The following is a 144,179-nucleotide window of genomic DNA, read 5'->3' as shown; positions in this document are numbered from 1 at the left end:
GTGTTGTCAAAGGATACCTTCAAACACCCAATCCCCTGGGTGCATTAAAGTGTTTGTTTAGGTCTTTAAATTGCCACAAAATGCTTATGGCAAGGCACTAGTTATGGAAAATCAAACTGAGATGCATCCATTGATTGGAAAGGAAAATAAGAATCATGGGAAGAAAGGTTTCAAACTTTAAAAAAATCAACTTATGTAAATTTATCAAGAAGATATCTGCTCCGTAAAGAGAAGTGTGTCTCTCATTCTCTTGTTTTTGGCATAGAGAGTGTCAGCTCTTATCTTCTCATTACATTTTCCCCCACTACACACCAGTGTATATAATTTGTCTCTGCATGGCTACTTTTAAAAATGTAAAATTCCTTAGAAAATCAAAGGTAAACTCAGAAAAATATATAAGACCCCTGAGACAGTGAGCGTTTGGAGGAGGTTGTGACAACCTACTGAACTGACTATTGCAAGTTTGGAAGGAGGGTTTCTGTGGCTGTTGAGACCCCAAATGATGCTCTTCACAGACTTCCTGTATCCAGCTAGTGGCACCGCAGGGCTACAGCAAAGCAGGCTCCAACTCTCAGAGACAGTCTCAATCCCCCCCTTTCCTTACGCCCCTAACTGTTGTCTGCCACCAGATCCAACCTGCTCTTCCCTGGAAATCATCTCCATCCTGGTCATCACTTGCTGCCTTCCGTCTTGCCCATCCCAGGCCGTCCTCAGTGAAGGCCTGGAAATCTGCAACAGCCTTTGATCTCTTTTACCTGCTTCCCTTCATCCTCAATCTTTCTTAAAGTTTAGTTGTTCAAATCCCTGTCATGCAGTGATGGACGAAGGCCAAAACAGTACAGGCAGAGTTTCCCAGTTCCTCATCGTTTCCCATGGACTCCAGCCTCGGGTGAAGGCGGTGCCTGCAGCTGCCTTCTGTTGTCTCCCAGGCCTGAGCTCCCCATCTCCTATGAGCATCACTTCCGAAGGGAACACAGACAACAAGCAATGGCTTGTGGGCAGAGTTGAGCCTAGATCAGGGGTGGGCAAACTTTTTGACTCGAGGGCCACAATGGGTTCTTAAACTGGACCGGAGGGCCGGAACAAAAGCATGAATGGAGTGTTTGTGTGAACTAATAGAAATTCAAAGTAAACATCATTACATAAAAGGGTACGATCTTTTTTTCCAATAGTTTTATTCATTTCAAACGGGCCGGATCCGGCCCGCGGGCCGTAGTTTGCCCACGGCTGGTCTAGATTCATACGTAGGAAAGAAACATTCCTTCAAAGCAAAGAGTCCGAGGAGCCTCAGCTCTGCTTACCATGCAGGCACACTTCTTACTAAGGTCATGGAGAACAGCCTCACTCCTTCAAGCTAACACTTCTCCATCATCCACATGCAGATCAGAGCGTGGGTTTCAGATTTCCCTGCAGGTGGTAGATTTCCTGGAAGACTGTATGTACAAGTCTACTTCTCACAGGAGAGGAAAAGGAAAAACCCAGACCGGGCCAGCTTTCAAGTGAGGAATTCAAGCTTATTGTTTCTATCAAGGTTTCAAAGGTCTGAGGACCAAGTTTCATACAAGAATGAAGCTTAAGCCCGGCCAGTGTGGCTCAGTTGTTGAGTGTCAACCCATGAACCAGAGGTCACGGTTTGATTCCTGGTCAGAGCACATACCGGGTTGTGGGCTTGATCCCCAGTAAGGGTCGTGCAGGAGGCATCCTATCTATGATTCTCTTTCATCATTGATGTTTCTATCTCTTCCTTTCCCTTCCCCTTAGAAATCAATAAAACATATTTTCAAAACAAAACAAAAAAGAGACTGAAGCTTAAAAAAAAAACATTTCTTGTTTCCTCTATCTTCAGACCACTTGAAAAGGCAAAGTAAATTTTTTATTAAAAGAATTAGATTGTTTAGAAGATAACTGGTGAATTATCCTTTTTCAGTTTGTGTGTGTGTGCATGCTTATTTGTTTGTTGTTGTTAATCCTTACCGGAGGATAGTTTTCCATTGATTTTTAGGGAGAGTGGAAGACAGAGGGAAAGACAGAGAGAACGATCTATGTGAGAGAAACACATCGATTAGTTGCCTCCTGCATACACCCCGACCTGAGCCCGGGCTGGGGAAGAGCCTGCAACTAAGGTACGTGCCCTTGACCGGAATCAAACCTGGGACACTTTGGTCTGTAGGCCGATGCTTTATCCACTGAGCCAACCGGTTAGGGCTTATCCTAATGTGAGATTATTAAACCATGCTGGGCTTGGAGAAAATTTTGGGGCCTTCATATAAAATTTGTAAAGAAGCCCTCCTCATTCACTTACCTCTAAACAAGCACTTTCCACTTTATAATCTGGGGTCTTTGTCCTCTTCTGAAAAAGCATCGAACTAGACTGGAGCTCACTTCCCAGTTTTTCCACTTAGTCACTAACTAGTCTTTGTCATCCGTAGCCAATGTATGCGTTCCTGTGTCACATAGAAGAAGTTGAAATATAAGATTCCCTGGGGCTCTCTTTTATTTTCACAGGCCTGTGGCTTTGTTGGAGCTACTAGTGTTCTAGTGGTCATTGGGGAGCTCTCTGACCAGGCAAAGAAGCACATCTCCAGAAGGTTCTTACATGAACCAGCTCCGATGGCACCAAGTTGGGCTAGCAAAATTTTCACCCTCTGATTTTAGTTTTCGCGAGGGATTTGAAGGAAAATCGTATTTTCTCCCCCAATGAGAGAAGAAAGATTTTGTTCGCTGGTTCATCATCAATCCTAACATGTTCTATATACATGCCCCTAGGAAGCTCACATTTTCACTCCTTGCCAATGCTGGCTGGGCTCCTGGCTCAGGCTGGGGAACAGAGGAAGAATTACGAGTTTGGTTGAGCACACTGGCATGCGTGAGGCTGAAGCAGCTCCGTGTATCGGTAACATGTCATGACAGCCTCCCATCTGTTCTCTGGAACTCTTCATCTGAGCCTTCATCAGGCTGGAAATCTGGAAGGAGATGAATGCAAGGAGGCTGTTCAAAAGCCACACATGAGCTCAGAGAGGGATCCAGTGTGGGCTGGCTGGCAGTGAGGAAGCCGGCCAACTGCAGGGCTCAGGGAAGTGGGGCAGGGGTCTGCGAGGTCCAAAGGAAGATCAGGAATGGGACATGCACTTTCCAGCCCCATGTTCTGTGCTTTAGAATAGGATATTGAGCATTCCTTGCAACCAAATGTCAGCCCAGAAAGGAGTGACCATTCCCCACACCCCTTTACCATGGTGACCTCAGGTTTTCCTAATGTCCATTGCAGCACAAAACTGGAACTGTACGTCTGATAAATGTGTAGAATGTGTAACATTCCTGCTGATGCCCCTGCCTCTCCTCTTGGGGAAAGATGACATGGGCGCTGGGAAAAGGAGGAGGGTCTAAGAAAGCCTAGCACTCCCCACCCCCAAGCTGGTGAAAATAAAAATGAAACAGAGGAAGGTCTGCGTCTCTTTCCTGGGTACAGAGCTAGAGCCCTCTGCGTCCCCAGGAGTCGTGGAGAAACACTGCCAGGGACAGCAAGCAAACGGAATACAATCTGCCCATTGCATTCTGAGCACTGGCTCTGCTGTGAGCAGCTCCCCGGCCAGCCTCTCTTGCCATGTGATCTGGGAACCAGTGTTTGCCTCGGGCGATGGATTAAGCAGCAAGAAAGCTTATGAGCTCCCCAATTTCCCCCTAGTGAAGTCCCCTCAGGGGACAGGAGGAGGACATGTTCATGGATTTGATACATGCTCTTGGGAATCTGAGATCACAGGCTTCAAGGAAAAGGGGCGTGTGAGCAGGAGGTGAAGGAATTTGTTGAGGCTGAAATATGACCTGTGAAAAGCTAAGGGGAGAGCAGGGTGTGGGGCTCAGGTCTGGCTGAGGAATGCGTCCTGGTTTCATACTTTTCGCCCTCTGATTAACTGGGTAAATTCGCAAGCCTCCTTTGCTGTTCTCTGCGCCCCATGAAGTTTTTCCAGCCAGCCCTCTCTGCCTCCTTTCCCCACATGTAGGCCACTGGGACAGACCTCTGAAATATGAGGCAGATTAAGAATGTTTACCCAACACTTGAAGTGATTGTTCAACATCCCGCCGAGGGAGTCTCAATAGAAATACAAATTTTGAAAGCGGTCACACTTCATTCATTCATTCATTTATATAATATTTTGGAACACATCCTAGACACCAGGCGATGTACTAGGCCTGAGGATAGAAGAGTAAAGAGCTCATGCTTTGCAGTTGGAGAGGAAGAATATATGCATGAGGCCATTAGAGAACAAATTAAGTCAGCTTTTAGCAAGAAGGGACGCTGAGGCTTCCTAGTTTGGGGCTTGACCTAGTCAGAAAGGGCCTGTGGAGGGGAGTCTCAGGCGAGCCATGCAAGGCACTGAGGCCTCCAATGCGGCAGAGGGAGAAGGTGTCCTAGAAAATTGGCAGAACTAAGCCTTTGCTTCGTCTCAGACCCAATCCCTACCCTGCCTCCTCACCCTCTCAGAATGAACAGGAAGTGGTGCCACCCAAGACACCTGGAAGCCACAAGCTCTTACCTTCCACAAACACAGGCCTGGAACCCACAGACAATGCAGCCCCAAAAGACCTGGTCAGCGTGGTCCCCGGTAGCAGTGCGGACAGAATCGGCAAGCTTATTAGAAACAGAACTTCAGGTCGCACTCCGATGTACTGAATCAGGATCTGCTTAAAGAAGAGCCAGGAGCCCTTGCCAGTTTGGCTCAGTGGATAGAGTGTCTGCCTGAGGACCCAAAGGTCCCAGGTTCAATTCTGGTCAAGGGCATGTACCTCAGTTGCAGGCTCGGGCCCTAGTCAGGGCTCGTGCAGGAAGCAACCAATCAATGTGTTTCTCTCACATCGATATTTCTCTGTGTCTTTCCCTCTCTCTTACACTCTCTCTAAAAATCAATGGCAAAAAAATATCCTCAGGTAAGGATAAAAAAAAAAAGAGCCAGGAGATTTGCATGCGTATTCAAGTTGGAGCACAGGCAGACCCCCGGATTCCTCCTCCAGGCTCCAGGCCTGTCTTCCCCTCTGCCCTCCCAGCCTGATGGAGAGAGAAGTCCTGAACCGTGAGACTTCACGGCTCTCACTGGTACTCAGGAAATCTCAGCGCCTCACAGTCCTGGTCCTGCTTCCCCCTGCTGGTTCCACTGCCCCTTCTCTCCCATTCTCACTGGCTTGGGAAGTGGGGTTCCGCTCTGGAAGCGGTGACTTCCGGGGCTGCTAACCTCCTCCTCCAGGATCAGCCTCCCATCACGCAACCAGCTTCCAGATCCAGGGCTGTGGGAGAGGATGGGCTGTGAGGAAGGAACCCAGCCTCACGGAGGGGAATTCGCCCTGGGCTTGAAGTGAAAGGACCTGCTTTCAAATCCATGACTTCACTGCTGTGTGGCCTTAGACAAGTCATCATTTGAGTGCAGTTTTCCTCATTGTAAAAAATATACCTGTGCTAATACGTGAATGATACAAGCTCACGTGGTTAGAAGCATTAGCTGCAAAGCCAGGGCCTAGAATAAAGTGACATTGGGCAAAGTTACTTAACCTCCCTGCACTGGAGTTTCTTTATCTGTAAAATGGAAATTATAGTAGTAATACTTCAAGCATTGCAAGGGGATTGAATTAATATTTGAAGAGTATTCAGAATAGTTTCCGGAATACTGCAATTGCTACATAAGCACTTGCTAAATATATAAAGCAGCTAGCAGAGTGACTACTGTAAAGCAAGTGCTCCATAAATGTGTGTTGTTTTTGAATTTGAAAGTCAATAAGATAAAAAGAGAGAGAGAGAGAGAGAGAGAGAGAGAGAATATGCATGAGCTCTAGTGAAGAGAGACACCCCCCCCACACACTTCTACCTAGCTGGCTCATATACCTGTAGCCCCTCAAATGGAGTAGGGATGGGCAGCAAGATAGAAAGGGGACTGGAGAGGTGGGGCAGAGCATGACAAGATAGGCAGGCATGCCTGCCCTTTAGTCCCTGTCAATCATTCCCCAAGTGGATGTCAATCACTCCCCAAGTTGATGATGTGTGAGAGCCCAGACAGCGCCAATCTGTGCTGGATCTTAATGCGCCAGCCCCTGGGGAGCTGGGCTCTCATCCTGTCAGAGTCGCACTTCCCCAGCCCCGTGGAGTCAGGAGCAGCTGCACCATAATTGCCTTGCCTACTGGGGGTGGGGAGGTGAGTCTTTCCGGGCCCTCGGCCTCTCCTGCCTCCACTTTGGAAAGATCAGTGCACAGGTTGGCTGCATCCTAAGGTCTCCACCCATAGCACTGAGCCCCCAACTGTGTTCAGCTGGGGACCCTGAGAAAGAGTGGAGAGTATGCCAGTGGAAGAGATGTTTTTATCATTATGAGCCTGGGGTCCAGCCTTAAAAAGGTCTCCCTCACTCCCCCAACCCATCCTGCCACTCCTGCTAGACCAGTGGTTCTCAACCTGTGGGTTGTGACCCCTTTGGCGGTCGAACGACCCTTTCACAGGGGTCGCCTAAGACCACCCTGCATATCAGATATTTACATTACAATTCATAATAGTAGCAACATTACAGTTATGAAGTAGCAATGAAAATAATTTTATGGTTGGGGGTCACAACATGAACTGTATTTAAAGGGCCAGAAGGTTGAGAACCACTATGCTAGACACATCTGTCAACAGTTGCTTCACGGTGTGGCTCCCTTGGTTAAGACTATTCTGCAGCCTCGTGGTTCCTATTGGTCAGGCGGAAGGCACTCTACCTGCCTCACAGTCCTTGGAGGCACAGAGCATCCAGCTTCCTCTGTAGGAAGACCTTGTAGACCCATCTCGCTTTCTGCTCCGTCTCCAGAACAAGAAGCCGTCTAGCTCCATGGCTTAAGTGACTGGACCATTGTCAGCAGCTAGCAAGTGCCAAGTTGGGAACACAGTTGATCTGATCTCAAAGCCCAAGACGCTGGTTTCTGTGCTGTGGCTCCCAGTGTGGGTCCTAATTCCCAACTTTGGTAACAGATATTTAAAAAATCTGCATGATATATATTTAACAATTCTAGAATAAATTAAGCGAAAAGGTTTTCTTCTTGCAGGACTTTTCAGAGCCCTGAAAATGCCGGTATGAATTGTGAATCTCAGAAAGAAGGGTGGAGCTTATTAAAATGTGGAATGCCTTTCCTCTCTCACAGTGCAATGTGCCAGCCTGGGGTCTCAGGGAACAGTTAGGAAACACTCCTTTAGGCCATACTACCTCTCAACAATGCTTTTCCCACAATGAGTAATTCCCTCCCCCCGTCTCAGGAATTCACCCGGTCATTCCTGCCTGGATGTCTTCGCACATGCTGTTTCTTTCCTTGGAGTGTTTTCATGCCTTTCTAGGTTCTGTCCACCCTCCACAGCCCAAACCCAGCCCCACTCCCTCTGTGAAGCCTTTTGCACACACTGCAGCCTTCCCTCCTGGCCGCCCAGCTCAAGTTCTACTGCATCCGTAAGCTTATTTGGAGACTGATAATACTACTCATCAGAAAATTCCCTTAAGATCAGAAGTATTCCTTGGCCTTCCCTGTGGCTCACAGAGTAACACATCAGGGGAAATACTTCACCAGGACCTGCGGACGGAATACGGAACGTTTAAAGCAGTCATTGGGGTCTGCCTCCTGTGTGCCTACCAGCTCTAAGAACACGAGCTGGGTGCAGCATCCTCACCTGGCTCCCACCTGGCGCCCCTGCGGCGCTCCTCCTGGGGGAGTGCTTCCAGTGCATTGCCCTCAGGGGCACCGCCCTCAGGACCCTTTCCCAGGGCTCCGGTGGTTTTACTTGTTAGGAGAGAAGATGAGCCATGCCAGGGGACCCCCTGGTCCAGCTACATTCCCATCCAGTGAGGGGTGGAGAGGTAGCCGACTGCTAGATTGCAAACTCCCTAGAATAAGTTAAAAAAAAAAAAATCGGCAGCCTCTGGGACCATTGCCCATGCGGAATCCTTTTTCTCTTTTTGAACTCCAAGTCTCTTTCTGTGTCTCACGGTGTCTTCTTTGCGTGTCTGTCAACTTCAAAAACCCTTTTCAAAAACCCTCCATAACACACAGCGGTGTTTCCCTTTCCCACCGGAGAGCAGAGAAGAAAGCAGTGGCACATCAGGGGCACATTTAGGGTTTCATTTCCATCAGCAATCTTCTCTCCCCCTACCCCCCGCCCCCCGTAATTGCTGTGGAAGCACCAAATCTCTCTCCATCCTTCTGTGCGCGCTGACAGACTTCACTCTGACATCCCTCAGGCGGTCCTCACCCAGGCTCCACGTCGGTGCCCAAGTCGGTTGGAGACCCCTGTCCAGTTAACACTGGGTGTGCTCTCCCTGCCCCAGATCCGCCTCTTTCTCACCTAACTTAAGATGCAGCACAGCGCATCAGAGCCAGACACGCCGCCGCCTGTGTGGACATGTCCACCAGAGGCGGATGGGCCCCATGTCTGTGAGCCTGGGGTTGGCCTTGCAGAAAGGTCAGAGTGACGCAGAGATCCCTGAGCTCTCCACAGGCTGCAGGAGAGAGGAAAGCGCTACCCTAGAGGCTGGGACCATGTCCTCATGTGCTTGCCCACCTGGCTGCATGGATGCTGTTTGCAGCAGAATGCAACCGGAACTGGTCCCTGCAGGCCCAGCGTCTCCAATTCAGCACAGATGCCTCAGCTCCTAGAAGCCAGCAGAGTCTAAGGAGGCTGCTCGTGTCTCGTATGATCAAGGGCTTGCTGTGACTCCGGCAGGGGCTTTGGTACCCAGGAACATGCTTTGGGAGAATGGGGGGCCTGGGACAGGTTGCTTATTCCGAGTGAGAGAACACGGAGGTTCACAATGCAAAGGGCCAAAGATTTCCCTAACTGCCTTTGCAGAGGGGTTTGATGAAACAGAGACTGGATGGGCATGTGGTAACGCTGACCCAGGACACCCCTGAAGGATTGCGTTTCAGCCAATCTAGGTTGTGCAGATCCACAGAGAATGTGTGAAGCACTCTACACTATAAATCCTGAAATGGGTTTTAAAAAAAAGAAAACAAAGCAAATCAAGATGAATAAATATTAATGAATCGCCTCCTCTCTGCGGCGAGAGGAACGCGCGGCAGAGCTAATGACTCTGTCAGCAGATAACATCGACCCTGAATATTTCATGGAGCAGAGGAGGGGGACCTCCGAGACGGGGTCACTCACCCACATGTCCGGCGGCAGCACTCGGAGACCTCCCCAAGCTGCAGGGCAGGGCCACGTTGAGCAGAAGGCCGGATTTCCTAGCCAACTCTCAGGGGTGAGTTGGCACTGGCATGTGGTCTACACAACAACCGCACCCCATGTGCTGAGCAACGACTCTGTGCAGATGCCGCATATATATTATCTCTACCAAGTAGCTATTACAATGTCCATTCCTCGCTGAGGAGACTGAGGCTTGGAGAAAGCCATGTGCCCACGTGTCATGTCTGGTGAATAGCAAAATGGGATTCAGACTCAGGACTCCCTTGATTCTAAAGTCCAACACGCCCCTGTGCTCCTGTTCACCACATTTCTCCCTTTTGCTTCCTTCCTACACGTTTTCTAGGTTTGGGGCCACATCTCCATGGCTTGGACAGAGCCCTCCCATTGTCTTAGCTTGGGGGACAGCCTCTCACATAGTAGGTGCTCAATAAATCAATAAATGTTTGTTCAATTGGATTGAATTTCCTACCAGGGAAAGAAAATGACTTTGCCCTCTTCTCATAGATAGATGGAAATTCACAAAATAACCCTTTCCCCAGAGGGGGACAACCCGAGCAGCCTGATAACCTCGGAGGCAGACACAGGATATCACTCTCCCCATCATTATAGTTATTATTATACGGCTGCCGAGGCCTTGAACAGGTGATGCAGAAATGAAAGACCTGGCAGACAATAAGTGGTTCTTAAGAGACAGCCCCCACGTCAGCATCATCTCTTTCAAAGGGGGAACCCCCACGGGATGCCAATCACACCCCTTCCCCCAAACACCAAATTCACTTAAAACATTTTTTTTTAAATTAACAAATGGAAGAACAGGAGCAGACTTCCTCCAGCCTCTGCCACACCCCTGCCCCGTGACAGCTAAAACGCTTCGCTTGTCAGTCAGCAGTAAATACCAGGTCTAAGCTTTGTACAGCATCCCCAGAATAGATGTTGCTAATGGCCTTGATGACAGTCCCTGATTTCCGAAGCATATGTGAGAAAGCCAGAGAAGGGGAGGCTAGTGGGAGAGGAGAAGGCAGGCAGGGGGAGGCTGCAAGCAGCGGTGGCTGGTGTTGCGTATCTTTCTTTTTTGGGAGCCTCATTTTCCATCTAATTTTGTTTCCACTTTTTGCTATTTTCCCCTGAAAGCTTTTTGAAGTGTCTACAACACTCTGAGTGCCGAGCAGTTCCAGCCGGGAGGGCCCAGAGGAAAAAAGCAGAGAAAAATAGTCTTCTTTCTCTTTGACCTCAGTGGGAGAGGGCTCTTCAGCCCTCCTCCCGGACCGCCAGCGTGGCCATGCACTCTGGGACATCCTCACTCTCCCCCGTGATGCCAGCAGGTACCACCCAGTTGAAGCAGGAACCTTTTTCCCTGAGGCTGGGTTCTTCACATTCACCCTTTTGGGTGCAGGGAGCGACCAGGCCTGCAGATCACAGACCTCGCGAGCCACACGCGGTTCTTTGGCCCCTTGAGTGTGGCTCTTCCACAAAATACCATGTGCGGGCGTGCACGTACAGTGCGATTGAAACTTTGTGGCTCATGCGCAGAAGTCGGTTTTCGGCCTGGGCGAGTCTATTTTGAAGAAGTGGCCTTAGAAGAAGTGGGGGGTGTCGGTCAGTTGGGCGATGGGAGACGCAGCATAGGGGAGGCCCGCGCTATTCATGCATGAGTTGAGTGAGCCAGTCAGTCAGCAGTCTCGTTGTGCAGTGGTTAGTGCTAGTCACGTCCGAAAATCGTGCGCGGGTGACAAAAGTACCTTCTCAAGCATAAAATTACCTGTATTTTTCCAACCAGCTGCAAATCCTACAGGTATTTTTGTCATCAACTTAAGAATTGTAATTCTTTTGTGTTGGTGGCTTTATTATTATAAAATGAAACATTTTTTTAGGTGCCCTATTTGAGATGGCTACAAAGAAGAAGCAAAGAAAAACAGAAGACGAAAACCGTGAATTCAAAGTTGAATTTAGAGTTGAATGTACCTACCTGTATAGTTTAAGTTTAAAAAATTTGGCTCTCAAAAGAAATTTCAATCGTTGTACTGTTGATATTTGGCTCTGTTGACTAATGAGTTTACCGACCACTGGTCTGAACAAATGATGATCATTCATTAGGCAATGGCTGGCTGGGGCTGGCTCCTCTGTCCAATGAAAAGAAAAGGGGAATAAAGTCAGTGAGTCTCATTCATCCAACCAAAGTCATTGACATAATGCTGTGTCCCAGTCACTGGTTAGATGAATACAATCCATTCTATCTTCAAGGAGTCCACACCGCCCTCCTTGCCCTAGTGAGATCCACTGACCGGAAATGTCAATGAACAGATGCTCCAACTTAAGTTGGAGGGAGTTGAGTGTTAATTACATAACTGTGAACAATGGCAAATAGGCAAGTCTCTCAGTTTCTCTGAAATAAATCCAAGCTTATACATATATACCATCTTATTCTATCTCCCCCAAAAAACACATCACTCCCACCTTTCCTTAGCCCATAAATCAAAATAGTCCATAGCTCTCCTGGATTGCGTCTCTTTAAACTACTTAACATTTATTAAGGAGTTTTATGTACCACTTGCTGCTCTAAGCATTTTATGGGCCTGATCTAGGACATAGGTACTGCAAATATCCCATTTTATAGATGAGAAGACTGAGGCTCATCATTCTTAAATAACTTATTCCTACAGATCATGAACGCTGGCCATCTTCCTGCAGAATCCACTTGCTTGCTTTACTGTCTCACTGAACCTGCCTTGGTTCTGGTTCCAAACCCTCTCAGGGAAAAACTTTTTCTCTGTTTTTTCCACAAGGGAAAATAACACCAGCGTCCTGACTCCTGTGTGCTACAAATCACAGACCGCAGATTGTTAAGTGTGGAGACACTTAGCTTTCTCCTTCCCGTTCTCGTAGACACCTGCAACTGGACTGTGTCTGGGACACTCGGCCTGAAAGGAAAGACCGCAAGGCTCAGGGGGAAATTGGTGCATTCCATGTTCTATGCACTTGTTGATTCATTTGTATGACTTTTCTTGACCTCTGTTGTAAGAATAGTACTAGCAACTTCAAACACCGTAGGGAGGGATGACAGGTTTCCCAGTGGTCTTGCAACTCGTGGAACAGTGTTTCTGCAAACAACTTGACATTGCACAGGCAGCCGACTCACGAAGGGTTTATTTTTCAGGGTAATGATGAAATTGCTGTTTCCAGGGCCTTCATCACTAACCCTGATTTGACTTTAGAGTCTCAGGAAGCCTGTACCTCCACATTCTCTCCAGAACATCAACTTTCATTTAAAGGCCCGTCAAAGATCTTTGAAGGCCTAAGTCTTTCCCTTCCAGCTGGTCAGAGATATTGGCATATTAATCTATTTAGTAATTATGCGAACAAGCTCTGACCATGTGTTATTGAAAATTAAACTATCAAAATGTGTCCAATCAAATCGCTCAATTCCTCAATCCCATGGTGTCATTAGATTCGGCACCAAGATTAATGATGAAGCCATGGGCCAGGTTCGCCAGATGTTGTGCTGACTCTAGTCAAGGTGCATCTGTTCCTCCAGCTACCATTGCTGCAGACTCAGCCGTGGATTCCACAGTCACTGGTCTGGTTCAGGGTTACGTTAGCCTGCACATGCCTGGTATTGACTTAGTCACTGCTCTTACGTCTCCGGCTCCTTGCACCTGCGGCCAAGGCCACTGTCAACAAATGATACACCCCGAGGGAGACACAAGGAAGTGAGAACTGCCAGACAGCTTTAAGATACGGGAGGGAAACTGCTGTTTTGAGGGGAATTAAAATTGCAGGAACCGGGAGGCCACAGAAGTGGGTTCTAGGGAAGAATCTCTGATCGTTCTCCTCCTCATGGCACAATTTCCTGGTTAACTGCTTTCCCTCCTGGCTAGGCAGTGTCACCCAGCTGGAGTGCCCAGGGTAGAAAGAGCAGAACCTCAGAGTCACACGTAATTAGGCCTCATATTCATCCTGGCTCCCTGCCACTCACTGGATGTATGACCAAAGGCAAATCAGCGTTACCATCTCTGAGCTTTCAGTTGTAAAATAAGATGGTAAAAATACCTCCCTTGCAGGGTCATTAGAATTGTGAAAGAGTATATAAAAGCTCTGGGCATTTTGTGTAGTGATAAGCACTGAGGTCCTTGAGTCAGACCATCCAGAGCTCAGTGTGTGTGTGTGTGTGTGTGTGTGTGTGTGTAATTTATCAGAGGGGAAGGGAGAGGGAGAAAGAGATAGAAACATCAATGATGAGAGGGAATCACTGATTGGCTGCCTCCTGCATGCCCCCCACTGGGGATCGAGCCCGCAACCTGGGCATGTGCCTTGACCAGGAATCGAACCCTGACCTACTGGTTCCTAGGTCGATGCTCAACCCCTGAGCCACGCCAGCTGGGCCGGAGCTCAGTTCTTGCTCAACACTCTATCAATTACTGGGTGGATGGCTTTAAACAAGTAACCTAACCTTTCCAAGCCTTGCTTTCCTCATCTATAAAATCTCATAGGTAGGATTAAATTACATAATTTATGTAAATGCTAGGAAGAGTGCCTGGAAAATAACAAACATTAAATAAATATCCAGGAATATTACTATTGTCATTATCATGAAATATGTGGTAGGCATGCAGAAAATATTGGTTTTCTTTTCAACTCTCATCTTTCCTTGCCCCACTTCTATCTTTTTTCTATCCCTCAGAGTTGAAGGAGTCTTAAGAGTTATATAATCCAATCCCTTATGCCATACAGACATCCATTTCTATTATAATAGAACAATATTTTATAATTATAAACCCAACTGCTTAATTAAGAGGCTAGATCCTGTTCTATGGATTATGTTTTGTGTGACTGAATATGTTAGGATGTAAGTACGGGAAGGTGAAATGACAGATTTTTCAGTATAGTAAAGAAAAATATAGGTCACACAATGGTGAGGTCAAGAGGAATGAGGTGAAGAACAGAGAGAGGCTCAAAGGAGAATGGAGAAGGAAAGACAGTAATAGAACAAAGTCCTATAAAATGACCCTCTTCCCAATAACCACTTACTATATTAGTGAAGTTCTAATAAAAGTTTGATGTGAGTTGATTTCTTAAGGAAACCAGTAATTTATTTCTGTTGGTATGATAAAGAGGAGAAATTAGGTTTGTGGATCAAGTAGTCAAAAGTATGGATGGCCAAAACCGGTTTGGCTCAGTGGATAGAGCGTTGGCCTGCGGACTGAAAGGTCCCAGGTTCGATTCCGGTCAAGGGCATGTACCTGGGTTGCGGGCACATCCCCAGTGGGAGATGTGCAGGAGGCAGCTGATCGATGTTTCTCTCTCATCGATGTTTCTAGCTCTCTATCTCTCTCCCTTCCTCTCTGTAAAGAATCAATAAAATATATTTTAAAAAAAAAAAGTATGGATGACCAAAAAGTGTAACCTCCAATGCATTATTCAAGATATTCCAATTCTATATAAGATGCAGAAAGTAACAAGAAAATGTTGCTATCACGCTAACAATAAGAACAAGCTGGATAACCTACACAATCTTAATTATTTTTAAGTCAAAGCCAAAGATGCCCACACACAAATGAATGAACTAAAATTTTGAAAATCTCATAATCCTCCTAGGACAGAATAGACTAGTGATGCTTTTCATTATACTAGTAAAAGGGTAGTATGCTAATTAGACCGGACGTATTCCAGATGACTGTCCGGAAGTCCTTCCTGACAAAGCCGGGCCCTGGTGCCTGCAGCTGTGGCCAGCCCAGGAGAAGCCGCCTGTGTACCAGCGAGGAAGCCGCTCCGCCCACCAGCCTCGGCCATGGACCTGTTTGGGGACCTGCCGGAGCCCAAGTGCTCGCTGAGGTAAGTGAGGGGCCGCCCTGCCAGCGAGGAGAAGGGGGCAGGCGGAGGGGCTGCTGGAGGCTGGCGGCCTCAGGAGACTGAGATGGTCGGCGGGAGGAGAGGGCCGGCCAGCGCTCTTGCCTCCAGCCCGCTCCAGCGTGCGCACTGCCTCCCAGGGCCCCAGAGCTGAGCGCTCGGCCAAGTTCGCTGCCTGGGAAGAAAGGGCTGTGCTCCAGGTGCGGCAGGGCAGCGCCGGCCCGCGGCTTCTGTGTGTGGCCCCCACGTGCTGGCGGCTCAGCTGGGGCCTGGCGCGGAGTCCCTCCGCCTTGGCACGGGGTGCAGTTCCAGGGCCTCTCCCGCAGCCCTCCCGCCTGGGTCTGAATGGCTTTTCCCTGGAGTAACGTTTTTTCCGCGCGTGCGTGTACAAGTTCAGGGTTTTGTTTTGCTTCGTTTTTACCCCAGAGATTGAAGGAATCGCCAGCGTTGTCTTTCGTGTTTTAAGGAATCGCCAGCGTTGTCTTTCGTGTTTTGGAATCATCCTCTGTGCGTCTCTGACTTTTTGGTTGATAGTAGCTTCCCGGGTCGGGTCTCGTCTCAGGAAGTCTCCCTCTCCCCAGAGTCAGGAGCACCAGGCCAGGCCCGCCCATCGGCCAGGCCCTGACTGCAGGGATGAGTGCCTGCAGGCTGGGGTTTGATCCCTGCATTAGCCGCCGGAGACCAGTGCCTTTGTTATTGCTGTGTGTCTGGGTTTTAATTGGACAAATGCCCCATGGTCCCGGGCGCCAGCTTAGCAAAATCTTTCAGGAGGAGAATTCTGTCTGGGTTTTCCTAAAATCACTCAGCCCTTACTCACCCCTCTGTAAAGGCACAGAACAAGTGAGGCCCCTTAAATAAAAATCAGAGGTCTCCAGCAATGGTGGGCCTCTCTCATCACAGTCATTGGGACTGATTGGCATTTGAGTGTTTATCTAGGCACCATGACAGAGAAACACAAGCTCAAGACATGATCTCTGCCCTTAAATAGTTCACAATCTTATTAGAGCGAGTGGATGATATAAGCGCAGTAATGACATCAGAATGTAAGGCAACAATACAGAGAGGAACAGAGGCAATTGCTGGGGTGATTTCCCAACAATTAGTACAAAGACTATGTGCTATGAATTAAACTAAAAAAAAAAAATATGTGTGGAAGTAGCTGCTTCATGAGTATGGCATCCCTTCCTATTTTATTTTATTTTATTTTATTTTATTTTTTATTTTTTTTATTTTATTTTATTTTATTTTATTTTATTATTTTATTTTATTTTATTTTATTATTTTATTTTATTTTATTTTATTTTTTTATTTTATTTTATTTTATTTTATTATTTTATTTTATTTTATTATTTTATTTTATTTTATTTTATTTTATTTTATTTATTTTATTTTATTTTATTTTATTTTATTTTATTTATTTTATTTTATTTTATTTTATTTTATTTTATTTTATTTTATTTTATTTTTCATCCCTTCCTATTTTAAAGGAAGCTGAGTTCCATGTGAACTGTGTACTATGCTATGATATTTGAGGCACAGAACACGGGAGGCCCTAAGTGTACTATGCTTTGATATTTGAGACATTCTTTATTGTTCAGTGTGATTTATTTCTGTACGCCTCAGTTTTGTAATAGTTAAATTACTAGAATAATACATCTTGCTATAAAATATTACTAGAAGATCAAATGATCAGGTGACATTTATTGCTATTTTCTATAAATGAACACCATCTCTGGTATGCTCAAGTGATAAGTATTATAGAAATATTCAGATAGGGAGACCTACAGGCTTGATTACTGTGAGGATTACTATCACAACCCAAATTTATTGCTTAAAAAAAAAAAAAAGCAGGGAGCCAACTAGAAACTGAACAAAATATAAGCCCTTGAAGGGCAAATGTAAATTGCATAAGCTTCGCTATTACAAGAGCAACAAGAAAGAATTCAGAGGCAAGAATGAGAAGCAGATTGCATCCACTCTAAGTTGCTGCTAAAGAAAAAGAATGGTATACTATGAAAATACTTAGTACAGATTGTAAAGAGATTTGTTCAAAGAGGATTTCCTACAGTAGGTGGTATTTCAGTTAATTTTTTTAAATGTGAAGAGGTTAGCTAGATAAGAAAAAGGTGTAGGGGTCCTAGATTGGAGAGGGTGCAAGCCAGGCTGAGCCCCCCGCCCCCCCCACACACACCCCCTGCATGAATTTTGTGCACCGGGCCTCTATTCCTATATAATAAAGAGCTAATATGCTAATTAGACCGAACAGCAGAACAACCATCTGGACAGCCTTCCAGATGACCTTCCGGACGAAGCTGGGGCTGCAAGGGCCGAGGCAACCAAGGCTGCGAGGGCCGAGCCCCTTGCATGAATTTCGTGCATTGGGCCTCTAGTTATAGAATAGTGGGGAAAGGCGGAAACCACCACAGACCCATGTAAGAATAAAATAGCTGAAATGTTAATGAATTTGTAAGGGTCAAAGTCAGATAAGCAATGATGGTTGAGAGTCTGTAGGATCCCAAGAAATAAAAGTCTCATCCCACTGAGTAACTCCTTTCCATTGTCTTTTGTTAGGGTTCATGCAGAATATCAGGAATAATGGGGGGAAGGGTGGGAAAGTTTTCTTATAAAGCAGTCATAAAATCTGCTGAAACCTAAGAACAGGAGAATTGAGACAAACCCTCCAGGAATATCAGACCTGAAGCCATGCTAAAGGGAAAGTTCTAATCCTGGCCGCAAATAATTTGAAACTGTGACAAAGTGTATGTAATGAGAGCAACAACCAAACCCTGACTCAGCTCAGCTACAAGCTGGATTTACTCATCGCCACAAACCAGCAGCCTGACAGAAAAAGATGTCCTATTACTGACGTAAAAATTATTTACTTCAACTTCTACCATATTTTTATCCACAACATTTGACATTCAACCAAAAACCATAAGACAAAATGTCAAGGTTGTAAAAGACAAAGAAAGATTTAGGAACTTTCCCAGATTGGAGGAGGCTAGGAGACATGGCAACTAAATGGACTGTGGTCTTGGATCCTGGAACAGAAAAACGATATTAGTAGAAAAACTAGGGAAACCTGAGTGAAAACTATAGTTTGATGAATATCATGACATCATTGTTACTTTCTTAGTTTTGATCATTGTGCTGCATGGTTACTGAAGATGTTAACATTAGGGAAATCTGAGTGGAGGGTATACTGAGGCTCTCTATACTACCATTGTAACTCTCTGTACGTTTGAAATTATTTCAAAATTTAAAATATAACATTATAAGCTGCACAGAAAGCAAGAGGATATAATCTAATATGAAGAGAGTAAAGAGTTGATGAGAGCTTTTAGGAACTACTCTATCAGCAGTTTTAAAATACAAATGGGGTCAATGTATTATAAGACACAAATTGTGCAAAAACATGAAACAAAAGAATTGGCAGGATTAGATAGAAATAGACGAGCTCACAATCATTAAAAACTTTAACATTTTCTCAGTAATGAACTGAACAACTAACCAAAATAATCAGTGCAGAATTATATATCCAGCAAAAACATCTTTTAAAAATGAATGCAAAATAGACTTTTTAAGGCAAACAAAAACAGAGAAAATGCCTTGAGAGCAGAACTGCCCTACAAGAAATTTAAAATAAATTCTTCCACAGAAGGATCATGATATCAAATGGAAATTTTGAATCTGCACAAATAAATGAAGATTTTTAGAAATGGTAAAAATAAAAGTAAAGATGAACGGCTGTATTACAGTTATTTAATCACTTTAAAAGAAAATTGATAGTGTGAAGCAAAAAATAGTGTCTTTTCATTGGTTATAACATATATAGAAGCAAACTATGAAAACAATAGGACAAAGGATTGGAGAGAGAAAAAGACTATTGAAAAGATATTAATTATATGTGAAGTGTTACAATATTATTTTAAGAAAGACTGTGAGAAGCTAAAGATACATTATAAATCCTTAAGCAACCACTAAATTTAAACACACACACACACACACACACACACACACACACACACAAATAACTAAAAAGCCAATAATGGAAATAAAATGAAATTATAATAATTACTCAATTCAAAATTAGAAAAATAGAGGGGGTAGGAAGTAACAACAGAAACAAATAGAAAACAATTAGCAAGACTAAAACCTCCACAGAAAGACAGAAATTGTCCAATTGGATAAAAGGTAGAGATCTAAACATATGCTACTTACAAGAAACCCACATCAAATATACAGACATAGATGTGTGACAAGTGAGAGGAGCCTGGCCTGTGTTGCTCAGTTGGTTGTGCATCATCCGGAGCCCTAGGAGGTCGCTGCTTAGATTCTGGGTCAGGGCACATGCCCGAGTTGTGGGCTCGATCCCCAGCAGGGGGCGCACAGGAGGCAGCCGATGGATGTTTCTCATCATTGATGTTTCTACTCTCTTCCTCTCCTTTTCTCTCTCTGAAATCAATAAAAAAACGTATTTTTAAAAAGTAAAAGCATGGTAACAGATATACAGTGAAATCACTAATCAAAGGGAAGTTGAGGCAGGTTTTTAAAAAATATATATTTTATTGATTTCAGAGAGGAAAGGAGAGAGAGAGAAACATCAATGATGAGAGAGATCGAGCTGCAAGCAGGGCACATGCCTTGAGTGGGAATCAAACTGTGACCTCCTGGTTCATAGGTCGATGCTCAGCCACTGAACCACCCTGGCTGGGATGAAGCAGAGTTCTTGACATAGCTGAGTACTCAGTAAATGTTCGCTGCTCTTCGTAGCCATTATAACAGGATTTGCAGCTCTCAGGTAACTGGGAAGGAAGATAGCTCACAGTTGGTATGAAGCAAGAAGGAAAGCCCAACTCTTGGCCTGTCAGAGGCGCCCATGAACTTGAGAATTGGTACCATTTGCTGGCAATCCCCTGCAACACCATGCAACTCCTCCTCTCTTGCCTTGCCTCTTAGACAGCAGTAACATGTCTTTTCTGATGCTTAACAAAGCATTCAAGTGTAGCTTGCTCACGTCCTCCCATCTACACTTATCTATATTGGTTTTGGTTGTTGTCACAGTTGGAATTCTCAAGGATCAAAGAGAGATTTGGAAAAGTCAAAGGAACGTGAAGCCAGACTATGTTCAAATCCAGTTATACATTATTGAACTGTGTGATTGTGAGCAAACCGCTTAATTTCTTCCTCATTTCCTCCTCTGTAAAATGGGTTAATGAGACCTTTATTTCACACAAAGTTGTTGAGAGGATTGAATGAGCTAATTTATGGAAAGTACATAGTATAATATCTGACATAGGGTATGCTCAGTATGAGCTCTGTGCTCCAATTAACTATGAGATATGAGGATATTATAAGCATCTCAAGGAGCATGGTGGAAACCCAGTCTGTCCCTGGGGGTGGAGGGGTGCTCTATGGACCTCTTTTCACAGTGGGAAGCAATGTGGCCTGGATGGCTCATGTAACCAAATGGGCAAGACCGATTCCCCATCCCAGGGAGCTTCCATCTTTGCCCTGTGTGCTTCAAATCCTCAGCCTGATAAATCAGCAGTAGTTCATGAAGGGGTTAGAAACAGCAGGGACCACCGTGGTTCCACAGAGGTGAGAAAGTCAGTAGCAAACTTCTGCAGGTCTTTAAGAGACTAGGTAGAGTTGGCCTTGAGAGAAAATCCAAGTGAAACTTGCAAATAAAAAGTGAAATATACAAGCCCATATTTTAAAAACCTTTGTTCATTTGTTCATGCTTTCACTTACTTGTCCAACTATCCTATCCATATATTTTTAAAAAACCAACAACAACACAAAAACATTTGTCAAGATTTAACTAAGTGCCAGGTATTAAAACACAAAATCAATGAAACTGACACTCCTTTCTATTTCCTGGTAATAAGATATTTTTTAAGGCAGCATGTGAATGAAAAGCTCCTTACACATGGTCAACCAAGTTCCTGGAAGCCTTGGTCGGGACTGGAGCCAAGGCCCAGGTTAAACCCCTGCCTTCAGAAGGTCGAACACAGCGGAGGAACGAATTAGTCTTGGAAATATGTTCAGTAGGTGATCTGCTTGACTCATTATGGGAACTACCTGGTTCATTAGCCAATATACCTGGTTCAGTGGATAATAACTCAAGTTAAACATGGGAAGCATTATTTCTTCAAAGAAGTGGACCCCTGTCCATCCCCACATGCGCCCCCCACAGCAGTGGGAGATGTAATCGCTCAGAGCAGCTTTGTTTACTTCCATGTTCCTCTTTTCTCCCCGTCATGCCTGTGAGCGTGTCCTGAGGGACCACACGCAGGTGTGTGATGCGTGCTGTGCTGACACAGGCAGAAATCTGGATTTGGCTATTTCAGTACATCACTGTCATCCAGCGTGGCTCTGAATTCTGTCAAAAATAAAAAAAGGCCTTGATTTGCTATGCAGTCAGAATGGGGCTGTTTTTAGCCTGCTGAGGTTCACAGCTATGAAATCTTTGTTTGCGAATCAGCCCTCTTTTCAACAATGTTGGGTGCGCAGACCAAAATAGCAATTCTACAGTACTTTGCACCTCAGTCTCCTCCTGCTCCATGGGCGGGGGGTGGGGGAGGGAATGGGATCTGGGGGAGGAACAGTTGTTCCCTTGCTGCTACTCTTGTTACAACCAGGGACAAGTGATCCCTGGAGTCATCCAAGCACGGGTTCATCAATGCACTGAACTTTGCATGGCTTTGCAAGGGAGAGGGAGAACTAGAAGTATCAGAATCCCCTGGCGGGCTTGTTAAAACAGGGCTTTCTGGGTCAAATGGTGCCCTGATAACTGTTCAACTACCCTTTGGAAGAAAAGACGTGATTCGCGTTTGCCAATTTCTAGGGTGTAAATGCTACTAAAATAGTCCCTTTCAAGCTACCATGACATTGAAAAGAGAGGCCCAATCTGCTCTCAAGCTTGTAGCAGCCAGCCCCAGCACCACTGTCTGTAAGTTGGCAGGTCTAGGCTGGGGCCTGAGAATGTGCACTTCCAACAAGTTCCTGGCAGTGCCGATGCTGCTAGTGCAGGATTCCTAGGTACCACAAATCATGGGAATTTCCTCTGGCATGAAAGGCATTGCCACCCTCCATACCTCCCTTTGGGACCTCTACTTCCTTTTCCCCGTATATCCTGAAGGTCATTGAAAAAAACTCTTAGCCATGAGCACATGGCTCTGGGCTATAGTCTTTGGGAAAGTGAAATATAGCATTTTTCAAAAAGGAAGCCACATATGCTACTGTCTTTTGTTTGTCCATCTCCTTTTGCTTAGACTGTAAAAAACTAGATCTTATTCATCCTTCTGTTCCTCACCTAGCACGGTGCCAGCAAAAATCCACTGAACTGAAATGAGCATGGTTTACTGGCCTGCAACCATGAAATACAGATCCCCCGGTTTCTATCACTCATTCTACTTTTCAACTAACCACCTACCCATCTATTTATTAGCTCATTTATTTACGCAATGGGGTATTCCAATCCCTACTATGTGCTGGTCTCTGGATACTGGGGATATAATATCTGGGTATACTATCCAGACCCATACAGCTTATAATATAGCAGGGAGGACTAATAATAAATGCCAATTAGATTTGCAATGAGTTCTTCAAATAAAAAGCCCAAGATGCTGTGTGGGCATCTAATAAGGTAAGGGGGTAATAAGGGACTCTCTGAAGCAGGAAGGTTACATTGAGACCTAGAGGGTGGGTAAGAGCTTCCCAGTGAGAGGAGGTAGGGGTGGCAGGTGTGAGGCAGGGAAGACGTCTTCTCGGGAAGCAGCAGCAGGAGATGGGAAGTATGGCACAAGGTGAGGCTAGAGAGCGGGTGGGTTCTGGACTTGACCCTAAGAGCAGGGGGATCCATGGAAGGACCATAAGCAGAGGAGTGGCCTGAGGAAATTTGCCTTTGGGAGTGGTGCACCCACACATTGGGTGCTGCTTCTGAGTCACAGGCACAGACATATACCCTGTTATGCAAGGCTGTGGCTGAGCTTGTCCTTTTCTCTTTGTGTCAGCCATACTATTGGGTGTGGGTGTTATTCTCTGTCTTACCCCAATCATCCAACACAATTATAACCCATTCAAGGTCAAGGATACTGTCTTCACACCTTCTGTTGTTCATGGTGCCTGTGTGGTGCTGGGTCCCTCCTGGGTCACTGGTCAACAGTCATGAAGTACTGACAAAGCACTTGACTTAATGAAAAGAGACCGGGATTTCAGACCACAGCTGCCACTTACCAGCTGTGAGACCTGCCACTTACCAGCTGTGAGACCTCGGAGGTAAGGCGCACAACCTTTCTGAGCTTCTACTTTCCAGTATATAAAAAAGGAAAACCATATGCATTTTATAAAGTTTTCATGAAAAGATTGAATAGAATATCATAGGCAAAAGTTCTAGAATGCCGTGCCCATGTGAGAAGGCATAGTTAATGATGCATGGAGTGGGTAGGGGTAATGGGCCCAGTCTTCACCCAACACAGTCTCCCACTTACCCTTCTGTTCAGAATTACCCAACCACCAGGCTGTCGTTTTAGATTTAACAGTTTGCAGGCTGCTGGGGTGATCTGAAAGGGTCAGGAGACCACCATTCCTTGCATGTAACCCTTACAATTTAAATTTGGCTGTCTCTGATCTCCAAGGTGCCCTCTTACCATCATCTTCTCTCATGTGTACATGCCACTTCATGGTCTCTGGACTGGGAGGAGGGTACTGTGGCTGAGGGAAGTATCGTTCAAACTGAAGTTCATGGACCATTCACATCAAAACTACCCAGGCACTTATTAAAGGACTAGTGTCCCAGTGCAGATTCATGCACAATGAAAGGAAATTAATTAGAAGAAATATTTTAATATCACTATTCACGTCTTGCTAATGAAAAGAAAATAGGATTCTACTGAGTCTCCTATCCTCCTACTTCAGGACTTTTGTGAGGATCAAATGAGATGAGGCACGGGAAAATGCTTAACAAACATTTGGTTAAACTGTAAAATGTTTGCACCTGGCTATAAAGCAAGTCAGGTTCCTGGGCTGAAGAAACTCCAAGGAGGCTAGTTGCTAGGGAGAGGAAGCCGGGTGTTGCTATGTCACCTCATTACCTGGTGCCCACAATGACCGTTTCCGGGCTGAGCTGGGCTGTGGGCCACATTTTGTGCCATGGGGTCTTGGCAGCATTGACTGCCATTTGGTAGGGTTTCGCTCTGGGGTGCGGGGTGTTGGTTTGTCAGTGCCAGGTCCATGGTGCCAATTATTTTTAAGAGGCCAGTGCGCGTCATAGCAGCTCCTGTGTTGAGCATCTGTCCCCTGGTGGTCAGTGTGCATCATAGCTACCGGTCAGATGGATGGACACTTAGCCTTTTATATATATAGATGTGCGGTGTTTAGAACAGTTCTTGGAACCTAGAAAGCACTTGATAAATGGTTCCATTTATTATGTCACTCACCCAGGCCTCTCAGCAGCCCTGTGGGTGGGCAGATGAGAGGAAAAGCAACGTGAGTTAGCAGAGGTCACACAGCTAATTAACAGCCCAGCAGGACTAACACTCTGATACCTACCTCCTAATCCAGCACTATTCCCACCACCCCAGGCTGCCTCCTTTAAGCACTGAACTTCCCTAAGTGCTCTTTTCCATGCACCCGTCTCTAGATGGCTGGGGAGAGCGCTCATAGCTCCCTCTCATTAGTCATTTATCTGGATGTTGCTTTGTATCTTGCAACAGTTAACCAGCCCGAGCTCAGTGGACCTCCAGAATGCCTTCAGATGTTGAGTTTGCATTGTCTGAAAGGTGGTCCGTCTTATAACATGTAGGTAAATCGCAGAGCCTCCACACCTGAACTGGACCACCCGTCCCAGGGTTTGGAATGCTTTACCTTGCTCGTCACGCACCCGCTCACCTCCCCTTCCTCACTTGTGTTCAGGGAGGCACTGATGATGCTGATACTGGCTTAATGCGAAGCTCGCAGGAATACAAAGCCCAAACCACTCCCCTCCCAGGTCCCAGCCCTGCCTCTCTGAGACTGGGGGAGATTTAATTTAGATAGAGATGATTTCTGGCAATACGGATGTTCCAAACCACCCTGGAGGAACAAGCAAGGCAAGAGGCCCTCGGAGCCAGACGCTGGAACACAGCCCTGTAGTCTCCACAGGCCAGGTTCCTGCCGCCGCCGTGCCTTCCTCTATCTCTTGTGAAGAATTAAGGAGTGTCTCCGTTAAGACACCCTGGAAGCTCCCTTAAGCTATGCTTTGTCCACTGCCCACCCACCCAAACGGTGGAGGGGAGGGAGGAGGTGGTTTTCATGGGTCAACGTACCTCTTGTTGTTGAGTCAGCTGCTTGATCCCTTAGGGATTATACCGCTCCACCACTGCCCCCTTCATACACATCTGCTCTTCCCTACTCCTTCCCCCTGCAATCCAGACACAAGAAAAATAGGATTGCACAAGTCCTCTCAAGGTCTCAGGTTGCCTCCTTGTGAAGTGAAGGTGCTAACCTGGATGGGTTTATGTTTTTAATGTTTTTATTGATTTCAGAGAGAGGAAGGGAGAGGGAGAGAAAAACATCAATGATGAGAGAATCATTCATCGGCTGCTTCCTGCATGCCCCCTACTGGGGACTGAGCTTGCAACCTGGGCATGTGCCCTGACCAGGGATCGAACCGCGATCTCCTGATTCATGGGTCGATGCTCAACCAACTGAGCCACATCAGCCAGCACTAACCTGGATGGTATTAAAGATCTCATCCATCTCCAGCAGGTATGGTTCTCTAGCTTACTCATCCTTAGTGGTTCCCAGGCATTGGGCCAGGTACAGCTCTCAGCCATGATGGTCTGAAGCACCTATAGGATACTTCAGAGCAGAGGTTCTTAAGCTTTTGCCATTCGTGATACCCTTAAGTGTTTTCACAGTAACCATAGCCAAAAGAAATACCTACCAAATCAATTTAATAAGTACTTGGTTATTAAATACAACCTAAAGGAACTGTACAGGTTGGAACTTTATTGCAAGTCATCAGTTTGCAGTGTCTGATACATGCTGAGAATCACCTCATCTGCCTAGAAATCTAAACAGATCTGTGGCACCCCTGTGAGTTCACTGCAGCACCTCAGAGCACCTTGGCACGGAGTTTTGGAATTGGGGTCCGGTAGTCTTATTTCCTTAACATATATCTGAACGTCCTGTTCCCCATAGCCTCCAAGAGAACCTCAGTGGGCAGTCATTGTCTCACTGGCCACCCTGATCTCTCAAAAGGCTGAGAGCAGCCAGCCACTTGGGTCTTAAGAAAAGTTTCTTGGGGAAGTCTGGTTTGAAAACTAGAAGAACTTACTACATCTTCTTTCATTACCCAGGCCCAGAAGCATCAAACCAGAAGATAGCTTGTACTTTGGCAATTTAGACAGATTGTGTTTTCTAAATGTGTATGTGGGTAGGTTAAATCCTAAACATGCATAGAACAGGGAAAGGAAAGGAAAGGGAAGGGGAGGGGAGGGGAGGGGAGGGGAGGGGAGGGGAGGGGAGGGGAGGGGAGGGGAGGGGAGGGGAGGGGAGGGGAGGGGAGGGGAGGGGAGGGAAAAGGAATCTGTGCTGTAAGTTACTCAGGTCAGCTGCGTACATGATCTGAATTACCTGGATAACGGTGCAACCTTACATTTCATGCAGGGGAATAGACACAGGCAAGACAGAATTAGGCATTAAAAATATTTGAAATGGCTACTGACCCTAGCCACATGCCAGGTACTGGGTAAGATTTTTATACTCAGAAAGTCTCCCCCCACCACAGCTCTAGAATGTCCATACTTTGTATCCCTGTCCAGCAGTGAGGAGACCAGGGCTCAGAGCAGTTACCCAGCGTGGGAGCAATGAAGTCAGGACTGGAACTCATCTCTTTCTGACTGCAGAGACCCAACTTTTAGCGACTTTGCTGCCTTTTTGAAACTGCGCTTTTCCCTCCCAAGGATGACAAATGACCTACCAGGCAGGAACATCCAGGAATTTTACCTTAGAGTGCCTTAGCACACCGATGATCCTCGGGCCATGTTACTGTAGACCTGAGCCCACTTTCTCCTCTAGCTCCAAAACAAATGTTTTTCATTTACCACCCAGGGTTATCCCTTTGTTTTCTCTGAGCCTGCACCCTTTCCAGCAGCTGCAAAGATGTTTTCCTGTCTGTTCAGCTCACCCATCAGCAACACTGAGAATTATCTCCTCTCTTAGTCCCCTTTTCACACAGTAACTGGGAAGGAAAAACTACCAAGTGTCCTTTAAGTAGAAAAGGCAAAAGCTATAAAGGAAAAAAAAATGGAATTTGCCTAGCATAGAAGCTGGATCACTTAGAGGTTATTGCTTTAAGTTATAGGGGCTCTATTAGGCCAGGCCCGTGGACATCTATTTCTTCCTTGTGCCAGTGCAGGTCCTAGAAACCCCAGTTTCTCCTATAAAGCAACTGTCAGGGAGGCTGTAGCTCTCCCCTCCATGACCGGCCATTAATTCAGGGAGTGAAGCACTTGTGCCTTGAATCAGCTTGGCTTCTTTCTGCGTTTTCTCTGAAATTCCCTTCATTGACAACCTAAATGAATTAAGGCTTTGGGGGTGAAACACAAGGAAATCCTGGTGAGAAAAGAAGCCTGCCATACATGTGGGATACTGCTCAGCTGCCAACCAGATTAGCTCCAAATCTAACCTGCGATGATGTCTCATTCTGCTTGGAACACTGCTTGGTTCCATGCTGCTGACTCTCCCCCCCTCCTCCTCCTCCTCTCCCTCCTTCTTTCCCTTCTCTCTCTTTTTCTTCTCCTACTGCGGTGAAATTAACCTTTTGTCTACTGTTTTATAATGACTAGAGGCCCAGTGCACAGATTCGTGCACCGGTGGGGTCCCTCAGCCTGGCCTGTACCCTCTCGCAATCTGGGACACCTCAGGGGATGTCAGAGAGCCAGTTTCAGCCTGATCCCCGCAGACCAGGCTGAGGGACCCCACCAATGCATGAATCCGTGCACCGGGCCTCTAGTATGCATATAAGATCTTTGGTTAAATCTCTTCCTGCCCTCCCCCCTCCTCCCTTCTCTCAGAGATCATCAGTCTGTTCCATGTTTCTATGCCTGTGGTTTCTGCTCCTGCATTGATTGTCTGCCCCCTGGTGGTCAGTGTGTGTCCTAGATACCAGCCGGTCAGCTGGTCAGCTGGTCGCTTAGGCTTTTATATCTATAGATAGCTGTGTAACCACCACCATAATCAAGATAATGAACATTTTCATAAGAACAAAAATTTCCCCATGCCCCTTTGTAGTCAACGCCTCACCCCCCAGGCCCACCAACCACTGGTCTGTTCTCTGCCCTCTAGGTTTGCCTTTCCCAGAATGGCAAATAATTAGAATTACACCACATGTAGCTTGTCAATCTTGACTCCTTCCTCTTAGCATGATGCACTTGAGATTCATCCATGTTGTTGCATCAGTAGTTTGTTCCTTTTTGTACTGAATTGTAGTCTAGTGCATGCATGTATCCTAGTTTATGTACCAGTTAAAAGGTGTTTGACTCCTTTCAAGATTGAGGAAATTAAGAATAAAGCTGCTATAAATGTTCACACACAAGTTTTTGTGTTAACTGAAGTTTCGATGTTTCTTAGGTAAGTGCTTAAGGGTGGGCTTGCCGGATCCTATGTTTACTTCCATAAGAACTTGTGAGATTGTGTATCAGTTTGCATCCCCACTAGTGATGTATGTGGGTTCCAGGGGATCTGCATCCTCTCTAGCATCTGGAATGGTCAGTTCTCCCCCCAGTTTAGATTTCAATTATTTTATAGTTGTGTGTTATTCAGCTGTGGTTGAAATTTTATTTTCCCTGATAACTAATGATGTGACACATCTTGTCTGCTTATTTGCCATCTGCATAGCTTGTTGGTAAAGTTTTAAAATGTTTTACCCATTATTTATTGGGTAGTTTGCTTTCTTATTATTGAGTTGGAAAGATTTTATATATTCTTGGATTCAAAAACCTTCATGTTTTGCAAATATTTTTTCCTATCCTGTGGATTATGTTTTCATTCTTTTAACAGTATCTCATGAAGAACAGAAGCTTTCAATTTTTATAAGGTCTCCGATTTACCAATGTTTTCTTTCATAGATCATGTTTTTAAAAAATTATTATTTTTTAATTGATTTCAGAGAGGATGGGAGAGAGATAGAAACATTCAATGATGAGAATCATTGATTGGCTGTCTCCTGTATGCCCCCTACTGGGGGGATCGAGCCTGCCACCTGGGCATGTTCCCTTGGCTGGAATTGAACCTGGGACGCTCTATCCACTGAGCCAAACCAGCTAGAGCTTTTTAAATTATTGATTTGAGAGAGAGTGAGGAAAGAGAGAGAGAAACATCGATGTGAGAGATAAACATTGATAGGTTGCCTCCTCACATGCTCCAACCTGGGATCGAACCTGCAACCTGGGTATGTGCTCTGATTGGGAATCGAGCCCACCACCCCTTGGTGTACAGGATGATGCTCCAATTTACTGAGCCGCACCAGCCAGGGCCATAGATCATGCTTTCGATGCCATCTCTAACAAATTTTTGTTTAATCCAAGGTCACAAAGATTTTCTCCTGTGTTTCCTCTATCTAAGTCTGTAGTTCGTTTTGAGTTTCATGCTTGTGCTTTAATTGGTCTCTTAAAGATTGAGATGCCAGGGCAGAAAGAGCGATTTGACTTGACCCCTGTAAGGTGTTAGTCTTTTATCACAGCCAGCTCATCACAGCAGAGGAAGCCACTATCAGGATGTAGTGGCTAAACCGTCGCCCTGACATCAGCTGCCTTGAGTTTGAATCAGATTTCTATATTCCAACTTGTAACACAAGGGTGATTACTTCTGCTTTCTGATCCTCAATTAAATGAGTTATTAATCAGCAATGCAAAGATTAGCACCAGGGCTATTGCATTTTTTCTGAGTGGGGAAGACAAGAACTCGTAGCTGGGGAGTTCTAAATAGTCCAGCAAAGGTGGCCAAGAGTGGTTTAAATACTGGAAAAAACAAGGTAATAAAATCAAGACACTTGTATCCCCAATACTGCCTGTAGCTGACTTTCCCCTGGGCTCTCACTGCTCTCCCTAGAAATGAGCAAATCTGGATAAATGTCTGTCTTATGTTTTTCTTCTTGCCCCTCGGATACACACTCCCTTAGATGTGCCTTTGCTTTATCTGGTTTCCGCCTGCCCAGCTTCTCGATCTCTCCACCTGTTTTCAAGGAGGGCCTATCAGCTTTTGGCTGAATACTTTCATCCAACAGAGATACTTGCATCAAATCCAGAAAGAGACTTACAAAGTAGATAGGATCACAAATGTTTATCTTGCATGCCCCCAGCCTCCAGGCAGGCCTATCCTGAAATCTTTTGGGAAACAGACATCCAACTATTCCAAGAGGCAATGTGACACGGTGTGTGGGGGTGGGAGCACCTGGGCTTTGGACTTGGGCTTGGGTTCAAGTCATAATTCTGGCTTTTATTGTACTACCCTGGGCAAGCCGCTTAACTGTTTAGCCTCTGTCTCCCAATCTCGAAGTGAAGAATATTAAAATCTTTACTTGGTTTTTTGAGACTTAAGTGATATAACGACTGTATGTGAAGTATCTGGTACATTGTGGCAACTTTCCTGATTACGATGACGAAGTTTGCTCAGATCTTCCTCAACAACTGTTTCCAGGATACACAGCCCTCACTCAGAGGAACCTCTTTATTTCTAATCAAAAGTCCCCCTGCTGCTAGCCCAACTAATTTCGGATGATCACATCCAGTCAATGGCCCTCAGATGATCAGATAGGAGTTGAGAACATCCTAATGGCTTTTGAATGCTTTGAAAAGTAAATGTGTATGTGCAGTGCAATCCACTTGGGAAGAACTTATAGCAGATCAATTACTGCAGATGCCCTACACAGCTTCAACTGATTGCCATGTGTGATTTGAAGTTCTGATTAATAGAGGCTTTGTTTAAAAAGGAAAGCATTTCTAGAAAAGAAAAGAAAATATCACTGTCTATTCTTGCCAATATCCTGAATTGTTAAGACTGAAAAATGATCTCCACTAGCAACTCCATGCATCTAGCTACCTGCTACCTCCAGAGCATGTGTCTACGTGGGTGAATGCATCTCCTATTTGCTGGGATGCGTGGAGAGAATGAGCTGGGATCATCTCATTTCCGCATACATTTTTCCCAGGATGCCTAGGCTGAAAGTGCCACTTTGTATTCCTGGGTGAGGGTTCTCTCCTGCATCTTAATCCTGTGCTGCCCCAGAGACTCACCACAGCTCTTTGGGGCTTAGCTTCGAATACCCTTGACTTCAAGGTTACAAACATCAATCCTTCCACAATGCTTTAACCTTCATTTATGGGGAGCACTTGTGTGCATATCTAACCCTTGCGTGCACATGAGTATTCATTTGCCTGGAAGTCTTAAAGCTGCCAACGTAAAACTGGGTTAGCATTCTTCAGACCAGACTCTGACCTCAAATATTAGTCATGGCAGGGTAGCCGAGGGGAGACCTGTCCATGGTAGCGGGAAGGCAAATGCTCACTCTGAAGCACCGCAAGACAAACTAATTGAAATCAAACCCCCATTCAAAAGCATTTCACTCACCAGCGGGCTGCTCCTTTTTCTCAGGTATACATCTTGTTTTCCATTAGACAGAAGCAGTGATCTGATCAACTTTTCGATTGAACAAGAGACAAAACAAGACATGGCCAATTCGCATCATGTTTCTCAAATGGTTTTTGATAGAAATTTACTCTGAATTCCATTCTTTATTCAATATTATCTCAAAGATGCACTTCCTGTCTCTCTCTTCTTCACCTTTACCTCTCTTTCCCTGCCAACATTTCTCCCCCCAGAACACATTCTTACATGTTGGAGAGTTATTTAAAGACTAGAGGCCTGGTGCACGATCAAGGCTGGAGAGGGACACCGGAGGTTGGCCAGCCGGGAAGGGCTCCAGGGCATGTCCGACCCATCTAACTTAGTCCCCGATTGGCCAGAACCCAGCAGCAAGCTAACCTACCGGTCAGAGCATCTGCCTCCTGGTGGTCAGTGCACATCATAGAGACTGGTCGACAGATCGACTGCCCCCTGGTGGTCAGTGCATGTCATAGTGAGCGGTTGAACGGCCTTAGCATATCATTAGCATATTACCCTTTGATAGTCCCTGGCCAGAGGTCTCAGAGAAGTCTCTCTGGAGTGCTCCTCTCCAGCAGGGCATGCCACGTATATACCCTGAACCAAGCCAGCATCAGCCAGCCCCTGGCTTGGGATCAGCAGTCACAGTGGAGTCATTCTGCCCAGGGGGCCTTTGCCAGAACAGCTCCCCATCTCCTTGATGACCTGGTCCTTGTCTATGCATGAAGCCCCTTCATTATGTCCAGTCCTGTGCTAGGTACTTTCATTTGTGACAGTGCCTTTGATCTCAGTCGGTCCTTACAACCATCATGTGACTTAGATAGGATGGCCATCCTATTCAGCCATAAAGATGACCCAGCTAGGAAGAATCAGAGTCAGAATTTGAATCCAGGTCTTTGACTCCAACGTTTACCATTTTTTGCTCTGCATCTTACTGCCTTTAAATTACCATTCAATTTTCTTCCAGGAAAGTAGGGCTTATACGCAGGATCATGTTCTCTTCATGGGGGAAAGAGAGAGCCTTAAAGGGCAATTGGTGCAAAATCTTAAATTATCAAATAAAAGAACGGAGGCCCAGAGGGCCTATGTGACTCACCTGGGGTCACACGGCTAGTGTGTGGGCAGAGCTGGGACCTGGGTGGGTGTCTTGCTGATTCTAATTATTGCACCAATTGCTTGCACACACTGGAAACCCTGCCCGGTCAAAAAGATAAAGAGACTAAGATTCAAAGTCAAAGGAATAAAGTCAAACCCATGCTACCCTGGAGGCAGTTGCTACTTCAGTACAGATACCAAGATGGCCAAGTCCTATAACATCTTGTCCCACTAATATGGCCTCTCCCCCACTTCTTAAACTCTTTATGATTTCTCTGGCCTCTTTACTGCCTAATTTGAGATTCTTCATGAAGAATATGGAGAAGACAAAACAACAAAGTATCCTCCACTGCCATGCAGAATACAAACAACTCTGAGCATTTCTTTAGGTTTTCTTAGATTTCTGTTAAATATGCCTCTTGCATTTTGTAGAAGAGTTTTTCTCATTTAGACTGGAATAACCTGGTTTAGTTGTTTGTCTCAAAACGATACTGGGGTAACCTCAGAACACTGCATTCAGGCTCTGCCCATGTCTGCTGTTATTTAAGGAGAAGAAGGAGAGAAAGTAGGAGTGAACTGTATTGAAGTGAACTGCATTTTCATCTATCAACTATATATTACTTTTTTTTGAGGACAAACTCCCTATTAATGTAATGAATTACAGGTCAGTAAATGAGATCATATTTAGGTTTGGAACTTACTCCTTGGTGTCCCCATAACCATCCTCCAAGGGTACCAACACATCAGAAGACCTAAAAGAAAAAGAAGCATTTGTTGGAATTAAACCAAGTTTTCTTTCTGAAGAAATATCTCCAGGAAGGAGAAGGAACAGCAGTGGGTGTTGGCCTAGTCCCCAGACCTACCTCTATACAATTCTCAGCTTGCTTTGTAAGGAAATGAACCAAATCTGTACCACAAATATATTAAATTACATTGGCAAGGATGTTGTAATTTCCTGTTCTAACCCTTGACCTACTAGTAGGCCGGCCTCTATCCCAGTTAAGCCATTAGATATCTCCAGTTAGTGCAGCAAGTGTTTATTTATTTATACAACAAATGTCAAGCACTATTCTGTTAGGTGGTGGGGATATAACAGTAAACAAAATTGACCAAAAATCCCTGCCCGCTTTGCTGGATAAATAAGGTGATAAAAATAGCAGCTCAGGTGATGACAACGAGATGAAAATGGAGAAGGAACATCTACAACGTAATCAATAGAGGAGAAAGCTATCCCCCAGCCCCTGGGCCCTGCCCAATTTCTGTCTGTTTTGCCCCTTCACTTCTTCTCCAAAATGCTGTTGGCCTTGGCCCGCTGTAACTCAGCTCAGACATCTGCATCCCTAAGGGGACTTCACTGAACTCAGCTGTGTCCTCATTCTTGGGAGCAGGTGTCCAGCTGCTACTAGTTTGCTTCCTTCTCCCTGCTGTCCATTTCCTTGCTCTCCTTCCAATATCTCCCACTGTGCTCTGACCCTTTTGCTCCCCTCCATGGCCCTACATGTCTTCTATTTCGTGCCCAAGCCTAGCCCTTGAATCTGGTGGTCCCCAAACTCCCCAGGAAAGGGATCCCTTTAGTCTGTTTTTTTCCACACCCCTGCAGTAGAATTCAAACAGAAGTCGGTGACTGGTGCTCACACAAAGCCTCCTCTGGCATCTGTCTCTAGTATCTAAATAGAAAGGATTATTTTCAAATGTCTTAAAGCAAAGAAATAGCTATTTCCTATGCCTACACATACTGGTAGTGCTTTTATTAAGTCCTCATCTGAAAAACATGCTCTGGCTTGGACATAGCCTCCACAGTGCTTTGTTGTGCCACAAATTGAAATTTATTCACAAAGCAATACTCCCACGGAGATGGGCCTGCCTTGTTTTTTTCAGCCATATGCCTACTGTGTTTTGAGTTTCTTTAAGTCATCTCCCTCAACAATATCTTGCTGCAGCCAGGGTACTAGGGTTAATTATACCTTCCTACATTTAAAAAAAACAAATGCCTTTCTTAATCTACTTAAAATATATGTTCTTTAGAATCAGAATGCTGGCCTCCCCCACCTAACTAAACGCCTAAGGAGCTTTTTAGATGCACTAATTACTTTACAGCTATCGCTGCCAGAGCAGCCTCATTCATTCTCTCATCAGAGCCATGTGCTCGCTGACACCACAGCCCAATGGCCAGCTATGCCTTTCCCTTTTGGCTATGAAACTACCCTTCTTGCAGAGACAAGCCATCAGCCTAACTCCTGGTATCCATAGACATTCAAGTCATTAACTTTGGATCATTGCCAATAAATTAGCAACATCCACCCTGCTTTCCAGGCGAGAAAACCTATCCCGTGGCAATTACTGTTGAAATTTAATGATACATGATGTAAGCTTAGACTTGGCACGTTCTTCATTTTTGTTTTTTAATAAACATTGTATTTTACATGAAAGTAAAATTGGAAAAGTCTAGGTGATTCTGTTGGTCCTGAATACACATGAATTCAGCTACCCACCTTCATTCCAAGAGTAAGTTTATAATGGCCTGAATGTTTGCACTGGCTTCTGCACAAACCATATTTCCAACCCCTGTGGCACTACATATTTTCATATTGAAACAGTATATTTGAAATAAACAGGGCTAGCACAGTGACAGACACAGCAAAGAGAAAGAATTTGACTTATTTCAGTTTTGTTATTCAGTGTGACCAGAGTATTTATTTGTGCTTACTATTTAAAACAATGAAACAGTGTAAACTATGAGGTCTAATATTTTTACTTGGTAAGTGCAAATTTTAATTCATACATGGGATGACTTACTGAATTTGAATTCTATCTTAACATTAAAATTTATTGATTTAATTGTTAACTGTTTGAAAACTAAAATGTAGATTAAGAAAAATAAGCTTTATTAAAATTACCTATGCCAGGCTGGCATGGTTTAGTTGGTTGAGCATTGTCCCATGAACCAAGAGGTCACTGGTTGAATCCTAGGTTAGGGCACATGCTGGGGTTGCAGGCTCAATCCCCAGTAGGGGGCATTCAGGAGGCAGCCAATCATTGTTTCTCTCTCATCGATGTTTCTACCACTCTCTTCCTCTCCCTTCCTCTCTTTCTGAATAAAAATAAAGAAAAACTTAAAAAAAAATGAAAATTAAATTAATGCCATTATGTACATTAAATATTATTATATAAAACTGCTATCAAAGTTCAAGATATCATATAGATATAAAAGTATAGAATGAATAGTAGTGCTTTTATTTCTGGCAGGAACATGAAAGAACTAGAAACAATGAGAGTACTATTTATTCATAATTATTCTGAATTTTGTAAAGAAATTTGAAGTGGGGAACTAACATAAAATGGAATTGAATTTTTGAAGTTCAACAAATAATAACAAATCAACCAAAGAAGGGACAGTAAATCAATATCTATACCTAATTTGAAATATATAGGGCCTTCAACATCACATATAACTTTATTTCATGATTGTCACTGAAAATAAGTATTTTGTATAGAACAGGCTGTTAAAAAATTATATATTTCACATGTCAGATTTGCTAGATACACCATAGAATCCCTGTTGTTGTAATTTACATTTCCTTACTTAATGTGAAACTGAGCATATCTTCACATTTATTGGTCATTTAGGTTTCTGCTTTTATGAATGTCTGCTAAGTCCTGTACCTATTTATCTATATGGTTTTAATACCAATTTACACAAATTCTTTGTATATCCTTAATACTAATCTTTTGATCCTCACACATCTCTCTCTATCCTCAAATTCCCAGATTACATACCAATATTTTGGGTGATTCTGTGAGGTTATTTTTGTCAACAATTTTTAAAATTCTTTGTTTTGTGGAACTTATACTCTATGGCAGCAATTCCTTGATATTTTGAATTTTGCATTTCTTGGTATATTGCTTCTTTAATTTTTATGTAATGACCTTACTTATTCTAAATAATACTTATTTTTCTTATACTATATTTTTGTTATTTATTTTTAATTTTTTTTTGAAAAGTCTGGTGACAGAATGGTTATTGCACTCCTTAAAAACAAACAACAAACACCACACACCTCATTTTCCAAACAACCTCCTATATGCTTTCCTTAAACACGGTCTTATAGTTTATTTTAAATGTTATTAATATTATTATACCAGAAATTCTTGCACTACATATGAAGTAGTATAATATTATTTGAAGGTAGACAGTGCTAAATTAAAAATCATTTTGTAAACACTATAGTAGCAAAGCAGTTTTAGTTAAGAAACCAACAAAAATGATAAAATATAATAAAAATCTATATTCTCATGAACGTAAAAAGAGAAAATAAAAAATAAAGAAATAATGCAACAAATTTTAAGATTAATACAATAATAAATTCAGCTCTAAATATATTAATATTTACACAAAATGTAAATAGTATAAAAAACGGCAATTTAAAGGCAGATTGTCAGGATTATAAAAAGCAAGAGTCTGAGCTATATAGTGATACCTTTTGTGATGCAAATTTCTGTCTACAATAACTGCTTTGTAAATGTGCATTTCCCCTTTGAGTTTTCTTAAAGGGTTTTTTACAAAAGAAAAGTTTATATAAATTAGAATCTATTGTCTATTTATTTCCCTATTCAATAAATGTAGTAACTTGGAAAGTTAAAAAAAAAAAAAAACAAGAACAATTCTAAGTTGCCTATAAAAATGCACTTTTTAAATTTTTTTTCTTTTTATTGTTGACATTATAGCAGATGTCTCCATTCCCCTTTCTTCCCCTTCCACCGAATAGAAATGTACTCTTAAAGTGACAGTATCTTATGTACAGAGTAGAAGGATGGAAAAAGATGCACCATGCTAACACTACTCAAAAGAAGGCTGGAATAGCTCTATTGATACAAAACAAAGTAGATTTCAGAGACAAAAATATTAAGGTTTATTTCATAATGATTCGCAGAATAAAGAGGTTTATTTCATAATGGTTCACAATTTATTAAGACAACATAACAATACTCTTAACAGAGCTTCAAATTATATGAAGCAGAAAATCAGTAGAATTACAAAGAAATATACAAATTCACAAACATAGTAGGAGATGTCAATAACTTTCTTAAGGTAATTGTTAGGAAAAGTCAATAAAAAATAAGAAAGGAGCCTAGCCAGCATGGCTCAGTAGTTGATCATTGATCCATAAACCAAGAGGTCACTGGTTCAGTTCCTGGTCAGGGCACATGCCTGGGTTGCAGGCTTGATCCCAAGTAGGGGGCATGCAGGAGGCAGCCTATTGATGTTTGTCTCTCATCAATGTTTCTATCTCTCTATCCCTCTCCCTTCCCCTCTCTCTCAAATCAATAAAGAGTTATTTTAAAAAATAAGAAAGGATATAGGAGATTTGAATAGCATTATCAACCAACATGACCCACAAGAGAAAAATAAATATTTTCTTCAGATGTACCAGAACATTTGCCAAGATAAATAATGTTGTGGGCCACATAACATGTCACAATAAAATTAAAAGGGATTCAAGTCATACAAAGTATGTCCCCTAACTCAAATAAAATTAAGTTAGAAATCATCAACAAAAAGCTTTTTGGATAATTCTAAAATATTTGGAATTTAAATCACATCGAGTTACCCATGGGTCAAGAGGAAATTGAGAAGGAGAATATATTTTGAACTAAATGAAATAAAAACACAAAACATCAACATTTATGGCATGCCAATAAAAACATACTTAGGGAAAAATTGTAACACTAAAAACATATATTAAAAAACAAGGAACGTCTTAAATAATTGGCTTCAGCTTCCAACTTAAAAAGTAGAGAAGAAGAGCATATTAAATCCAAAGTAATCTGAAGGAAGAAAATAATAAAGATCAAAGCAGAAATAGATAAAATAAAATTAGAAAAACAATAAAAAAGTCAATGATGCCAAAGGCTGGTTCTTTGGGATCAATAAAAAAATGATAAAATTCTATTCAGACTTATAAAAATAAGAAATAAATTACAGAGCTGACATCACTACAGATTCTACAGATATTAAAAGGATTATCAGGCAATATTATGAACACCTCAATGCCAATGAATTCAACAACATAGATGAAATGTAAAATTTCCTTGAAAGGTACTAATTACTGAAGCTCTGCAAGAAGAAATAGATATTCTGATAATCCTGTCATGAAGGAAATTAAATTTGCTATTAAACTTTCCTATTGGTAAGAAGGCAGAAAGGAAGAAAGAAAAGAGAGGAAGAGAGGAAGGAAATGAAGAAAGAAAGAGAGGAAGGGAGGAAGAGATGAATTAAATATAACACCAAAAGCATCGTATACAAAAGAAAGTTGATAAATTGGTCTTCATTAAATGTTTCAAAATGTATTTTAAAAAAGATACTTAAGAGAATGAAAAAACAAGCCACAGACTGGGAGAAAATATTTACAAAACATGAAGGATTTATATCCAAATATATACAAACCCTCAAAACTCAGTAATAATAAGAAAACAACTCAATTTTTAAAATACAGCAAAAGATTTGAAGAGACACTTGACCGAAGAAAATATGTAGATAGCAGATAAGCACATGAAAAAGTGCTGAACATAATTAGTTCTTAGGAAAATGAAAATTAAAACCACAATAGGTAGGATATCACGACCTACTTATTAGAATTACTAAAATAACTAAATACGGAGAAACTGTAACTTTCATACACTGCTGCTGGGAATGTAAGTTGTGCAAGCATTTTATAAAATAGTGTTTCAGGTTCATAAACTCTTAAATATTCACCTACCAAAATTCCAGCCATCCCACTCCTAGACATTTACCCAAAGTATATATGGAAGTATATATTCATACAAAATGTTGTATATAAATATTCTTAGTAATTTTATATGTAATAGCCAAAACTGGAAACACCCAAATATCTAGTCACAGGTAAATGACTAGACAAATTGTACTCTAAATCATACTGGAATAATATTTAGTAATAAATTAATTCCAACAATAATAGATGAATATTGACAATAACTGCCAAGTGGAAGAAGCCACACAAAAAAGGACACATAATATATACTTACATTGTATAGAAAATTCTAGAAAAATACAGGTTAATCTATAGCAACAACAAGTCAATCAATGGTTGCCTGGAGATGGAAGGGCTAGAACAGTGATGGCAAACCTTTTGAGCTCGGCGTGTCAGCATTTTGAAAAACCCTAACTTAACTCTGGTGCCGTGTCACATATAGAAATTTTTTGATATTTGCAACCATAGTAAAACAAAGACTTTTATTTTTGATATTTATTTTATATATTTAAATGCCATTTAACAAAGAAAATCAACCAAAAAAATGAGTTTGCGTGTCACCTCTGACACGCGTGTCACCTCTGACACACGTGTCACCTCTGACACACGTGACACGCGTGTCATATAGGTTCGCCATCACTGGGCTAGAAGAAGACATTAAAACGGGGCATAAGGAAACTTTGCAGGTTCACTATCTTGATTATGGTGATTGTTTAATGGGCATATACATATGCCAAAATTTATAAAATTGCACACTTTAAATATGTGCAGTTTATTGTATGTCAGTTAATCTTAATAAAGCTGTTTAAGAAACTATTTACACCAACTTTTATTTGGTTGGGATTTTGCCTAATATTTTTCTTTTTTCCCCCCTTTACTTTCAATTTTATATCTCACAAGTCTTAGGTATGTCTCTTGTAAGCAGCATATGCTTTGATTTGTTTTCATTTCTGAAAATCTGTCTTTATCAGGAGCGTTTAGTCCATGTATGTGAGTTATTCTTACTGATTTGATATATTTCTACTATTTTATTTTGGACTTTCAAATTACCAGGCTTTTTAATTTGTTCTTTCACATTCCTTTTCTGCCTTTTATAAAGTATTCTTTAGTTCCCTTTTTATTCTAGCCCTTTTTTTAAAGTGGTTATGAATTTCACTGTTTCTTTTCAAATGGTTGTTACCCCATTAGAAGAAAGGGAGAAAAAGGCCAGTGTGTTATTAGTACATCTTATTTTATGTAAAAGTATCAACATTAGCCTATACAAGGCTCTATATTCTTTTACACATATATGTATGATGCATATATGTAGGTATTTATTATACCCATTTCTAATTCTCATTCCTTACTCCCACAGTAATTTCTTAGATGTATATTGTTTTAATGTGTTTTTATGAAAGATGAATAATTCTTGTACATGTATTTTTAACTTACATAAACGATGTGCTAGACTTTATTCTGTTTTCTACATTTTTTCCCAGGACTATGTTTTTAAGCTCTATTCATGTGGCTATGTGTGCCTATTTCTTCTCACATCCTGGCTAACACTCAGGATTATCCACCTTTTTAATATTTGCCTTTCTGATATGTGTTAAAGTGATATATAATTACATTAATTCTATATCTGATTGGTAATGATGGTGTCTTCTGAAAATTATCTGTTCACATATTTTATATCATTTCCCTTGAGTTTCAGTAGTTTTCTAGTAGATTTATAGGCATTTTTTATATGTTTTAGACATTTAATCCCTTGACTTTTTTTTCATAATCATCTATTAACTTCACCCATGGCATAGATACCTTAAATAGAATTTCTTAAAATCTGTGTAATCAAAACTGTCAATTTTGGCTTCATAAGTTTTACCTTTACATTTTTAATAGTTTTTAGTAACTCTGAGGTCACGAAGATAATTGTGATAAACCTTTCCCTTGTAAATGTTTTAATTGATCTGGAAGTCCTCATTACACACATCTTTAGGTACGGATTGGTTTTCTCTTTCTTCATATTTGCACCAGGTTTGCCAACAACTTTACCCTCACAGCCCCCACCATTGTCTGCCAAGTTCCCATGTGTACTTGGGTCTATGAGGCTCTGTGTTCTTCCATGCCACTTGGGTTTCTGTCAGTCCCGTTATACTTGGTTGATGTGGTTTTGGAGGGTGTTTACAAGATTGCTTGAAAGGAACATCTCGTCTCCTTGCTGTTTTTCAAAGATTCCTTAGCTCTTTGTAGATTTCCAAATAAATGTATCTAATTCTTTAAACTATGCAGTTGGAATTTTTATTGGCATTGAATTAAATGTGTAAATGAAGTTAGAGTCGGTATGTTAACAGTATTTTCATCTCATTCATTCAAGAGTATGAAAGACTTCTGCATTTTTTCAGAACTTCCTTTATGTTTTTAAATATAAGTTCCATTTTATCCATCAATATCATGTGTATGTATTGTTAATTTCTTCATATTTCATTGTGAATGGTATTTTATTTTAATATTTCCTAGGCATCCTATGATGAGCTGATCTTTATCCAGTGATCTTGCTTTATATTCACCTTAATTACAAAATTGTGTCTGTTACTTTCATGCGTTTTTCTATATAAGCAATCATCTTTTCTTGTCTGTAAAAAGTTTAGCCCTTCTTTTCTAATTTTTTTTTAAGTTCTATGTATTGTCTTTCCATATAGCATCAGCCAGGGCCATTAGTAACAGCAGTGATCTATGAATCCTAGATCTCAAAGGAAATGTGGTGTCTAAAAATTCTCCATTTAATATAATGTTTGCTTGTTACACTTTGTCAAGTTAGAAAGTTTCCTTTTATTCTCAGTTTGCTAGAGTTTTTATTGTACATGTGGGTGATTTTCTGTCTCTGATAAGATAATCAGCCTTTAGAAGACACTATTTCATTGTCTTCAGGCATCTTTTGTTATTGATAGGATGTTCCTATCAATATCATTATCATTTCTCTGTAGGCAATCTAATATTCTTTCTACTTATTTTAAGAGGTTTTTTTTTTTCCTTTATGTTCTGAAATCCTCTAACAATGGACCTGGATATGTGATGTTTAATTTATTCACTTTGGTTTCTGAATTCTCCTCCGATCTGCAAACTCTCAGATTTATACAGCCTGGAAATTTCTCCCAGATTATTTCATCTCCACCATTCTTTTTGTCTGGAATTTCTTGATACACAGATTTTATACTAACTCAGTGATTCCTCCTTCTACCTCTCATTCATATTTTTCGTCTCTTTATTTCTCCATGAATCACTGTGCCAATTTCTTTAGCTGTATCTTCAAGCTTACTAATTCAACCTTGTTCTAATGGAAGGAGATTAATTTCTACAACCAACTTACATACTCACCATGGAAAGTTCGTTGTGAGTCCCCTGTACACAGTTCTTTGTGAGTCTCCTGGTAACACAGGAGACTGTGGAAAGGTCACTTATCTGTGCACAACTGAGGGGGAAGCTGGTGCTAAATCTGGAAACTGCTTTAAGGGAAATTGAGAACCATTTGAAGGAGCAACACAATGAAAGAGAGCTTTAAGTAAAGCAAATGTCAAGCTTCCTCTGATTTGTGTCAAGTGACACAAACGACTCCATTAAAACGTACTTGGATGACAATTTAGCCCTGAGAATTTGTACACCTGCTTTAAAAATCCATCTGAAAATATTCCTCTTAAAAATACTTTTTTTTCTTTTGTATTCCAACTCAGATTCGATAAGACTCATGGCTTCGCAAAGCCCTACATGACTTACACATTTAGTCCAGGTCCATCTGATCAGAATCCACCAATGGGCCAGCTCACATGAACTGCAATCTCTTTCTCTTTGTTAAGTCACTTCAGATCCCCATATAACATGTGGTAAAGTGGACACCTGGTAACATAAACTGGGTTGAGAATAAGTTCCTGCAGAAAATTATACATCGCCTCCCCCGCCACCACCACTGCCCCTCTCAATGATTGCAAGATGGAGAGGTTCTTTACCAGGTGCTTATCAATCACAAAAAGTGAAGTAAAATCAATTTTGTGAAGATTTAGTATATATTTATTGGAGGAGAGGGGCACTTTGAAAACTAAGGTATTTAGGAAATCTGGTTAAAAGCTCTCTGATATATATAAAAATGAAATCCTTATAAAATTCTACTCAAGGATTCAAAATAAATTTCACCATTCAAAAATTATGTAATACTTTTAACAATGAAGTTTAAAATCTGATTGTGAAAACAATTATATAACTACAATGCATACTTACAAAAATATTAAATTAAATTAGAAACACCTTTTTGGAAAACTGGTTTAAATTACTCCAAATACTACTACCTGTAGCAAAAGTATTGTTATAAAATGAGATCTTTAAGGGGATAGAAAGAGGCTTTTTAAAAGAGTTAAATTTTAGGCAAACTAGATACATTGGTTATCAAGAGAACTGGTTTCAGCCAAATTGCTTTTAAGCAAACTGCTCATCATCTTATTTCTACAAGGAAAAGGTAATGCATTTTTAAACTACAAATATTGAGCTTTAATTTTTTAATGTATAATGGAGGTTAATATGTGATGTATATGAGTTGTATGTAGAGAGGTAGGGTGTGAAACCAGTAGACCAGGGAGAAAAGGGGTCCTTCAACTGAGCTAGATAAGGGCAGAATTGAGAAGACTTTTTTTTTTTAATTAAACAAAGTGAAGATATGAAAGTAAAAAGTAAAGTTCAGGACAAAGTAGCAAAAATGTCAGGATGAATGTATAATAGGATAACAGGAGACCTAAAAGGAGCCTTAGATAGGAAACCACAAATGTAGAGGCAGAGCCCATCAGGATATCCTGGATCGGAGACAGGAGACAGGGTAGGAAAGGAAGCATCACTGATATGAGATGCAAGGAACAGAGACCAGGGCAGGTGAGGAGCTAAAACCCACTGCCTGTAGCTATTTGGTGGGAAATGTGTGTGCAGATTTGGAATGAGGTTGACCCGAAGTGGTCCCTAACCCGAACAGAAAGGGTTCTCTCTCCCTCAAGACCAGACCAGGTATGTTAAGTGGTCATCACCATCCCATGATGATGATGTGAAATGGTCTGGCTCAGAGTGGGTGGATCAGATGCCCCAAATGTCGGAGTCTTAAAAAAAAGACCTTCGATTAAATACAACTCGGCCATTAAAAAGCAGGGAAGCTTACCTTTTGTGACAGCATGAATGGACCCGGAAGAGCATTATGCTGAGGGAAATAAGCCAGTCAGAAAAAAGACAAGTACCATATGATTTCACTGACACGTGCAATCTAATAAGCAAAGGAACCAACAAAATAGAAACAGACTCATAGATAAAGAGAGCAGACTGACAGCTGTTAGAGGAGAGTGGTATGGGGGGTCTGGGTGGAAAAGGTGAAGGGATTAAGAAAAAAACAAAAATTAATAGACACAAACATGGTGATAATCAGAAAGAAAGGGGGATTGGGAGGTAGAATAAGGTAAAAGGGGAATAATGGTGACGGAAAAAGATGTGACTTTGGGTGGTGAACACACAATACAATGTACAGAAAATGTATTATAGAATTGTACACCTGACACCTATATAATTTTGTCAACCAATCTTACTCCTATAAATTCAATATTTTTTTTTAAAAAAAGAAGACCTTTGAGTTAATGGACAATAGTAAAGGAGAGCACCTGAATAACATTATTATTATTTTGATTTGTTGGTGAAGCACAGTTCTGTGGGGTAGGGACAATGAAGGGAGAAAAGGTTTCTACTCAAGAAGCAAATGAGTCCTAGCTGGTTTGGCTCAGTGGATAGACCGTCAGTCTGCAGACTGAAGAGTCCCGGGTTCGATTCGGTCAAGGGAACATGCGTAGTTTGCAGGCTCAGTCCCCAGTAGGGGTCGCACAGGAGGCAGCCAATCAATGATTATCTCTCATCTTTGATGTTTCTTTCTCTCTCTCTCTCTCTCTCTCTCTCTCTCTCTCTCTCTCTCTCTCTCTCTCTCCTTTCCTCTCTGAAATCAATAAGTATATATTTTAAAAAGAGAAGCAAATAGCCATCAGCTGAGTGGAGTTGGAAAAACCTCCCGATTTATGCTCTTGGGTGATAGCAGTGATTCAGGAAGCAAGCCCTGGCTACTGCAAGTCACCAGCCTGTAATCTGTGCTCCTCACAGGAGCTTTCCCTGGCTCTAGTCTAGCCCCTTTCTCTCTTCCCTGCCTGTCACCCCAATGTGGCTTTGATGGCCTTCCTCAGAGCACTCATAGCACCTTGCCCTTATCTATCTTATAGCACATGTATGTGCAGTGATCACTTATTTATTTCTTTTCTTTTTTCCTTCACTAGATTAGATCTTCTGGAGGACAGGGACTCTTGTGTTAATTTTTGTATCCCTAGGACCTAGCTCGGTGGCCAGCACCCTGATGAAAGAATAAAGAGATATCAATAACTGGATGTACACATGAATTGATAGAAGAGTAGCTAGCACACACACATACCCAAACACACACTTACACAAACAGTAGCTCACACACACACACACACACACACACACACACACACACACACGATTCCCTTTGTGTTCCTTGGATTGTCATCCCTGAGCCAGACTTCTCTGCTGTCGAACATAATCCTCGGAGAGGCTGCCTTCAGCTGTCAACAGTTCCAGCTCATCATCTCTCTCACTGTGGTGTTTAACATCAGCCGTGCGAATCTAGAGAGCCGCCTGAGATTCTAGTCCCGTCTCTGGCATCTGTCTCCATCCTTCCAACCTCTCCTCTTTTGTTGTTCAGCATTTCCTCTCTGTTAAGAGGAGGGCAGCAGCAATTTGCTTTTGTGCCGTATATTTATGTCTTTGCCCAATATCTATTTGTCATTTTTATTATATTTTCCTCTGTGTGCATTCATCTTTAGAGGATGCCTTGTTTTTAGCATTTGCTTTCAGAAAAAAAGAACAGGATGCCTCTTGGAGCCAGGAATTTATTCCACTGGTTCCTACTGAACCCAGCTACACGGGAAACAGAGCATTCTCACACCCATCAGGGACTATAGAAACTGAAAAACTAGACAGTGAGTTTACACTCTTTAAAGCATTTCAAAGGCATGATTTCATTTGAGTCTCACAAGGGTAATGTCGGGTAGGTACCATCCTCTAAAAACACATCCAGGTTTGGAAAAGGGCAGTTGGGTCTGATTTGGGTTTGACCGTGAACAAGTCAATTACTGCCACAACCCTCTTTTATTCCTACCTCTTACATAGTGATGAGTCATACCTATCACTTTCCTACCTTTTAAGTTACAACATGTATATATAACAGCATATGCCTAACCACCTCACGCCATTTTGATAAGGCTCAAATAAGGTAGTAAAGATGAAAGAGCTTTTGAAGTCATGAAGCATCATACAATCCAAAGGGGTCCAGATTGTCCACACTAAAGTATTACTATTATATATAACACTAGAGGCCCGGTGCACGAATTTGTGCACTGGTGGGGTCCAGCCAGCCCACCCTGATGGGGTCTGGTGGAGGGGAGGGGATGTGGGAGGTTGGCTGGCTGGCCCCATCCCCAATCAGGGTTGGGGGGGCTGATCGGGGGTGGGACTGGCCAGGTGGAGGGGCTGCAGGAGGTTAAGGGGGCCGATTAGAGCCCCGATTGGGCTGGTTGGCCGCGGCAGTGAGCATCATAGCGACCAGTCGCTCCGGTCATTTCAGTCATTCCATTGGTCCAGTCGCTTGGCTTTGATATATATAGACATTGCCGAATTCTAGGGATTGAGATGGTGCTTGATCAGAACTCAAGTCTCCTAACTCCCATTCCAGGGCTTCCCCCTCACCCCACATCATGCTGCCTATACCGATAGAGAGCCACGAGGCACCTCTTTGTGCCAGGGCAGGTAGGAAAAATGTCATTCTCCTGCCCCACCCAGCCTTCCTGTTTCTGGGTGGTGGAGTGGGCTTCCTCCGCCAAGGAGAGAGCAGCCCGTCAAGTCCCTCTCCATCTCGGGGACTTTTGGAGGAGATGTTTGGCTTGAGCCAGAGAGAAGAAAGCAGCAGACCTTTCCGAACACCTGTGATTCACCCACCCAGTTGCTGCACAGCCAGCCCAGAGAGATGCTAAGGGGGAGGGAGGTAAGAAAACTCACGAATGCTTCTTTTCTTCCCTTTTTTGGTCTGTCCATGGTCTCTGTCATGGCTCCAAGACCTGGGCAATTTTCTGATTCATTGAATGATTCAACTCCCTCCTAAGCACTTCAGCTTACCAACAGACTTCCTTTCTGCAGAGACTTTCAGTGGCTGCCCCCTGGGAGCTTTCTCTTACCTCTGCATTTGTAATTTTTTCACTGGGGCTAACTTTTTTAAAATGCACGTACGTGTCAGGCCACAGTTGGCTTGCGAACTTCAGTGAGAAGCAAGCTGTGGCCACGTAAATGGTTTGCAAAAGGAAAGTGGCCTCAGAGGGCAGCACGGAGGTTAAAGACATTCCTGAACCAACAAGATGGAAATATCTTAGCTTCCAATCCAATTGCTTTCGCCGGGATCGTGATGATACAGACTCTGTTGATAAAAGGCAGCACATCTCCCCTCCCTAATTGCATCAGCTTGACCCTCTCTTCTGATTAAACGCTTATAATTTTTCTCCCAGCATGTAATTTTTTAATTATAATATGTTTGAAGAACATCAAAATTATTTGGCTGTTTGTAGGATGATTGTTGACAGCAGAGTCAGTCCATTTCTTCTCTGATGTGCCACGCACCCAGTGGGTGCCTGAGAAATAATAATTGATGATAGAGGAAGAGACGTCCCTGCGGATGGGTTATGGGCTCAGAGGCAGTTATGTGTAGGGAGAAGGCTCTGGACTCACTGGGTGCTGGATTCCTGCCCTCCCCCGAGCATTTGGGATGGTCTGAAAGAGAGGAAAGAGACACTGGATGTATACCCACACTCTTATTTATTGTAGAGAAATTTCTGCTCAAAGGCGTCTAATTAGTTCAGCTGGTTTCCCCTGGATTTATGGATGAGACGCAGCAGTGTTTTAAGAGAGAGATTCTGTTTAGGAAATACTTGCTCGTCATAGTTAAAACAATCTTAAACCAAGTAAAATATATTCTTTTCTAGACAAAACAAACCAACCCAGATTTCTGGAAAGATGGGAAGAGAGGGAAAGAAAGGTTTAGGAAAAAAAGAGTCTCTACAGGGGACACAAAAGGAGCTCAGGCTTCCACGTCCGAACGCCAGAGGGATGTGGATAAATGGTTGGCCTCGAAAGTACTGTTCTCAGGTTCTGCTTCAGCACTTACCAGCTGGGTAGTAACCCTGAGTGGTATACTTATCCTCTCTAACCCCTGCTTTCCTCATCTGTAATAGTGATAACAGTGTCCCTACCACGCGCGCCGATGCTCACGGGAAGTGATATCTATCAGAGAGCGTAGCAACCCCTCCACACAGTGAAGGTGCGCACTACAGGCTGACAGTAGTTGTTAGATGAAGGAGTTTCTGAATCAGCAGCCAGGGACAGCGCTCTCCCTGTGACCTGTAAACACAGCTGAACTTCACAGCTGTCCGGACCCCTCTGAGTCCGTCCTTTCCGGAAGCAGGGGTCTGGACAAGGTGGCCTCTGGGGGCCTCCATCCGAAGGAGCTGTTGGCCCGCACCTCTGAAGGCACGGCCCTCTGACTCCATCGCCTGCTTGTCTGATCTGTGTGTTTTCTTGTTTGTCCTTTCTTTGTTTTTTCTGGAGTCAGCCACGTGACCCTCAGACCTGGAAAGGATACTGAATCGCCAATTCAATTTACCTAAAACTGGTGGAGCCTGAAAGCTTGGCCTGTATTGACATGCGGCTAATCTAATACACATTGATCTTTGCTTTAAATCCCAGCAAGTCACAAAATTGCTCGGGATTTTCACAGAGGACCCTGCTTTGCTGCAACTGTAAAGCCCCTGACCTATGGCTGCCTGGGTCCTCGTCTTTGAAACACCCTCCCCTCCCCCAAAATGATCCTCATAGCTGAGGCTACTGTCTCCATCCCCTCAACCTCCCTCCCCAAGTGCCATCCTCAGTAGAGAGTTAAGGAGCCCTGGTCCTTCATGCTTCAGCCCCCCATTCAATTTCCCTTGGTGCCAGTTTGGCCGTATCCTCGAACCTAAAGTCTGATCACTCCAACGGATTTCTGAAGCTCCATCGCCATGCACTGCTAGTCTGGTGGCTATATCCCTGGTGTAAGCGCTTATCCCAACTAACTTGCGACGAACTAGGTTCCCGCAGAACGTGGAATCTGTACTGCTTTGGGCCTCCATTTCCATCAACAAGGACTGACTTCTCAAATTCTGGAGCAGGGCTCAGGGTCCTGTAACTCAGGACCCTTCCAAATGCCTGCTTGCTTTGTTTCCCTCAACATCCTGACCTGGGAGTCCCCATTTAGTCCATGACCCATTTCAGATTTCATAGACGCCAGCCTTTTGCTCAGACCAGCGCCGGTTATCTATCGCTGAAAAACGCTCTAAAAGCATTTTTTTTGAGCTAGCCCCAAATCAATTTTAAGCACGCTTTCTGGTTATGAAGGAATGGATGGGACTCAGATGTGACCATTGGGGACACACAGCAAGAAAAATCATTGTCACATGATGTTTTCGGCAAACCAGAAGCCATATGCTAACCTTTCTGAGGATATATCCAAAAGTAAAACACCAATAAAACCTAACTTAGTGAGGTTATGATTAAATGAGGTAATAATACATAATATACTCAAATAACACACGTTGACTGTAGTGTTGTTTTCTAGAAGTCCTGAATCAGCAGGGTGGGGAATGGGCCAAAGGAACAGTCAGAACCTAAGGAAAGCAAGCTAAGGCAGGTGGAACCAGCCCCAGGAGGAAGGACACATCAACTACTGGTCCCAGTAAGAGGTCTGGGACAGTCCAGGAGACAGCATTCTTTTCCTGGAAACAATGGAAGAATCAGCCAGGTTCAGGCTGCATCAGGAGATCGGACTAGCAGGTAGGGAGACAAGAAGTCAGCAAAGGGACAATCAAAATGTCTTGAGTCTGAGAAAGGGATAAGGACTTCAGTTCCCAATTGCATGGAATAGTCGTTCCTAAGTTCTAACGTGTGTAAGAATTACATGGAGTGCCATTAAAAATGGCCCCTTTTGAATGATTAAGCCTGAGGCATGATATTTTTAACATATTCTTTTTTAAAAAATATATTTATTGATTGATTTCAGAGAGGAAGGGAGAATGAGAGAGAGAGATAGAAACATCAATGATGGGAGAGAATCATCAATCGGCTGCCTCCTGCACACCCCCTACTGGGGATTGACCCCGCAACTCAGGCATGTGCCCTTGGCCAGAATCGAATCTGGGACCCTTCAGTCCGCAGGCTGACACTCTATCCACTGAGCCAAGCCAGCTAGGGCTTAACACGTTCTTTAGATGGTTCTGATATGGGAGCTTTGAGGACCTGGGATACTGTGATTTATTTATAAAAAAAATGTAAATATAAATTTTATACATACTTATTCTTCATGCACAGTTCCTGGCTCACACCTCCCCAAATCAATAAAATTTCCTAAGTGTTGAGAATGATAAAAAGTCTATTCTGTGAGGTTAGTAAGGTGCCTTTTGGGAAGCTCCTAAGGGTTGGGGCTGGTCACCAGGAACCCCAGCCATGTAATTAGAGGGTTGGAACTTTCAGTCCCACCTCTGACCTCTGGGAGGGGAATAGAGCCGGAGGTTGAATCAATTGCCAATGACCAATGAATTAATCAGTCATAACTGTGTAATGAAGCCTCCTTAAAAACCCAAGAGGTCAGGGTTCACAGAGCTTCCAGGTAGGTGAACAGGTGGAGGTGCCGGGGGAGTGGTGCATCCAGGAGGGACATGGCAGCTGTGTGCCCCTCCCTGACATCTTGCCTCTATGCGCCCCCCTCCCTCCATCTGACTGTTTCTGAGTTATATCGTTTTATATTAAACCAGTGATCTACTTAAAGTGGAATGCCTCCTGGGTTCTATGAGCCACTCTAGCAAATTAATCAAAACCACAGAGGGCATCATGGGAACCTCCGATTTACAGCCAGTTGGTAACAACCTGGACTTCTGACTGAAGTCTGAAGGGGAGAGGGCTGTCTTGTAGGACTGAGCTCTTAACCTGTGGAATCTCATGCTACATCCCCCGTAGGCAGTGTCAGAATTGAGTGGGATTTTAGGACACTCCGCTGGTGTAAAAGAACTGTTTGTTGCTGTGGGGAACAGCCCTCTCCATGTTGAAAACTGGGTCTCAGAAGAGGAGTGCTCTTGGGAGACATTGAATGTCGAGAGACAGATAAAAGCAAGGCAGACCCCAGGCCTGGAGGAACCAAATCGCTCAGGAAGTTCATCAGAGGAAGACTCAAGTCCAAGCATTCAGTTAGTGCATCGCCAGGAGTCTGAGCCTCAGAAAACAGGACAAATCCCCCCATGCTCTTGACCATTAGGGAACAAAGCCACTCTCCGTTTCAGGGAAAAAAATAATAAGTCCAACGTACATGATTTTTTTCCCTATGCTGAAGAAAACTAATGATTATTTTACCGAATAATCTATCGCCATTTTGCTCTCATCCATTCATTCAGGTAGGCATTTATTATTCATTTATGTATTGAGCACTTCATGATTCCTGCTTCTGTTGTTCCAACTATGACCTGCTCCTGAATCTGAGAACTACACCTAAAAATCCTCTTAAGAACATGATATATACAAAGTCGAATTCATTATCTTCCTTTTCATCTCCAAATTAACTTGCCCTCCTAAATTCCTATTCTTCCAAGGATCAAGAAAGAAAATGAGAATCTCTCTTTTTATCTCGATGCCATGGGCTAGAATACAAAAACGATTACTCATATTTGCGATGATTCATGGCAGAGGAGCAAGGGTTGTCTGGCCATTTTAAATACCTTGCAACAGAGGCTGGAGGAGGACGTGCCGTCAGCATGGGGAGGCGGAGGCATGAGCCCCGGTGCCCTACTCCCACTCAGGGTTCTTTCCATCTGGTCCCCCACTGGTGAATTGAGTGTCCCGGATGTGGTTTGGAAATGGGGATTGGAGAATTATCTAAAGGGCCAATCTGGCTAATGGATAATTTGATTCTAGAAGCTAAGGAAAGGCACCATCACTCAAAGTCAGCTGCAACAACAGCCTGATGTAGTGCCGCAAACTCTCCCCTTAGCCATGCATTCTTTAGAAACCTTATTTTTAAATGTAAATAAATACCACTGCCAAAGTAAATAATCGCTGCAAAGGTTTTCACACTGAGTTCCCAGGACCCCTGAACATTTTCCCAGGCCCACCAGAGGGGGCAAGACTCACCAATGCCTCCGTCCACCAACCCCACCAGCTTTTCCAGGGGAACTTTTCTTTTTTCCCCCTGAGAAATTTAGGAATGTCCCTGCAGAGTCTTTACAGAAAGGGTGCTGTACCTTCAGAATGTTAAAGACCATTTGTAAGAGTGAAAAAAACAAAACTGGAAACATCGTAAATGTCCATCATCCTAAATTATACTCCTTCCACGCAATGAAATGTCGAGGAAGCTGTTAGAAAGATGAGAGACCAATATGTGCTGATGCGGAAACACATTCGGATACGTCATGAACCACAAAAGTCAGGAGATAATTATGGGCTAGTTCTAAATATGTTTCAAATGTATACTTATATATTGTGCACGCATGAATGCTTCGGGAAAGGTTCCTAACATTTTACCTGGAGTTTGCACTTGGAGTTTGGAGTCTACATTTAACATTTCACTGTCTTCTCTTCACCCCCTTTTTACCAGGAGCATATTTTGATCTTCGAACAAACATTTGTTTTAAAAAGGTTGAACGTTACTGCATTAAGATATCATTGGTCATTATGAACACGTTGGCAGGTATTAGTTATCCCTCTCTTTCCTCAGTGGCAATTATCTCAGAGAAAAGAAAGCCCTGAACAGGTGAGTTTTGAATGTATGGGGGATGGGGAGGAATGGCCCACCTCCGGGCTGTTGCCTGGGAATGTGTGGAGAGCGGCTACAGTGTTTGGACAGGTTCAAGCCTTGGACTAATGAGAGGACAGGGTCTTCTCGTGGCAAAGCCACGTGCAAGTCCCAGCTTGGAGGGCAAAGCCCTCCCAGCACAGTGATAGCCACAGGCTATAGTTGTAAACGACCTTATGGTCGGAACCTGTAGCCCCACGTGGCTGAGTGATATGGGCTGCGGGAGGTGCAGCAAGTAAACAAAGCTTGATCAGGTGCAGGTAATTGAGTAGATTCGGGATCGCGAGAACATTGTAAACACCTTGACCACGCCCTTACTTGGCCTCGTGGAATCTGGCTATAACATAAAGACTTGGCTTGCAGGCTGTGGCACTGTCTTGCCTTCAGAGAGCAGCGTCCCACCCAGCCTCAGCTTTCTTCTCTTGTCTGTCTTTTCTAAATCCTTCACCACCCTCACTCATGCTCACCATGGCCGTGCCAGCTCGGCACAGGAATGAACTGGAAGACCAGGGGGGCGGGAATTGCTCACCAGTTTGGGGTCCAACATTTGACGGGGAAATAACTTCAGGTTGGGAGAATGTAAGCATGAATGACTAAGGGAAAGGGACTCCTCTCCTCCATGTTATTGCTTGGTCCTCTGATAACAAATATAATCTCAGTGATTCCCAGCAGAGAAACTAGGTCCAGAAGGCTGGGGAGTGAGAGTCAGCTGTCACAGGAAAATAATTTTCTCTGAGGGACCGGGAGGCTGTTATTTGAGTTGGACAATGGTTCTGAGGCATTCAACCAGACTGTTGCTCAACTCCCCACTTCCTGAGTCTGGGAAGGAGGCAGAGGGCTTGTCGTCTAAGCTCACTGGAGTCAGAAAGCCTGGGCTGCATTCTATCTCTAACAATGAAAAACAGCGACCTCTGTGCCATGAAGGAATTAGACTCGATTTTCTCAGTTCCCTTCGAACTCCAAGCTCTGTTTTAATTCAGGCACCGGCATAATTCCTTCCTGGGCTTCCCCTTCTCTCTACTTCCAATTCCCCCTCCCAAATAGGCTTCAAGAATAAAATACCTGCCCCCCTTCTGTGGCCCTCTCCCCGCTGGCTCCTGTGGGCACGTGTCAGTGAACGTGCGCCAGTGTACCAGGTGGAGCCCCTGACCCTGTGCTCGGCTCCTTCGCCAGGGCCCATGGAGCCAGGCTGTCCCGGCTGTCAATCAAGCTTACTCGGGTGGAGAACAATTTGAACCTCACAGTTAATTAATCTGCAGCCTCAAGTGGCTTCTAGTGTCCACTGGGAATGCAGCTCAGGTGGCCCTGGCCAGGCTGCCACTTAGCGCACAAACTCTCTCTTCCTGCTGTTTCCTGTAGACAGGGCACCTCTCTTCTCCACCACCCGCTCTGGTCTGAGAGGAAAGGTCAGCGGTGACTGGGAGATGGTGTCGGGGTGGATTTGGGGCGCAGTTCGAAAGGAGCCAGGCGGCACCTTAGATCAAAGCTGGACTATACTCAAGCTGCCATCCGGGATGCAGTGCCCTGTGCACCCAGCCTCCCCCTCTGCTTGCTTGGCTCTTCCGTGGGTGCTCCTGCTGAAACCCAGGTTTGGCGAGTGCCAGGAGCCCCCGTGCAAACACGGCGTTCCAGCCAGCAGAGGCAGGGCACGCAGGAGGACCGGCCAGGAGCTCCTGGCTCGCGTTTCTTCCTTTGCTTGCACAGGCAGGTCTCTCTCCGTGAACAGGGCAGTCAGCCCCCTGATCTCAGGTTATGGGAGCCCCGCCTTGCGAAGTCTCTCGGACTTGTCCTTGACTTCTCTCCTTCACTCCCTGTCCAATCAGCCACTGAGCCGTGTTAATTCTGTTTCCTAAAGGTTTCTCAAATCTGCCCTCTGTCTCTCAGCCCCAATCACCGTTTCCAAAGGGTCAGCACAGCCTCTTGGCTGGCCTTCCTAGTCCTGTCTTACCTTTGAAAAGCCGATCGTGGCTTTGCCTTTGAGTATCCCCATAAGCGAATGTGTTCATGAAACCCACAAGTGAAGCCCGTGGGAAAATATTCAGTGACCCTCACTTGTCTCGACAAAAATGGGGGCCAAGCTCCATGCGGCCTGCAGGGCCTGCGGCCGCCTGGCTCTGTCAGCCCCGTAACAACGGCAGGAGCAGCTGCTGGCTGTGAAGTTGTGAGTTTGTCCCAGAGAACAAACTGGGGGGTTGGCATGTGCAAAATATTTTTAAAAGTCGGCTGCATCTGACTTCTTGCTATCTGGAAAATGCCTGCTCCCCCGAAGCCCCTTGCTTCTGCTGTGCCAATCCTTCTGCAAAAAGCGCTCTCTGGTCAATCTTCTCTTCTGTCGGTCAAGGCCCAGCCCAGAGGGCCCCCTGCTGAGGCACTGCTCCCCTATGCATGGCCAATTGCTCCCTCCTCTGAGCCATGGAATCTTGTAGCATCACAGTGCTCATTGCACTGCACTGTAGTCGGGTACCTGCCTGCTTGCCTCACTGGCTGGGATGCTTCAGGAGGCAGGGACTATTTCCCATCCATCTTGATGTCTTACCTAACTCCGTCTGCCATAAATGAGGGAGAGAGGAACACTATGTGATTGCAAGGCCGTTCCATCGCAAAATGTGAACCTGAGAAGGCAGTTTAGGACACTCCCTTGGGAGCTCGGGTTAACCCAGAAGAAAAGAACTTTCCTCCTCTTCCTCCCTCCCCTCCAATCATGAGGATATCTGAGTGGGGAGCCGAAGATGAGGGTCTCTGAAAATAGGGGACTGTGATGAAAACAACCCTCACTCCTAATGGGCTGAGGAGTTGGCTGTTTATGCCTCGCCTTTGCAATTTTGAGCTTGTCCTCTTTGCTCAGCTCCTGGATGACGGTTGAGCATAAGGCAGGCTCAGTCGAGCAGGATGCAAAATCTATGTTATTACGATGCTATAAGAACCTGGGCATTTACTTTACACAAATAGGTACGCTGAGGAAACAGCTTTCACTGGATGCACCTCAACTCACTTAACTGGGCCTTTCACTCATCTCCATTTGTATCTCTCTGCCTCCCCTTCACATCTGTCCCCTTCCAGTGTGCAGGGGAGGGGCACCTCGCACTGGTCCTGTCTGCTGGGTCCGCATTACAGTTCTTTGTAAAAATTACTGTCTCTACAGATCACTGAGACTTGGCTAAAGGGTTCTCTAACTTCCCCTCCTTTTCAACCCTTCACCTGCCCCCAATTCCAATTTCTACTCCGAATCACAGCTGATGCACAGGGGGCAAGTCTAACAACTACTCCGAACCTCAGCACCTTGCCTGCCTAGGGGGAAAATAGCATTTCCTACCTGAGAAAGTTATTGTGAGGATGCAAAGGTTAATCAAACTCTTCACACAGATAAATCTTAACTAATCATAGTAACCAGAAACTCCTTCCATGGCACAGGGATGGCCTAAATTCTAGGGCCTAGTCCGTGGACAGCAAACTGCGGCTCACAAGCCACATGCGGCTCTTTGGCCCCTTGAGTGTGGCTCTTCCTAAGCCTTAGGAGTACCCTAATTGAGTTAATAACAATGTACCTACCTATATAGTATAAGTTTAAAAAATTTGGCTCTCAAAAGAAATTTCAGTCGTTGTCCTGTTGATATTTGGTTCTGTTGACTAATGAGTTTGCCGCCCACTGGCCTAGATGCTTTTCAAATTGTACTCATTGGCATTTGTCTCTTTCCAATCCAACCAGATTCCTGAGTTGCTCTGCTTGGGAGCAACCGCTTTCTTCCCGTCACCTGCCTACATGCCTTCACCTGGAACGACCCATTCCACCCTCTCACCTGTGTCTCCACCAGCTCCCCTTCCCTCTTTGACCCTGCTTCACTTTCTGGAAAAAGCACAGCGAAGCCCACCCTGCCAGGTCTCGGTCCTGTCTGTAGTGTCCCAAAGGCACAAATGAGTCCAGGACGTCATACACAGCCGTCTGGGGAAAACAGATGGCAGGGACTTTACAGGAAGTGAAATGGAGATATTTACCCCGAGAATCATTTGATTTTTTCCCCCCTTTCAATTGAAACACACAAATCCTCCCCCAGTGCCACCAGGTGTGCCGAATCTCCCAAAGCTGAGAAAGAAAACCAAACTCCACATGACCAACTTTCTCTCCTTGGAAGGTAGTCCTGCCTTTCAGGGGAGGGGTGGTGCCTCCACTTGGCCTGACAGAGAGGAGCCCTCCAACACCAGCAGGATTGGTGGGGTGGGGGGTGTGGATTAGGCAGAAACTGAGAGGAAGAGGCCCGGGGAGCCTGAACTGGCAGGCGTTACAGCATCACCCTTTGCCCACTGCCCTGCCCCTCCCAGCCGGGGCCCACTCTGCCATTCCTCTGAGAGCAGGTCTCCACTGTGGCATCCCTCTGCTCCTCCCCTGGCCATTAAATGTAGCCAGGCTTCTCCAGGTGTGACGCTCAGGCCCTACGGGAGGTTCTCCTGTGGTCATTATCAGCAGTGTAGCTGCTCCCTGCCGCACCCTGAATCACAATCCCCAGGGGAGGGGCCTGGAGCTCTCCATTTCCAGAAAGCACAGCAGGTGATTCAGAGTGTGGGGATGTTTTGTAATAGAAGGATCAGCATACTTGGCCTGTCCAAGACCCTTCATGAAAATATCCTCTATTCCTTGTCTCCAGCTTTAGCTCCACTATGAGTAACACCTGTGGCCACCCCAACAGGTGTGCTCACTAATCCCCAAATGTAGCGTGAAGGTTCTTTCCTCACGGTCCTGTTCATGCTACCACCACCCCCCTTGGGAAACACTGTCTCCACCTAAGTCCTACCCTCCCTTCAAAGCTCACTCAGTTACAACTTTCAAGCACATCACTTTTCAAGGGGGGTATTGATGCCCTCTGATGTAAGGAAGGCTCTGTGCCCGCAGTTGCCCTACAAAGTACAACATGTGATTCCTGCTCTCCGCATCCTCTAAGGCTGAGTAAGGAGATGGATAGTGTATATCCGCAACCATAAGAGGCAAAATGTGAAAGCAGCAAATGAATGTGAGAGGAGAGGGGGCATGAGGCATTGGGAGAAGGCTAGAGACATGAAGTAAAGGCTGGGCCAAAGGAGGTGTTTGAGCAATGGCCCTGATGTAGGGAGTGAAGAGAACACACAGAAATGACAAGTAACAGTGTGGCTTGGCTTACAGTGGGGTTCATGAAGAAATGTAAGAGAGTTGGGTTCATGAAGAAATGTAAGAGATCTGGCTGATATATATGCTTGTCCGTAGCTCTTGAACTCCTCTGAACCCCTTTAATTTTTATGATTTGAACTAACTCAGACCACTTAGCACATATGCCCATGCATTTCTTTGAATCGCCACCAATACGTTTCTAAAAGCAAAGATTTTCCTCATTATAAAACTTCTTCTCATCCTAAAATATAGAAAGGCAGGAAAATTTAAAAGTTAGCCATAGGTGTACCATGTGGAAGTAAACACAGTAAGCATTTAGGTTGATCCTTAAATCCCTTCATATATATATATTTCCCCTTCACACCTGAAATAAGAATGCCTGCAAGTTTGCATCCTATTTTTGTCATTTTGCAGAATATAAAGAGCACAAACGCACATTACTGAATATTCCTTGAAAACATGATTGTTAATTGCTGCACAATATTCCAACATATGAATATTCAGATATCAATTTTACCAAGTATTTCCCAAGTATAATTCTATGGGAAGTTAATGAGAGATTTATTAACAGGTTAAATCAAGCTGAAATCATTTCTTCCAGATTCTCTCTAAGTCTTCAAGAGCCATGATGTGGCTTTATGTCTCTTCAAAGAGGGAGTATAGCAAGTAGTAATTTTCAAATGTATTAAACAAGTTCTTTTTTAAAACAAGCATCTCATGGGACTCATTTTTCTACACAAGTTTGGGAAATCCTGGTTTAACCTTTATCCTCTGGGAAAACATTTAGAGTGTTCTCAGGTTTTACTATCATAAATATGCTTAGATACTAATCTTTGTACATAAAATGTAGGTTACGGTTTGCAGTGTTTCTTTGAGGTTGATTCTAGAAGTGGAATGAATCGTGAGGTCAAAGTATATGGCTTTTTAATTACTTTTTAATATAATGGTCTCTGTCTCTCTCATCTCTACTACAAAAGTCTCCTGAGCTCTGTAATCCTGCCATGTATTTTTTGCATCTCCCTATTCTAAAGTTTGAGTCTTTTATTTAGAGAGTCCTCAGCAAGCGTTTGATGATGGTTTATAACAACAATAAGAAAGGTGAATTATCAGGCTGAGGGCAGGTTAGAGCAGAGAGGACCTACATCTTCCAGTAGAAAGTGTCTGTATAAGAGTCCTTAAATACAGGCTATTTTCCATCAGACAGCCTGAGTTCAGTTGTTCCTCTCATTCTGCGTGTGACCTTGGCCAAATTATGGTGATAACTCATAGGCTAATAGCAAGAACTAAATGAGGAAATATCTGTAGAGGCTTATAGCACATGCTTGGTCACATATAAGCACTGAATAAATATGGCTATTACCATCATCGTCATCATCATCATCATTAGCTGATGCCTGAAGCTCAAAGGAAAGATGACTATTTCTTTAAGAAATTGAAAGTGCCTGAGAGCTACACAGGATCAGAATCCACAGCAGCTATTCGGGCAAGGCTTGCAGCAGAGAAGACACGCAGGAGCAGGGGCGAGGAAATGGATAGGCTGTGCTAGAAATGGCAGCCATGGCAGCAAAAGGGAGCCAACAAGGAAAGATGGAAGCCAGCCAAGGCAGCAAGGGATTGCATTAAAGATTAAAAATCAAGTCTGTGTTGGCATGGTAAAGACTAACATTTTCATTCTGAGCTGCTCTCCCATCAGAAAACTCCATTCTGATCCCATTTCCCATTCCAGCGATAATCAACCATGTCCCGCTGGACAGTGTGGCAGCCACCAGCCTGGCTCTTACAAGTCAATCCCCTGTCACTGCCTAAGTGACAGCAGGCCCGCCAAGCCGGCAGCCCCGGAGGAGACACTGATAAGAGCACCTCTGATGCCTGGCAGCTCCCTGGCCCCTCTTGTATATATCTCTAAATCAACGCAGGATTTATCCCTATGTGTTAAGGCCACTCCTACCCTTTTCTGGATTCTTTGGGTGCATTTAACCCGGAACCAAAAGCTTGACTATTTGGCGACATCTCGGACACAGTGAGCCCAGACGAGTGAGGGTTGATGGTGCCCGGCTGGGTCCCACTCCTCCTCCAGAGCCCCTTTCTCTCCTCCTCCTCTTCTCCATTACTCTCAGAGCTGCTAAGAGTTAACAAGTGTAAAAAGCCCTTAGATCTATTTAGACGGAAGGCCAATTTACTATGATTAAATGCAAGGTAGTGTTCAATTAGCAGAAGATAAACACAACATATCAACCCACTACGATAATTTTTAAATCAAAAGTTAGAGCTCACATAGGCTGCTGCAATAATAATTTACTAATTTCATGATGATGGAGCTTTTTAAGATCTTGCCATTCTCTGAGAGTGTGTCTGAAGGACAACCCTAATGTTAATTAGCGCTTGCTTCATTAACAACTTAACCAAAAAGCCACACTTTGTGAAATTATTTGGGAACTTAAGAGGAATGAGAGATGATGGAAGGAAATTACCATGAGGATCTTTTCTATCAGTTAATGAAGGGTACGATGTATAAATCATTAGCAGAGGCCATATGGTGACAGTCAGTAAAAGGAAGGAGAATTTGGAGTATATGGATGGGATCAGGGCAGATGGCTGTAAAGAATGTGTGAATGCACATGCCTCTTCATATATGCTCCCAATGGCAGCAAAGACCCACCCCCTCTGCCATGCAAACCGAAGGAGGGTTCTGTTTGGCAAACAGCTGTTGCTTACACCTTTGGGCTACACTTGACAGAGGTAGAGTCACCTCTAGTAGAGTGCTAACGCACTGACAGACAGTGAGTGCTTGGGAACTTTGGAGGAATTCACTAGCCTGCACCCCAATGGAAGGGATGCCTCTTAGAGTCAATACAGTTCTTCAGTCCCTGGTGGCCAGCTCCTTTGCACTGGTTTACCACTGTCCAAAATGACTTGGGGTCCTAGGGGTAGGGGGCCCCTGACAGTCTGGGGCAGCAGTTCCCAAAGTCTGCTACACATTGGAATCAACTGGGGACCTTTTAAAAATACTAACGTCTGGCTCTCCCCCCCTCCCCCCCGAGACATTTCATCCATTTAATCCACAGCGTCCATCCATGCAGTGGGCTGAATGTTTGCATCTTCCCCCAAACTCATATTGAAACCCTGGTCCCCAAAGTAATTGTATTTGGGGATGGGACTTTGGTAAGATAATGAGGTCAAGAGGGTGGGGCCCTCGTGATGAGATCAGTGCCCTTGTAAGAAGAGACAGGAGAGAGCTTGCTTGCTCTCTTTGTGTCATGTGAGGATACAAGAAGACATCTGCAAACCAAGACCAGGGTCCTCACCCAACACCAAATCTACCAGCACCTGGTTCTAGGACTTCTCGGCCTCTAGTACTATGAGAAATAAATTTCTGTTGTTAAAACCATCCAGTCGATGTTTTGGGTTCTTTTGTCATTGTTTTTATTCTTTTATTTTTTTTTTATAGCAGCCAAAAGGACTAAGAAAGGAATAATCTAAGGAATGAGATTGTTTGTAAAGCTCCAACTGCCATGCTTCAAAATCTGAGGATCACTGGTTTATGACCCAAGCCCAAGGGCTAAGGTAGATGAAAGGCCCATAGCAAATCCTGGGATGTGGGGAAAGCATGTACTTGGCAAAGCTGATGACCATTGAGAGGTGGAGTCTTTCAAGTATGTTTTTATTGATTTTTAGAGATAGAGGAAAAGAAAGGGACAGAGATAGAAATATCAATGAGATAGAAACATTGATTGGCTGCCTCTTGCACGCCTCCTACAGTGGATGGAGCCCACATCCCGGGCATGTGCCCTGACTGGGAATCTAACTGGTGACCTCTTGTTGCATGAGTTGATGCTCAACCACTGAGCCCTACCAGCAGGGCAAGGTGGTTGGAGTCTTTAGCATGAACAGACCTGGGTTTGAATCCCAGCTCCACTGCTTGCTCTGGGTAATTATCCTCTCTATGTAAAATGGAGGTGGGGAAAAATGCTTTTCTCAAAAGTTGTGTGAGCATTAAATAAAATAATAGATGTGAAGAGCAGAGCTTGGAAAACAGTCAAGGGAAGAAAGCTTTCTCTAATCAATGACAATTAACTAGCAAAAAAGAAACCGAGAATCGTGGGCCAGTCTGTGTCTAGGACTTTGCTAAAGGAGCTGTGAGTGTTCCGCACAAGTGCCTGCAGTAAACCCAGAATGCTGTGGGGATTACAGCACCTTATTGTGTGGCAACAAGGAAATCCTTCTAGGCACTTTCTAAACACTTCTTAGGTAGTTGACTGGGAGTTAGGCCAGGAAGGGTTTTCTGGCAAAGGGCAGCCCAGAAAATAGCTGATCAAAAGAAATTCTACTAAAGTGCAGGCTGTCTGTGGCTCTAGGTCATGGATGTTGAGGGAATACCTGTTAACATCCCAAGTGGACCAGACGTGATCGGTGGGAAGGAGACTAGACTCAGTAGAGATCTGGGCTCAGGAGAGATCTGGTTATACACTCTCGTCTGCCGTCCCCATGCTGACCAACGGGGGTGCGTGTCTTCACCGTCCTGAATCTCAGCTTGCTCATTAGTACACGGAACAGATAAAGACGCTGCCTCGCCGAAGGTAAAGTGTGGAATGAGATCACACATGGAACAGTGCAGATCGTGGTGCCAGGTTCACAGCAAGAACTCAACGAACAGTTTGCTGAATGTCAGTCTAAACAGCGGAGGGAGGACACGTGGAGCGGGATGTTTCTAGGTGGGAGCCTGGGAGTGGGAAACCTGGATCCTAAGAGGATGTAGAACATCCATACATCCCACTGCCCCATCTCCCAGCAATACCAGGTCTAATGAGCTCTTGAAATTGTCCTCTTTCCCTGCCCACGTATATTTATACACCTGTGGGCGCTTTGTTCCACGCCAGCCCCTCAGCTGGAGCTGAGAAAACCAAAAGGGTTTGGCAGCCGCCGGTGCCATCCCACAGGCATGATGGCTTGGCACCTCAATTAGACTGCGGTCTGCGAAAAGCCGGGCCCAGACCCCCACGCAGCACCCTACCTTTCTGTAGCAACCACCAACCCCCCTAACTAGGAAAATCAATGGATTTTTCTCCCCACCGATATCTAAATAGCTATTTGAATGTGTTCTATAACAGGAGGAACTGTTGAGCAAAAGGTCAAGGCGGATTTGAAGTCGGTCTTTATATCAGCAATTGCTTTTAAAGACGCAATTCTCCCAACTGTGTGAGTCCCTGAAGATAAAAAAAAATTTATATAAATGTACAAATGACTTTATGACTTTGATTATACAACTTCTGAGAAAATATCCATGTGAACTGTTAAGGAAGACTAAAGATATTGTGATAAAGAAGACTCTTTGAAATTCTGCTTTAAAAAATTTTTTGTATGTCACGAGATATGAATGCAGCCAGAGCCTTGATAAAAGTCATGTCATCCTTTTGCCATGGACGCTGCTGAGGCATAAAAGAGAGGGACCCTGGGCCTGGAGATCTCTGCGGCCTTTCAAGTCTGGCTTATTAACATGCATTAGAGTCTTCCCGAAGATGGGTCTGGCCAAAGGTTATCAACGAAACTTAATTTAATGAGGCCAGAACAGGGGGAGAGGAGCGCTGCAAAGCCAACATGGAGAGGAATTGGGGGTGAGGGCATTTCGTTTTCTGAAGAGGACACACAAAGGTAAACTCATTAAGGCAGAAGGTAGGATATTGTTGGTTTTCCTCCTCAGAGCCACTCTCCACGGGGGTGCCACTTGCTCTCAATTTGGAGGCTAAAACCCCACTCCACCCAGAATAGAAGCTGATGGTAACAGCAGCTTGAGGGGAGGGGCGAGCCCCAGGGAAGGCTGTTCTGGAGGCCAGCACGGTGCTGAGAGGCGGCAGCCAATGTGTACTGGAGTCCAGCAGGCTTCCCAGAGGCTGGGGCTGGGTTTTCTGGAGCTTGATTAGCAGTACAGCTAGGCCAGTGTCTTCCATAGCAGTTGTGCAAATGCAAGTACACATCCTTGGAATCCTGAAGACAGAGAAAGCCACTTAAATAAACGTTGCATGTGCTCCCCAACCACGAGAATGAGTTGTTCCAAGACTAGAATGGTGAGGAATCCTACAGGGGCCCCAGACTGACACAGCTGCAGGAGACAGGCAAGGAGCCTGTTAGTGAACCAGGCCAGCAGGGAGAGAGACAGCAAGGTTAGGGGAGGGTGTAACTGCTTCAGGGAACAGCAGATCCTGGGCTCCGATAGTGGCCCCCACTGGTGACAGTGTTGCCTGATCGGATTGTTCAAGTGAAGCCAGAAACTAGAATTTTATATAAAATCTCATTTTAAAGTATGGTTTGTTGTTGTTTTTTTAAACTTTTTGTGAGCCAGTGAAAACATGTCTGTGGAATAGATATAGCCAAAATGCTGGCGATCTGGGGCAGGGGTCCTCAAACTTTTTAAACAGGGGGCCAGTTCACTGTCCCTCAGACCGTTGGAGGGCTGGACTATAGTTTAAAAAAAAAACTATAAACAAATTCCTATTTGCACTGCACATATCTTATTTTGAAGTAAAAAAACGAAACGGGAACAAATATTTGTATTTGCATGTGGCCCGCGGGCCGTAGTTTGAGGACCCCTGATCTGGGGCCTCTGACTAGAACTGCAGATGACAGTGAGAGTGTATGCTGGTGCTAAAAGTCAGAGGGAGAAATAGCTGTTGTAGAACTGAATGAGCTATCGCATTTGCATTTATTGGGGAAACGAAGTAGCATCAAACTAGGATTGTCATGAGTGGCCATGCATGTTGTATACTGCACAACTCCAGGGGGGGCATCATTTATAACACAGACTATATAAATGTCACATCTTGAAATGCAGAGTGCACAACCATACCCAGCAGCCCTGGTGGTGACACACACCCAGTCCTTCATGTCTTTGGGCTCCTGAGGGATGGAGAGCAAACCCATCCATGCAGGTCCCAATCCATTGATGCTGAGGGGCCAGCACACCCATTTATGACCCTCAAATGGGCTTTCTTCAAAATCCATTAGAAATAGCTGGTTGGGCCGAAACTGGTTTGGCTCAATGGATAGAGTGTCGGCCTGCGGACTGAGAGGTCCCGGGTTCGATTCCGGTCAAGGGCATGTACCTGGGTTGCGGGCACATCCCCAGTGGGAGATGTGCAGGAGGCAGCTGATCGATGTTTCTCTCTCATCGATGTTTCTGACTCTCTATCTCTCTCCCTTCCTCTCTGTAAAAAATCAATAAAATTTTAAAAAAAAAAAAAAAGAAATAGCTGGTTGGCATTGTAAACCATACCCAGGAAGATTTGATTGATTGATTTTTTCTCTCTTAATAGAAAAATGTAAGTTACAGAAATTCCAGTGACTTTGTTTGTGGTCGGTTTATGAAAAGTGTCATGTCAGCGTGGTTGCTGGGCTGTATATTCTATATGCGGTTAATGTAACCATTAAACACAATGTGTGCCCCCACAGGGTGTAGAGTTATATCTCACACGACCCAGGGGCCTCAAGGGCAAGGACGACACTGACTGACCCCCGGAGCAGTGAGTCCCTGCACCGCTCACCTCAGGGTCAAGGATAGAAAGGAGACACCAGGAACTGGCAGGAGGAACCCTTCCCAGCACCTTGGATCCGGACCCGGTCCTTTTCCTTGGAAGCTCAGCAGTGGCAGAAATGCACGGCTGCAGTGTCTTCAAGGAGGAGAAATACAGGACTGCGTTAGTGAATGTGAGGGGCTGTATTTCAATGGCTCAGAAAATATGCAACCAGTAATTCCCATAAATATTTCATAATAACCCAGATATATCAAGACAAAGAGGGATGCAAACACATTTGTTACACAGTATTAAAAATGTATTGTAAACATTTGTTGACTAAAACGATATTTCAATTTACATAATCCTCCGAAGACAGAGTCTCATTCCTGATGACAAACAGTGGCATTGCCCAGGGAGAGCCTGGGAGAGAAGGTTGGATCTCGGCTGCCTGTGCTGCCGCTGGGCTTGGTGGCAGTGACGGGCATAGCAGGCCTCCAGTCCCTGGGTCACTAACGGGAACCTTAACACTCACTCATCTGCATCAGGGCTGTCCCAATAGGTAGTTTGCTTCCAGAACGTTCGATCCTGTGATCCCACTTCTAGGAATATATCCCAAGAAACCAGAAACACCAATCAGAAAGGATATATGCACCCCTATGTTCATAGCAGCACAATTCACCATAGCTAAGATCTGGAAACAGCCTAAGTGCCCATCAGTAGATGAATGGATTAGAAAACTGTGGTACATCTACACGATGGAATACTATGCTGCTGTAAAAAGGAAGGAACTCTTATCATTTGCAACATCATGGATGGAACTGGAGAGCATTATGCTAAGTGAAATAAGCCAGTCAATAAAGGAAAAATACCACATGATCTCACTCATTCATGGACAATAGAGACCATTATAAACTTTTGAACAATAATAGATACAGAGGCAGAACTGCCTCAAACAGATTGTCAAACTGCACGGGGAAGGCCGGGGTGGGTTGGGGGGCAGGAGGTAGGGGGGTAAGAGATCAACTAAAGGACTTGTATGCATGCATATAAGCATAACCAATGGACATAAGACACTGGGTGATAGGGGAGGCTAGGGGACTGTCTAGGGCGGGGGGATAAAATGGATACATATGTAATAACCTTTGTAATACTTTAAGCAATAAAAAAAAAAAATAAGACACCCGTCTCCTTGGTTAAGATTGGGTCAGTCTGGGAATACAATTGAGTGTTCAAAGTAGGAATGGCTCTATCTGACTTGTTCAGCGCTTTGGCACGAGGGGAAAAATGAGCTGCCACAAACAAAGACACGTTGGACCGGAACAGCGCAGAGTTAATAAACATCTTCATGAAAAGTTAAAATGGCTGCCTCGCGTGTCTGCAGCGCCAGGCAGGCCCCACGGAGAGTGCGCACAGCCTCTCCAAATCAGGGGCAATTTGCTGGCTTCAAAATAAAGAAAGGGAGAGAGAGGGGTCTCCGTCTGGTCAATGATTTATTCATGGAGCCAAGAAAACTCTTCCCCTCTAAAATGATATTTTTTCCTGGGTTCTAACCCTTCAATCTTCCTCCGGCCTGGGAATATATCTTTCTCTCCTCCATGCATTTTTCAGCGGTTTCCATTATTACATGACACTCCGTTCACCTCAATCTACAGCGCGGGGATCTCAGCGGGGTTGCCCTTGCTCAGAGAATTGTGCCGCTCCACAACCCAGAATTGATGCTCTGTCTCCCCCGAAGAGCTGGGCACTTCTCTATTCTGAGCCCCCCCACGCCCCAGCCCCGTCCCAAACCCCCAGGAAGGGGCTGCGAGCAGAGCAGTGGGGAGCAGTGGCACCTGCAGACGGCAATGTCCACTGTTTGTACACAAATGACTTTTTAAAGGCCGGCAGAGAGATGAGCTGACGATCAAGTGGCCCAAGAGAGAGCCTGCCTGTAGGCAGAGAAACATATCTTAGCCCATGTCCGTGGACGGCTCCAAGTGGCCTCAGATTTTAGAATTATTATCATACTTATGTGCATGTTTGGAGCATGGGGATCTATAAGAGACTAGCTGTGATCCCTGGGTACGGGTTAACCTGCCAGTCAGAGAACCCAGTATGAACCAAGTGCGGACGCCTTAATAGGGAAATGGGCAGCATGAGTGTTCAGCATTATATAACAACATAAAGAGATAAATCTCAGCCCAAAGCCCAGGTCTGGAGGAAAACATCAGTTAGGACAGAGAAGCAGCCATCCACTTGCTGCTTTGGCTATTCGGAGGGAGAAACTAATTGAAGGGGATCGTGTTAATTTGCAGAATTATTCCTTTAGGTAGATGTTCAATGGCCTCCCATTCCAGGCCCACAATCTGTTTAGAAAACTGATTCTATGTCATAGTTCAACTCAGATACCACTTTCTCGAAGAAGCCTTCCCTCTCCTTCTGTATCCTGCACCTACTTGTGCGGTTGCATTGTCACCCTGCATTGCAATTCTTGGTTGGATGCATATTTCTCCTTTAGAATTTGAGTCCTTGAAGGTAAAACACGGGTTTTATTCAGCGCTGTATCCTCAGATCCTAGTACAGCGCCTGACAATAGCATGTGATCAGTAAATATTTGTTTAAGCAGAATTTCATTCTAACTTTTTTTTCCTTCCCCTACCTACCATGGTAGGTTGAGCATTTCCTTATATTTGAGACTGTTGCTTCTGGTCTTTGTCATTCCCCCTTGAGGATACTTTTCTCTAATTCCTTCTTCCATTCTCATCATTTGTTGCTTAACTCCCTTCCCTCTTTCCATCTCCAGCCTTGGCCTTGTGTCTGCCAGTGACTCCGCTGGGTGTTTCCTAACAAAGGGTCCCCAAATTTTCTTTGGGGAAAAAAGGGCTACATTTTTTAGTTCTTTGACATCCCTTAGAGTCAGTAGAGAGAGGAAAGAGTATGGAGTAGGAGGAAAAAGAAAGGTAACGATGCTCTTTATACTCCCATGGGTTAGGGAGCTGCATAAGGAGGAGGGGAACCTGTGATAGCAACCAGCTCTGAGCTTCACCAGGAAATAGCCCAGTATCTACAAGGAGGTCCATTTCTGCTAGTTAGGGACTCCCTCACTAGCACAGCAGGTAGGGAAGCTCTACTTTAGGGAATAGGTCCTATTTTTTTGCCTACTTGATGGGACCCAACCAAAATCCACACATTTTTCTTTCTTAGAAAAGGATGCTCTCACTAAGTCCAGGAGTCAGAAAATGAATAGAATCGTCCAATGCAGGCTCCATTAGTAACAGCCCAATGCTCTCTAAACATAGTCCTCCTGGAGATGCCAGCTTCAGCAATTCTGAGATGTGCCCATAAAGCCTGTGATATTAATCAACTTCATGACGGGAGGCTGAGGCCAGAATGCTTAAGACCAATGCATCCTCACATGGTCTTTCCCCATTATGGGGAGAAAGCAAGCCTCAGTGTAACGTGACATCATCAATCTAAGAAGGCAAGTGGAATAGATTTCCCGATTACCAGGTTAAGCGATGCATCAAGCAGGAGTGAGCCTGGTCACTACTAATCATTTAAATTTAGGAAGACTGGGCTCAGTGACATTATCTGGCCCACATTAAAGAGTGACTTCTCTCTGCTATCAAGAAGGTATTGGTGTCCCCTCCAGGATTTATTGCACCAGGAAGCTGCAGGATGGGCTGAGGCAGCAACTATCTATGGAACCAGCATCCCATCCATCATCCCCACCACCCCACTTTTGGTCAGCTTCCAGGGGCTAGGGACTCTGATCTCTCCCCTTTGCTGGGGGCCTTCTGTGGTCAAGTCTACAGGCAGACTAAAGAGCAAGCATCAAGATACGAGTTTAGTTAGAACACTCTTTGTCATATTATTATTAAATCCCCAACTGGCTTATTTCCCTCTGGTTTTTATTTTGGGAGCAACTATCTATGGAACCAGCATCCCATCCATCATCCCCACCACCCCACTTTTGGTCGGCTTCCAGGGGCTAGGGACTCTGATCTCTCCCCTTTGCTGGGGGCCTTCTGTGGTCAAGTCTACAGGCAGACTAAAGAGCAAGCATCAAGATACGAGTTTAGTTAGAACACTCTTTGTTATATTATTATTAAATCCCCAACTGGCTTATTTCCCTCTGGTTTTTATTTTGGGAAAACACAATGTTTTCTCATACTCCAGACGACAACAGCCATCTGAACCCAAAGATGGTTTTTGCCCAGGATCTACATGCTTCAAACCCATCCCTAGAGGTTCTATTCTATTTGTTCTACAGTGGGGATCAGGAATGTGAATTTAGAATAAAATCCTCAACTGATTCTAAATCACACACATCATCAATAATCACTGATTTATAAGATCGAGGGGTAGACCAGATATTTAAAGACAACCCACCAACAAAACCATTAAACAAAGACTCACAGACTGGACTTAAGAACTGGCCGAATTGGCTCAGTGGTTGAGTATCAACCCATGAAACAAGAGGTCACTGGTTTGATTCCCAGTCAGGGCACATGCCCGGGTTGTGGGCTTGATCCCCAGTCAGGGGCAGGCAGGAGGCAGACAATTGATGTTTCTATCTCTCTATTCCTCTCCCTTTCTCTAAAAATCAGTAAGAACATATTTTCTTTTGAAAAAAGAGAGAGAGAACCATAAAGAGAACCACAGTAAAGCCATGAGTCAGGAACAGGCCTTGGACTCCATCACTAAGACCAGAGCTTCTCAAACTTGAGTGCACATGTACGCCATCCGAGAAGTTTGTTCATATGCAGATTCTGATGCAGAAGGTGCAGAGTGGAGCTGGGGATTCTGCATTTCTTCCAAATCCCCATGTGATGCCCGTGCTGCTAGCCCACGAACCACACTTCAAGTAGCAAAAATCTGTAAGAACAGTTCTCAAACTTGACCTCGCATTAGAATAATCTGGGAAGCTTTTAAAAATCCCAATGTCAGGCTCAGCCCATACCAATCAAAGCAGAATTTCCAGGGGTGGGGCCCAGCCATCAGTATTTTTAAAATCCCCCCAAGCACCTTCTTTGTACGGCCAAGGTTGGGAATCATTGATGTGTACTGATGATCAGCCCCAGCCTGTGGCGAACATTTAGGATAGACATCAACCTTCAACCCAAACACACAGGCCAAGTGCTTTCAGGGATGTAGACCCCACTTCCAGCCCAGGCACAGGTCTGAGCTGTCCCAAGGTTATTTGACCCCCACCCCCTGGCCAGTGGTTGTTGAGAATATACATGTTACCTAATATGAGTCAATGAGATGTGAGGAGAGGTCCCTGAAATTAGTCTTAACTATAGATACATGTGAGCCAACAAATATCTTATTGCTTCAGCCAATTCTACATGGATGTGGATATCTTAACTCCTATTGTCACTTGGCTTGTGTAGAACAAGGGACTGGATGATGCAGTAAAATCCTACTAATTGTCCAAGAATGGATGAAAATCTACCAAATTTAACTAAAATTGATCGCACTTCTCTTAACCTTTCCTCACCTCCATTTCTCCCGCCGCCCTCCTGTCTCTGCAGAGGAGGCAGGGTTGACGTAAAGGAAATGGCCTTAGGACTGTAATCCTATGTCTACCTTCTCATAAGAAGAATGACCTTGAAAAAGTCCCCAGCTTTATCTAAGCCATGCTTTGCTGATATTTAGCAGGATAAGAGTAATATCTGTGTCACAAGGCTTTTGTGAGCATCAAATGAGATAATGGATGAGCAAGCATCCTGCAAATGGTAAATTGCTATAAAAATGTCATCTGTGGTTTTTTGTGGCTGTTGCTTACTGTTAGGAAAAATAAGCAGTTATCTCAAAGGTGGAAGCTTAGTCCTAGTGCTAGTCACTGCACCCACACACTGTCTCGTGGAGAGTCCACGCAAGGCTGGGGACACTGGGGCCTGGCAGGGTTCCCATCTGAGAAGGTGTCCCTGAGTTATCTAGAGCAATCAGGGTGCAGGAAGAGACATAAATCTCACTGTTCCTGGCAAGCAGGGCGGGGGGCGGGGTGGTGGTGGGAGGAAGGGGAGTGGAAGGAAAGAAAAGGGGGTTGCAACCTAAATGATTTTTAATTATTTTCTGATTCACTACATCATTAGGGAGACAGGGAAAATTCTTAAGACTAAGACACAGTGATGTAATGTCATTGATTTTCACATATATTTTATGGCTGGTGAAATATGATGAAGCTGGGAGAGATACTTTTCAAATAAGATAAGAGAATCACCGAGCCCATTTATAACAATAAGTCAAGTCGTGGGCTCAGGCTGAGTTTGCAAAAAAGTCAGGCTTTAAGATGCTTCGGTATATGTTGAACCTGAAAGCTCCCTGGCTCCCCCAACCCTACTCTGAGGGTGTATGGACAGCCCCCTCTCAATTATAAATTTAAGAATCATTTAGTCTATGTTTACTAAAATGTAAGTTTCTCTATATCACCATCACGTCTTCAGTCTCTAGCATAGGCCATGGCACATAATAGGCCCTCAGTATGTGTAGGCCCTCAATATATTTCAAATGAATGAAATTGAAGTGTCTTCCACTACACTGGATCCTTCTGGGATAAAGGAGTATGACTTTTTTACCATCTTCATTGAGCCTATAATATTTGGGGGAGGGGAGGGCCATACGCAAATATAATTTAATGAGAAACAAATAGTGCTACAAATCATGCAAGTCCCAAAGAGGCTACTAAAACAGTGAGATTCTAGCATTAACTGGGCAAAGAAGAATGAGTACTGGTTTGAGTGACATGGGATGACATTCCAGGTCAAACAGAATGTATACTTAATCTCCCAGTGCCCAGCACGGTGCCTTGAGCAGTGATCAAGTCTTTAAGTATTTAGTCATGTGGCTTTGTTTCCAGTCCATAATGTCTTCACGCCCCCCAAAGGTAAACAGTAAGCAAACCTCAATCAACCCACCCAAAGTAGAAGTTATTAGTAATGTTTAAAAATATATGTGAGGTTCACCATGCAAGAGCATAGGTTGTTTTCCAGCTTTGGACTTAGAATAAACCAGGCATGGCTGAAAAAGTAGTGGGAGAAGACGGGCAAGGATCCCCTGGAGAACAACACAGCCTGTCCGTGTGGGAGGGCTTCCTCTCTGGAGTTAGTTCAGGCATAATGGGATTCCGTCACAAAGGGAAACTTGGAAGGAAAGGACAACTTCAGCCATCGCAAGGTTTGTGTCATTCACATTATTTTGCCATTCTTGTCCTCCTCAACCTTACCAGTACCAAAGGCCTAGGAAGAAAAATCTATCAAATAGCAAGGTCGGCAACAACGTCACTTATTTGAATACCTTCTACTCCCAACAACCAATGAATGATTTATTTTTATTTCTTGTGTCCTGACAACTCTAATAGGTTTGTGTCCCGCCCTTATTTTGCTGAAAGAGAGTTTAAGGAACACAAAGTTTAAGTAACTTGCCCAGAGTCAGACAGTTAGCAAGTAGCAGAACCAGTGTTAGGACCCAGATCTACCTGGCCTCAGAGACAACGCTCTTAACAGGATGCTACAGGACTTCTCTCTCCAGCTGTGTTATTCAACCAGCGTTCCGTAAGAGAGAATTAGACACCACTGGCTGAAGGCTTACTCAAAGGAAACCAAGTGCAGTCAGGTAGGGAATAGGAGCCATTTTCACTTTTTCTTCAAGGCCAAGAATGTCTCTCCAAGGGCCTGGGAGCCCGGGAGCCACACAGCAACCCAGGTGAGCTGGGTTTCCAGAGATAACCGGAGTTTGCATGAGTAGTGAATAAGCCTGAAGCTCTGGAGTCCTGGATTTGGTGACGAGAAAGCAAAAAGACAGTCACTTAAGAAGATGACTTAACAAAGCCAAAAGAATGATGGGCAAGTGACAGGAAAAGAACCCGGGGTTAACTAAATCTGCACGGGAGGTGGGGGTGGGGGAAGAACTGGAGGATCTTAATTCCGTTCTTGAGACTGGAGAATTCACACAAAAGCCCTGCTGTGACTGGAGAGAGAAGGTGTGCATGATTTCCGGGAAACAAAGTCGAGGAAAGGTCAATAAACATTTCTGAACACATGAATAACAAGCAAAAGGACTACTTTAGCAAATGAATCTATTAGTGAAATACAGGATAAACCAAGGAACAAGGGTCCATGCCTCAGTCCAGGCCGCAGAAATTCAGCACACTTTTGCTAAAGTATCAATCCATTAAGAAATGTTGAAAATGGAAGTTGATATTGTTGTGCCCAGATTTCAAAGTTCCCAAGACCCCCAGGGAGCCAGTCAGTCCGATGCAAAAGCAAAGAGTTATCTATTTCAAACCCGGGTTTGGCTCCCCTGCCACACTCACCGATGCAACGGTAAGCTCCAGTGGCCAAGAGAGAGAGAGGCCTGATGGGACAGGGGGTTTTAAAGGGGGGTGGAGTGAGGGCAGGAGAGGGGACTGTGGGCCCCACTGATTGGCCAGGCGCGAGTTGGGTCATCTCTATGGCGCGCACGTCCCTTGATTGTCATTGGTTAGTTTAAAGAAATCCTGGGCGTGGCCAGCAGGGGCCTGGGCTTCCGTGCGGCCGCCCCAAAAATGGAGGACCCAGGGCAAGATGGAGGGTGCAGTCCTAGCCCCCCCCAGGGCGAGCTGAGCCCGGGCTCCAGGGGCCAGTCCGGTTGCTGGGGGTCCAGTAGATCGACCAGTTCCAGCCCAGGCAGGAAGTCCACATCCTCCGTCTCGTTCCCGGGGGCGTCAGGGATCGCCTCCTCCTCCATCTCCTCGGGCGAGGGCACGCGCCCCGCCCCGCCGCTGCTGCTGCCGCGTGGGTCCGGTCCGGGGGCGGTGGGCAGGTGGCAGCCTGAGCCGGGCTCCCGCCGTGGGCTGGGGAGTCTGTGCCCGAGGCCGCCAGCAGCGTGGTCAGGCCCCGAGACGACTGGCCCTTTCAATCCCCCCTTTGTCTTGGAACTTCCGGCTCAATCATGAGACGGACTGCATTTCTATTCCACCGGTGCTAGAGGCCCGTACTGGGCATACAGAACTATCAACTGAACTATCCCTATAAGCTTAACAAATGGTCCGGTGGAAGGGAAAGAAACCATTTTAGATTCAACAACTTCTATTGAAATAGGATTTTTCTTCTTAAAATTTCTCCATGCCTATCAAAAAGCCAAATCAAGATTAATTTATCTACTGTCCTGATGTTTGCATAAACACAACAAGAATGGTAACTGACTATCTTTGCTGGAATTTCATGGTTGAACCTTAATGTGCCCCGTAGGGCCAGGAAGCCAAGCCATCCAGATGCCATCAGGCCTGCCTGCAGTATCTGCTGAGTTAGGTGAATCCCTCACCTGTAGCAACTCTACCTGAGCCCACGCTCCAGGCTTTAAGGCCCATCTCAGTAGCCCTCCTACTCGTTGCGGCCCAGAGTGTGTGGGGGTTCCGCAGGGATGCAGAGGCATCTTTACTGCTTCCCTTCTACTCTTACCAACCGCCAGTGATGGTAGGGCATGGGTCTGATGCTCCAGTGCCAGCCATCTTCAGGGCTTCCAAGCAGGATACCAGGCTTTCTTTGTGGCATTTTTAGTGGCTTCAAGTCTTTAGAGCTCAGACAGGGCTCTTTAAAACATGATACTCCAGTCAAAGTTTTCCGTTAATAAAACCATTATTAGGAACCAGTCTCATTGGATCTATGCAAAGAAACGTACTTATTTAGCATTGCCAGATTTCGGAGGAATTACATAAGGAGAAAAACATACTGATCTACTCTAAGATTTTCTGACTTTCCTTGATAATTCCTTTTCATGGATTTAAAACAAAACAGTAACTGTTGGTATAAAACCTTTTTTCTATGCATAACTATTTTTCAGACCTTCTATTCTAAACAGGCTTTTTCCAGTTTTACTACCCCTGACATGGGTATGGTGACTCAGGCCTGCAAGACAGTATTACAGGCTGCCAACTGTTAGCTGTCTCTCAACAGAGACCAAAACCTGATGGGCACCGTTTCCTGCCCAGTTGGATACCTGCCCTCTTGGCAGCTAGGCACCCTTTACTTTTGGGGGTCACCCCACACAGCTCCCTTCCAGGATAGCCAACATACATTCAAAACCTGCAAAAGAATCAAAGGTTAATATAACATATCAATACAATGAAAAACATGTGACCCCATAAATTGTCCTTGTCTCTTTGGAGCCTTGTCCATGAAGATGCAGGCATTATCTAAGTGTATTACACAGTATTGTGGGGGTTCCTGGTGACAGGAGTGATCGCGAGCCATGTTACCGGCATTAGGCAGGTCGAGCACGCCGTAGCTTGAGCTTGAGCGGGTTGTGTTGATTTCGATCGATGCTCCATTTGGTGATGAAGTCTTTCTGGGTCATGGATGGATCCGCTGACCGGACGTGAGTGTGATGGATCCAGGTCGCGACACCGTCTACCTTTACAGTCTTGGGATCTTGAGCAGACAGGAACAGATGTGGAGGCCTCTCTTTCTCACATCCTAGGACAGGACTTTTGACCTATGTCTCATCCAGATAGAAACGGTCCATATTTATATCACAAAATACCAACAAATCAGTTTCAGTTGTGTAGCCAGTCTGAGTTTTGACTTCTTTCTGGAAGTCTCAGAGATGGTGAATACCATCTAGAAGCTATTAATCCATTCACACAGTCCCCCAAAAGTTAAAGAGGAAGGAAAGAATCATTCAATGTCACTCAAGAGGATTTCGGCGAAACAACAAAATTGACAGATTAAACACATTGGAAAACCAAGGCCAGAAGTACCCTCTGACGCTTCAGGGGTACCAAGGAAGGAGAAGTTAGGCCACAACCAGCCCTTTTCACAATCCACCATTAGTGACCAGTCCCAGCTCACTGGTCTACCATCCATTTAACATTTCTTTTTTCCTCCTATCACACCAAGGCCATGCTTTCCAGGTAGCTAGAACTTTTAGCCTTAATTTTTAGGTGATTAGCACTAGTTAAACAATTTTAAACAACAAAGATACATATTTAAGTAAACACATTATCTAGAACCTAGGTTAAACTTAGGCATATCCTGGGTCTCCCAAATACTGAGTTGGCAAGGTAACTGGAGCCCTTTAAGATCAGTATGAAACCACAGTTTCTACCTGAAGGACTTTGACATAACCTTTAATTGTCCTTAGTTTAAGGAAGGCAGTGTTTTCTAGATTTCATTTCTCAATATTTAACCAACAGATTTAATTCTGTCTTCTAGATTTTTTATGAGGCAAATTACTTTTTACTTTCAAGTGGCTCTGGAGAACCACATTTGAGCCTTGCAAGACAGGTTTTTGGCCTCCCTGGTCTTTTCAGATGTAAATTGACCACATTTTTTAAGATTTTGTTGCAGGCAGGAGGCGACTATCTCCTCCCTCTATTAAGAAAAGCTTTCTTAATTAACAAAGGACCAGTTTTTTGTTTTTTTTTTGGAAAAACTGTTCTTTATTATGGATTAGTCTTGGGATTTATCCTGCACTTTTGAAAGGAGACGCTAGCTTAAAACCCTATCCAAAATCGGACGGTGCGCACATTAGTTTTAAGCCAGCTTTTTTCCCCACACGTGCACAGAAATCCCAGACGCATTTACTTGGGGAGGGGGTGACCTGTTTCCACAGACCCTCACTCAGGCGGCCGTGGACTACCACACAAAGGAGGGGGGAGGGCAGTTCCCCTCCCTCCACACTCAGACATTTAAACAATCCATTCAATTCCTAACAACTTCCCAACCCCTGAGGGAGCTCTAAAGCCTCCCCCAGTCTCCTTGAAATGATCAATCACAATACCCAAAGGTGCAGTCTGAGTCCATCCCATAACATCCATCCAGTACAAACACAGAACACTAAACAGGGCCCGAAAATACAGGCTTCCAATTCCATGGAAGCCAAACCCGAAAGCTAGACAATGGCCTTATACCAAACTAGCTAGCAGGAGCGACCTGCTTTCCGCGAGAGGCATATCCATCCCTCCTGGGGTGAGGGGCATATCCATCCCTCCTGGGGAGCGGAACGTCTTCCAACTCTCCCCCGCCTGTGGTCGTTCACGGCGCGTCCGCCTAGACCCCTCAGGCAATCCAGAAACGAGCTCAAACAGAACAGAACACACAAGGACACACACCTACCGCGGTCAGTCAGACTCTTCGGACTGGGGGTCCCTCAGTGGTCCTGGGAATCCCGGGAGAGCCCCCAAAATGTTGTGCCCAGATTTCAAAGTTCCCAAGACCCCCAGGGAGCCAGTCAGTCCGATGCAAAAGCAAAGAGTTATCTATTTCAAACCCGGGTTTGGCTCCCCTGCCACACTCACCGATGCAACGGTAAGCTCCAGTGGCCAAGAGAGAGAGAGGCCTGATGGGACAGGGGGTTTTAAAGGGGGGTGGAGTGAGGGCAGGAGAGGGGACTGTGGGCCCCACTGATTGGCCAGGCGCGAGTTGGGTCATCTCTATGGCGCGCACGTCCCTTGATTGTCATTGGTTAGTTTAAAGAAATCCTGGGCGTGGCCAGCAGGGGCCTGGGCTTCCGTGCGGCCGCCCCAAAAATGGAGGACCCAGGGCAAGATGGAGGGTGCAGTCCTAGCCCCCCCCAGGGCGAGCTGAGCCCGGGCTCCAGGGGCCAGTCCGGTTGCTGGGGGTCCAGTAGATCGACCAGTTCCAGCCCAGGCAGGAAGTCCACATCCTCCGTCTCGTTCCCGGGGGCGTCAGGGATCGCCTCCTCCTCCATCTCCTCGGGCGAGGGCACGCGCCCCGCCCCGCCGCTGCTGCTGCCGCGTGGGTCCGGTCCGGGGGCGGTGGGCAGGTGGCAGCCTGAGCCGGGCTCCCGCCGTGGGCTGGGGAGTCTGTGCCCGAGGCCGCCAGCAGCGTGGTCAGGCCCCGAGACGACTGGCCCTTTCAATATAAACCTTTGGGGTGAAGATAGAGTAGGATAAAAAGGTTTGTTCTGAGATGTATAGCTTAACTCATAGAATGCTGGTATCATCAATTCTAAAAATAAAGGCACATATTCAGTTAGGAGCAAAGTTAACAACAACGGCTTTCATTTCTTGAAATATCACTATGTGCCAATCATTGAATCAAGCCCTCCATAGACCCTACGTAATTTAGTCTTCACAGAAACCCTGTGCTTTAGGCATTATTATTTTCTTTTACAATCAAGAAAGCTGAGGCTTAGGGTAAATCATTTGCCTAAAGTCACATAGATGGTAAGTAAGTGATTGGTGCCAGAATAATGAGGTCAGTTTTAAGAATGTTAAGATGGTAACAGACATCACAAAAGAAATGTGGAAATAATTTTGGAAAAATGGGGTAGAAAGAAAATTAACTGGAGGTATTAATACAGTGACTTTGTTGCTTGAAGATGCCATCAAGAGATGCTCCATAGCAGTGTTCCAAGGTGGCCCTGGCCCGTGTGGCTCAGTTGGTTGGAGCATCCTCTTCGGCACTAAAAGGTGGTAGGTTCAATTCCCAGTCACACACCCAAGTGACTGGTTCAATAAGTGCTTGAAGTGCATACGGGAGGCAACCAATTGATATTTCTTACATCAATGCCTCTCTCTCTCTCTCTCTCTCTCTCTCTCTCTCTCTCTCTCTCTCTCTCTCTCTCTCATCAGTTTAAATAATAATAATAATGTTCCAAGGTGAAAGCATGAGGCTTGAAAAGCAAATTAGGGAGAATTTTTCATGGATCTGACCAAGAAAATTCAATTTCTCTAAGAAATAGGGGGAGAAAAGGAAGAGGAGAAGGCCACAGGATTTTGTGAATTCCCATAAATAAAAGGGTAGTTGGCCATTAGGATAGCTATTACATTAAAACAACAACAACAACAAAATGCAGTAAATCACAAGTATTGGTAAGATATAGAGAAATTTGAACCTTTGTGCATTGCTAGTAGGAACGAAAAATGGTACAGCTACTTGGAAAACAGTATGGCAGATCCTCAAAAATATTAAACATAGAATTACCATATGATTTAGGAATTCCACTTCTGGGTATATACCCAAAAGAATTGAAAGCAGGGACTCTAATGTATTTGTACACCAATATTTATAGCAGAATTATTTACAATAGCCAAAAGGTGGGAAGAACTCAAATTTTCACCAACAGATGAATAAATAACCAAAATGTGATACATATACATACAATGGAATGTTATTCAGCCTTGAAAAGAATAAAATTCTGTCACATGCTATACTGTCAGCTCTCCAGTGGGTGAACCTTGAAGACATCACACCAGATGAAATTGGCCACATTCAAGAGGCTATTGTATGAGTCTACTTATGAGGTCCCTAGAGTAACAAAATTCATAGAGGCAGAAAGTGGAATGATGGCTTCCAGGAACTGGGGGAGCAGGAATGAAAAATTAATGTTTAAAGGGTACAGAGTTTAAATTTAGGAAATTAAAAAAGTTCTAAAGATGGGTGGTGGTGATTCTTGCACAATAGTGTGAATATACTTAGTTCCCTAGAACTGTATACTTAAAAATAGTTAAAATGATAACAGGAAACAGCTACATAATATAACAGCAAACATTTTTAAATGGTTAAAATGGTAACCTTTATCTTACCACAATTTTTAAAAAGGTAATTGGCCAAGTATAAACTTGGAAGTTGAATGCAAGTTCTCCCGCTCTGTGTTGGATGTGTTGGATGTTTTGTGCGAAGGCAGGAAAGGTCCGGCTATCATTCACCCAAAAGACAGCCCACCTAATCATTTTCAGGAGGCCAGCATTAGGGGTAAAAAGTTACAGGGTGTGTGGCTGCTGATTTCTATGCTATGACCCACTATATTAAAACACATGGGAATTAACAAAATAATTTCATACATTTTGTAGCAAATCATTAATTTATTTCCCCAAGAAATGTCACCTTCAGGACAGCACATAGGCACCTCTGGTCCCAGCATGACATCAGAGAAAAGGGTACTTATAATTAGAATTAAGGAATTAAATAGCACAATGGAAAATAAGAACAAATTTCTTCATAGTGTGAGTTCTTCCTCCTGGCACTGAGTGCTTCAAGGGGCATGCACTCTTATTTTCTGGGAGTATTGAGGCACAGGATAGGAGCAAGTGTTCTAGGTGAAGATAAGAGCGAGGAATGGATGCCATCACTCTGCCGCCTCCTTGCTGCCTTAAGACCCTGTAGGTCATTTAGCCACGTGTTGCTGTGTCATTTTCAAAGTGTCTCATACAGACTTGGGTATTCCTTGAGCCTTCTTATCTTGAGCAAAAAGACAACACATAGTGCTCCCAAGCTATGCAGACAGTGGGAGCTGAGGGAGAGGGGTTGGCATTGAATGGACATAATTCTCAGAAACATTTCTCATCTCAGAGACAACAGCTCCTGACGGCTTCAATCTTTCATTTTAGAGATTTCTATTGATTGGGTAAGAATCACACACATTTTATCCACAGCACAGAGATATCAAAGCAAACTCTCCCCCCACCCCCACCACCAGTGTCACTCCCCCAGGGGATGGGAATGATTGATTTTTATTGGTTCAGCTTCTAGGATACTCACATCTCAATCCAGCCAATTTTCTGTGGAGGGAGCCCACTCCAGTCCACTTAATTGTATTTCCTAACCAAAGAGTTGAGAGATTTGTCATCTTTACAGTCCAATGGAGACGAATCTCCCGACTCCTCTCTCCTCTTCCAATTGTGTGAGCTCGTTTCTGAAGTTGGTGATCGAAGAAGGGAGCCAGGGCTTAGCAACAGATTCAACCTCCAGTCCTTCTCCCCTCCCCAGAGGTCAGGGGGAAGAAAATGAAAGTTTCAGCCTTCTAATCACAGGATTAGTTCTCCTGGCAAAGTTTCCATTGTTAGATGGGGCCCCTATATCTCCTCATTAACTTAAGAAAAACCACCTGTATCTTCTCATCAGGCAGGAAATTCCAAGGGTTTTAGGAGCTTTGTGACATATATATATATATATATAAAAAATAAATCACAATATCACAGGTACAAACCCTCCTGTGTGCATAGGTAACATCAGGCCCTTGCCACATCATCCTGTGCTTGGTTGGGACATAGGGAGCCAGTGCTAAGTTGCTCTATGAGTAATAAATGATATGCTCTCTAATACAGAGATCTGATATTTCTGTTAGTGTGTGTATATACATACACTGTGTGTGTGTGTGTGTGTATGTATGTATGACATTATATATATACACACACACAACACAGCAAGTTAACTTGTTAGCTTGCAGGTAGGGTAATTTCTCAAGCCCGTCACAGTTTTGGACTTAATAGCAAGATAATAACCATTATAACATCCTTGGTTATTAATCCAATAAGTTACATATATAAGAGTTTAATAATTGTGTGACCAGTTAGTAGCCTTCTCTAGGAGATATCAAAAACTCTGCCCTTGGTCCTGTCTTCCTGCCTTGCAAATGATCGCCTCCCATGTGCAAGGTGGAATCATTGCCTTTGGGGACTACAACTGTGAATGCAAGACATTCTCGGTCCTTGAGAAGTTTATCGTCTATGGGAGAAGATAATGTATTTACCCAGATATCTTTCAAACAAGAGAGAGATTGCTTCTATGAGAGAAATATATTTACTACCATGAGAGATACAGGGAAAGGCAGTATGTGCTGTGGGCGGAGAGGAGCTACCTGAGGAGTCCCCATGAAGGGAAATTTTCAGTATCTGTATCCATCATTTAGGTAGAGCCGCAGAAGCCTAGCTTCCAGAATCAGTGGATAGATAATCCAAAGCAGGGTGTGAAGGCCAGTAAACTAGCTAGAAAAATCAAGATTCTGAAGTATTTCTATAAACCGGAATGACAGGAAAATTAACAGAATGAATCTGAACAGTCATAAATGTGGAGGGAGTGAGAAGCACGTTAACTGCAGTACCAGTGGGAGAGAAACAGGAGTTGTAGCAGACTATCTAAGTCCAATGATGGTAAAATGAAACCAAGCATTCCTCTTGATGCTATTTCCAACCCACATTGGAGGCTCTCGCAAAACGAGGAAGACGGCAGCAGGCGCGTTTTACAGTGCCCACTCAGTGCAAGGGGAAATGTGGTCCCTGAGCATCAGGGCCTGGACCAGGGTTGTCAGTCCAAAAAAAGAGAACCGCCTTTGGCCCCAGAGTTTGGAGGATGAGAGCACCATCAAGGAGTCTCAGAAATAATCAGAACTGGGGACAGTTTCAGGTGCAATGTTATATTAAGGATCTTGGCAATGAGGGTCCACTCCAGCCAGGGGAGCTGGAATGAGGGAGGGTCTGGACAGCATGGCCTATTAGCAATGTCTGGAGGGACTTGGCCAGGACCAGAGAAGACCTGAGAACGACTGTCTGCAAACTCCTGGGGCGCTGTCATGGGGAAAAGGCATTAGACTCGTTCTGTGAAGGTTCCTGGGGCAGAACCCACACCAGTATATGGCAGTTACAGCAGGAAGATCTCAGATGACTGTGCAGGTGAACACTCTGTCATTGAGAGGTGGGAAGGCTGAGCCTGCAAGAGGGTGAACCCATCCTCACAGGGCTGATTAGAGCACAGGCTGCGACCAGCCACAGATTGCAGTTGTTGTAGAAGGAATTTCTGCCTAAAAATAAAAAGTCCATGGCTTCTAAGAACTCTTCCAACATTGAGATTCTATTGCTTAAATAAAAACCTGCAACAGCAGGAAATTCATGTCCCAACCATCGATCTTCAAAATATGCTTAGACCTGAAGAACCACACTGACACCATGAGTTAGCGCCTTGTTCATCCGGGTTAAATACAACATCATAAATAGTCATAAGGCCACTTACGTATCCTGACTTCTGCTTTTTGCTAGTCTTCAGAGCCCTCCATGAATGAGAAAACAGCCTGAGTTATTACCTCGGAGAAGTTAAGTGATGAGTGTAAGGTGATATGGCACATTAGTAGGGAAATCAGAGCCAGAAACCCCATCTCCCCTTAGAGTCATTCTGATCTCAGCAATATTATTAGTAATAAAGTGACTGATAATCATATAGATAGCATTTACTATGGGGCATGCACTGCTTTACGCACTTTCCATCTATTATTTTATTTAACCCTCCAAAAACGATAAGGTGAGGACTATCATATGTCTCTAACTTGGGGAACTAAGAGGCTCAGAGGTTAAATAACTTGCCTAACAGAACAGATTCCACATGGCAGGGCTAGACTTCAAACCTGGGTAATATGACTCCAGAACCTGTGCTCTCAGACACTGGGCTGTTTCCCCTCTGGATCCATTATACGTGTGAGACAGAGACAGGCCCCGTATTTGCACATCACAGCCTCCATGGAATATGTTCCCAAAGGAACCAACCAAATAATCAAGTTTGGGAAGCTAGGAGAGGTAGAACCGACTCATCTTAGGTCACAGTGGTTCTTGACCTTCCTAATGCCGCGACCCTTAAATACAGTTCTTCATGTTGTGGTGACCCCCAACCATAAAATTATTTTCGTTGCTACTTCATAACTGTAATGTTGCTACTGTTATGAATCGTAATGTAAATACCTGATATGCAGGATGTATTTAGGCGACCCCTGTGAAAGGGTCGTTCAATCCCCAAAGGGGTCGCGACCCACAGGTTAAGAACCGCTATCTTAGGAGGTATCTCCCTGCCTCACTCAGCTCATTCCTCCAAATAGGAAGCATAGCTGCTGTAGAGTCTCCTCATCGAGGGGACGGTGGAAATTAACCCAGCACCCTGCAAACTTGAGACGCAGCGGTTTTGAAGATCAGATTGGACTGAATGTGGTGGAGATCGAACCACACGTGATGGGGGAGGGGCACTCCGTGTAAGAGTGGAAAGCAGGGTCCACATCTGACCCTTAACTGGAGTGTGAGAAAGACAAAGGCGAATAATGGGCACCAGAGATAATGGTTTCTTCCTTTCCACCGCAACAGGCAAATACACAGCCATGGGTGTCCCAAAACTCCGTACAGGGTAATATTCCTTTAATGGAATGCTTTTAGAGAAGAGTCATAAAAATAAATTGGAAAGTACTTTCAGTGGCTACAGCTGGCATAAGCAGCATCTGAGCAAACAGGATAACACAGGCTTAACTTAGCATCGCCATTTTTATTACTCACCGCGACAGGTCTCATAATAATATAAATTTACTTAAAAAACCCACTCTTCCCCCTACTGCTGCCCCACCTTCACTCCACCACCAGACACCCAGTAGCCTTCCGTGTTCATTCTGAGCAGCGTGATTACAGCTCTGTTTATGACTTAGGTTTGAGACCAATTAGCAGATACTGCCAGCCTTTGCCAGGCCAGCTTCCCTCTCTCGGCACTCCCTGCTCTGGGATTTATTGGTGCACTTGTAAAAGGCAGAGGTTTTGTGTGAAGCAGAGAAATGTGGTCTGTTTGTGGGTGGGCTCCCTCTTCTCCTTCGGTGCACCTGGTCTCTAAAATTGTCACAGTGTGGCATACACCTTGAATATTCATGCTGGGCCCACGCTGCTTCTGGTAACAGGTAGCTCTGTCCTAGAACTGCCAGTTGCTTCCTCCACGAATTGCCTTTACTACAGGTGGAGCCATGGGCGGCCGCCTTTCTGGGACCTGTTAGCCACTGGCCAGAGGGGCCAGAGTTCAGGAACCGAGAAAGGCACTGCCTGGCAGCCCTGCCTCCTCCACTGCATCTGCTCCTAACATCCTCGTCCCACGTTCACCGCACAGCAAGGCTACAACGGGGCCTCCATGTCAGAGGTTCAGCAAAGATGGACATGAGCAACCGATGAGCATGCATTGTATGGAGCCCTCTGTGCCACTGGAGAAAATTCAGGAGCAAATAAGATGCCTGCCCTCAATGTGCTTTCAGTTGAATGGAAGAAGGCTCCACTCATTCACATGAGACACCTGAGAAAACAAGGCAGGATGTGGCAAGTGCCGTACAGAGCAGGCAGCAAGTTCAAAGAAAGGTTTCACCACGAGATCCTGAGCCATCGGAGCCTTGAGGCATCTATTCTGTGGCAAGCACTTTACACACATGCTTAATCCTCACCCAACTCTTCTAGATACTCATAAGATAGATATAATACATATAGACAACCCTTCAAGATGTATATAACCTATAACTCTTTGAGTATATCTATACCGTTTCCAGAAGAAGAAATCAAGACTCAGGAAACTGGGTAACTTGTCCAAGTCACAGGGTCCCAAAACTAGTAAGTGACAAAAACGGAAAATGTGATTTCTGGCCTGACAGGAAAGCCTTCATAGCCATGGCACGTTTCCTCTCCTGGCTCAGCAGAAAGGAGGGTTAGTGGCTCTCCACTCGTGATTGCAAGGGTGGTTGTACAAGACAGTGTAAGAACATTCAAGAAAGGAAATGTTGACTGACTTGGATAAGATGGAGAGATTAAAGAAGATCACAAAATAGTAAAATATCAGTCCAGAAAGGGACATACGGAGTGAACCCCAGATATACTATTAAATAAATAAGTCAACAATATATTAGGGTATTACACAGGCATTAAAAAACTCTGAAGACCAGGTAGAACTGTGGGAAATGCTAATGCCATAATGTTAAGTAAAAATAAATATTAATAGTGTTTTTATATAAAACTGTTAGTTAAATTTGTTTTTAAAAAGATAGGCCCCTCCCCTGGGCATAGCTGGACTATGTTTACTCGATTCCTAACACATGGTTCTCCATCCTCTTCTAACAATTTCCATTGAGGAACATCAAATGCCCTCCCTGCCACCTTAGTGCCTCGTAACCCCATTGCCTGGAGTCCAGCCTCCGTCCCCCACCATTGCAATTTCACCCCACAGCTGGCTTCTGTCTCTGTGAGAAAACTGCTGGTTTAAAGTTGTTCACATGCTTTGGGTTCCCGAAATAGTGAGAGTGTCGTTCTCCCCTACTCTCTTCCTGCACTCGGCATACCTGCTCTGGGTACGTTTGGTATGGCTGCCAGTAGGAAGAAGGAGAATAGATGACCTAGAAAAAAACCAAAACAAAAAATGACACATCATAATTCACCAAACTTATTCTTTTCCTACCTTGTGCTTCTCTTTCATGCCACTCGCAAGGATTCCACCTACTTTGCCAATACCATTCACATCTAGTAATGTTTACAAACTCCTGTGGTCTAGCATAGACCCCCGTCCCAGGCTGTTGGTCCGTGGTAGCGCCTACACCTTGCCTTTCAGCCGTAGCTCCTGTTGTCACCTCACCTCCTCCCACCTTTCCTCATCCTAGAATAAGATGACCTTTGAGGAAGTTAAATAAACCACTTCCCACTTCCTTTCATGAGTAGATGTCAGTAGGCTCTATTCAGGGAGGCCTTTGCCTGTCCTGATTGAGGCAGGATGCCTGGCACTGTCATAGCTGGTCACTGCTCGGCTGGGGCAAATGACTGGAAGAGGATACCAGAGAGGACAGGAGTACATCAGCAGGGATTAGTTCATTAAAAAAGTCCGGGCCCTAACCGGTTTGGCTCAATGGATAGAGGGTCGGCCTGCGGACTGAAGGTCCCAGGTTCGATTCCGGTCAAGGGCATGTACCTTGGTTGTGGGCACATACCCAGTAGGGAGTGTGCAGGAGGCAGCTGGTCTATGTTTTTCTCTCATTGATGTTTCTAACTCTCTATCCCTCTCCCTTCCTCTCTGTAAAAAATATCAATAAAATATATTTTAAAAAAGGCCAGGGTCACCTCAGCAAAACAGGGTTGCTATGGAGCAAAGTCAATAAGAAAACCATCATTAAGTCCCCAAATCTGTGGCAGCCAAGTGGGAATGGCAAAGCCAGGGGCAGGGTCTGAGCTGAGAATCAGCCATAAAATGTTCAAAGGAGAGAGAGTCAGGAGTCTGTAAGGAGTGGCTGGATCATGGGCATGCACCATAGTTTGTCGATGCCCCTCAGAGGGTCCAGGATCTCCCCTGTCCTTGTCTTACCAGAAGGAGCCCTGAACCCGCCATCTAGGCTTCACGTAGGAGGAGCTCTGATACTGCCAGACCCCATCGACCTTCCCAGGAGGCCTCTCCAAGCCCTGGGGCCCCACTCACACCTCTGCCGGTTGCACAAGACTGCGTGGCATCCCTCCACGCTTGACAGCTGCCCATGCCTGGAGTGCAGTGCCCTGCCTTCTCTCTCTGATGCACTCCCAGTCCTGCACAGGCTCATTCTTTGTCACACTGTCCCCAGGACCCTTGGCAATTTCTAATTCCATCTCTGAGGCTTCCATAGCGTTCTGTAGAGACTTCTGTTAGAGAGCTTATCAAGGTGTTATAATTGCTTGCCTACATGTCTCTCTCTCTCTCTCTCTCTGACAATGCATGGAATTACCTTTCTTGTTCATCTCTGAATCCCCATGCCGAGCACTGTGCTTGGCACAGCACCGGTACTCAATGTGCGACTCTTCAATGAATGAATCAAATAGAATTCATTCCATTTTTGCCCATTTACCTCATTCTCCTCTAGGATCTTGCAACTCGAGAGAGGCAATCTCCTAAAACAAACAATATGATGCCTCATAGATGAGTCTATCACAGTTAACAGCCAGCCAATGGCCTCAGCCAGGAAATATCATCAGCATGCTCAGATACTGTGTTTCTGTTCAGCCCTGCATTCCCAGGCCACTTGTCTAGGTAAGGACCCTGTCTCCGGGAGCACAGGCAAATATTTCCTGAGACTAGTTTGTGGAGTACAGTGCAAGACTGTGAGATTCAACACACACCTGGGAAATTCAGACATGATCTCAATAATAAGAGCTGTAATCAAGGAAGAAACCCTTACTTAAGCAAATCATTTGCCTTGGGAGTAAAAGGCTGAACACCATGTTCTTCGCACACGGGGACTTTAGGTGGTATTCTGTCTTCATTGCAAATAGGCTTTGCTGAACAAATCACAGAAATAAAATATTTGCACTATGCCCACCATCAGCACAAATGGTCTTTCAATCAGAGAAACAAGCATTAGGGTGGGGTGAAATGCATGAGGAGAGAGGGAAAGAGAGAGAGAGAGAGAGAGAGAGAGAGAGAGAGAGAGAGAGAGAGAGAGAAACACAGATTTAAAATTAAAGGGAACCCGGCCAGTGGTTGAGCATTTACCTATGAACCAGGAGGTCACACTTCAATTCCCAGTCAAGGCACATGGCCGGGTTGCAGTCTTGATCTCCAGTAGAGGGTGTGCAGGAGGCAGCAGATCAATGATTCTCTCTCATCGTTGATGTTTCTATCTCTCTCTCCCTTTCTCTTTGAAATCAGTAAAAATATATTTAAAATTAAAGGGAGGTGGGCTAAGTAATTTGAACCAAATTCTCCCCCCAAATAGGAGTAATATGGATAGTAAATGAACTGTCTTATCTCTGTGGTCACGGGGATGATTTGTAGACATCAGATTTAGTGATGTTATAAACACAGTCCCCAACTTGGAAGGGGTGGAGGGGGGTGATGTGTAATAATATACTTACAATAGATAAACAATAGCCAGACAACCATATATCACAGCAAGATATAATGTCAGGTTTGGAATCAGATAAATTGCAAATGGCAGCGGAGAAACAACTAAACCTTGAGAACTATCAGCAGATAAACCAGATGGAGTGGATAGACTCATGGGGTGGTGATGGGAGGGAGGCCACTGCAGGACGGTGGGAGGGAAGTAGAGGAACTGGTGGAGCAGGGATGGAGCATGAGCATCTAGGTAACAGGCAGCAGCCAGTTTCCCAAGATTCAGAGAAAATAATAGCAAGAAATAATAAAGTGGTAGGAGTGTCATGTGTGATAAGCAGATAATTTGTTACTGTGTACAGCCTGGGGCCCCTTTCCAGGGGCAGGCAGAAGTCCAAGTTCCTGGACGTATCAGCCTGTGCAATCAGGAAGGGGAAATGGAATGCAAAGAGCAGCAAGAACCACAGAGTGTTTGCACTAAAAGGAATCCTAGCAATTATTTAGACGAGCAATCCCCTGTTCTAGGACCCCACACTCCTTTGAATTTCTTTCTGCCTCACTAGCCATTTCTTCTGCACCCCTTTTCTGGTTTCCCTCTCTCTGCCCATCTTCTAAATGCTGGAATGACAGCCCTGGGTCTCCTTCTGTATCAACACTCATTCCCTAAGCGATCCCATCTGCTTCCCTGGATGTTGATATCTAAATGCTGACCCGCCATGACTTCTTTCCCGGTGGAGCTCCAAAATGATATACCCAACTGCATGCTTGGTCTCTCTGCTTGAATGACTTACAGGAATCTCCAACACAGCAAGTCCAGAATAGAACTCCTGATTCTTCTTTGTCCACTAAAACGTGTTCTTCCCTGGTCTCCCCTATCTGAGTAAATTATACTATCTTCTACCCAAGCCAAAACCTAGACACCATCTTTGGATCTCTCTCTCTCTCTCTCTCTCTCTCTCTCTCTCTCTCTCTCTCTCTCTCTCTCTCTCTCTCTCCTATAGAAAGTCGTGCAAATCTATTGCCACCAACCTAACTCATCATCTGCATTCATCAATAGTAGTATCCCAGCTGGCCCTTTCTTCCATTCCTTTTCCTCAAAGTTCATTCCTAAAATTATCTTTTAAAACCACTTTTAAGTAGTAGAAATTGGCTAAATATTTGTTAAATTATGCACAAGACAGAGAAAGTGGATGGGGAGAAATGCCCTGGGGTGATAGTCGTGAATGAATGTAGCTTCACTCCAGCAAAAATCTTTCAATTGCATGATTGCCCACGGAGCACCCAGAACTTCCACTGGCCTGCCGTGATCTCTAACATCACATCACTGTTTCTTAGGAGCTACTTTGACTGGACATCTGCTGCTCATTAAAAAAAAAATAGCTAACAGGATTTCCATCGCTCTCTCCTCCCTCACTCTGGACACTGTTTCTAAGTTGTTATATGCATGTTGCTAAAAATCTGGACATCTAGAAACATGTGAATGATTAACAATGTTGATGACTTTTCTTTTGGATATCGAATGATACCCAGTCATAGCTACAGAGTCTCTTAGCTCAAAAGAAAGCAGAAGCAATTTAGGATTTGGGGGGAATGTCTGATTCCCATTCGTCTCCCTCCCAAATTAGAGCACATAGGTCAGTGGTTATGTCCATAGTTGCATTAGGACCATTAAGCTGGGGATGAGGAGGAGGAGGAGGAGAGAGTTGTGTGTTTGCTTGCTTACGGTGAGTGCTGGAATAAGGGCTCTAATGTGCCCCAGAGGCTCTGGAGTCTGAATAATTTAATGATGTGCACTTCCCAAAAGTGCATCACACTCATTATGTCATTATTCAGCCCCAGAATGCTATGGCTGTAGGTACTAATATCTCTATTTTACAAGAGAAACTGAGGCTCCAAGGGGGAAAGTAGCATGCTAAACATTACAGAGCAGTGCTGTTTTCTGACAAATACTGAGTGCATTTTAAAATGAGCTGATGGTGAAAACCTCTCCCATCTGCCCCTGGATTGAGGTTATGGAAGGCATTTTAGCAAAGTTGCCTGTTACAAGTTGGAACCAAGGGAAGCCCTGCCTACCAAGGAAGCCTTCTCGGCTGGCCTCCCTCACGTAGGTACTGTGGGTCCCAGAAGGATCCGGTCACTTTGTCGTCATCAGGGTGTCTGTTTCCTGGTGCACGATCTCCCATTGAATCTGTAATTGTCTTTTTGCCTCCTCTCATCACCGGGGCTGTTTCTGTGTGTCTGTCAGTGAGGTGTCCTTGCTGCAGGGACAACCTCACATTGACACTCCCCGCCCCACCCCAGGGAACAACTGCTGATTAGACTGTGGGCTCTTCCCGCCCACGATCCAATCTGAGGCCAGAGGCATTGTCAGGCAGCCCCTCCGTCATCTCCGCTCTCTCCGCTGTGTTACTGTGCAGAGGAAAATGACAGTTTTTATCGTTTCCTCCTAAATGATTCAATGCTGATTCAGCCAGTTTCAACTCCAAGCAATGCGATGAAGAAAAGGGGGAAGAGAGAATGAGGCCCAGAATGAAGAGCCCGTGTCTCCCAGCCATTCTGAAGCTTTGTCAAGGGTGGGCCCTGGCTTTGCCTTCACTCAGAAAATCCTGTTATCCTCACCAAGGGCGTACAGCTGCGCTGGAGAGAAACCTCCAGTCGGTTTCTTTTACTCATTTCCACGTCAGGATCTTTCTTGGAAAGAACCAGCAATGGGGCCTGTGTGTCCGAGTCAGAATCATTAGACCAGGAATGAGTAGCTCTGTCACAAAGCATAGCCATGACCTTGGGTAAGTCATTTCCCATCTCTGAAGCTCAGGTCCTCTCTGTAGAACAAAGATACCCCCGCCCACAGAGAGAAGCAAGTGGCTTCCATGTGAACAGGAGCAGATGTGGAAACGTCACTTCTTCACAAGAGCATTCATTATCTCCTTTGGCAGTTCTAACTGTTAGCAAGTTCTTTCTCATCCTCATTGGATTAACACCCTAACTGCTCCCTCCCATCCTACAGGTGAGGTGATAGATGGTCTGTGATAAGCCCCCCGGTTGTGTTCCACACGAATGAGAATCTTCCCAGTTGGGATCTCTTGATTCCTTTCTGAAGTCATTGGCTTAGTCCTGCTGCCGCCTGATTCCAACCCACTGCCTCCTGTCAGATTTCCACCTTCTGCTCATTCCTGACTGCCCCACGGTCACTTCTAGATTCATCTCCACCCGCCCCGTTCTGTACCCAGACACAATTCCCTGAACCTTTATTAGAACGCAGCGCCCTGGATGCTCTCTCCTCTGGAAGGTGACTTGGGACAGTACTTAGAGTATTTTCTCTCGTGAAATGTAGGCCTTGGTCCTGGTGTGACTCTGAAGCTACATGCTCCCTCCAGGTGGGGCAAACTCCTACCACAACCTTCTCCCTACACTCCCCCACCTGAGATGGTCTCTCCTCTCCAAGTCAACTAGCCTCAGGTCCTTCTGTTATTCTCATGTGGCAGTTTCCAAACCTTCCACAGCCTCCACCATCCTTTACACGGCAGTGGTTCTCAACCTTCTGGCCCTTTAAATACAGTTCCTCATGTTGTGACCCAACCATAAAATTACTTTCGTTGCTACTTCATAACTGTAATGTTGCTACTGTTCTGAATCGTAATGTAAATATCTGATATGCAGGATGGTCTTAGGCGACCCCTGTGAAAGGGTATTTCGACCACCAAAGGGGTCATGGCCCACAGGTTGAGAACCGCTGCTTTACAGGATAATTATTCATTGGGATATTCCTCCAAAAATCTCAAACCTCCGGTCCTGACCCCAGCCACATCCACCTGAGTCCCCAGAGTAACAAAGAAGACTGTGAACACTCCTGGGCAGGTCTCGGGGTTTCATTTATATGCACAGAACACTGAGCACGGCCCCATCACTATCAGATAATTATTCTTTCTCACAGTGGAAGATGGCATGTTCAGCAGGGCAGAAGTTGCCCTGGGGAAGAACCGGGATATATATACATTCTGCTCTATATTTTAAAAATGAAAAAGAAAATGGGAAAAAAAGAATACCCCACTTCTCCCTCTCTGTGCTGTGAAGATAAACATCCTTTCCCCCAGTTACACAGCTCGAGCTGATGGTAAAGACTTCTCCCTGCAGAAATCACTGCTGAAAAGCAGACACTTAACATTTCCAATCTGTCTCTGAAGCCGAGATTCAATTACAGTCTGTTTTGAAGGAATCGAAAACACACTTGTTAATATAATAAATGCCTTCCTTTCGTTTTAGAATTTGTCTTTGTTAGGCACATAATTCAAGAATTATCTATTATGGTAAAAAAAAAAAAAAGAAATTGAGCCATCTGGGTCTGTGCTAATATCTGTAAGCAATAAGTCTTCGATTTCCTTCATAGTTCATTACTGGCGCTACATGAGAAGGGATCATTCCAAAATCAGAGCTTGTTTTCTGTTGTCGGACGATTGTTTATGAGGATTTATGGAGCAGCAAAAAGGCATTTTCTTGATTTTCATAAGTTAAGCTAACAGTCCGGCGATGACAGCCCCATTAAAACTCAGCAAGTTAGATGTGTAAGCTATGGAGTTTTACACCATATCTATCATTTTTACAAAGCTGCTTTCTTTCCACCTTCAACTTGCCACAGACTCTTTTATCGATAGAAGGGAGAGGAAAAATGCGTATTTACCATGTATTTGTTAAGCCAGATGCATTTGCAATGTATCTTCCCTGACAATGTGTAAAGGATATGAAGCATTATCAAACTGACCGATTTTGATGATGTAGGGAGAAGGGATGGTAGGCATATCGCGTTCTCTCCTAGGTGGACTGCCACACACTGGCTTTTTAACGCACTTCTTCCCTGGGGGATGGAGACGGGGACGGGATGGCTCCCTGGAAGCTGGGGTCAGCAGCACACTCTTCCCGAGAAGTAGCCTGCCTGTCCCTGTCCCTGGGGGTTGAGTAGACTGTCTACAGTCACACACCCTGTAGACAGCGCGTCATGGCTCCCCTTGTGCTGTAGGCTGCTGGACACATTCCGTGCCAGCTGAGACTCTGGGCATGAAAGTGGGAAAGGAATCCCCGACGGGCAACACAAAAAGACTTTTTGGCTTTAAAGTCTTGCATTTTAGGGAGCTCCCACTTAGGATAAAGGAGCCTTAGGAGAGTTTATGCTCTGTGACTCCTTCCTCCCTCTGGGCTGCCTGTTGGATTTATCAGCAAAAGAGTTTTTAGGGTCAGAAAGTACTTTTTTTTAGGAAGCTCTTCTCATCTAAGAGCGCAATGAGTCTCTCAGGTCATTTCCACCTTAAATTCATCTACAGCTTGCTGGTGGCCGTGACCTAACAGTAGGAACCTGGGAGACACATGTGGATGCTGCTACACACACACACACACACACACACACACACACACACACACACACACACACACACACACACCAGAGAACTGCATTTGAAGAAATTTCATTTGGAGAAGCGATGAGCTTGTATAGAGCTGCATTGAATTCCAGAGAGGCCATGTCTCTAGGCCTCTCCCATGATCTTGCTAGAGACACAGCGGGAAAGGGAGAGGAAACCGGGGACTCCCATTTTTCGTGCCATTCTAGTCTACAGGCTGTACCAGGCATGTGTATGTATGTGATCTGTGGTTTGCGAGGATGCCTGCTCTGCTGTTTTCCCAAGCCCAGCCTCTCATAAACCCAATGTTACACATTCCAGCTGTGATGGTGAGACATGAAAAAACGTGTGCCCAACGGTGCTTGATGTTCTGCCCCAGGAGGTGACTGATGTGGAGCCGGCAAAGCACAATCACTTTGATAGATGACTGGCTCCTCCAGGCTCTGTTTCTAAGAAACTCAAAGTCTTCCTGTGGGATTGCCTAAGGTGCCAGAAAGCCTGGGCTTTGTTTCTTTCTGCCATCATTATGGCTGAGGTCAGATGCCATCTTCTGTGTGACTAACTCCCTTCCCTGAAATGAAAACCAGCAGAAACAGCTACCCAGCACAATTGGCATGGGCCAATTGGTAGTTGGATTCCCTGTCTGCCAATTTATGCCTCTTGCTCGCTCTCAGCCTGGTGGTTAATGCGGTAAAGTTAATTCCCATCAGTTCTACTATTACACTTTATCTCGTTTCCCTGGGGGTACCGGTGTGGAATATTGGAACAAAGCCTATTTTTTTTAATGAAACTGCCCTGTAATAAAATAATTGTTAAATGATAGATTGCATCTCAAAATATATGAGCAGCTTATGTTATCATTTCGCCAGAGAGGCTTCGCCCCTCCTGCGTGGTTCTGACTCCGGTTCTGATTAAAGAAATTAAAATTGCTGCCGTGAGTGTTTGGCTTCCGATTTTCCATAATTCGTATTTGTAAGCACTTTTGTGCTGTTACCTTTTTAGATTTACTAAGTGCTTTGCTCTTAAAGAGCACTTAGCAGAAAGAGGTGTGGGGAAATTACATCTGGCAATTATGCCAGTAAATTTAACTCCAGGACCCAAGCGGCGTAGGTCATTCCTTGCTTCGGGGTTTCTATCCCTTTTACCCACAACAGCTGGCCCGAGGGGCTGCGCCTGACCATGTTGAGCTGGGTGGGGCGAGAGCCTGCTGTTAAGCTGTCATTGAGGGATCTGATGGTCCTTGAAATGCATTCGTGAGATTCATTCAAGATCCAGAGCAGAGGTAGCACAGCCAAGCCAAAGACCAAGAAGCAGTCATGTGGTCTTAGTTTACCCCCAACTAGCTTACCCCTCAAGAAGGGAATGTGCCTTAAAGAATGCCAACAGCCTTGTCTATATGACCTGGGCCTCCACTGCCTAACCATTCCCCATGTCTTATGCATAGAACAGCCATGTAATGTATCTCCAAACTCAGGCACTGCTGAGAGTGAAATAGGGAGCTACTTATAGCCACACAAGGAAAACGGGCATAAACTGGGGATGAGGGGACCCTGTCTCCCAAGCCTCCCACTTCTAGAGTTAACCAGAGAATAGGAATATAAAACAAGATCAAAGAAAGAGCGGTTTGAGCCATCAGCTCTGAGTCATGCTGCCTTTCCCAAAGAGCTGGTGGTTTCAGCCTTCTTGCTGCCAAGGAGAGAGAAGACATCAGAGAGCATGTGTGTTTTGTCTTCTGAGGAGTTTGCTGGTGAAGCATCAAAGCCTGTGGGCTCTGAAGCCAGACTGGCTGGCTTGAAATCCTAGCTCCCCACTGACTAGCTGGGTGACCTGGGACAACTTACTGCACTTTTTTTGTGCTTCCGTTATTGAGTGAGTAAGGAAGAGAGAAGATGGGAGAATTACACCAGTGCACATCCATCTGCCTGGAAGCAACAGGCAAGAGGAGAGGAGGGGGGCTTCGGAAGGGGGTGACCATTGATTAAGCAACCACCAGCATCAGACCCTCCATACCTGTAAACTTAGCAACAACTCTGCAAGGTCTGTGTTTCACCTTCCTCATATTCATCACCGCCGGTGTGGTGTCTATTTCACAGATGGGAAAATGGAGGCTTTCAGATGTATCTTGCCCAAGGCAATCTAGCTCGCGAGAATTAGAATTCTAAGCAACTTAAATCTGACTCTAAAGTCCATGTCGCTTCTAGAACCATCACTTCTGAGTCATGCTGCCTTTATACATGTTACATGTTAGAGTACATGTGTACATGTTAGAGTACACATGTATATAACAGGGTATTCCGCTTCAGTGAGACCCCCAGTCCAACCTACCTCACTCACTGTCGGCACACGCTCCCTAGAGAAAGTTAGGTCTAGCTGGAAGCGCTTCTGGCACAAGTATTCCTCCCTCTTCAGGACTTCTGTGAAATTGCTGTGTGACCTAAGGAAATTACTTAGTCTCTCCTTCCTTCAGTTTTCTCATCTGTAAAATGGGACTGATATTCACATGTACGTTGTGGGAGTTCGGTGAGCATTTAATAGACGAATACATGCAAAGCCCTCAGATTGGGGCCCAGCACATGGTAAGTGCTCATTGCCCATTAGCTGTCAACATCATGCTCCCAGCTAGTTGGGGAAGTCAGAGAACGAGAGAGGTGATGACCTTCTCATTGGGTGGGGAGGAATGGGGAGAACTTCAGGACTCTTCTGCCGAAAGGAAAGAAGGAAGGAAGGAAGGAAGGAAGGAAGGAAGGAAGGAAGGAAGGAAGGAAGGAAGGAAGGAAGGAAGGAAGGGAGGGAGGGAGGGAGGGAGGGAGGGAGGGAGGGAGGGAGGGAGGGAGGGAGGGAGGGAGGGAGGAAGGAAGAAAGAAAGAAAGGAAGGAAGAAAGAAAGAAGGAGGGAGGGAAAGAGGAAGAGGAAGGGGAAGAGGAGAGCAGGACAAACAAAGATTCTCCTTCCCTGCCCTCATAAAGAAACTTCTCCAGGATATGCCCCCCCTCCCCCAACCATGGGCAGCATTCTCCCCTTCACTTGCATAGCAGTAAGCGATTAGTCCACAGTCAGCATTATTGAAACCCAGGTCAGCCATGCCTGCCCATGACTGCTGACCCTCTCCTCTTCCATGTAGCCCACATGTTAGCAAATCACCAGGCATGAGAACCCACAGCCTTCTGCTCTGTGTTTACTGGGGAGAGCAGGGGAGAGCAGAGCAGCCAAGCCTGCGAGGCATGCCCACCTGAAGAAAGGTCCTCATCTGTGAGATGAGGGTTGGACTCGCCAGGTGATCTTCAGCTCCAACCTCCTAGGGAGCTGTGACTCCGAGGCACCCCTGGATTACCAGGGCCGAGCCCGCGGCATGTCTCATGCATAATGGGCTAGAGAGGAGCAATCAGGGGAATTAAAGTCTCGAGTCCCCTGTGCTGTGGTTTGTCCTTGCTGCTTATCAGGAAGCCGAAGGTCATGCTTTGCCAGCGTCTTAAATATCAATCTCATCCATAAACCTCATTTGGCCGCCTGGAAAGTCCCTTATGGAGAGGACAGAGGACAATGGAATATTTAATACAGGAAAACACCTTTCAGAGTCAAATCGCCTTGTTCAGCTTTCCTTTGCAACTGTGCTGTTTGATCCCCTTGCCACTGGGTTGAAAATTGTAAAAATATTTAACTTGCAGAAACTACACAGTGGAAGCGGTTTTCCACCCAGCAGCACTGAGGAGGCCTCCGATGTACTGGAACACTATGATAACGCAAGACCGGGGGCTGAAATCACCAAGGGCAATGGGTCCTGGGAACAGGGATGAAGGTCACAGGCCCTGTGCTGTCAGCCATGAAGTGCAGATGTGAGTGGGAGGGGGTGGTGTGGCCGGGTGTGCTGAGTCTCCATGGGGCGCAGTCATGTTTTCCTGGATGTCACATTCTAAATGGAACTGGGCCAGAGGAGAGAGAGGTGGCTCCTGGTCCCCGGAGACCTCATTCAATTCCACCTGCTGTTGGGATTCCACTTAGCCTCCAGCAAGTCGTGTCTCCACAGTGTTACACTGGCATATTCAGTCGTCTAATGAGACCTTTGCCATGAGTGCCTCCTGCCAGCTGGTGACTCTGTCTATTCCAGATGTGGCTCTGGAAACACACCAGTGGGGTCCACTCGTGATTTCAGGATGTCAGTGCTTTAGACACCGGGGACCATGGCACTGAGCAGTGTAAGAGGTCCCTCAGCACCCTGACCACAGCCAGACTATCCGGGTTCAAGCCCCGATTCTGTCACAGCTTGACAAGTTGCTTAACGTTTTTTACTCAGTCTCCCCAGGTGTAAAATGTGGATACAGATATAATTTACCTTAGTAGGCTGTGAAAAGGATTGTGTGTGTGTGTGTGAATGTGTGTGTGTGTGTGTGTGTGTGTGTGTCTTTGTTATCGTCAACAGTGGGCCAGGACTACATGTATTGTGTCAGGCACTACTGGGGAGCCTCCTAATGCCCTTAATATCCTCCTTCACCACCTGAGGGATTTATCCCTCCAGCATCTGCAGTTTAATTCCAGTCTTTGTTGCTGCAGAGAGCAGAGTTCCTTAGCTAGTGATTATCAGCGATTATCTCACTTTCTTGGGGTGATAAAACTCTGGATTGAAAGGAAGAGGAAAGAAAACACAAAGGGACTAAGTACTGAGCAGCCAGGGGTGAGGAACCTGGGGGCGGGAAGAGAAGAGAGGGCCAAAACCGTTGCCTGGAGATCCAGGAAAACCTTCTCTGGCCCCACTGACAGAGCTCCCCTTCCCTGGGCCTTCAGAAACTCCCATATCTATTCCCGCCTTATGCTCCTCTCCTCCCCCTGCCAGGTCCCCATTGCCCCTCCAGGGAAGGAATGGGATGGAGGAGATGCACCCAGCCCTGCTGGTGATATGAGATATTCAGGAATGAGCCTGGGAACGCACTTCAACATAGCACTCCAGGGACAGGAGCTGCGTCCTTACAGCTGTGCTCAGTGGAGAGTGGCAGGGAGGACGAGCCCTGCCCACCAGAGGCTCCTAAGAAAGGCGGCTCCCACCTCCCACGGAAAAGAAGAGGGCGTCTCCTCCCGCGAGCTGAGGTTTCATTGCTGCTGCTCTGCAGCTTCACGGCATTCAGAGTTCTGTTTCCTTCACTAGGCACTTGAACTCTCTCTGCAGAGAGACCCAGGTGGGCAGGCATTGGAGCCCATTCCCCCCCCTGCCCATGACTTCACCCCCATGTCAGGTCCTTCTCCTCCTCCTCCTCTGGCTCTTGTGGGTTTTTCCTCCGCCTCCAGAAAAAAAAAAAAAGTTGCCTGGTTGTTCAAGGGACTTGGATTTTTTGGAAAGGGAAAGCATTTACAAAAGTAATGTAAGTTCATTAGGAGAAAAATGCAATAGAGAATTTGTAAAGAAAATGGCAAATTATTGTCATAATGCCCCAACCTAGCAGGTCCCCTCCTCAGGGGCAGTCTTGTTCAATAGTCATGTGGAAATACTCCAGAAGCACATGAGAGTAAATACAGCAACACTGATTTTAAAGAACACAAATTAGCATCATACTTATTAGTCGGCAACTCTATATTTTGCTCCATAATAGATCCTGGGTGTATTTGATTTTAGGGCTGCTACAGCAAAGTACAAATGCTCCTCAACTCATGATGGGGTTATGTCCCGATAAACCCATCGTCGGTTGAAAACATTGTTAGTCAAAAATGATTGTCATACCCCTAACCTACCAGACATCAGAGCTCACTTAGCCTGGCCTCCTTTTAAGCGTGCTCAGCACACTTACATTCGCCTACAGTTGGGAAAAGTTGTCTCTCTGCTGCTGCCCAGCATCACAGGAAAGTGTTGTATCACACATCGCTAGCCAAGAAAAAGATCAAAATTCAAAGTATGGTTTCTGCAGAATTCGTATAGCTTTGGCACCACTGTAAAGTCGAAAAACTTTTAGTCAAACCCTCATATGTCAAGGACCATTTGTACTAAAAGCTGGGTGGCGTAATCAGCAGAAATATGTTCTCTCACATTTATGGAGGTAAGAGTCCAACATTGAAACATCCACAGGCCCACACTCCCTCTGATGGCGGGCGAGGGGGCAAAAGGGTGGGGAGGGGAGGCCTTCTTGCTTCTCTCAGCTTCTGGTGTTCCCCAAGCATCCTTGGTGTTCCTAGGCTCGTGTAGACAGTCACTCCACTTCCATGACTCTCATCTCCCTGTGTGTCTTAGCATCCTCTTCCCTCTGAGCCTATCTCATATATACATTTCTTTTTATTTGTTTTTTAATAAGGACACCAGTCATACTGGATTTGGGCCAGTCCTAATGACCTCATGTTAAATCGATTACCACTGTAAAGTCTCTATCTCCAATATGGCTACATTCTGAGATAGAGTCAAGACTTCAACTTATCTTTTTTTTTTTTTGGGGGGGGGGGGCATAATTCAACCCTTAACAATGGACATTCTTTTGAATATACTTTATTTCTTGACGACTGCTTAATATCCCAGAGTTTTATTGTGGTATAATATACCATTTCCAAAACGATGAGCATAAGGTCATTTTTAATTTTCTGACATGCCAAACAAACACTGTAGTAAAAGTTCTTATGTCATAGCCCACATAATTTTGTATACTTACTTTTGCACTTTTTTTAGACTGGGTTCCTAGAAGTACAATTTCTGAGTCAAAAGATATATATATATATATATATATATATATATATATATATATATATCTTAAATTTTGATAGATATTGAAAAATTGTCCTATATAAAATTATATCAATTTTTACACCCACCAACAGTGTATAGCAGTTCCTCCGCCCACACACACATATTTTCATTTAACACTGAATATCATCAATCCTTTACATTTCTGCCAATCTGATGGGCAAAAAAAATTGCATCTTGTTTAATAGGTATTTCTCTAATCTCTAATGAAAGCTAATGTAATATGTTTATAATACATTTGACTTTTTTATCTAGTGAGTTTGTTTTTTAATAGTTTACCCATTATTCCATAGAGTTATTTATTCATCCAACAAATATTTATAAAACACCTGTAATGTGCCAATTAGAGTGCTAGATTGCTTCTGTATTGTTGATTTTTTTTTCTTATTGGTTTATACATTTTTAGAAAGTATCTTCATAATGGAGAAATTAGTCTAATTTCTATAATCTTAAATTCTTTTTTTAGGCTTTTGTTTTTATTTTGTTTGTGGTATCTTCTGCCCTATACAAATTATAAAAACTTAATTTATTCTTATCCATATTTTTCCTTATTTATTTTCAATCTCTGTTTAGAAGTCTTTTCAGAGGCCAAGATTATAAAAAGTATTCTGATATTTTCTTCTATTACTTTGTAATTTGGGTAGATTTTACCCATATTTTAATGTTCAACCCACATAGAATTTGCATGTGTTTGATGTAAATTTATCTTTTTCTCCAAAATGGTCTGCTGATATTTAAATACCACTTACAAATTATTCTGTCCTTCCTTCTGCTAGTTAGCAATGGAGATATGAGCTAACACTTGATTGTATACTGTCTGTTTTAACCTTGGTTACCTGAACACGGAACCTAAGACAAAAGCTTGTGTGCATTTGGAAATGTGATCCCAGGATTACAGCAATTCATAAGTGGGAATTGAGACTTGGCAGGAGTGAAAGTCAATACAGGAATGTGCTTTCAAACCAGCCACCCCTATGGGCAACTGTTGCCTAATTCCCCTGGGTCTTTAGAGGAATTTTACTAAATCTTCTGGAATATGGCTAAATATACTAGGAGCGTAGGGGAGAAGCAGATTCCTCTTGACTGCCATTTCTCATTGGCTGAGGGTGGCTCCGTGAATATTAACTGCCCTGCAATTTCAGGCAGGGCATGCATGAGTGCGGAACACATTCTCACCTGCATTCCACATGATGTCCCACAACAGCAAATGCCTCAGGTGGGGACCAGAGATAAGGGCTATCTGATTTCACGTGCATGGAGCTGGTCAAATATTGTGATGCATGTGACTGGTTTTTGCAGAAAGCTCTTGGACTGCACTGTCCAGTAGCACTTTCTGCAATGACAGGAATGGTCTAGATCTGCATTGTCCAGACACATATGGCTCCTGACTCTTAAAATGTGGCTAGTGACACTGAAGAACTGAGTTGTTAATTTTTGGTTAATTTATATTATTTTATATTATTTTAAACTTAAATGTCCATAGCTACATGTGGCTTGTGGCTACCTGCCCAATACCGTGGGTACGGAATAAGAGGTAGATTAAGCAGATTTTGATATAGTGTGTAAGTGGTGCCAGTACACCCTTTATGATGTACCAAGCACTGTAAAATTCAGCATTTTCTATGATAGACTGAGATCCTCACATATAACCCTCACAACACTCTGTCATAGATATTATTATTCATGCTTTACAGATGAAGTGACTAAAGTTTAGAAAATGTAAGTAACTTTTTTATGTTGATGCAGCTCATAATTGGCTGGGGCTGGGATTCAAAACCAGGCGGTGTAATTCCGGATGGTGTACTTCAAATTGTTATTTTTTGAGGTGCCCTTGGCACCACATTCTCATATACACGTGGGTCTCTATCTGGATGTTTAATTGCCTCTCATGCACAGTCCTAAGCTGTTGAAATACTTCAGCTCTAGAGTATGTTTTGATTCCTGGTAGCTTGTGAGTACTGTACTCTAAGGTAAAGTCTTTTAAAATACTTTGGCTATAACTAATGATCTTCCCCCATGTTCTCCAGAAGTCATTAGAAAGGCAGAGGTCAATTAAGATGCTTTGGGTTTCCAGTAATAGAAAACTCCACTAAAAATAGATGTTTGTAATCCTCTATGTTAAGTCCATAGTCAGACATTTCCAGAATTAGTTAAAACAGCTGCTCAGAGATTTCAGATTTCAGATGCATTTCTTTTCCCACTTTTCCAGATTGTTGACATTTTGCCCTCCATTCAGCTATCCATGGTCCCCGTGTACAGCCCTTCTGACATCACCTTCTCACATGGCCAAGGCCAGAAGGTGGGGATTTGGGCAAGAAACTTACAGTATCTGCTATAATGACAGTGGAGTCTGTGATGCGATTCAGAGACTGTATAAATTTAATATGCAGCAGAACTAAAAATATTCCAAAGTTGTTTTCTATTTCAATCTGATCTCTAAGTTGAAACCAAAGTAGGGGTGGGGGAGAATAGAGAGGTTAGTTCAGGTAATCACAGTAATCCAATACAAAACATTGATTCTTCTACGCGTAAAAGGAAATCATGTCTGCATTCAGAAAATGCAATGTCACTGTGTGTTTCTTAGAAGAATTCAATTTTGACACAGCATCTTACTCATGCAAAGTGAAGTTGACTTTCCACCCACTGAGCAGCGGCTGTCAGGGTAGATTTCACCCAAGCATCCTAAAAATGTTGATCTGGGAGAATCTGGAAAATCATGTGGTCCTGGCTGTTCACCTGACACATGAGGGAATCCAAGCCCACTGAGAGTGAGGGTGAGGACCAGAATCCCAGTTCCTTAGCCTCTGCCACGCCCTCTCCCCCAGAGAGTTTCCCTAATGGAAGGCCAGCGAGCTCTAGTCATTTACAATGACATTTTTTCTGTGAGGAGAAGCCCTTGAACCACTTGTGACCCACTTCTAAAATAGCACATGCTAGCAGAATCTTCAGAACCCTGGACTTGCTGTTGTTCAGAGGATCTGGATATTTTCTAAATAACTTAGAATATGTTTACTGCTTACCGGTATTCTGTGAGATTATGGAGGCATTTGATGAGCATTCTAAGCTTAAAACCTAAAGACAAGTATAAAATTTGGTGTGTATCTTATAATTAAAACGGCAGCGTGTATTGATTGCAGAAAACTTGCAAACCCCTTAAAAAGAAGAAAAACTCAAGGAAACAAAAATTACCCAGCATCCACCCCACTGTTAACATCATAACTTATGTCTTCCCATACTTTTGTAGTGCCTATTAATATATGCATTTTAATTTTAATAAAAGCTATGATATTTTACCTTTATAAGCCTCCTTTTTTAAAAAATTTAAAGATGGATCAAAATCATTTTCCAAAATCAATAAATAGTATACATATCATATAAAAGCTCTAATCAAATCTCTATGGTTCAACATGTAGGTTTATTACTAATATTTTAGGCACATACCATTATGCATTTCCAAAGTTAAAAATATGCAGTCAAAAGATAATGCACCTTGTTAAGGACGTTTAATACATTTTGCCAAACTGCCCTCCAGAAAGCTTATACCAATTTCCATGCCCTCACTGAGTACCAGCTCCCTATTTCCCAGCTCCCTTCCCCTCACTGGGGGGGCTGTCGCTCATTGCAATTTCAGCCAAGGGTGGCTTTTGTAAAAGCCCAGCTTTCCTCTGTGGCTGCATTTTATTTGACCCCCTTTGCAGCTCCCAGGAATCCCTGTGTTGGCCAAGGCCCCGTGAGGGGTTTCTGGCCTCACTCGGTTGCACTGACTGATTCCGTAAACAGTTTTGCCAAAAGGACAAAGTGAAGGGATAAATTCATTTGAGGGACCTGCTAGCATTGGACCATGAAAAGGGTTTGAGGGGGGACAGGACAGCTTTTCCAGAAGCGCCTGGGACATTCTGGGGAGGGGCGATTCCTTCTCTGATTGCCTTCACCTTCCTCGCCTGCAGGTTCTCTCCCTCCTGGCCTCAGGTCTCCCTGGGCAGGGGCCATTTGCATTTGTTTGCGCTGCTTACTAGTGGACAAGCCCAGGTGAACCTGGGAGCCAGTTTAACACGCTGGCAAGAGAATCTCTTCCAGGCTGTTCTGGATAAGGCAGGCAGAGTAGGGTATTTTATTTGCTGCTAAATCAGTGCAAACAACAGGGTGCTCTGTGTCTTTCCACAGCAGCTTTAATAACTCAGCCCAGTCATAATGAATTCTGGGGCAGAATTAATGTAAAAGAATAATGGTGATTAGGTAATTACCAAGTACAGAGAGTATTTAACCTTCCCAGTGACAGGACTGCCTATGACTACCTGATATCATGTACGCTCTCTGGGAATAATAATAATTTAAAAATTATCCAATCTCTACTATTAATCAAGAAATAAGGATCCAGGAGCGGCGTCAATCGTGCTGTTTTTTTTTCTCCATTTACCGCTTGCCAATGGGCTTTTTCTCTCTGGTGTCTTTGAGTGTGTCAGCCTCTCTGAGTTTTATTTCAGGCTGGTCAGACTTAAGCTGTTGCAAGTCTCTAAGAATATCTCAACAAGCTGAGACACGTCGCCCTCTAAAATTATCCACCCCGAGTGAAATGCCAGGGAGTAACCTTTGGCCTCTGCCTTTTTTAATTGCAACTCAAGGCATTTTTAAGCCACAGTCTGTGACAGCCACATGTTCTGCTCTCCTTCACCCACCCTCCACTCTCCCTGCCCCTCTTGGGCGGTCTCCTCAAACAGGATGTGTGTGTGTGTGTGTGTGTTATATACTGGATTATGTCCCGATTAAAAAAAAAATGGATGTGCCTTCTCCTGAATGTGTTGTTTAGTTCCACAACAAAGGCAGCTGTACACAGATGGGCCTGACCAGCGTGTACATGCATGCGTGCCTGTGTGCACCCACAAATTCATACTCACACACTGCATGGAGGGCAGACCAATTCATTATGCTAAGTGACAAAGCGTGTACTACAGGGAGATTCCGAGTTGAATAAATAGATGGGATTTTAAAGGTCATTTTCTCCAAACCCTCTACAGGAGATAATGCCAAGACACTGAGAACAAAAGTGCCTTTTCCAGGGTCATACAACTAATTAAAAAGAGAACAATAAGTAAAATGCAGTTTCCTGACCCCTGATCCCAGAACCCTTTTCCCTAAATGCAAGCAGGTCCAAGAAGAGGGTGTTCAGTTAGACGAGGGAAACTTATTAGCAAAGCATTTGCTTCCACGATGCTGGTACCTCCTCCTCGAATGCCCATCCAGCCACCTTCTTTGACAGACTGACTCCTCACATTACAGGCCAAGAAGCACCCCCTCCGAACCTGTTATACTCAGGGTTACGGTAAGGCCCCTTCGGTGAGCTCCCATAACATTCCTGCTTCATCTTAAACGAGCACTTGTCATGCTTATTAGCCAGTGTTGGTTTTCTGGTCTTTTTCTCCCCTCTGATTCTAAGCTAAGGAGGCTGCAGCTTGTTCCCGGCTGTCTCCTCAGCCCCCAGCCCAGCGCACAGCATCCGATCAGATATCATCAAATTATGCAAAGTCTCCTGGATCCAGGAAGCATGACAAGGGCAAGGGGACATATTTGCAAAAGGGCTCAAGCCAGATAATCCGTCAACAATCTGGACAACAGGATAGTGAAGGGAAGTCACCGCCAAAAGGTGCTTCTGAAAGGGGAGCAGAGCCCCGCCCAACAGTCTTACTGGTTCCCGAAGCAGAAACACTCATCGGGGTAAACTCCAGTCTGGGCCGAGGGGGACAAGAAAGTGCCTCCACCTGTGCAGAAAGGCCGACAGGGCGCAGAGACACCAATTACAACCGGGGATGGATAGCAGGCTGGATGCTGACTTGGGGTCTACAGCTTGGTTCTCTGAAGAGGACTATTTTGAGGGAAGGGCAGGTGTGGAGAGCAGCCACAGTGTTTGCACAGGTTCAAGCCTCGGACTAATGAGAGAGCGCAGTCCTCTCCTGGCCACATGCAAGTCCCAGCTTGGAGGGCAGAGCCCTCCCAGCACAATTATAGCCAACAGCTGTAGTTGTGAGCTTGAACCTATGGTCTGAACACGTGGCCCCACGTGCCTGAGTGGTGTGGGCTTGATAGAGTTCAGGTGCATGTGGTTGAGTAGGATTGAAACCCAGGAGAATGTTGTAAACACCTTAACCACACCCTTACTTCGCCCCGTGGAATCTGGCTCTAAAATAAAGACACAGCTTGTAGTCCGTGGCGCTGTCACTAGCTCTCCATCAGAGAGGACAGCGTCCCACCCAGACCCAGCTTTCTTCTCTTGTCTGTCTTTTCTCAATCCTTCACCGCCCCCTCTCAGGGTCACCGAACCTGGCTGAGCTGGTGTGGCACATAAGGCGCCCTGGGGCTGAGTATGCCATGGCTGTGCCGGCTCGCCACAGGCAGGCATCTAAATGTATGCCTGTTGAGTCAACTGACCATCGGCTGACTGCAGATGCATGTTCCATGCGGCTAGATTGGGGATGTAGATGAGGAGAGGGCTGTGGGAAATTCTATGAGATATACTCAGTCTCCAACCCAGGGCTGGGCTCTCAGAAAACACAGACAATTGCCTGGGCTTTCCCCAGGTGCCCCTCTCTTCCTCATTAGACTAGCCCTCGGTCTGAGGTATTAATTCTGGATCCTGGAGCTCCTTTACTCTTTGCAAACATTTGCTGAGACTCTTGGTGCCCGGCACTGGGCTGGACACTGGATTTTATTCGTCAGTGTTTTCTGAAGATTTGTTATAATAATCACTGAAGTCCTTTTCATAGTTAATTACAGGTTCCCGGACAACCATTCTATATCTGCTGGTTTAAACTCTAGGGAAGGGACCTAGGAATATATATATATATTTTTTCAAGTACCCCAAGGAATTCATGCCATCAGAGAAGTTTGGGAAATACTGAGAGATAAATAATAGCAATAATAACAATAATATTAATAATAAAATAAAAGATAATGGCTCCTGCCTTCAATGAGTATACAGTCAAGTAAAAGAATGTTCTTTAAAATCATGATTCCTGACTTAAGGGACACTCACCTCACTTTCTAAGAAAACACATGAAAATAAGTAAAGTCGCACTTTTTAACTTCAGGGTATCAATTTGTGTGATTGCTGTGCAAGCATTTCTTGGATTGGTATTGATGTGGAAATTTCCAGATGGGCACAGGCAACCAAGGAGGGGACTCCAGAGCAGTCAGTGAGCATGTTGGCCCAACTGAAGGATCCTTTGGAGAGAAGAGTTCCTCAGGAAATGAAAATGTAAAGTTCTATATACAGAAGTTTCTTTGGGTTCTGGGAAACATTTTAGGCAGTTTGGAGAGTGAGTAAGAGTAAAAATCAGTCACCCCAGCAGAAGCTTTTGATAGATGAGACACTTAGTACACATTATGGAGACAAAAAAAGTCACCCAGCTCCGCCAGTAATGCAGAACTTGGAGCAGCTGGGCAAATAGTTCTCAGAAATTACTGGACAATCAAAATCCTATTTGGCTGTAAAACGTGCATTGCCACCATGCTGGCTGCCCAATCTCCCCCCTCCCCTGCCCGCATCAGCATCTCTGCCTCCTTAGCCACCATTCTCCTGTCCCTCTAGGACTCCTCCTCTTCTCGCCCGCTGGGCTTGGCTCCCTTTCAAATGTTCTCACCCTACTCTGGAGCCTCTCATCAGTCCATGAGGCATTAATGCCTGCGCTAATGAAGTTATTTCTACACGGTGCCAGGATACTCAGAGCCCTTGTTAGGGGGAAAAAATTAGTCTGAATGACAGTGGGCAGATATAAAGACTAAATGACGGACTGAATGGATCACTTTTTAACTAGTACATTTTGCTGTTAAAAATTATTAAATATTGAGGAATCAATGGGCCAGGGTTTTTGTTTCAAATGTGTTTGTTTGCTCGTTGATCTTGTCTTGTTTAGTAATGGGGTCTATTTTTCCAGTGAAATAGTATGCAAAGCCTAATGCATGATGAATGCAAGTTGAACTGCTCTGGATAGACAAGAGGAAGGGTTGAGATTCCTGCTTTTCCCTGTCCTTGTTTCCTCTCAGTGTCCCCTAAATCACCCCATGGGTGCCTAAGACTCTGAAAATCAACCTGTCTGTAGTTCTCCAATCCCATTGTTTTACAAACGAGGAAACTGAGACCCAGAGATCGGACTTGCCTAGCAGAATTCTTGCCAACAGCAGAACTGAGTACAGAACTGAGGTCTCCAATTCCAACGCATTGCCCTTGCCTCCATGCAAGAAGTCAGCCTTAGCCAAGGAACCAAGGCTTCTCCGTGGGTTCTGACTACCCCAGGGCAGTGGGCAGGGTGGCAAGAGGAGGGTGCAGATGTTTTGTAGACCACCATCTACATCACAGTGCCACCCTAGTGCCATGCATCTACTTGCTGCTTTCTTCATAGGCATTCTTTTATTTATTTGAGGGTCTGAGCTGGATTCAGGTAAAAAATAATGATTTCTCCCCTTCTAAACTAGACAGATATACTGAAAGAAAAGAAAATGGGAAGTTTCCATTTTCATCCCAGTTCACCATCAATTTCTGTGAACTCCATACCTGCCTATCAAGGAGGTAGGTGTTCACACATCTTTGGACATAGCTTTCTCCATCCTTCTACCTCCCTCTCAACCACTGATCCACTCCACATCTCTGCGTTTGTATCTGTCACTATACCTTTCTCCATTAAATATTTTTAGTTTCTGTCAAAATTCTTTGCCTTGCCCTAGAGAGCCTCTCCTTTTAGTATCTGCCAATAAGGTATTAATACATTAGTTGCTTCGAAGTGCACTCTTTAATGAGGGCCGTGGACATTCATTTAGCTAAATTTGATAGTGACAACACATTGACATTGGTAAGGTTAATGATCCAATGCTCTATTGCATTGAACAAGTTGAACAACACTTAGCACATTGATCCATAATGTCCTATCATTGGACTTTGCTATTACTTTAATGGTACCATGGCATCGATGCCCTTTAAGTAACTGGCACGATGAAAAGATGGGCTTGGCCTTGTCATGTCACATTAGCGCTATGCTGAATTGTGAAAGATTTTTGTCTTTTTCCTCTCTTTCTTCTCATTTTATGTTATCCTAATTAAATAGGCAAGAGGAATCGCATGGAAGCCAGAGTGGAGAGTCTGGTTGAATAGTAAAGATGCAGAATTGAGTTTCCAGAGATACAATGATCAACCTTTTCTAAGTCCTCATTTCCTTCCCAGGTCATCAGGCCCATGTGACCTTGGGCAGGCCTCTGAGCCTTCATAAATCTCAATGTCTTCATTTTTTTAATGGGGATAATTAATGAAATCTACTTGTCCCCACTTGCCTAACGAATGATGGGTCCTAGTTGCAAGTCATAATGCTTTACCCCTGGTGCAAGGAGATGACAGAAGAAAGGAGAGGGCTGGACCTCACCTGAGCCCTGTCTATGAGGACAGGCAGATACTGGTTTGCGGAGAACTGTGTACCAGGTGCTAATTCTGAAGTGACACCTGAGAAAACTGGAAGTAGTCTAAGCATGTGACGAGCTCATGGGGAGGACAATGCCAGGAGGGGACAATGAGGTCCTGACCATGAAGGCAGAACCAGTCAAGATGACAGGTGAAGCCCTGCTGGCGTGGTTCAGTGGTTGACTGTCGACCTATGACCTAGGAGGTCACAGTTCAATTCCTGGTCAGGGCACTCGATCCCCAGTGTGGGGTGTGCAGGAGGCAGCTGGTCAATGATTCTCTATTATCATTGATGTTTCTCTCCTTCTGCCTTCCTCTCTGAGATCAATTGAAAATATTTTCTTAAAAAAGATTATAGCCCTGACCGGTTTGGCTCAGTGGATAGAGCGTCAGCCTGCGGACTGAAGGGTCCCAGGTTCAATTCCAGTCAAGAGCATGTACCTTGGTTGCGGGCACATCCACAGTAGGGGGTGTGCAGGAGGCAGCTGATTGATGTTTCTCTCTCATCGATATTTCTGACTCTCTATCTCTCTCCCTTCCTCTCTGTAAAAAAATCAATAAAATATATTTTAAAAAAGATTATAGATGAAGCTGGACAACAGTCATTACTTGGGAACATGTCCTTGAGCCATATTTCTCTCCCATGCTTGAATTCACAACAGGCCATCTGACCCGAAGGTGGACCTTGGGTGGGTAAAAGCTTGAAAGAGGGGCCCTGGCTGATGGGAATGGGCTCCAGCTGGGGTGCTACACAGAGCTCAATGGTCTCTGAGCAGTGATATCCATTATGTTTGGGCAGGTGAGATTCTAGGTAACTGGGGCATTGAACCCATTTAAGTCTTGTGCCTTAAAACTCACTAGATTAAAGAGTAAGTCTATGAAAACACTGCCTTCATCAGGAATGGCCAAGAATTCGGGAGAGGATGCAGGAAGTAGTCTAAGCATGTAGCCAGTGAGCAGCCCCATGGCACATGAGGGCTAAGGAGGCCCGCACACTGAACCTGGCTTTACCATGAGCTGGCTAGCTGACTTGATTAATAAACAGATTACAAAAGAGCTCTGCATTTCATTTCCCTGCTCTGTAGGAGAGAGAGGGATACCACCCCACGGGGGCATTGTGAAATTGGTCGGTATAACGTTTGGGGTTGGGGAGTGGATAGGCAGCAGCACAGTTCTGTTTGAAAGCCTGAAATGAGGCAGAAGAAAGACACATAAAGTATGTCTAACATTATTTATTTAACAGACCTGCTATGTACCAGACACTAAACTTGGAGTTGAGAAAACAAAGATAGACCATATGGTGTCCCTGCCCCCAAGTTGCCCACAATCTAACAGAGGAGACAGACTGTATATTTTGATGTCAACTCTGAAATATTTAGTCCCCTGAAAGGAAAAAATTACCAACTTACAGGAAGAAAAAGTGTGGGGCCTCTTTCTGGCCATCATCTTACTTCCCCACCCATTTCTGACTCTGCCTGGGACTGGATGGCTGAGGTGAGCTCTGGAGAGAGTTAGGGAGCTGCACTTGGCTGCAGATCTAAGCCATATTCTTCAGTAAATTTTACCAATAGTTTATATTTTTATTTCCATCTGTTTGACAACTGTCTTATTTCTCAATCGATTCTGAATCAATAGGGGTATGAGGGGGTGTTCACTGGTTTTCACAAAATCCAACATGATACAGGTTATTGTCCTGCAGAAGTCTGCACTGAGAATAGAAGTCATATGCAGCATGGATATGGGGTGTGTGTGCATGCGTGTGCACGTGCATGTAGAGAGAGGGTGAGTTGGGAGAGATTTAAGAAGGGAAGGTGGGCTGCTAACAAAAGGATGGCTGGAGAAGGAAAAGAAGCATCCAGACAACAAGGAATGCATGTATAAAGAATCACAGGTGAGGAAGAACATATGTAAAGAACCTTCAGAAAGCGTAAAATGATGTGCACATTTTAGTAGGAGTGCTAGTATCATTTGGTCAACACTGTACTAAAGTACCCGCATCTCACAGAGTAGCATTTCTCAGATTTCTCCCTGCTGGAGTAAATCAAAGAAACACCCCCATCAGAGCTGGCCCTGTGCAAACTGAAATGACACTGAGGTATCTTTTGGGGAGTTGTTTCACCTCAATAACTCTGAATGACTGGATTGGGTCCCACCACCCCATTATCAGTACAAACTGTGAGACTCTAGTTTCCCCACGTGGAAGAGGAACGGCCCTGACATTTCGCGGAGTGCTCATCCTTTCGCACTGTTTTTGTGTGTGTGTTTTCCCAATCAATTCTTTCTTGCCCTTTTCAACTCTCAACAGAGCTCTCCATTGTCGAGACCTGTATAGATTAATTATCAATATTTCAGACCTTACTTTGCCAACTCTTGGGAGTATATCCCTGTAAAGCATCACTAGGGGCTTATTCCATCACTTCTTTATTATCCACACAGGAGGAGGGCATGGTCAATTTTGCAGAGAGGAAACAAACACTGGGCTGAGCCAGTGCTTGGGTTTAAAATCAAATACAATCCTTGAAGTCCTTCTCTTTCCCTTAAGGACTCCCTCAGCCAATAGTCATAGACCCATAAAAAGGCTAATGCCAAGATTGTCTCTATTCTGCAACTAGGGCAACTATGGAAATGTGCATTCCTCTGGGGCAGAATTTCTAAACCTTGGCACTACTGACATTTGGGGCTGGGTAGTCTTTGTTGGGGGTGTAGGGTGGCATTATAGGATATTTAACAGTGTCACCTGTCTTTACCCACTAGATGCCAGTAGCACCCCCTTCCAAGCTGCGACAACCCAATGCTCTCCAGACATTGTCTAGTGTCCCCTGGGGGTCAAGATTGCTGTCTTGTCCCCTGAAGGTCAAGACTGCTGTCTTTGAGAACCATTGCTCCAGGAGGTTACATTCCCTCTACCTAAAGGGAGTGGATTGACTGTAAACAGATATGCATGGCCTCAGAGAGAAGCTAAAGGATATATTTCTCTTTGATACTATTTATTCCTTTGTTCATCCAACTAATGGAGTTCTTACTGGATGTTTGCTATACTTCTCTGTTATTTAAATTCTCATTTCTGGATTCCTAACTCTCTCCATTTTAAGGCTCACAATGCTGGCTTTCTCCTTCGCATCCGTGGCTGGTTCTCACAACAGGGCCACACAAGCCACGCTGTTGTTCGTTGTCCTAGGCCACATTCATTTCCGGCTCTGGGTTTCTGTCACTCATCCCCAGGAAATCCTATGCAACAGTGACAACACCACGGGCCCGAAGGTAAGGCCTTAGATTCGAGTTCTGGTCCTGCCATTAATTAGCTGTATGAGCTTAGAAAGGCATGAGTATCCCTGAACGCCATATCCTGCTCAGTAAAACAAGAAGGATAATGGCGCATTCCTGCCTCCCCAGCCCAGTTGTTTTGAGGGGAAAAATAAGAGAATGGCAGAGGAAGTGATCTGAAAACTATGAAATACTGTACAAGAGAGAAAGATTGTGATCATCGTGATCATTATCTGTAAAACAAAAGAGTATTAGCACAGACTACTTATCAAGCCCAGAGAAAGCAGCTGAGGGAGCAAAACAATAACTACCTAGATTGGGGGCAGGATTGGGAAGTAGAAGAGAACAGCACAGTCCCTTTGTGCTACACTCCAGGAGTGTGAGTATCAAGATAAGAAGCCCCAGTGTGGCCGAGAGAAGGGGCTCCACGGGGCCATCAGAGCCAGGCTGCTTGATGGGGCCCAGGGCTCTGGCTTCCAAGCCCAGTCCCTCTATGCAAATCAGGAAGTTAGGCTGATAACATATACTAGGTAGTTTCCATGTGCCAGGCATGCAGGGAGTGTTCCTGAGCATGCTTTCAAAGCATGTGTCTAGAAAGGATGGGAGAGTCTATGCTCCACCTATCGGCCTCATCTATGCTAGAGGTCCTGTCTACGCCACCCCAATAGCCCAATGGAACATTCCATATTCTATAAGGACAAAGCGGAAACACTAGAATATGAAACAGCATCGAAATCGCTTATGTAAATTGAGAAGCATGAGTCACGGGTCTATTTTTTATGTTATAAAAATGATGATGATGATGATAATGATGATACCAATGTTGGGCCAGTACTAACCTAGACACTTTAACATTTGTTCATTAATTAACATAAACCAAAAGTAAAGATTAATATGAGCACCATCGCACCCCCTCCCTTCCTACCACCTAACCATTTGTGTGGTTCTATGCCTCTAGATTTTCAATGAATGGGAGCGGGAGAGGGAAGTATGTCCAAAATGAGCAACTGTCCAGGAAGTCCATCAGAGCACTACCAGCAATGGTGAAAATGACCATATCACATTCAATAGACAAGCAAGGGGACAAGTGATGATGGCCAGCCTGGAAGGGGCACCAGGCAGGGACAAAAGCAGTGAGCAGTACCCATGCGAGAGGGACCACAGTAACTAATAACTTGTCAGCATATCTAGAGTTAGAAACTCCCCGGGAAGCTGGAGGAGACGTCAGCTTACAAGACATCACTGAGATTTCCCCTTTTCCACTCAAGTAGATGTACCCAGGGACTAGATCTTGTCATGATTCTGAGAAGGGAGAGAATAATTTAATAACTTGTTTGCTTGTGTGCAAAGGTGCATGACCTACTAATAGGACCGTCGGGGTCCTATAAGGAGACCATTTCTTTGGCACTAAAGGAAAAGGTTCTACATTCTGACAAGAGCAGCATGGTCCTCAAGTGACATTTACTCTACGCCACCCCCAACTCCTGGCTAAAGAGACCATAGTGCCCAGAAGTCTCAGATTTCATAGAGAACTGTGAACACAGCCACTTTGTACACCTGAAAGTTGTGATTTTTTCTTTTGCTTGAGGTCAAGCCCTTCTCCCCACGCCAGCAAACATTTCATTTTCACTGAGAGGAAGTAGGAAGGAAAGTAGCGCTCGCTGATGGGCTGTCAGTGAGCTGTGGTTTAGACCTGGAAGGATGGCCGCATTCTTCGTAAGTGAGGCCACAGCTTTGCTCATTTACCACCTTGACTTGACCATCAGTCTTGGATCCAAGGAAACGTCTTTGGCAGTGAAAAATTCTCTTTTCAGCCAGATACCTTCCTTCCGATTTTTAAAACTACCTAAAAATTTAGCTTTTTGTGTGCATGTGTATTCCCCAGTTCATCTATACATATCATTCCATTTAATCCTTAAGATGACCCTAAAAAGACAGGCATTAGTATTAGTATGCCTATTTTACGACTGATCAAATGAGGCAATGAAGGAGCACATAGCATTTCCAAGATTAGGAAGCAGCAGAGCAGAATCTTGCCCAGAGTGATCCTCAGAGTTCTCAGACCTCAAAGACCTTGATCTTCACACTTCACCACAGTGCCTTTGTCTCTGGCTATGAATTTGGTAACTTCTCTGAAGGCCTATTCTGCCTCATTTGCTAACAACGTGATCCCTTCCACAGCAGAGGCTGAGTTTGGTGGCATCTGAACTCCCATAACCCACACCTTTTAAGGCTGCTCCTTTTGTACTTCACTTCAAGCCACCAGGAAGACGCCCATGGCTTCTGGTGCACTTTCTTGAGACACAAAAAAGCACCCAAGTGACCCCAGGAAGGGGACAGTAGCGGCACAAAGCCTCCTGCTACTGGACATGGGGCCTGTTTTTTCTCACCTTCTCTTTTCCTTCTAAATTACTGCTGATTATGCAACATCTGCTTCTTTCTGAGATGCATATGCTTCTTCCCCTAAATCTCAATGCCTGTTGAGTAGCCCACACAGAGAGCTGCATACAAACACACAGATGAAAGTTGTCTTTTGAGCCCTCTATAAATCATATCTACAAGCTCAGCTGGTGCGTCTCTGGAAGTGGCAGATAGCAGGACAGGCAAAGACAGAAATTGCCAGACCTCCCCAAGTTATGTGCTGGCTCAGAAGCTTCCCATTGCTCTAGGCACAGGCAGCAGGCAAGGCAGGCAGCAGGGATACTTCTTCCATTGGCTGGATCTGCAGCCTTCTTTGCAGTGGAAGAAAAAGGTAATTTGGGGTATCAGGATGAGCCCAAAAAACTCAAAGACGAAGGACCGGATGATGTTCTCATCTTAGCAAACCCCCATGTCAGTTTATCTGTAGGTCTCACATCCATCAACCCCATTCTGCCTCTCAATAAGTCACTAGGGTTCTCACTTTAGCCCCCAACCCTCAGACTATGAGATCCTTTTGGACATAGGCTCTTTCTCACACGTATCTACCACACATCTATATATATATATATATAGTAAAAGCCTAAGCGACTGTTACAACTGAATGAGTGGAATGACCGGAATGACAGTCAACCAATCGCTATGACGTGCACTGACCACCAGGGGGAAGACGCTCAATGCAGGAACTGCCCCCTGGTGGTCAGTGCCCTCCCACAGCCAACCTCCTGCAGCCCCTACCCCCAGCTGGCTGGCCCCCCAACTGGCCAGCCAACCTCCCGAGGTCCCTGCCCCCTGATAGGCTCAAATTGGGGGGCCAGCTGGCCAACCTCCCAGGGCCCCTCCCCCTGGCCAGCCAGCCCCCCGATAGCCCTTGATCACTGGCCAGACTGAGGAACCCCATCCATGTACAAATTCATCTTACATAAACTCAGAAGTGGGAGAAAAAAATTGATAGAATTAATTGTCAGTTAGATGATTTGACTTATGTTGGTGGCCATAAGAAAATTCCAAAAAATAAATAATAAAGAAATAATTGTTAAAGCCAAGACACCAACAGGGCCTAGTGTGAGCAAAGAAATGAGATGGACTAAGAAAACAGCCTTTCTTGGAGCATAGAGAGAGGCCATTGCTGACCTCCTTCCTTTAACAAATGTCTTTTGGGAGAGGCCTGGGCAGCCCTGAGAGCCAGAGCTGGGCTCCAAGGGCCTATCCAGGCCAGGGTGGAAGGCTGCTCCTGCCTATAATATCAGTGCATGGAGCCAAGGCATAATTAGAGAAAACAGACCCTTACTGCAAGCCAGGACTCTAAGTGGATTATATTTGTTTTTAAGCTTTATTGAGGTATAATTGACATCCAATAAGCTGCATATATTTAAAGCTCATAATTTGATATGATTTGACATAGACCAGTAAAATTATCACTCGTCAAGATCATCAATGGCCAAAATGTCCTGTGTCCTCTCTCCTGCCCTCCCCATGCCCTGCCCCCATCCCAAGCAACCACTAACCTGCTTTCTGTTGCCTATAGATTTGTTAGCATTTTCTAACATTTTTAAATAAATGGAATCATGTGGTTGATACTCATAGTTCATTCCAAAATATTGCTCAGTGTTATATACCACAACTGGTTCATCTATTCACCTGTTGATGGGCATTTGGATTGTTTCCAGTTTTGCACCATTACAAATAAAACTGCTATGATTATTTATTAATGTACAAGACTCTGTATGAACATATGCTTTCATTTCTGTTGAGTAAATACCTAGGAGTGGGATATCACAATCAGGTGGTCGATGTATGTTGAACATTTAAGAAACTGCTGAGCATTTTGCAAAGTGTCTGTACCATGTTCCGCTTGCGCCGCAGTGTGTGAGCTCCAAGTCCCACACATCCTTGCCAACACTTAGTCAATCATTTTAACTCTAGATATTCTAACAGGTAGTGTTATTTTATTGTGGTTTTTCATTTGCATTTTCTTAATGACTAATGATGTTGAAAATATTTTCATAGGCTTATTTGCCATCTGTGTATCTTCTGTGGTGAGTGTCTGCTCAAATCTTTTGCCTATTTTTTAATTAGTTTCTTTTTTCTTTTTATTGAGTTTTTTTTAATGAACTTTATTGAGGATGGTTTTACATACATTTCAATGGGTTTTGAAAACTTAAACATCCAAGTAACTAGCCACACAATCAAGATACAAAACATTTTCATCACCCTCTAAAGGCCTGCCTGCTCTCTGGGGCCCATCCTTCTCCCTCAATTTGGACTCTTTTTAAAATGACAGTTTTGTTGAGATATAATTTACATTCCAAACAATTCACCCATTTTAAGTGTATAGTCAGTGGTTTTTAGATGTCACAAATTTTGAAATCATCCCATAATCAGCTCTATAGTCACACCCATTAGTCACTCTCTATTCCACATCCCCCCCTCCCCCACGCCCTCCTACTTCCCACCCTCAGCCATGAATCTACTTTCCATCTCTATAGATTTGCCTTTTCTGGACATTTCATATCAACTGAAGCATACACTAAGTAGTCTTTTGTGTCTGGTGTCTTTCATGTAGCATGTTTCCAAGGTTCATTCATGTTGTGTATTTCAGTACTTTATTTTGTTTTATTGCCAAATAATATTCTATTGGATTTACCACATTTTATTTATTTATTTATCACTTGATGGACACTTAGAATTTTACTTTTTGGTGATTATAAACAATGCTGCTATGTATATTTGTATACAAGTTTTTGCATCAATTATTGCAAATAATATAATAGAAATATATATGTTGGTCTCTGCTTTCTGTTCCTGGCACAGATTCTTGAAACCCTTGTGAATTTCTAAGTGATACGAGCAGTGGGAACATTTTTTGTTCTAAAGAGGTGACTTTGAATGGGGGCTGGTCATCAGAAAGATCAAGCCATGAGTAGAAGTTTGGAATTTTCAGCCCCACTGCCTATTTTCCAGAGGGGAGAGTCTAGAAATGCCTTTAACGATTGATCATGGCTATGTGAGGAGGTCTCCATGAACTATCAATAGTAAAGGGTCCGGTGAGCTTCCAGGCAGGTCTGTAAACCATGAACTGAGAGGCTGACACACCCTAACTCCACAGGTTCAGAGGTTCCTGCATTCTAGAGGGGATCCTCCCAGACCTCACCCTATGTATCTCATCCTGGCTGTTCATCTGTATCCTTTACCATGGCCTTTAGTAAATACGTTTACTGAGTTCTGTGAACCACTCTAGCAAACTAATTGAACCCAAAGAGAGAGAAGATCATGGGAACCTCAGATTGGTGTCCAAGTTGAACAGAAGTCCTTGGGAACCTGGGGACCTGCTACTTGCGTCAAGCATCTGAAGTAGGTGGGAGCAATCTTGTGGGACTGAGCCCTTAACCTGCGGGATCTGATGTTAACTCCCGATGAAGAGTGTCAGAACTGAGCTGAATTGTGGGGAAAACCAGCTGGTGTTGTGGAAAATTATGTGGTGTGGTCACATCTACTGATCAGAAGTGTCAGAAATGAAGTGTTCTGTGTAAAAGTAAAGGAAACACAGGAGGGAAGACTGAGTGTTTCCAAAATAACTGTTTTCTTTTTCTTTTATATATACCTAGAAGAGGAAGTGCTAGACCATATGTCAATTCTGTGTTTAAATTTGTTAGAAATTAGCAGACTGTTTTCAAAAATGTGTACCATTTTATATTCTAAACAGCAGTGTGTGAGGGTTCTAAAGTCTCCACATCCTCAAAGATACTTATTATAGCTGTTTTAATAGGTATTAAGTGGCAACTTAGTGTGGCATTAATTTGCTTTTCTCTGATGGCCAATGATGTCAAACATCGTTTCATGTGCTTACTGGTCAGTGTATATCTTCTTTGGAGAAATGTCCAACACATCCTTTGACTATTTTTAATTGTTTATTATTATTATTATTGAGTTTTAAGTTCTTTATATATTCTAGGTTCAAGTTCTTTATCAAGTGTATAATGTGCAAAAATTTTCTCCCATTTTGTGGGTTGTCTTTTCACTTTGTTTTAATTTTGTTGATGTCTTATTTTTGAGATTGAATAGTTCTTTGCATGTTCTACACGTATGCATGTATTTCGCATATATATCTTGTATCAGATATATGCTCTGCAAATATTTTCTCCCAGTCTAATTTGTCTTTTCATTCTCTTTACAAAAGCAGAAGTTTTCATTGTCGTGAAGTCCAATGAATCAATGTTTATTTTTAGATTATGCTCTTAGAATATTTTAGTATAGTATCTCTGTAATTTTTGCCTAATCCAAGATTACAAATACTTAAGAGTATGTTTTCTTTTAGAATTTTTTTAGTTTAGGTTTTACACTTTGGTCTTTGGTCATTTCAGTTAACTTTTCTATATTTTGCAAGTTATAGATTAAAGTTTGATTTATTTATATAGGTATTCAATTGGCCAGCAACATCTGTTGAAGGATCATCATTTCCCCTACTGAATTGTCTTTTTAGCATTGTCAAATAAGTTGTTCAGATATGTGAATCAATCTATAGACTCTTATTTTCCATTGACATATTTGTCTATCAGTATGCCAATATCACCTGTCTTTATTACTATAGCTTTATTAGCCTTGAAATTAGGTAGTGTTAGCCCTCAAGCTCTGTTATTTTTCAAGTTGTTTCAGCTATCATAGTTTTATGTTGTTATTGTTGTATTTCCAGTAACGTTTAGGATCAACTTCTACCAAAGAAAAACAATAACAAACAAAAAAACAAAAAAACCTGCTGGAATTTTTATTGTGATTGCACTAAATCAATTTAGTAACAGTGATATCATAAGAACATTCTTTTGACCCATGATAAATTATATGCCTCTATAGTTTTATTGTACATGTTTTTCACATCTTTTGTTATGTTTATCACTGAGTATTTAATATTTTAATGTAATTTTAAATTGTATTGAGTTCATTTCATTTTCCATTTACTCATTCTAGTATATAAAAATATAATTGATCTTTTTTGCCCTGACTGGTTTAGCTCAGTGGATAGAGCATCAGCCTGTGGAGTGAAGGGTCCCAGGTTTGATTCCAGTCAAGGGCATGTACCTTGGTTGCGGGCACAACCCCAGTAGGGGGTGTGCAGGAGGCAGCTGATAGATGTTTCTATCTAATCGATGTTTCTAATTCTCTGTCCCTCTCCCTTCCTTTCTGTAAAAAAATCAATTTAAAAAAGAAAAGAAAAAATATATATAATTGATCTTTTTATATATTGATCCTCTATCCTACAGTCTTATTAGTTCTAGGAGCTTTTTGTAGATTCCATCAGTTCCCAAGTCACATTCCTTCCAAAGAGGATGCGTGAGGGGCCATGGGCCTAGAGAAAGGACACACTTTGAAGAATGTGGTCTACAATCCTGGCATAAGAAAATCAGGAGGTGTCTTTGTGGTTTGAGAGGGTGTTCACAAGTGATGGTAGCATTTCTCAAGGCCATTTCATGGGGGGATCACTCTCTTCCTTCAGCTCTTCACTCAAATGTCTTCCTCTGTGAGACCTTTCCTCACTATTCTAAATGGCCTTCTCTCGTTCCTCTTTGCTCCTCATCCTGTGTATATAACAAAGAAAAGCATAAATCTGAAGCCAAGATGCCTGGATTTGAATCCAGATTCTGTCACAAACTCACTCCATAAATTTGGGCAACCTACTTAATCCAACCTGCCTCTATTCTCCATTGATTAAATGGTCATAATACTACATACCATCCAGGGTTCTTGTGACGATTAACTGACTTAATATTAGGTTGAACCTATTAAATTGCAATGGGGTTATGAAAAATGGTCAAATATGAATAGTTTCATAGGGATCAGCCATATATAGTCTATACAAAAGTGTTAAGCCAGCCAGCGTGTCTCAGTGGTTGAGCATCAACCTCTGAACCAGGAGGTCACGGTTTGATTCCTGGTCAGGACATATGCCCGGATTGCAGGTTCAATTCCTAGTGCAAGGCGTGCAGGAGGCAGCAGATCAATGATTCTCTCTCATCATTGATGTTTCTATCTCTCTCTTCCTCTCCTTTCCTCTCTAAAATCAATAACAATATATTCAAAATGAAAAAAAGTGTTAAGTGTTATAATTCAATCAGTAATTATTTTGTTTTTTCCTTATTTCATTGCTTATATCTCACATTAGCATACAAACCCTTAGATAGACCTTGGCCCTCTTTTTTTGTACCATCCCTGGCACAGGATCATTGTTCGAAAAATATTTATTGAACAAATGAATGGGACAATTGTCCTTATACTCACAATGAAGGATGAGCACAAGGTGAAAGTCATACACCTGTGAGCAACAGGAGACCCATCGTTAATGGATATGTCTCTGTGGATAAGAAATGTCAAAACGAAGGGCTGCAGGGTTCTGGCTCTCGCTCCCACCCTCCTCGCCTGCATTCTCAGCCCCCGCTGGCCTGGAGAGGGCTTGAAAGAGCTGGCTGGTGTTCCTGTGGCCTTCAGCACAGTCACATGCTACTGGGCTGAGAACAATAATCTTTACTTTCCCAAGAGAAGCAGAATTGCAAAATGAATAAATAAGAAATGTGCCCTTGTGTCTGCATGTTTGTTTGATGACCTGGGTTTGTGTATTCCATTGCCATAATGACGGGGTGAGCTAGGCTTTGGAGCCTAGTTCCCGTCTGTATCCGGATCGCCTGGGAGCCAGCCTGGTGGGACAATTAGCAGGCGGAACCACAGTGGGCATGATTACCTCTTATGAAATCCATGGCCCAGAATCTGGGGCTCACATTTTTCTGACTTAAAAGTGGCCTTCATGCAGGCTAACCTGTGCCAGCACATAGCTTAGCATTGCAGTAAAGCACCAGCCTTTTCCTTGACGGCCCCCTCATTCCTGGCCACAGAATTTGCCAAGGGGTGGGCCCTGGGCTCTCAGCAGAGCCTCAGACCTCAGAGCCTGGTTTGCCCTCCCCATATACGAGGTCCCTTTCTTTGCTTTGAAGAGTAGACTTTAAAGAACAAGAAAAGGCCCTGGCTGGTTGGAGCATCACCCATAGGCCAAAAGGTTGCAGGTTCAGTTCCAGGTCAGGACACATACCCAGGTTGCCTGTTTGGTCCCCAGTCCCCATGGGTATGGGAGGCAACCAATTAACGTTTCTCTCTCTCCTTTCCTCTCTCTAAAAATCAATAAACATATCCTCAGGTGAGAAATAAAAAACCAAATAACAACAAAAGAAAGCACTCTGGTTTATCTACTCATAGATGCTTCCTTGAAGATGTGGACGGAGTTTGTCCCTTTATGGGCAGGCTTTGTGGTGTCATTACACCAGCATCTGTGCTGAGTCCCGGCAGCCCTGTAACCATGAGCCTCAGCTACACACAGCTCAGGCTCAGAAAGGCAGTTATGGAGAGTTAGACTGTGTGTCTATAGATCTATCACTGTTCTTTAGAGAATGTTGCTCCTCTCTCCCCACTGGTGTCTGTGGCTCTGCGTTCCTTCTGTTTCTTCTTTTTCTGTGGATTGTTAATTCCCTGTGCCCTTCCTTTCTCCTCTCAGGTCTTCTGAGTTTCTCCTCCTTTGCCATCATTGCACTTCGACATCTGGACGCAGCAGCTCAACACAGACCAGGTTTAATTTTCTGCCACTCACTCTCTCTCTCCCTGCATGGGGCCCTTCTGGCTAGCTATGCTTTTATCTCTTTCCCAAACACTCCACATCCTTGTTATGGCTCAGCTCCTTTTTCACCTACTTCCTCTGCCTGGATTTTTTTTTCTTTACCTTATCTGCTTGTCACCTTTTAAGCTTGAGCCCAAAAGGCCACTTTCCTGCCTCTCAACACATTATCGCTTCCCAGTTCAGCCTTTACTATTATAGTGTAATTTCTCATGATTTTCCTACTAGAAGGAGTGCTCCTTCAATTTCTCATGATTTTCCTAGTAGGAAGAGTTTTAGTCATCTCTACATCTCTGGTTTCAAGTACGTGCCTAGTTAATAGTGGGTACTCAATGAAAAGTAAGTGAATGAGCTTGGCTGGCGTCACTCTGATTGAGCTTCAACCTATGAACCAGGCAGTCACTGCTCAAACCCCAGGTTGCGGGTTCAATCCCCAGTGTGAGGCATGCAGGTGGCAGCCAATCAACGATTCTCTCTCGTCATTAATGTCTCTATCTCTCCCTCCCTCCCCTTTCCTCTCTGAAATCAGTAAAAATATATCTTTTTAAAAAGAAAGAAAAGTGAATGAATGAATCTGAGGTCTGCTGGATATCAGATGCTTTCTCCTAAATACTCTGTGTTCCTAGGATTTTAAACAATACCCTTTCCTCATCCAATGTATAATCTTAGAGGGGGTGAGCCTCACTTATAAACATCCTTGAGTTTTTATGTTTTACTCTATTGCCTCCAATATCAGTGAGTTGAATACAAATCAGAAGATGGGGGTGTCCCCAAAATGCCCCCATCCATTGCTGACAGTCCTCCACCCAGAATCCCCTGAACTCTTAGCCCTTCTGCCTTACACATGGCGATGCTAGATTGCTTCTGCCCAATGTGGATGGCCGGTCCTGACAAATGTCAAGTGTGAGGAACGCTGCCTTTTAGATGGACGAAAGATTTCCACAGGGGAAGCAAGGCAGTTGCAGACCTTCAACATGAGCCACTTCCCTGGATTACTCCAGGTCCACTTGGCTTACACTCTCCAAACACAGGTCCTGTTCTCATCTGCTCACTAAGAAGTCTGCATTAACCATAGAAGGTTTGGGCCTTCTCATCCACCCTATTCAGTCTTTGCATTTTTTTCATTGTTGTTCTCCTATGTAACATTGGTCATGCTCCTGGCTCCTTCCAATGGAAACACTAGATTTTATTATGTGGCTGTTCCTCTCTTGGCATTTTGACACATACCCATCCCCACGCTCAGATTGCCTGGAGCAGTCCCACTTTACACGCATGGTCTCAGGGTAATTATGAGTAGCACCCCCTTTCATTCTCATAAGTGTGATAGTGTAGATGATAACTTATACGGTCACCCTACCCATCTCTGGTTTTTCCTACTTCTATCTCTGAACTGACAGCTCACTCACTTGTCACACCCACCTTGTAATATGCTGAGATAGCACAATTCCCATCCTGACCTACTTCTGTCTATTTCACAAAATTTTGGTTGCTGAGCAGAAAGTCAGTGAATTTGTTAGAATGAAATTCCAGCCTTCTGTCCATGTCCCATAGACAAATATGTTCATACTCCACACACACACACACACACACACACACACACACACACACACACACACTCACAGTTGAAACATTAGCATCCTGTTTTTAACAAAGAGACCTCCATGTAATAGAAAAGGAGGGAGGAATGCCTGGCAGCATTATAATGATAGATGTCAAACAGTGACATAGAAAAGAATTATAAAGGCCCGAAAAGTTAGGGCTAGACAGTGATCATCAAATCCCTTTCCTCCAATGGAACGCCATTTTCATTTCAAACCCCACATCACAAAAGGGAGAGAGATTTTTTGCGCAGACACTGGCACAAATAATGCTCACAAGGTCTTCCCAGCAGAGGCTCATTACCTAAGCCAGCCGCCGAAGAGCTCTCCCCTAGGTTGTACCCTGTGAGCTGCTCGCCTCATGGCAAAGGGAACATTTGCCTGTCAGCAGTGTTTCATCAGTGTGGCTTTCCATTCTGCCTCCTCTGAGACCTGCAGAAGCCCACAGGCATTTGATCTGTGGAGCACTTTATGCTGAAAATATCCCTTATTTAAAATGGCTTCATTATACCTCCAGAATGGCTCCAAATGGCAATGCAGGTTATCAGCTTGTCTATGAATTCTAACCTGGTGTGGCTATCCACTCACTCTTCCTATACATTGCTGATATCGGACTCTCCAGGAAGCTTTCTCTGATCAACTGGGGTCAAAACAAGGTGACTTCTTCCTGTTAAACGATCACTTCTAACCAACACCCTCTTTAAAGTATTTAAATCAGCATAGTTCTGATCCCAAATCCAAACAGTCTGAAAACCAGTTATGTCCAGCTCAATGCTCTTCTCTGATTGCCAGGGCTTTCCAACACATGCATTCTGACTGGGTTACTGGTGTGTCAAGGTCCTGACCTTCAACTCCTCGAGGTGGCCAGGCTGGGACCCAAAGCAGACAGAAGTCATGAGCTGTTGTCTCAGGAACTGTGCAGCCTCAATGATATATTTCTCCACTAGACTGTCCAATAGTGACATTTTCTACGTGTGCCATGGCATCAAAACATTAGGAAGCACTGCCATGGATCAACACAGTCCCAGGACCAAATATAAGCCTGAGGTGAGGTTATGATTAACAAGTCAATAATAACAGGTAGAGAAATGAATAATATTAAAATATATCAGTTCTCAGCAGTGAAGAATGCCTTAGATGTTAACACTAAAAATACAGAATCATATGCTGTCCACTGCCATTGATTCTCATAGCATCTCATTTTTATTGTTGGTCAGACTTGAGCCCCATAACCTCCTGATATCACACTCCCTCCTGATGTCATCCAAGGGATATAACAGACAGGTGACTTGACATAGAGGTAGGAGTACTAGCCTGGAAGTCAACGTGGTTCTGCTAACAATGGTGAGGCTGTGGACAACTCACAACCTCTCTAGTTCTCAGTTTTCTTATCCTTTTAATCAGGGGTGGGGGGGTGATTTAGTCCTTTTAGTGCAAAAATTTTATGGTTCTTTGACTATTTGTGAATACCACTGTACCTGGAAATAAAAAGAAATGATAAATATATTGGGTTTATTTAAATTTGAAAAACCACTATCTTTTCATTTAGTTCTACTTCACTATGCCAATAGTAGGGAAATAATACAACAGTAACAGAAACTTTTAGGGCTCACCCATTACCAATTCTCCCCTCCTTCAAGGCATACAAAAGGATGATACTCCCTTGACCATTTGCAGTTAGGCAGGCCATATGACTGCTTCTGACCAATAGACTATGAGTGGAAGAGATGTATTTCACTTCTGAGTCAAAAATTTCATTTCCAGTGGGACAGTCTTCAGCCAACCCTCTTTCTGCCACGACTGTTGACAAGTCCATGTGTTCTAGATGGTGCAGCAACAACCTTGCCATCAGCCTGGGTCCCTGAATAGCCATGTGAAGCAGACTCCTCTACTGAATTTCATGAGAAATATGCATTGGTTTTGAAAGATTTGGAAATTGTTCATTTTTGCAGCATAATCTAACCTATCTTGACTAATACATTACCTCCACCCAACCACCTAGCTATACTCATTTTCTGTTATTCCTGTGCTTTTTCCTTTAGAGAATAAGCTCCTGGGTAAAGTAGAAGAATAGGAAGGCAGGTCATGTCCTTTTATTACTGATTTGTTTGGCTATATTGAGTTGTGCAGTGATTGTACAGTGACATTGAGGCTACCACTCATAATATGAGTTGATGATTCTGATAACAATACAAAACTCATTGTGTGAGCTAGGATCACCCGAAGGAAAAATATGAAGAGGGGGAGGAAAGCGACCATATTTTTTATTATTGCAAAATGCTCATCCTTGGTCCCCATCACCCAGTGACATACTTTTGACCCCGTCCTTAGTGAGGAACTGGAGTAGCCCTGATGCATTTGCCTTTTGCTTCCCTGCACTTCTATTATGATGTGGAATTCTAATGCCAGAGCCCCCATCAGCACCTCTGTTCAGTGGCTCGAAGTGGGTTGAATTGTAGCCAGTGGCAGGGGGTGATAAATGTAGCGTGAGTTGCCTTTCCCCCAGCAAACTGCAAATTGCCTGAGCAGTACAGCCCACAAAAGGTTCCCGTGGAGTGAATTTATCTTGCATTGTCGAGTGGAAAGGGAAAGAGAAGAGACCAGGCATTCTATTTTTGCAAAGTCACATTCGATCTTGTTCAACGTGCAGTCCACACATCTTTTAGAGGGGGCTCCAATGGAAAAGAGTAGCAGCTCAGGAATGTAGAACAGATAACGGGATTTATTTTTAACGCTGTTGGAGTTCACAACCGTGTGAGAATTTCAATTTCAAGTCACTCACTTCTGAATAATAATAATGTGTTCTGCTGGGGTGCCTGTTATATCACCCAATCATTCAGGATGGAGAAGGCCATGCCATGAACCAGAGGACACAACCATCAAGGGAAAGCTCATATTTCCATGGTAACACCCATTTATTCAGGATGGGAGAGCGATGGTTCTCTGAGATCCAACTTCTCCTTGATCCTTGCTTCGAAGTTGGTATGCCTCTGTAGATTATTCCCTTCTAGAAAATACTCCATTAACACTTCATGGGTCTGTCAAAATGGCTTCCATTTTTTTAAACCCTCCTACGTGTTAAAAGTAATAAGAACATTGGTATCTGACTAGCTTCAGTATGCCAGGCTTTAGAATGAGATCCTTTGGGCAATTCTTTCCAATACCCATCCTTCCCAGTCTCCTGGAATAATAGTTTTCTTGAGAAAGCAAGGGTTGTCATAAGACTTCCTAACATTACCTTAGCCATGATTCAGAAGATACTCAATTACATGATTCTCTTGTCTTTTTCTTAGGTTTTCAGATAAATCCAGAAAAATGGGGAGGGGAAGGAAGACAGTTTTTCTTTCTATCTGGAAAGCATCCTCTTCTCTAAAAGGTAGGCCCAAATCCTCTCTGATTTTTCTAGATCTACCTACTTCATAACTGCCTCCCTGACAATTCCAGCCCACAGAGATGTCCTTACAGTCTTAACTTCTGTGTTGACTCTGGTTTTAAACACATGCTATCCCCCTTATATTTCTCACATCACTTTACCCATAGTTAAGTGACCAAAACCTAAACTCTGTTTGTTGGGGTGGCAGTTAATATAGTGGTGGGTAATAGCTTGGGCTCAGGAATCATATAAAATTGGGTTCAAGGGCAAGTTAGTGATCATCCCCACATTACAATTTCCTCATTGTGAAGTGGAAATAATGATCATAACCTCTACCTCAAAGTCTCATTGAGACAAATATATAAGATAATGCATCTAAAGGGCTTAGAACAATGTTCAAAAATATTTTTAATACTTAATGTTGTTATTATCATTCTTGATTATAACTTATGGGCACTTTGTTGGGTTGTGGCCTGCCAACCATACCTTGCCAAATGGAGCTCTCAGAGGCGCAGCAGTGACTGCACTCCAGAAAGAAGAGTATCTAGGGCTGGATTTATGGCAAACAAAACAGAAGTTTTCTATTTCTACATTCTGCTACATTTGCTTAGAAAAATATCTCACGAAATGATGATATAAGAAAATCCTTCAAGACAGAGTAGACAGGCAAATACCTGACCAGAGCAGATATGATCAAGTTGTCAGATCAGAACAAGGCTTCTGAATTCAAGGTATTGCCCCAGTTAATGGGAAAAGCCAGCACAGACTATATGACCCACACTCTGTTCAGGTGAAAACAGACTGTCCTTTTCACAACTCAATGGCATTGGGGGTGAGATGAGAAAAAAATCCACCGCTCCATGGCACTTGGTTGTCATCTGCAACTATTTTAATAAATGTGTCCATGGATTCATGGATGCAGATATTTTTCCCCAGATACTCTAGCCTGGGAGGGAAGCTCTTCTTACACATCATAGGTTTGAAAACAACAATAGACAAAACCATTCTGTGTTCACCCTTCAAACTCTAAGCAGAGAGTTGTATTCCCCTCAATCAACTAGGAGACACCCCTTTATCAATTACCCAGAATCAGCTAAAGCTCTAAATACTAATTGGTCTAACAGGGTTCTCTTTACTCTTGAACACTATGGATCTTTTTTCTTGTTATTATGGTTTTTTAACCACAGAACCTGACTCCCTATCCCAGCAGACCACCTCCTGTGTTCAGTTTCAACATCAGCCAATTTCACCTCAGGGCCCAGCCTCAAGGGAGTCTGCCTATTGCACCCTGTGGACATTTTTAATTAAAGATTTCCAAGGCAATAAACATTAACTTTAAAACTTTCCCAAAAAGTGCTGAACAACAATAAAAATATACTACCCTTTAGGTACGTCAATAACCACTCAGAGACTATAGCCCATTTGCAACTTTTCAAACTAATATTTCAATATTTTTTAATTAACAAGGTTTCAAAATAAGAAATAAATAACAATCCACTGAGCTAAAATGTGAGATGGTTTCATTTTAATGGTGCTTTAAGTTACTAACTTCTAACTCCATATAATGCTTTACTAAATTAAATCCCTTTTGATTTGAAGTTATGAATCATGTTTCCTCTACATGTGAGAAAGTCCCATTTGTCAATTTTTAGATGGACTAGCCAATTTACAATGCTCCTTGCCCCACATGAAAATGACTGTGTGGCTCACCATGTCTCAGTTGTGTTTCTGGTGGCAGAGATGGAGTTACAGGGAGTCAGATTCTCACCCTTCAGTACTTTTCTCTTTGGGATCAGTTGATGGTGAGACTTGTTTCCCCTAAGGTACAGATCGAGGGAAATGGGATACACCAGATCAGAACCACATCCACGATCCAAATGACAGTGATACTCTCTAAGAAGTGGGACTAACCATCGACAGAGAATAAATAAATCTGGCTCTAGGGCAGCCGTGGGCAAACTAAGGCCCGCCAGATCCGGCCCGTTTGAAATGAATAAAACTATTGAAAACAAAAGACCGTACCCTTTTATGTAATGATGTTTACTTCGAATTTATATTAGTTCATACAAACACTCCATCCATGCTTTTGTTCCAGCCCTCCAGTCCAGTTTAAGAACCCATTGTGGCCCTCGAGTCAAAAAGTTTGCCCACCCCTGCTCTAGGGTATGACTACAGGATAGGATGCTTATGAGATATGCCAATGTGTTACAATAACTGGTATTTGTCTCTCTTCTATGGAAAAACCACTCTGCAGAACTCACATCATGTAAAGAGGTTTAAATATTAGACATATTAGGGAACTTGGTTATAATATTCGTGGGGATGAACATAGGCCATGAAACACTAGAAAATATTATTCATTAAAGATACAGTAGACAAGTCACAAAATGGGCACGGAAAATCTGGACAGCTCATAAGTTTAGGGAACTATGCTCTACCTCCTTAATAATAAAAAACATAAATCAAAACAAAAAAATGGTACTTGATGTCTATTATATTGTAATGATTTGAAAATAAATAACAGAATAAGAATAATGTTAGAAACTACTCTATGTCAGGCCCTGTTTGGAGCAAAACTCAAAACTTTATGAAGAATATGCTAGGATCACTTCATTTTATAGTTGAGGAAACTAAAGAAAGAGATGTGAAGTATCTTATCTTAACCAAAGGTTACGTTGCAAAAAAGTGACCAGGCCAAGATTTAATATCAAGCACTTGCAAGGAAGTGTGGAAATGGGACACTCGTGCTCTGCTAAGGGTTAAGTCAAATTGTACAGTCAGCCCTGGACAGTTTGCTTAGTGGTTAGAGCATCAGCCCACAGACTGAAGGGTCCCAAGTTCAATTCTTGTCAAAGGCATGTACCTCAGTTGCAGGCTCGCTCCCCGGCCCTGGTTGGGGTACGTGGGGCAGGCAACCAGTCAATGTGTCTCACATCGATGTTTCTCTCTCTCTCTCTCTCTTGGCCCCTCTCTTCCTCTCCCTCTTTCTCTCTCTGTCTCTCTCTCTCAATATCAATGGAAAAAATATCCTTGGATGAGGATTAACAACAACAACAAAAATTGGTGCAGTCATTCCAGAATGCAGTCTGCAAACCGTTAGTGGGTTTAGCATGCTTCTCCCTATTTCCAAGCAGTCCCACTCCTGGCTGTACAGAAACCTTCGCACAGGTCAGTAATGAGACATTGACAGCGAGTCATTGCTGCTCTGTTTGGTAGCATTCACAGCTGGGGAAATGGATAAATAAAAATGTACTACATTCAACATATACACATGACAGAATGTTACATATTGGTCAGAAATAATGAACAGGACAGATTTCAAAGTACTATTTTAAATAAAGAAAATTAAGATTTACAGCATAAAACTATTTCTGTAATTTTTCTTAGTATGTATACGCAACACAACTTTTGAATTCCTTGCTTATTTTATTCCTGTAAATGAGTAAATGATATTTGGGTTGCAATGCTGACAACATTATGACCTCCAAGAAGATTTTACTCCTTATTACCCAGAACTGTGAATATGTTAACTTGTATGGCAAAAGGGACTTTACAGATGTAATTAAGGTTGCTTGCCATTTCATCTTAAGATGGGGATATTATCCTGAGTGTCAGGATGAATCAAGGACCCCTTAAAAGCAGAGGACAGCAGAAGAGGAAGTTGGAGAAATTCTAATAGAATAAATTCTAAGCACAGAAAGGATTCAAGACCCCATTATTAACTTTGAAGATGCAAAGGGCTAAAGGCCAAAGAATGTGGGTGGCTTCTAGATGATGCAAAGAATTACTCCCACCAACAGCCCCCAAGGAACTCTGTGCAGCCCCACCACCTGAACAAGCTAAGAGGGAGGCTTTCCCTAGGTCCCTCAGATAAGGACAATCCTGTGAGATCCTTAGCAGAGAACCCAGCCAAGTCTGCTGGGCTTCTGACCTACAGAAACTGTAAGAAATTTGTGTTGTCTAAAGCTTCCATGTTTGTGGCAATTTGTTAAGGAAGTGGTAGAAAATCAATAAAGTCATCAAGAATATATATGATATAGTTGGTACCTATTGAGGGAAGACTAGAGACATGAAGAGAGGAAACAGAGCAACAACAAAAAATAATAACAGAGGCTGATATTCATATTCTGTCATGAATTGAGGCCATTGATGAACTCAGTTTTGTGAAACCGAGGTTAAAAATATAGTATACAGGAAAAAAAAAACTTGGTAACTATTTGTCCAGGAAATTTCAAGAGCACTCTCTGGTCTCATCAAGGTGCAATTCTGCATGAAGAAGAAACTTATACTCGCTTCTGGACAGGCCTCTTTCTCACTCTATAGCAGCAGTTCTCAACCTTGGGTCACGACCCCTTTGGTGGTCGAACGACCCTTTCACAGGGGTCGCCTAAGACCATCCTGCATATCAGATATTTACATTACGATTCATAACAGTAGCAACATTACAGTTATGAAGTAGCAACAAAAATAATTTTATGGTTGGGTCACAACATGAGCAACTGTATTTAAAGGGCCAGAAGGCTGAAAACCACTGGTCTATAGGATTTGGAGGGTTTCCTTCTGTGAGAAGTCATCTTTCTCAACCATGTTGGTGGGAAGGCTCAAAAGGCTGACCTGAGGTCTCTGGCCCATTGGGAGTGTCCCTCATTGACCTCTGTCTGTCTGTCTTCTTCCCCAGTATTCTTCTGGTTCCTTCTCCCTGCACTGTAATATTTCACATCAGCCTGGCCCATTAATTCTATGACAGATTCCATTTCTCTTTCTAACATTACCCCAACCACACACGATTTCAGAAACCCCCTTCTTGGCCTTCCAAACAGGCACCATATCTGTGCTCACCAATAGAGGTGGATAATGAGAATGGGATTTGAGAAATTTGGAGTCCAGGCCTTTACATGCTATGGCTTATAAAATTTAGTCCATAGAAGCTTCTGGCCAGATAACAATTATTGTCCCCTGTGAGAGAAGGGTCTGATATTTTTACTGAGCCATGGCTTTGCACATCACACACACACACACACACACACACACACACACACACACACACACAGACCCACCATGGCTGTCCTAAAGCCCAAGGGCAGTGAAAATCTATCCTGGGTTTCTAGAATCCCCAGTGGGAATCTCTGTTTCTGTCACTCATGAGGTGACTTTCCTCTGTCAAATCCAGGAAAATCCTATAAGCTCTGAACTCTCAGTTGATTTGTGCCTGATCCCAGATGGAAAAAGCAACCCGGAGCACCCCGTCGGATCACATTTGTGACACTAATTATCTGGGAATCGGACACCAGGTCATTACCAGTGAATGAATTATTACTAGAAACAGTTAGTGTCCAATAATGAAGTTAATGGGAGGTAATATGACAGTCATTAGACTGACACGGCTCTTTTCATTGTTGGAGAAAGAGAAACAGCCATCAAATGCTGGCAATAGGCAGGTGGGATTAATCTGTGTCAGGCAGTGTTTGCGACACATCGCCTGGACGCCGTCCTTGTGGTCTCAGGAATGGGCCGAGCTGTGATCAGAGGGTTCATGCTTCCTGTTGGAGGTCAGCACTGGCTGGTCAGAAGGGAGCCCCCGAGGCTTCAGTGATGCTGACAGCCTTGTGGTTCTCTGACCACAGGATGACCTTTCCACACGCTGCCCACATATTTTCTTTCATCTATAAAATTCCTATACTTCCTTCCGTCCTCCACTCAACTATGACTTCCAGAGAAAATCTTCTATAAATCCTCCGGAGGGATTGAGCCTCCCCCATCTAAGATGTCCCACAGTGCCCTGTTCCAATGTCTATTGTTACATCCCAAAGCTGCCTTCTGGTATATCAACGTGTGAGTTTCCTGCTTCCCTGAGACTGCTTCCCGGGAGGCAGGAGCTGTGTGCTCCTCATCCCTGTCTCACCATCATCAGGTCAAGTACCTCCAGATTCCCTACAAACATCTGATGAAAAAGGAAAGGGAGGAAGATGGAAACATGGAAGGAAGGGAAGGGGGATGGTGGGAAGGAGGGAAGAGGAGAGAGCAAGGGAGGGAAGGAGGACAGAAGGAGAAGGAAGAGAGAAAGGAACCAAGTTCTAATCCAGATTCTGCAAAGTGTGACGAACAACAAATCATTTAACCCACCCAGTCCTATATTTCCTCACATTCCAAATGAGGGGGTCTTCCTACCACTTCCGACTTCATGGGCTGGGGGTCACTAAAGGAGATAAAGTAGACAAAGGATAGAACTTCGGGCTAAGATGAAAGAACATATTAATTCAAAGGATCTGTGTTGTGCTGTATAAAAACCACATCTCTTTGACACTGTATAGAAACATCCAGCCCTGGGTGTACCTGTGTATAGGCATTGATGGGGCCGAGAACAAACAAGCCAGCTTGACTCAGCAGAAAGAGCCAGAGCTGTGTGAGGAGCCTCTGATCCTCCTGCACCTGCACGATTTTCTTTCCCTTTAGTTTCACTCACTGCAGTTGGTACAAAGTGACAATCTTTAAGGAAAAATCTCTAGTTACGGCCAAAACCTTTCAATAAGAGACAGAAGAAGAGAAAGAGTGAAGGGTGAGAAGTCTTCCCCGTTATTGGAGCAGGTCTGTGGTGGTGTGGGCCTGGCAGCTGTGCCTGCAACACCACAAAATAAGGCCTCATTTTCCAGATGACCAGCTGTGCCCTAGGAATTGAATAGAGTTTCCCTGGAAGGAGCCTGAAGGGAGGAGGCTCCAAAGACTTCGAAGTGGCCCCCCAGCCTGCTTGGGCCATGGAGAATGGGGGACTTCCTGACCTATAAACCCCCACCCCCTCGCTCTACCACAGAAACTTTCTGACTGCCAGACCAGGCAGGGGATGAAAAGAGCTGAGAACCCACCACACCACGGAATTTGGAAAGTAGAGACTAATGAGGGACTAAAGTCTTCTTCTTGAATGTCAATTGGGTTTATGTATTAACCAAGATTCTCCAGAGAAACAGGAGAGAGAGAGACAGACTCATTACAAGGAATTGGACCACACAGCCCAGTTTTGGAGGCTGAGAAGTCCTGGTATCTGCAGTTGGCACGCTGGACACCTAGGAGAGCCAATGGTGTAACTCCGGTCTGAGTCTGAAGGCCTGAGAACCAGGAGCGCTGATGGCATAAGTTCCGGTCCAAAAGCCAGCTGGCTCAGGACCCAAGAGAAGCCAATGTTCCCGTCCAAGTCTGAAGGCTAAAAGGACCAATGTCCCAGCTCAAATAGTCAGACAGGGCAGGTTCCCTCTTACTCAACCTTTCTGCCCTATTTTGGTCTTCAACTGCTATGAGGAAGCCCTTGTGAGAGAGGACGGTCTGCTTTCTGCAGTTTACAATTCAAATGTTAATCTGATACAGAAACACCCTCCTCATATACCCAGAATGATGTTTGGCCAAATATCTAGGCCCCTCATGGCCCTCACATCAATGCATAAAATTAACCATCAGAGCTTAGAGCCTTCTTTTTCCAGCCCCTACTGCGACAGCACCAATCACCCTGCGTGGACATCCCAGGGCCTGGAGGCATGGGGATCTCCTAGGCAAAGAGCACACAGCATCTCCTCAATACCGTTATTCAGGGTGCAAGTCTACTGCTTCAGGAAACTCTGATGCTAGCAAGATGCTGGTTCTCAGGCCTTCAGGCTTGGACTAAATCTACACCACTGGCTTTCCTGGACTCCAGCTTGCAAACACCGGATAGTGGGACTTCTCAGCCTCTATTACTATGTGATCATATCCCTCATAATATACCTCTTTTATCTGTCTATCATCTATCTACTAGTATCTCTTATTGGTTATGCTTCTCTGGAGAACTGACACTAACACAATGGTACAATAGGATCTCATCCTGGCTGGTAGCTTCAGTATTGAGTATTGAGTGTGCCCTCAGCCAGATTTAGTGCTTCAGCTGGGTTGTATGAACTAAGTCACAACCCTGAAAATTCTGTATTCCTCTCTGCCTGATTAGATTATCTGTCTTGGAAGGTAAGTATGTAAATACTCATAGGATCTTGAGCCTACCCCTGAACCCCAACTTCTACCATCCTATAGGCATATAGGCCAGGTAAGACCAGGGGTGTGAGCAGGAAGCAGGAACCGATTCCCCTGACTCTGACACAATGCCTCTTAAACGAAGAAAACACTCTCTATTTCTCACTCAGTTGAGCTCTAGACAGGAGGCTCTTGAATGATACCACTATAGCTTCCCCAATGCTGGTTAGTCAAGGCCAGAGATAGCCCTGCAGCCTCAGCTTTCACAGGGCTCAGCAATTCTACAAAGTCATTTCATGGACCAGGTTCAGTCTTGGCCACAGATGCTCCTTACGCACTTGGGTGATTGGGTGACAGTGTTAACTTTTGAGGCCAGGATATGGGGCATATGAGCCATTCCAGTGAGAATGCATATTCTTTGAATAGTGCTAACGGCCCTGAGGTGTATAGTAAGTATCTTGTGAAGACCTCATCTGTGCAAAATTGCAAAAGATAACTTTAAGAAGCTGCCATTTATGCCCAACCATTTACCAACATGACTTTATTAGCCGCCACAGACATGACTCTGGGCAGCAGCTTCCTTCTCTAGGGTGACTGTGTTCCTGTGACCCCAGCTCTGACTACACTGCCTGCTCGGGCCATTGAGTAGGGAATTGGAGTTGGCCTGAGACAACTCATTTGTAATGACTAGAGCATTAATTATAAGTAATTCAGAAAATGTCTTGGTGACTATGCATGCATTGAGTGGAACCAATCAAACTGGTGAAGCCAGGCACTGAGGAGGCCAGGCAGCTGCTTCGCAGAGGGCTCAGGTGAGAAGTGAGCTGAGGGCTGTGTACCAGGTGCCCGGCAGCCCTACATTAGCAAAAGGAGGCTGCTGTAAGCTGAGCAGTGAAGCAGTAAAGAATGAAGCAGGGAACAGAGTCCGAGAGTAAAAGAAAGCCCCCCATTATTTTGAAGAAATTAAACACTTAGAAAAGCACTAAGGATATTACAAGCTATTATCTGACATTAATATACAGAAGCTGATAATGGAAAGAAGTTCGTGATCTCTTAGACTAAATCAGTACATACTTAAGCAAGACAAGCAAAATAAAGGCAAGGCAATTATCAAACGAGGTCAAATGCAGATACATCAAATCTAACACTTGATGGAATTTTTCAACCTAGCTGTGATCCACAAGGCTCTCTAGGGAGGCAAGCTGGCATTTCACAAGTAAACTCTTCCGCCTACCTAGTACTAAGTAAACTCTTACTAAGTTCATTCCTGACATCCCCTAATCTCCAAACTTCTAGGAAGTTGTATTGCCACTAAATTCCTATCCCCCCCCCCAAATATATGGTATAGATTTGGTATAAATAAATATGCATTATTTTGACATATTTTAGTCCCAAATCTATTTTATGCCAATAGTTCAGAGGTCTTTGGTTCTCTTTCCTAGTTGTTTTCTAGAATTTGTTTCTCACAGATAGTTTCTTAAGAGGCCCTGTTAATACTAGTAAATATGTTAAGCTTTGTAGATGATATGATTTCTGTCACAGCCACTCAACTCTCTGTCTTTGTAGCTCAAAAGCAGCCATGGACAATAGAGTGACAAAGAAGCATGATTATGTTCCAATGAACCCCACTCCCCAAACCCGGTGGTGTAGACACAGCTCCCTGGCGGGAACCTGCCAACCACTGTCCTACAGGAACCGAACAAGAGGGAAGGTGCTCCTGACAGCGAAGCCTGTTCAGCCTCCATGGGCTTCCAGGTGAAGCAGTGGGAGATGGGCCAGGCCAGCCCTAACCCGAGTGACAACGCTGGCTCACAGCAGTGCTGACATCACTCTTCCGCTCAGAATCCTCAATAGCTCCCCAGCTCACTTAAGAGTAAAAGATAAGCGCTCCCATCTCCTGCTCACCTCCATGCCTCTCTGGTGTCACTTCCTTCCCTTCCCCCTCTTGCTGCTCCGGCTGCTGGCCTCCCTGTGCTCTTCCAGGGAGCCAGGAAGACTTCCCTTTGGGATCTTTGCACTTAGGATCCTGAAATGTTCTTTCTCCAAAAATCTACAGAACTCGCCCTCTCACTTCCTTCAGGCCTTGACTCAAAGCCACCTTCTCAGTAAGGCCTTCCCTATTCGTCTTACCTGGATTTCACTGAGCTCTGCATATTCCCTTCTCTGCTGCAGTTTTCCCTTGGCACCTACCACGACTTAGCATAATGTATATATTCCCTTACTTAGCGTTTATTTCTGTGTTCCTCCGCTCTGCTTGAATGCAGGCTTCTCCAGGGCAGTTTGCTGAGTGCAGTATCCCCGTTTACCTAGAGCCGTGTTCGGGACATAATCAATAAATATTTGTTAAACGAATGCGTCCTGGCCCATCATCCTAAGAGGATCTTCATTCAACTGAGGCATTTTCAATTAAATGAGGCTTCTCTTTTGTCTGAGCGCACATGCCCTTGCTCTCCACGCTAGGCATCTGCCTGCCTGGGAAAGATGAGAAATTGTTGTGGAGTGAATGTAAAGAAAAAAACCGGAGGTGGTTTTCACTTTTGAAAGTCGAAAATCTAGATTGCTGAAGCTGCACCATAGCTGGCAAGTCAGGCTATTGTCTTGAGAAAAGATTATCCAAATATCTTTATCTTCCTTCTCGCATCAACACCTGGGCTCAATCAACACCTGGATTCCATTATGGCTGTTTTTCTGTGGTGTGAAGGCCTGTTCTGTGAGGGAGGGGCTATGGCAGAGCGAGGAAGAAGAAAAGCCCACCCCTTGTGGGATCCAGGGTTTGGTGAGAAGTAAGGAGATGAGGCAGAGGGAACTGCTTGGTTACCCCATGTCCCCTCTGTGGGCTTGGGTGCAGAGAAGCAGAGGGTAAATTTGATAAGTCGCCAGAAGCGCTAATAGGAGGAGCCATTTAGAGCGTTCCTTTTTGGCACTCTGGGAAGACGCTTGCTAATAGGCAGGCTCCCACCAACCCTGGCCTTAGCCGGAGATCAGCCTGGAGTGTCGTCAAGCACAGGACAGCCCCGAGTTCAGGTTGACTGACCCACCGGTAGGTCCTGGGAAGTATGGCTACTGAGGTGAGAGTCCCCGGGTCCCCTATGGCAATACCCCACAGTAGGGCCTAGGACAGTGATGGCGAACCTATGACACGTGTGTCAGAGGTGACACGCGAACTCATTTTTTTTGGTTGATTTTTCTTTGTTCAATGACATTTAAATATATAAAATAAATATCAAAAATATAAGTCTTTGTTTTACTATGGTTGCAAATATCAAAACATTTCTATATGTGACACGGCACCAGAGTTAAGTTAGGGTTTTTCAAAATGCTGACACGCCGAACTCAAAAGGTTCGCCATCACTGGCCTAGGAGTAAAATTTCTGGCCAGCAGGCTGGCTAGAGACATGAGACTCAATAATAAGATACTAGCTAGCGGCAGCCAAGGTGAGGCCAAGTCAGCAGGGAACTTCACTGGACTTGTTGGCTGAGCAAGGACACGGGATGCTGATTTGCGTCGGCCACCCACTTTGGCATTAGAAGCTGAGGAGACATTATCCCTGCGACTAGGCCGGCAAGGGAGCTGGCAGCTAGCACCAGCAGGAGGCTGGGAAGCAATTCCTCACTGTGGCAGGCCCTGGCTTGGTCCCACCAATCTTGTTCCCTCTTCTGGAGCACATAGGAAAAGTACATTTACTAACCTGCTTTGCAGGTAGACAAGACCTTGTGACCAGGTTATGGTAAATGGAAAGGGAGCAGTATTAGTGTCCACCATACACACTTTCTTTATGCATCTTCATTCTTCATTCCCAGAAAAGCATGAAGGTCATGTGTTGGGGGGGTGGGGGCAGAGAATGTTTTGAAGAAAAAAAAGTAAAAATAAAAGGAGCTTGGATCATTAAATCACTACTTGGAGAAAAACTGCCCTTCCTACATTAAATCGTGACATGAAAGGTAAATAAATCGTGTTTGTATTAAGCCACTAATATTGGGGGGGGGGGTGTTTGTTATAGAAGCTAGCATTATTGTCCTAACTAATACATCTATTCAACACCAAGCCATACACTCTTCCTCCATAGGCCCAAATACCAAAGTGAGGTGCTATGAGATACCAGATTTTGTTTTTTCCCTAAAGAGATATTAAATATTACCTAAAGGCATTATTTAACTTTTTAACTTTTAGAATTGGACTAAAGTTATATCAGAGGAATACTTAGTTAATTTTTCCATTAAGTAGAAGTTTAGGAGAAAGACCAAGTTAATTACAGACAAAAGTAAAATATCATATTTTATTCTTTGGCACATCTGTGTTAAGTTGGAAGTAAAATTTGTGATCTCATTACACACAATTTGGAAGGAAGGTTTGAGCAGTAATTCTAAGATTCTAATTCTAGCTTCTCCGCTCTAATAAGTGAAGGAAAGTACAGAAAGAAGGAAATATGCTAGGGGCTATGCACGAGGCTTTCAAATCACTCCCAATGCGGTTTGACTTTTGCTCAGCCTCATATAAATTGATGACCTTGAGAAGGTCAATTAATGAATTGGAACTTCATTTCCTCACCTGAAATGGGGCAGATACTACCTCTTCGCAAGAATTAGGAGTTACATTATATATCAATCACTTAGCCCAGTGCCTGACACACAGCCCTTGCATAATGATTTGCAGATTTTAAAAAATCATAGACATCAACAAAAAGAAAAGACAGAACTATGCAGTTGAAAAGAAACTTTTATACTATAGGTCCTGCATCTTGAAGAAATGTCATCTTTTTCAACACTGAAGAAGAATTTTTTTCTCTTCTCTAGTTTGTTTATCTGATTCTCTCTCTCTCTCTCTCTCTCTCTCTCTCTCTCTCTCTCTCTCTCTCTCTCTCTCTCTCTCACACACACACACACACACACACACACACACACACGCTCCCTATATAAAATTTTTATTTGTATTGAAATATGCAGTTAAAATCCTCTGCAAAATAATTAAGTCCTAAGCTTGGAACTTCACAAAGCTGCAATTCGAGATGACAGACGTGCCTCCTTCCAAATAACCATTTGGGACAAGTAGCAACACGCCGTTGGGACTCCATACCTAATAAAAAAAACTTTAAGAAAGCCACACATCAGGTCAATGTTTCCTTAAGTGGAATGTGACCCCACTTTACCCCTAAAGGGACTGATACCACTAAAGATGTACAAGCAGGGGATGGATGGCCACCCACGTAGGATGTTGAGAGAGGTGAATTATACATTTTTTCTGACTGCCTTTGATCTGCCCAGCTGTGAGAAATAACCTCTTGCTTCCCACAGGCCCAAAACCAGCAGTGTCTGAAATAGAGAGCCCAGCCTGGAATTCCACAGGAGCCCACTCCCCGAATAAATATGTCAGCTGTGTCTAGAATAGACTTTGCTGCCAGGGAGCCCCTGGGTACCAGGCTGCAGCCTTCTGTTGCCCCCAGTGAATTTAACTATGTCTTTAAATGACTTTTTTTTAAAATATATTTTATTGATTTTTTACAGAGAGGAAGGGAGAGAGATAGAGAGCCAGAAACATCGATGAGAGAGAAACATCAATCAGCTGCCTCCCGCACATCTCCCACTGGGGATGTGCCCGCAACCCAGGTACATGCCCTTGACCGGAATCGAACCTGGGACCTTTCAGTCCGCAGGCCGACGCTCTATCCACTGAGCCAAACCGGTTTCGGCTTTAAATGACTTTTTATTTGATTAATCCCAACAGCATATGTATATACACATATGCCCATATATGTAGGTGTATATACATATATATATGCGGACATATATTCACATATATTTGAAAATAAGTTGTACAAATAAGAATAAGACATTTTCACTCCTCCCATAAACACTGCTTCGTATACCGCATCTAGATTAATCATTGGCTCTCCCAGCTGGCCATGGCTCAAAGGAAGATTCTTTACCAGTTCAGGTGGGGAAGCAGATGAGTAGCTGAGGGGCCTCAACTTATTTTTCTTCCACTTTCCACTTGACGTCTGACATTTCCCTGCATATACCTAGGTTGTGCACAATTCACTTCTCGCCAATTAATATTACCCCTTTCTCCCTCTTCAACAAACCAAGTAAAAATGCAAGCAAGAGTGACATTGACAAGGAGATAACCTTTATTGTACTTTATAGAAAACAAAGGATTTGTCCGTTACAAATGTTGGTGTTTTCACTATTATTTTAAAGGAATTATATACTTCGTAGAGAGTGTGACAATGGATTTGGGACCACTGTGTGGCTGGTTTTCATAATGGTAAGATGCCATTTATCAGGTCTTACTGCTGCCAGGCAGATTATGTACATTGTCTCACTGGATCCTCTCACTAACTCTATGAGGAGTTTACCAGAGAGGAAACTGAGGCTGAGAGAGGTTACCTGTCCAACCCTAATTCCTAAGGTTAGTAAGAGGTTTCACAGTCAGTACTGCACTTACCATTATCATTGACTACCTGGTTTTCTAGAGGAGTCCCAAATAGAAGGGAATATTTTTTAAATATTTCCATTGATTTCAGAGAGGAAGGGAGAGGGGAAAAAGAGATAGAAACATCAATGATGAGAGAGAATCATCGACCAGCTGTTTCCTACACGTCCCCTACTAGGGATTGACCCTGCAATCAAGCCGCTAACCTCTTGGTTCCTGGGTCAATGCTCAACCACTGAGCCACCCCGGCTGGGTGAGAAAGAATTTTGACCACTGCTAAATTCATTTGAATTTTTGTCACTGCTCTTGTCATTGATGAGGAAGGCTCAGTGAGGTCAGCTATTAAAATTCTGCCACTGATAAAAATTTTTAAAAAGTGGACTCAGTTCCAACTGGCCACTCAGGAGGTCCATATGTTTCT

This window comes from Myotis daubentonii, chromosome 18 (genome assembly GCF_963259705.1).
Source record: "Myotis daubentonii chromosome 18, mMyoDau2.1, whole genome shotgun sequence".
Lineage (NCBI taxonomy): Eukaryota > Metazoa > Chordata > Mammalia > Chiroptera > Vespertilionidae > Myotis > Myotis daubentonii.
Note: the sequence above shows the minus strand (reverse complement) of the source record.